Genomic DNA, 135,825 nt, shown 5'->3' on the forward strand with positions numbered 1-135,825 from the left:
GTGTGTGAATCATACGTATCAAAGTATACAATTTTTCATTAAATCATAACATCGTAATCAAAAGGTAATAAATAACAAACAGACTATCACCATTTGAATTTGATCATTAGCATTTGGATGGTAGTAAACTTCTTACAACCATTTCTTCATTATATTAATAAAACTCAAGCAATAGGTTGTAGATGTGCCTTATCATTGGTCTCGGTTGGATTTATTAGAGTAGATTTTCTATTACCATGTCTAAAACTTTCACCTTATTCTTTCCAGGGAAAATTTAGTATGACGTACACGCGTATTCGTTTTCTACGACAAGAGAGAACTGAACAAACTTGTCTTTGAGGAGTGACTTTGCCATTTCTGTATCACATACTATCCCAGCATTACAAATTATTTGCTGTACTGTGAATTATGTGATGAAATAGTATTTACAATTTCAGCGTTCAGCTTTTGGATTTTGACAAAGGTTATATGGGTAACAAGATTTGATTATATATAAAATCGACAAATCATCAAAGGGCCTTTTATGAGAGTTCATATTTTACACAAATACAGCTATATAAAAGAGCTAGCTATATTACTATTACACATGGACAAATCTGTGCTAGTTATAAACAACCTGAGAACACAACTCCGACCTGCGCCAGTAATGAGAGTTGACAAATTCCCTAAGCAAGTCGAAATTTGCGCTAGTAGGATAACAGTATGATATCTTAATTGCCAAAGTTGTGTTTAAATGAGCTGGTTACAAAATACAGTCATGAAAAGATTAAATGATTATGTCTCCAGAGTCGAAAAGACTCGCTTACCAACCGATTAGGATGTTTATATAAACCATGTATCATTTATCAAAATTGGACGTCACTTATCAACCAAATTTGAGAAATGTTACAATATTATATCCTGAAGAAGGGACAATGATGAATTTGGTCAAACATGCTTTTTATTGGTTGCCTTTTGATGCATGGAGACCAATGCAAACATTCATTATTGCTGTGATTAAAACAACAAAACCAAATCAATCATTTGCACAATAATGCACGAGTTGTAAGCTAGTGTGGACCTATAGCTAACTTTTTATACAACTTTTTTAAACTTTTACTGATCATATTCTTCCTAGGATAGAGAAATTTGCAGGAATCTTCCGTTGTATGTATGAACACACACAAATATACGACAACCGCGCTTTACATGTCTTCCACACCTCGTCTTCTGATCTATAAAGAGAATAATATCCTTGTAAAGATGTATGCTGGGTAACCCAGTGCTGGTGTGCCACATTACACACAACCGATGTAGATCTTGCAAAAAAAAAAAATATATTAGTAGAAGAGGAGAGTTGAACGACAAAGTTGTATGAATCACCTCACGATCATTCGGCAGTTTGGACATCAATGAGGACATAGTTCGATTTCATTTTTGCAAACTGTACATTCTGGTTTCACCAAGGACTGCACATACAGTATGATTACATACACCTTATTCCCAGTATCTCTTCCACTAATGCTTAAACATGTCATTTTTCTATCTTCAAATGGCGCTTTTATTCCGAACATATTAAAGAAGGCTAGTTTTCTTAAAAACTAAGTTGTCACACAAAGATATATTGACGTAAACCCTCAGGTATTGGCGGAAGAAGACGTAGGAATTGTCCCAGTCGAAGAAATTGGAAAACTTTCTTCCAGGGAACATAAGGTTCATAATTCAAAGATACGTTGGACCTGTTTTCACTGGACCTGTTTAGCCATTCTGCTGTTTTTTTGATGTCGAGTTTCCAATGCACCATTGCATGAAACTTAAATACTTTGCCCTAAGAACAAAATGGTTTTGTCCTACAGAATGCACCGCCATTTTGACATTCTTAACATAGGATTTCAATAAACTGATAAAACAGACGATGCATTATTGTTTAGAGAAAAATAGTTTTCTGTCTTGGATATTGAATCTGAGAAAACTCCACCTGTTTAGCCATTCAGTTGCTTCCTTGATGTCGAGTTTCCAATGCACCATTGCATGAAACTTAAATTCTATGCCCTATGAACCAAATGGTTTTATCCTACAGAATGCACTGCCATTTTGACATTCTTAGCATAAGATTTCAATAAATTGATAAAACAGACGATGCATCATTGTTTAAAAAAAAAATAGTTTTCTGCTTGGATACTGAGCCTGAGAAGTAGTTTAGGTGTGACGGTGTCTAGCTGGTTATAACTACGCTTCACCTCAAGTACGCAGGCGGAGAGTAAGAAGTGTAAACGCTTGTTGGAAAGACTTTGTAAAGTGCAAGATGAAATAACTGTATGGAATTATAATGGCTATGTCTAAGTTACTGCAATATGCCAAACTGCCATTTGAGATGGTGACGGTGGTGGTAATGGAGTGGGTTACGACCACACTCAACACCTTCCTCTCCTGGTATCGGGAGAGGTCACACAGGCAGTTCCTCGAACTGGTGGAAATCAAAGAGGGTCATCCGCGGCTGGAGTTCATCAAGGGTGGCGTCAGAGACTATCGCTACATCTGGGAGAGGCTGAAATTTATCCTTACGTGGTATGTAAACGATTGAAAGGTAAATATACCTATATCTATCTATCTATCTATCTATCTATCTATCTATCTATATATATATATATATATATATATATATATATATATATATATATATATATATATATATATATTCACACATATATCCTTTGAGGGAAAACCCGATTCAAGTAGTCTCTATGTGCTTCACTTGTACAAATTACTCCCTGCTACTAATTCACCCTACACAATCTTCTGGGTCTTTAGGCTTGATGTTTTCCGATTTTTCTTCAGCATTTGCGGACATTTGTTCAGTATGACTTTTTATTCAGCTATTTTTTTTTTTCTAATGCTCTTAACTCTCGTCAGCTCTGCCCTTAGGGCGACTTCACACGCGAATTCATGATGTGATTGTATCTGAGCCTGATATATTACTACAGCGATATTATCCTTCAGTCTGAACGTAACTTTGGAGGATATTTTCTTTCCCTCTGTTACTCCTAGCATTTCCATAATCCTTGTCTTTCAATTTTGTCTGTTCTTTCCTGATTCAGTGAGCTTCCGGATCAAATATTATGAATGATATTTCCCTTCAAGGATGCCACCGGACTCCGCCTGCTTTTCGTTCGAGAATATAATCTTCCTGTCTCTGGTTGTAGTATAACCTTGAAGATGCAGTTGTAAAAGGGGTGCTAAGGGTAATGTTATCAATCTAAGATTACTTTTTGAAGGATGGTAAGGGAAATGTGACCCATTCATCAAGACGGTATGATCCTTTGATATGATGATCTGGCCCTTCAGGGTAGTCTAAACTCTGGACCATTGTATCCAAGGGCTCTAATAGATCACTGTATCCAAGGGTTATAAGAATCCATTGCATCCTAGAGTCCTAAAGCTCAGAACTTACTATTGAAAGGACCAGTCTTATTACGAGTACATTACGGGGCTTTTAAGGATACATACCACTCAGACGATAAGATTATTTTTCTAATATTGGTCGAAAAGGCACGAGCAACTGAGGCCCTATTCAATGCCATCTCATAAAGGCTATAAACATAAGTACCCAGTCTATCGACCAACCCCTTGGGGTGGATGAACACCTGGGACGACTGTGGACTAACTGCCGTTACGAGGATTCGAACCATTGCGCTCGAACCTGGATGGGCGCGCGTGAATGGTCAAGGTCTCAGACATGAGTGTTTACCTGCTTCATTTATGTCCGACCTCATCGAGAACTAGTTTGTGACTGCAGCTTTCAGTAAGAAAATATTATTAAATACATTATGGCCTCCTAACTTTTTTTTTTTCTGCTTCTTGAATTCGCCCCCTACCAGCTACTGCGTGTTGCTGCCGGGTTGGTTGGTTGGTTGGGATTTGGGCCTATAGATTACCGGGATCTCGAAAGCTGTTAGCGTAAAGTTGTATAACCACCAGTCGAATAATCTCGAAACTATTCTCCAGGTGATTAACCTTCTTAAGACCATACACACACTAAACTCCAAGCCCATTAGTCACCTCTACCTCCTCGTACGGTGTGCCAGTTGCACTATCGAGCCAGCTATCAGAGATAGTGAGGTTTTTGTGGCTACCCTATGATCTGAATACGAGACATTCACCGTGATGTGAACTTGTGGTTACGGAGCAAATACTGGACTTTGGGTTAGAGGAGGTTCTCATGTCAGTGTTTTAGAAAAGTTAAGTATTATCATTAACCGATTATTGCACTCGAAACCTTAACATATTGTATCTTACTAGATGAAGAAAAAAAATATGTAGCGACAACTTTTATTATTATTATTATTATTATTATTATTATTATTATTATTATTATTATTATTATTTGATCCTTATAAAGAAATCAGTGAGACATGAATTGTATAGAACACGAACGACACATTGTATGTTAAAGAACTTTAAACTGAATGTGAGCCACTTGAATGTTGAATTCCATCGTTAATATTACTCATATTCTCATAAAGCTGAGTCCATCTGTTCCACAGATAAGAAACTTAAATGTAATGAAAATAGATTTATCATATTTAGCAACATAAACCGGCAGATAGCAATAATTAAGCAAGTTTTGTTTGATGGAACAAATTAATATGCTTTTGCAAGTGAAGAAAATTTTTAACGTCATAGTTTTGTGAAAATTGTGAAACTGACGAGGCTAAACCATTTATTCAGTGAAATCACAGAAATTTTTAGATGAAAATGTATGTTCATTTTTCCTATCGAGGTTCAAGTGACTAGAAATTTTGAAATATTTTGTAAGACCAAATTACTGATTAAGTTCACCCAATATTGTTAACTCATAGTGACTGCTTCCCCTTAGATATGCCCTTGTTCCAGAGGAAAGTTGGGTACACAGAGCAGCTCGTCGTCCTTGAGTGCACTCGTGCAGGTGCCAACGAGGATAATTCACAGTATTTACATTTTTTTCCAGTAATACAACTTTATTTGCATAAATACTAATGACTGGTATGAGAATAATCTACAGAGATTTCATATGTGTTAGTATTTGCCTTGTATAGTATTTAAAAGCTTAACCAACTCGATTTCTAATTAATAGACAGAAGTATGCTGGACGTTGGTTTCAATATCCAAGAATAGCATGCACTTCATTGGTCATCATCAAGTGCGACAAACCTTCAATATAGGCTTCGTACTTTGATTGGTAAGACGCATTTCAGAGACAAAGCCTATTACTCTGTGGGTTTGTGTGGAGGGCGGCGTACATGCCCAAAATTTCACAGAGGGAAATGTCTGTTTCAAAGGCATGGCGGTACATCAGCTTCCCGTTTAAACTGCTATGGCTGGTAACTGTGAACTGTGTAATAACACTTCTGCATTCCTTCGTTCCATGGTTTCCGGAAATGGCCGTCAAGCAGTCAAAGAGGATGATGGAATTACATGAAAATAACCGGTTTTTCATGTTCCCTGAAGACAGCCTTTTTCATTACAAAACCTTCTGGAGAAGAATGGAATTATACATTAATACGTAAGTAGGTAAATCTTTCTTGTCTTGGGGGGTAAAGAAAGAAGTGGCGTGAGCGCTTTTATGTTCCCCGTAGTAAACTGTGATATGTCGTCTTGAGCCGTCACGAATGTGTTAGTATCCTAGGACTTGTGTCGTGTGTCACGAATATGCTGATATCCTAGGACATGTTGCCTGAGCTGTCACGAATGTGCTGGTATCCTAGATCTTGCCACCCATGCTTGTCAAATCTGCAACTCGGACGGCGGGCCGTGTTTGCGTGACCTTGTAGGTTCCAGTCATGTGGAGTCCTGGTGTGTCGCTTTATTTTACACTTTACATTTCAGGGACTGCTCTGTCAATGCCTCCCAGACGCATCTTACTCAAGATGAGGATATATTGACTTAAAAGCCCGAAGATATGGTTACGATTATTAAGAAAAATGACTATGTTTGACTTGACTATTAGTCGTTGTTGGTAAGTCGTATTTTCGTGCTCTCTCAGGTCGCATAATCAATCACTCTCTAGAGATATACTCGTGCAATCGTGTTTTAGGTCAGTATCGTCACGTTAGGGGGTTGACCAACTCTGCTGTTGAGACATGTCGATTGTCTGCAATGTACACGTAATTACGGACTGTATTGTAACTGAAGGCCTTCATAAGTGTAGCTTGTGTACTGTGGCAAGGGATGACAGTGTTGATTGTACCCGAATGGGCAAAGGTCAGTGTTGAACATGATTGTTGCTATGGTGGTAGGAAGCCTCGTGAGCGGCATGTGGTGTTTGGCGTGAGGGAGGAGTGTTGCAAGTGGTGCTTATTTTCAATAAGAAATGAAATCTTGTTCTCACAGAGCTGAGACTTAGTTTTTTCAGGTCGATAAATTTTCATTGTCATCACCTGATCCTTATCATATAGTATCATGTATCTAAAAATAAGATTACACAGCACTTGGCCTTGAGCACCGTTGTTGCCACTTCGAGATTGGCAGTTCATGTTATTCATTAAAAACATTTATACTTGTAACATACAATAGAGTGGTATGGAAATCATTTCCCGCAAGTATTATTAGCATTAACAGTTTATATTTTCAGTACAAAGTAGCTTAATCATTGTACTTTTAATCAAGAACATTAGGCACGAGGACTTTTTAAAAGTATCTGAGGTACTGGAAAGAATATGTAAGTGCTAGTGGACGTGTTAGTGGACATATATACACGTTCAGATTACAGTCTACTCTCGGAAGGTTTGCGGTGAGGGCGTACATGCCCTCCTTTTTCCAGTGAGCTCAATGTCAGTGTCAAAGGTGTTGCAGTACATCATCCTCCCGTTTAAGGTGCTGGGGATGGTGATGTTAAACTGCATAATGACTGTGGTGTGTACAACTGTCTCCAGGCTTCCGAAAATGGTCTTTAACTGGATGATGAAGACGCTGAATGTGCAGGAGGATGGTCTTTTCATGGGCTTGCTCAAAGACGATGCGTTTGAGTACAACACTTTCTGGAGAAGGATGAAATGGTTATTTGGCATGTAAGTGGGAAGTTTTCTTTCGTCTCTGGAGGAACGAATAACAAGGGAGTAATAGTCACAGCTCCCCTGACTTAGCTGCGAACGTAACGGTTACAAACATAATCTGTGCTTAAATGTATCCACTCGTATTACGTCTTTGGTGTTCTCTCTATCTGCAGTTTCGGTGTCTTGGATTTATTTCTCACCAAACTATTTTCAACCTTCCTTTTCATGTCCTAACAATTTTTTAACGAACTTTAGGTCATCGAGCATAGATTTCGTCGTCGTCTTTCCCTCTATTACATCTTTCAGTAAACATCTCCCTCGCAACATATCCTATTTAATAATTCTGTCTACGCCATTGCTTTTGAGTAAACCTTTTGCAATGTACGATAAACTTCTTTGTTACTTCAATATTGTTCTTAACCTTTATTACGACAGGTCCTTATTTCAAAGCTCTCAGTTTCTTATTCTTTGCTTTTAAGACTGGTTTCTTCGCCTTTTTAATGAAATTCTTACTAACCGTTTCTTAAGCTTCAGGTCAAGGTTACCTTTAATCAGTCTGTCTTGTTTCTATTGCTCATAATGATCCTGGCCTAAACTTCCTTGTCATAGTCTGCATTACAAGATTTAACATTTCCCTAAATACTTTAAAAGTTTAACCTTGTGTTTGATTTTAAGGGCGCATAGTATCTGCTCCTTTTCTTGCAGTTCTCATTACTAATCATTTCTAATCATGGTTTTAAATTCCTCTGGTAATCTATCCTCTTTTATACCGTTTTTTTTTTTTTTTTTTTTGCAGACTGCATCCCTTCTTTAACACCTTTGTATCCCAAACGGCAAATTTATTTTGTTTTATTATGGACCTTTATATGGTCGTTGGACAGGATTGCTTGATCTTTGATCCCATCCTCAGTGAGGTGGATTTTCTTACTTCTTAAGAACACGGTTCCATTTTCACGTATCTATGCCGGGGGCAACCTCATAACTTATCACTGACACAATTATAAAAACAATAGTTGACCTTCCTCCTGAGATATGTCGTCAAAAATAGGTTTGAAAACACCATCACTGTAATCAAATAACCAAAGACGTTTCGTTACAGTACACTGGCTGAAGTCGTCGTGACAGCGGAGGAGGGAGGGAAGGCACCCAACCCAAACCTAGCACGACTGAGCGATCGCAAAGTATGTCACTTGCTGGACGTAGCTAGGGCGGGCCGACCCCTCGTCATCAACTTCGGCTCCTGCACCTGACCCCCGTTCATGGTCAACCTCGAAAGGTTCCGCAAGGTAATTACATACGTAGGTCTCTATGGGAGATCAACCTATATGGTCTGGACGATTTTCAGAGCGATTCGGTTACATAAAGGTTTTTGATATTAACTAACACTTATTTTACAAATGCTAACCACTATACGTTTAATTTGAAGCTTCGTTGAAGAATTAGTGCTGAGTGAAGATACTGTGTGACGTTTAACGTAAGTTTGCATTTCATTTTCTAGGATCTCCTCGCTTTACATGATCCACTAATATCTGATAATGAAACAAGAGTTTTCAATATTTGAGACGCTTTAATTTGTAAAGTATATTATTGCTTGCATTAATGGGTACATCGGACACAGCTAATTTGCGTATCAATGTTCTGTAGCTTTCACGTGTCTGACTTGCACAAAGGAAGCATTTCAAATATTACAGGATATCGTGTCTTTGTAAAAGTTTTTCTACTATAAAAACGAGTCATTTCATCTAGTATGTTCATACATTGGCAGAAATTTTACTTCTTATAGGAATAACTTGGCGAGTCATATATTTTCTCCCGTGCAGGTGAATGAGGACTTTTCGAGGGTGGCAGACTTTGTGACGGTGTACATCGCCGAGGCTCACCCGACTGACGGCTGGGCCATCGAGGGCAATGTGGAGATCGCCAACCACAAGTGAGGCAGTCGCCATTACTGTGTTCAGAGAAAGGATGGTTTTGGTGTACATGTGTGTCGTTACATTTCACCCACAGAGGGCATATTAACCTTATTAGCCATCTATAATTTGGAGATACAAAATTAGATTTACTGACCTCTCAGAATGCTACAGTTAGGGATGTGAAACCTCATCAACAGGAATCTGGAGGAGCGATTTGCAGCGGCGCAGCGTATGATAGAAATGGAGCCAGTAGACTGTCCGGTGCTGGTGGATCTACTGACGGACGAAGCTAACAAGGCGTACGGAGGTATGCCGGAGCGGCTATACATCGTCCAGGACGGCGTCATCGTTTACAAGGGCAACCAGGGACCCTTTGGTTATAAGGTAAATACAGTGTCGAGTTAGATACCAAATAGATTTCAGTTGTATGTAGATATGAAGGGGTAATAGCTCTTCAGTAATTCAGATGCTTTATTATACTGAAACTTTACAATACACTACATGTTTCACGGAAGAATTCCGCCTTAAGTAATAAACCGTCCGCAAAGTTTCGACTCTGGCAAGTACACAGAACTGCTCGCTCTCCTAACGTCATGACCGAATTGAATGTATTTCTAAGGCCACTAAAAGTTAAGTTGGGGTGCCTTGTGGTTATGGGGGGTTATACGAGATGCGTGTTCTCTGTTCAGTACCTTTGCTTCTGTCTTATCTCGATCGTTTTGTTCATGATTTGGTTGATAATAGGAAGTGCTTTGAAGTTACCTGATGATAGGTCAGTTATAGATATTGCCAATTAAAACATTTAATGACATTACCGAGAGCACAATACGACGAGGATAACAATGTGACTGGGTTGTTAAGGTCTACTGGGTAACCATTTTCTTTGCCAATGCTTAGCGATAGCATTACTGTGGTCACCTGGCACGCCGTAGAACTGTCCCAGTAGCATATCGCTGATTTACCTATCTGGCCAGTGTATACATCTTTATATTTCTTTCATTTAACGGCGTAAACTTGCTCCATTTTCTGATAAGTTGGCCTACTTTTAATTAATGTCGCACTAATATTGTATTGGACGTTAACATTAAAAGCACTTTTTTTGTAACTTTTACATGAGCAAAGTTAGGAGACTAGGGCAACACCCAAACATTTACATACGTCATCCTTTTCTGCATTGTAGATGGGTAAAATGTCTTCCAAGATTTCTAGTAATCCTTGTTCACAAATCACTTGGGATAACAAATTCCTAAAAGTACATAATGTATGGTTGCATTCATTTCTAGACTTGCGGTATCACATATATGCAGTGCTCCTGAAAACATAAGACTTAACAACAGACATTTTCACAATGATTATGTACTGAAAATAATGAATACAGTTCTCAGCGTTGGGTGGTAGGCTCCCTGTAGATCTTGAAGGATAAATGATCAGATTCCTTGGTTATCATCACACCAAGAAACTGCAATTTGCCTTCCTGTTCCAATTCAATCTTAAGTTTGATAGTGAGGTGAATTTTACTTAACTCATTAAAGAAAACATCTCAGTCTTGGGAAAATGGCCATATGGCCCACACACTATCGACGGATGTAAGTCAAACTGGGATTGTTACTGATGAGAATTAGAATCTGATTCTCAAAGTATTTTATGAATAAGTAGGTGATTGTGACAAAGGTGATTTCCCATAAGTAAACCAAATTTCTGTGTATAAAGATTACTCTCAGCATCTTGGAAAATAGTACTGGAAACAAAGTTTATGTAAGTCGGTGAAAATTTTCTCGATAGGTGTAAGTTCGGTCTGAGATCGAGTAATTTCCTCCTTAAGCAGGCGATGGTGTCTTCGTTGGGGACTTTATTGAACAGTATTTAACATCATAGCTAATAAGTTTATGCTCAGACATGTTAATGTTAGCCTTGTTTACAAAATTTAACCCATCTGTCATATCCGATGGAAAGTGTTTTCCTTGAACACGGCTAAGATGTTTGGCTAACCATTTGGATAATTTATTACCAGAATAATTAATTTGAGATGATTTGTTTAAGGGGACATCCGTCTTTGTAAGTTTGGGGGGGACCATTTATGTATTCAAAGAAGACATATTTGAACGTCCTTACTGGCTTCAGAATATCTTTGTGAATTTAAAAGATCTTGAAACTGGAGGGGAGGATTTCCGACACCCCGTTCCCTCCCCTTTTAGTCGCCTTCTACGACACGTAGGGGATACGTTGGAAGTATTCTTTCTACCCAATGCCCAGGGATGATATATATAATTGTATCAGTGATATAATGTGTTTATCATTCTTTACGGTGAAATCTTTGACGGGTTTACTTTTTTCTTTTCAGCTTCGGGAAGTTGAAGAGTGGTTGAAGAAATACAAAGGAGAGTAAAGAAACCACCTGACGCGCTGTGTGGAACTGGAGATAAACCTTATGTTGTAGTGTAAAGCAGAGGACACCATCAAAGTGATAATGTACCAGAGATAACACATCCACACATACTATATCCAAACCTCTGAGATACAGAGAGTCATTCAAAATAAGAAGCATAGGCATTTTTAGATATCTGTAGACCTTGGTTTCAGATGAAGCTTTCAGAGTGATTATTGTATACTAACTAGAGGTACTGAGTTTTACTTGATAATTCATAGGTTAACCTGAGAGTGTCTTGTTGGGGTGGGGGGGTGGGTGTCAATGAAGAAATTAGAACTATATACGTAAGGAGTGGTCCTTTGGGTTCAGCATTGGTGCTACACAGTCTAAGTAATGAGGATTGCATTTAGGTGTCTGTAGAGAATTACATTGATTGCACGAGTCATTTGCTGCTTAATTGAAGATCGGGCCTCATTACTTTCTTTTTCCTTATTTTCACTACTGCGTGGGTCAGGATCAAATGACGCCTGGGTCAAAAAGTATTTAGCATATCAGACCAAAGGCCGAAGAATTTCATGGCCTATTCCGTAGTGTAAACAAAGTTAAGAGTAATATGTAAGGTTGCTTTAAATAATGAACATTTTCTCGTACAAAGTGAAAAATTTAGATGATATTGGACCTATCTTCTGTATCCTTCAATAATTAATAAATTCAAATGTGTATAATAACATTGGTGTACTAGAATGAGACGAACAGAACTACGCACTAGAAACTAGTTAATTACACTGATGATTTGGTTCTTAAACGCCATACACATACATAAAGATAATTCAAGGTTATCCGAGTGCGGTTTATCGCTTGGAGTTGACTGCCTTAACCCCCCCCCGCCCCCATTAACAGCTGATAGGCCTAAATCCCAAATAACTAATAAACTTTTCCCCTCAAAGCGTCATGCTCACCATTCACATAATCATTTTCACCAGAGTTAGGAGGGATGTATAAGACCTAGCTTTATCTATTGCTGTCTTGCTGGATGATTGTTCTTTAATTCAGACTAGATTTGAGAAATCCTATCCTGCTTCGTAAATTGCTTTTCCTCTGCCAGATAGCGCTTAACCCTCGAAACAATGGATATGGGTATTATAGCGTGACGTTTGAAGCGACCCTTAAAAGTTTTTTTTTTTTTTCAAAAGTAATGGAATCGCAACGAGGGGATGGTAGCTCTGTCGTGCTTAAGATGTTAAATTTGTTTTCTTAGTTCTAGCTTGGACTTTTATTACTCTGTTGAATGACCTGTGGCCAATTCTATGACCGAGTACACTGTAAAGGACTTCGACCGTTGTTGTACTTTGAGAAAAATCTTGGCCATAGTTATTCATGAGAGTATTGAAGGTCGTAAGATAAATACTCTTCGTCAGAATTGCTGCAAGAATTTGTCAGTCAAAATAAACTTAAATGCACGATTAACTTAGTCTTATTAAGCATCTTTGCTATAAAAATAATCTATATATAACTGGTTAGCATCTTTTCAAGCCCTTTGGAATTTATATTACAAAAGTCTTTTCTAGTGCACATTTTACTGTAGTGTGAATTTTTTGTTTTGCATGCAATAAACAATAAAGATATGTATAAACATTTCAATGTGCATTTTATGTTCTTGGGAAGTGTTTTTTTCTAAGTAGCAGTAAGCTTGCAAACTTTGGTGCCATAAGATAAACTCTTCTGGTTGACCTGACGTCTATATATATATATATATATATATATATATATATATATATATATATATATATATAAATATATATATATATATATATATATATATATATATATATATATATATATATATGTGTGTGTGTGTGTGTGTGTGTGTGTTTCCTTGCGCTACCTCGCAAACGCGGGAGACAGCGACAAAGCAAAATAATAATAAAATATATATATATATATACACGCCACTTCCCGTGTCAGCGGGTATCGTCAAGATTAGATGACTGAGCCTTAGAAGGGAATAATCCTCACTTGGCTACCTTTTCTGTTCCTTCTTTAGCAAAAGTAAAAACTGGAGGAGAGGATTTCCAGCAATCCCGCACCTACCCCTTTTAGTCGCCTTCTACAACACGCAGAGAATACGTAGGAAGTATTCTTTCTCCTCTATGCCGAGAAATATATATATATATATATATATATATATATATATATATATATATATATATATATATATATGTAAACTGAAACGTGTTGCCAGTAAGTCATCCACTTTTCAAAAGCTTTACCGGTTAACTTTGAGTTGGTCTCGATTTTTTTTTTCAAAGAAACATTAGTTCCACTGTCATTTGTCCGGCCTGTTTGCTTGTTTCATCTCTTTTCATTCAGTAAAACAAGCCGTTTAGGAAATCCTGTCACAGGTTACAAGTATGTAATTCATCCTACTGTATCCTCTAACCTCATTCACTTATATTTTCCTAAACTCTTCTGTTCTCTGATTTTTTTTTTTTTTTTTTAGATCGTCAACACATTCCCTTGAAAGCTTGTAGCACTGCAAGGATTCTTGATCTGAGTTGTATATAAAAAGCTTTTTTTATTATTATTAATGTCATTGTGTGTGCCCAGTGTACCCCGATATTTCCTATAGTTCAGTGTATGCAATACTCGCACCACGATTTTGTCCTTACAAATATCCCTTACAGTTACTAAGGATGTCGGAACTAACCCCCCCCCCCCCCCCGCTGTAGTTTTTCTATGGGTCAGGTCAAAGACCGAAACAAACTACCTGCACTGTACCTCGTGCTTTTGAATCGCACCCTTGTTCTTAGAGTCCTAGAAGTTACAACACATTTAAAGTGATGATAAGTTTTCCTTTCCTATGATAAGCTGTCCTGTGTTCCCTTATACAAACAATACCAAATTCTATATCCTTAACTGACGACATTCACTACGTGGATATCGCTGCTCTCTATTGTACATTGAATGAATGAAAAATAGTCACGTGGTAATGCTACTGTCTTTTCCATTTTCTCTTCAGTAACGATTATACATATATAAAGGTCAATCAAAGCTTGATGAAACAGAAACACTTGCATATTGTGATGAGCTACATTGTCTATGAACGCTCGGTGAACGCTCGTGATCTGTCCGCCAAGCGCTGACCGAGACCACAACAGCGCCCCGCCATGGCAGGATACCCGTGAGCAGAATGCACAAGAGCCCGCGGTTCCACCTGACGAATTCGGACACTGCCTACCCTGTGAGGGTTTGCGGCAACGTCGTCATAAAAGAAGGGCACTGCTGTAAGTGGAAGGGACTTGGCTCGGACGTAGGGCTTTAGAAAGAAGCCAAAGTAAAGACGTAGCGACCATCGCTGACAGTAGGTACCTCCTACTGGTTCAGAAGGAAGTTGATGTCATCCTTCAGGGCATTTGCAGTAATCACTGAAGTATGGTAACGCGCGTAAGGTTTGCCCTTCTTATCAATCAGGAACTTCTCAAAGTTCCAAGGTATGTCACCCACCCTAATTGGCTCGTAAAAGAGATCCGATTGGAAGGTGGTGTACGTGTAGGCGCAAGCGCTCTGTAAGGAAGAGTAGAGAGAAAGATTTGGACCGCAATCCAAAAAAAGGCATTTCTTAACACCGCAGATTATTGGTTGCGTTCAAGATTACGTTATATCTGACCTGATTAAGAGATTTAGTGATATCAAGGAAGACTTACAAACGTTTCAGATTACACTGGCTCAAAATATGTCTACACCGATACAAGTAACCCCAGACGTACCTTCAAGAACGTGAAGATAGGGTTTTCATCAGCCCCGTTCACATTTGTCTTCTTGAAGAGCGTCATTTTGGGTTCAAACCCTCCGCCGGGACGGACATAGCGGATCCCGTTCATGATCTCCTTGGCTGTTACTCCCGGCTCTTGCTACGACGCACGGGAAGGGAAAGGCAACAAAGTTAAAGAAAAAAAAGGAAAAAAGGGGAAAAGTAACAATATATATATATATATATATATATATATATATATATATATATATATATATATATATATATATTCATTTATTTATTTATTATATTCATTATACTTTGTCGCTGTCTCCCGCGTTAGCGAGGTTGCGCAAGGAAACAGACGAAAGAATATCCCAACCCACCCATATACACATGTATATACATGTGTATATGGGTTTCCTTGCGCTACCTCGCAAACGCGGGAGACAGCGACAAAGCAAAAAAAAAAAAAAAAATACATAAACGCCAACATACGCACATATACATACCTATACATTTCACCGTATACATACATATTAAAACACAGATATATACATATATACACATGCACATATTCACACTGTTTTCACCCATTCCTGCCGCCACCCCACCACACACACACACACAGACACACGTACACACACACACACACACACACACACACACACACACACACACACTACACACACACACACACACACACATACACACACACACGTACACATACACACACACACACACACACACATATATATATATGTGTGTGTGTGTGTGTGTGTGTGTGTGTGTGTGTGTGTGTATGTGTACGTGTGTGTGTGTATATATATATATACTTAAGATAATCTTTAACTCACCTTTCCGAACTGGTTGCAGGGGAATCCAAGGATGACGAAGTCCTGTTCAGCGTAGAACTCCGCAAGTGCATTCATTTGGTGGTAAGAGGGAATAGTCATCCCTCAGTAGGTGGCTACATTAATCACCAGCACCACCTGTGGCAGAGAGGCACAGGTTATGAGCAAACCGTGTCAGAAAATTGCTGGAAAATAGGTGAGTACAGAAATCTGTCTCGCTGAGAAAGTGGCTGAGTAGATAAATTTGCTCCGCTGAGATAACAATGGGTACGTAAACATGTGTCGCTGAGAAAATATGTGGTTACCTAAATCCGCTTCATTCTGAAGATAGATGGGTACATAATTCTATTCCGTTGTGAAAATAGAAGGGCACATAGATCTTTTCCTATGAAAATAAATGGGTTTATAAATGTTTCGCTGAGAAAGTTCATGAGCACGTAAGTCTCTTTCGCTGAGACAATAAAGAGGTACATCAATCTGCTCTCGTAAATACGATAATTATCTACGTGAGAACTGCACGGCTGGTGGGGCAGAGGCGAAACCCAAAAGCCAGTTGTTTTTTCTGGAGAAGCCGATAGTAGCAGCTGGCAGCTGGGCCAGCCATACACGGCGTTCAGTGGACGAGGATGTACAAAACCATCTGGTGATAGGAGCGCCAATAATTGTACTGTACGTAAGAGACGTCCAGATGGTACGTAGATGCTCCTGTCATGAATTAAGGATAATACTGATACATTCTTAAGGTAAGGACTGTTGGAATATGTATTTCACACATATTTCTCTGTTAAGTAACGTCGAAAAACTCATGATTCAAAATATATCATTGTGCTGACCTAAGATGTAAGGCTTTTGGGGAGGCAGGTGTAAAATATGTGACTTAAATTGGTGCTGGGAGACTTGTGTGGTGGACGATCATCCTTTGGCAACAAATGTAGATACAAGGACCACTGTGTGGCAAACAGATACCACACCGCTGTCTTTCCAGGGACAGACGACAGTAAGACCAACTTTTAGAAGGAAATTGTAATTACTGCTAACATGGTTGTTTGTCCTGGGTAGTTAATAGCACGACGAGGAAATAAAGTGCATAAGTTACTTGAAAAAATTATATATAAGCAATCATTAATTACCCGTTCATGTAAGTTGGTAAGTTGTTTATATATAAGTATCATATGTATATACTCTTAGGATGAGTTAATATCAACTCCAGAAGTAACATTGAAAAAAAATGACATTTGTCACCAGCAGTCGAAAGTCAAGCTACCAAATATTTTTAGTATTAATATTACTGTTCTTACACTTGATCATATATTGTAGAGGTAAAGAAATTTTTATCTTTAAGACAAAGGTTGAACACAATACGAGGCTTTACATACCAATGTCTTTCTAGGTGAAGAATATCGACTGTCATAATCAAATAGGAATGTACCTGTATAATGTCCTCGACTGTTTTTGTTATACACCCGTAAAATACAGTAACCCAAATCATGTATTACTATAGTTATGGTTAAATAAAAAGATAGTGTTGATTTGATGCCATAACTACAAACATAAAAACAAATGAGGTAACAGAATCCAAATCGGAAATACTAACAAAATATTCTCATGAATTATTATCATTATTATTGTGTGTATTATTATTATCATTATCATTCCATGTATGACAAGAGTAACCGCTCACGAACCTTGCCTCTATACTCTTCGAACCAGATGGTGTGGGAGCCGTTAAGAGTCTTCGCTGAGAACTGGTAGAAGTCGCCCTCAACCTCACCACACTCCCGTCGGGGTATAACCTCGCCCAAGCCACCAGGGTTCAGCAGGGACGTGCTTAGTAGCACCATCGGCAGCAGACGGGCCATGTCGGTAGTGAGTACCTGCATACATAGGATCGCGCCGAGGGTGCTTATATACCCAGCCTGACCGTACTACTAGTGGCCGAAGTCCCATGGGAACGAAATCAAGTGGCAGGCCCTTGTAGGCCATTCGTGTATGGCTGGTTCCCAGCCGAGTGTTGATAACGTAACAAATTTTCATAAGCATCACTGTTTACACACACACACTCACATACAGTACGCCGACCCCGGTATACTATATCGTTTCGGTTCATTCTATTCCTTGCACGCCTCTCACACTCCTGCATGTTCAGGCCCCGATCGCTCAAAATCTTTTTCACCTCATCCTTCCACCTCCAAATTAGTCTCACGCTTCTTGTTCCCTCCACCTCTGACACATATATCCTCTTTGCCTATCTTTCCTCTCTCATTCTCTCCGTGTGTTCAAACATTTCAACTCACCCTCTTCTGCTCTCTCAACCATTCTTTTTTATTTCCACGCATCTCTCTTACCGTTTCATTGCTTACTCGATCAAACAACCTCACACAACATGTTGTTGTTAAACATTTCATTTCCAACACATGCACCCCCCTCCGTGCAACCCTATAAATTAGCTGATACCTCGCAACAATGTAATATTGTTGAAACTACTATTCCTTCAAACATACCCATTTTTGCTCTCCGGGATAACCTTTTCTCCTTCCCCATCCTGTGACTCACTTCCGCTTCAATGGTTACATTTGCTGCTAAGTCCTTTCCCAGATATCTAAAACATTTCACTTCCAGTTTTTCTCCATTCAAACTTACATCCCAATTTACTTGTCCCTCAAACATTGTGAACCTAATACCCTTGCTCTTATTCACATTTACTCTCAACTTTCTTCTTTCACACACTTTTCCAAACTCAGTCACCAACTCCTGCAGTTTCTCACACGAATCAGCCACCAGGTCTGTATCCCCGGCGAACAACAATCGACTCACTCCCTAGGCCCTCCCGTCCCCAATAGACTGCATATTTGCCCCTCTCTCCAAAAGTCTTGCATTTACCTCCCTAACCACCCCATCCATAAACAAATTAAACAAGCATGGGAACATCACACACCCCTGCCAAAGACCAACCTTCACTGGGAGCAAATCACTCTCCTCTCCTCGTACTCGTACACATGCCTTACATTCTTGGTAAAAACTTTTCACTGCTTCTAGCAGCTTACCTCCCGCACCATATACTCTTCAGACCTTCCACAAAGCATCTCTATCAACCCCTATCATATGCCTTCTCCTGATCCATAAATGCTACATACAAACCATCTGTATTTCTAGATACTTCTCACATGCATTCTTCAAAGCAAACACCTGATCCACACATACTCTACCACATCTGAAATCACACTGATCTTCCCTTATCTGATGCTCTGTACATCCCTTCACCCTCTCAATCAATACCCTCCCATACAATCTCCCAGGAATACTCAACAAACTTATGCCTTTGTAGTTTGAACACTCACCTTTATCCCCTTTGCCTTTGTACAGTGGCACTATGCATGCATTCCTCCACTCCCCAGGCACTTCGCCATGATTCATACATTGAATATCCTTACCAACCAATCAATAAGTAACCCCTCTTCTTGATAAATTCTACTGCAATACCATCTAAACCCGCCGCCTTGCCGGATTGCATCTTCCGAAAAGCTTTAACTGCCTCTTCTCTCTTAACCAAACCATTCTCCCTGACCCCTCTCACTTCGCACAACACCCTGACCAAAACACCCTACATATGCCACTCTCATCAAACACATTCAACAAACCTTCAAAATACTCACTCCATCTCCTCACTTCATCACTTCCTGTTATTACTCCCCCCCCCCCCTTGCCCCATTCCCCGATGTTGCCATTTGTTCTATTGTCTTACACACGTTATTTACCTCCTTCCAAAACATCTTTTTATTCTTCCTAAAGTTTAATGACACTCTCTAACCCCAAATCTCATTTGCCCTCTTTTTCAACCCCTGCACCTTCCTCTTGACCTCCTGCCACTTTCTTTTATACATCTCTGTCATTTGCACTCCTTCCTTGTGTGTGTCATGAGAAAAATAATACACAGTGTTATCATAATATGATAACGTCCGGTTCTATATCACTAAAGATTTTCGGTATAGTTGAAGCGTTTCTGATCACTTCATCACATTGCCTTCTTCAAGAGTCACCAACTTGCCTTTCAAGGGCCACATATGGTTCTCTGAGAGATACTATGTTGGCCTTGGTCCTTTCAACGAAACTGGGTTACTGAATGTTTAGCTATAGAATTGACTTTTCTAATACAGGAACCTTTACAAAGTTATTAGTCGTAGGACGTGAGGAATTATTGGTGTCGTGTAGCAATCCCCCCCCCCCCCCCCCCATATCGCCCCACGAATGTCACCTTAATGACGACACCTTGATTGGGTGGCAGGTGACAGCGTGTGCCTCATCTGATCTAATAATCCTCGTTAAAATGTGTCTGGTGGCACAACCTATAGCTGAACCTGCAGCATAATTACTGACACCTACGTTTGATGTTCGGCGGTGGCAGATCAAAAGCTCCCACCATAATTATAAATGACCAGGACCTGATTATTTCCATGAGGCACTGCTCTTACAGACCTAACCTCGAGTCCAACAGCTTGGAGAGGTCAGAAGCTTGCGACATTCACATTCGCCGTCTCCAATTGCCTTTGGGAACATTTACCCTTCACAGACCTGACTTAGCCGCCTTTTAAATACCCGGGCATCACCGCAGCGCCATACTGACTTGCTGCGGTGATACCCGGGTATGTAAGAGGCGGTGAGGTCAGGTCTGGGAGGGATAGCTATCCCCAAAGGGAATTAGAGACATCAAAGTCGAATGTCATAAGCTTCTGAACTCTCTCCCAGTTGTTGGACTTGAGGACAAGTCCATATGAACAGCACCTCTCATGGAAAGAATCAGGTCATATACAATTACAGCCGCAGCTTTCGATTCGCTATTCCCGAACATCGAGCGTGAGTGTCAGGGATTAATACTGCAGGTCTAGCTCTAGGTTGGGCGACCAAACGCATTTTTTCCGGGGATTATAAGTTCATGTGAGGTCGCGAAGTGTCACCTGCCATCCAGTCAAGGCGTCGCCATTAAGGTGACACTTGTGGGGCGACAGTATGGTTGCTATATATGCATTACAGAAGAGAGAGCCAGAAAACCCCATGGAAGGGAGTAGCATCAGCAAAGACTTGTGCCACACCCTGTCACATGCTTTGGAAATGCAGAGGATTAAGATAAAAGATTCAGCAAAATCCCCAAGGACCAAAGGTGGGCTACACAAAACATCTGTAAACCTTATACTTCAACAGCCATTTTGCTGATCTGAAAGAAAGGAATGAGACTATAAGCCTTTAAGAAAGACAGAGTTAAAGAGAATTTCAAAAACTTGGAAACAGTAAAAGTGAGAACAATGGGAAGATAGTTACAAGAGAGTTAAAGAGAATTTCAAAAACTTTGGAAACAGTAAAAGTGAGAAAAATGGGAAGATAGTTACAAGAACTAGAAAGGAAAGGTTGAACTAAGTCATACTCCAACAAGAAGGGGAAGCTTCAGTTTTCAGACAAATGAAGTACATAAGCAAAATTGGAAGCTATCCCAAAGGAACACACCTTTAGGAATTAGGGAGGTATGCCAAATGGTCAATATGCCTTGTTTGCCTGCAGCTGGGAGAGAACTTATGGACCTTACACAAGGAAAGTATGGTAGAGGGAGATTCAGCGGAAAGGAGTGGATAGGACTAGATTGGAGATCATCCAGGCATCCAGTGCAGGAGAAAAAATGCCAAAGAGCAGCTTTATCAGTAAGAGTTAACTTTTTTTTATCATGTTGGAAAAATGGAGGAAAATCTGAATTACACAAATTGAAGGAGATGGTTTTAGTTAAAAACCAGCGAGATTTATCAAATGAAAAAGAAGTCATCATTGCACTTTCTTTTTATGCAAATGCACTTGCTTCAGTGAACAACGTATCTGCAATGATTCCAACAAGATATAAAAGTAAAAGGAAATTCAGATGGAGAAGTTTCCCGGCTGTTCCAGATGAAATAAATTAGAACAAGAGCGATCAAACCATGATTAAGGGGAAATAGTTTTGATAGAAAGTGGGAATTATGACTCCAATCCAGCCAAGATGAACTCTAACAAGCAGTCAGCACAATGTTGTGCATTTCTTATATTTCTAGACTGGCAGACATTTCAACTCCACATCTTCACTTTTTATGCGTAAAGTTTAACATTCTTAAAACCTTAACAACAATAATGAGTAAATATGGCTGATGTAAGGACATATCAAAATAAATATTGGAACAATTATACAATATCTATTTCACTTGTCAAGGGATAATCTAACTACATACAGTGAGACTAGGATTTGTTGCCTTGGAATTGGTATATCTACAATAAATATTCTTGTCTTAATATCTTAAAACATCTGCATGTAACATACTAACACGTATGACAGAATTGAAAATGTTGCTTTTAATGGCAGTGCTATACAAATAGTACATCATATGAACAAATCTTTTTGTAAATACATCTCTTTAAAGGAAAAATACTTTCTAAAACTAAAAAATTAAACACAAAAGAGTATACATTAAAAAAATACTGCTAAAGAGCATTTAAATATATGTGAACCTACAAAAATATAAATGAGCCTATCAGCATAAATTTCATATAAGCAACAATGTGAATGTGTTCAATGTGAAGCAATTAACTATAGCATTTTATGGAAATGGCAATTCCAGTGCTACCAAACCAGATACACCTTCATTTGTGATTAGTCATTTATATAATATCAAAATTGTCAGATCCACTATAGCCTATCCTTGAAACAGCAAACCTACTGGTCCACATACATAAGGCAGTTTTAATGCTGACTATTCATTCCAAAATAAATTCAAAATTCATAAGAATTGAGATCATATAGAAGGAAAATGTGCAAAAGAAAATATTCAAACCAATCATGTACCAAGTCAGCAAATCAATTGGTCCACACATGTAAGTAGTTCATGAAAAATATCACTGACTCTTCATGGAGGTGAGTTTGCGACTTCTTGTTCTGTTTTCTGTACGAGCATGGGTGTACTCAAACCATAAGATGTTAGGAATCAGTGATGTATCACGAATCATCAGATGCTCACAAACACTCCTAAAATTTCAAAACAATGAAAGCATTCATAATATCATCTAAGTTACAAAAAATGGTCAATCAACAACTGGAGTCAGATAAAAGAATATCATCAAACCAGCACAGTATTTAAAGACTAACCATTTTTCCAAAATAGTTTTCACATCACTATATCTGTTCCATACATGTAAGCCCTATTACATATTTTGGAAAATAACCCACATGTTTATCAACTCCCTCTTTCCCTTCATTAAACTTACCTTCTTTATCCACTAAGATCTACTTTTCATGGTGCATTTATCTAAATGCAAGTAATAAGTTTTGTCTATTCTCAAATCAAAAGGACATACAAACCATGCTGTTTCTATCTGTCTGTGTCTAGAGACACTTTCATTACCAATGTAAATGCTAGCCATACAGGTTGGAAACTTAGTCCAGAATCATTCTATGGATGAGTAGGAAAGTAATGCCTATCCACCTGTCCATGGCTCAAATGGATTATGTATTCATAATTCTCCTTCAGGATGTTAACGAAAGAGAAGGTCGCATCACCCTCCATTTTAAAAAACCATTGTTGATAATGGATACCTACAACAAGGCATGCCTCAGGAAAATGTATTAACCATTAGCTCATGAATGGTAAGAACACAGCTATATGAGAAAGGCAACCAATATACCAAGATGTCTGACTTCTATTTGAATGGAGTCTATGATGCCTATCCCAGACAGTAAAAAGCCATGTGTCAATACACTTCACTACCAAATTCCAATAACTGTGTAGACACGAATACAGTGAAGGTTACTTACCATGACGCAATAACAGGAAAGAGAGGTGTCAGGACAAGATGAATGAGCATGAACCAGCCACAGCCCAGTAAGATGCCTACAAGTGCCCCACAGAGCACTTGGCTCCATGAATGATACAGCAGGTACACTCTAAAATGAAATTGAAAGGAAGCATTACAGTCTTCATATTCATAACCTTTACAATAATCCCCAATGGCACATTAACTTGAAGGAAAAGGGCACCGAGTGTAAATGCATGTAAGATAGAAAGTCTCACTATGCAGCTGGTCTAAAACAGGGAAGGAATGTTAGCTGTGAAAGATTAGATATCTAAAAGTGACATTCAATAAGGTGGCAATGGAAAAGCTCAAAATTAAGGAGTATGATAGTTAAATCTTACACAAATCAAATATAATTTTCTTCATTAATACACTTCCCTGAAAATTAATCATGATAATTAAAAGTTCACAGCTTTAGTATAAATGATTCAGATGTTTATAAAAGTTTTTTCATAAATCCTCGCCATTTCCTGCATTAGTGAGGTAGCGTTAAGAACAGAGGGCTAAGCTGTGAAGGGAATATCCTCCCTTGGACCCCTTCTCTGTTCCTTCTTTTGAAAAGTTAAGAAAACCTTTTAGTTGCCTTTTACAACACGCAGGGAATACATAGGAAGTATTCTTTCTCCCCTATCCCTAGGGATAGTGTTCAAAAGTATCATAATGAATATAAAGTATTCAAAAGAAAGTTAAAATTCCTTTAGCATTTTCTAACTCTGCTTATCAATTTTGCCTCTAGATAAAGCGAAACTATTTTATGATCAATGAAAAATACCTGGAATACATAACAATGCCAGCAGTTGTAACAAGACCCACGGCTACCACAACCTTCCATAGTAGCTCCATAACAGAGTTACTGATGTGACGTAATCTGGCAAAAAAAAAAAAAAACAGACTTTAAGATCATAAATAGGCCATCAAAAGAATAAGTTTCTTATTCTGACAAAATATATGAAAAACCAATTAAATATTTCCTGTGAAAAAAGTAAAATCATTTAACACTCTTACACTCTTTATCTATTAAAATTCACATTATCACTACACGTCAACACAAAAGTTTATCTAACCATGGATGACTTTCCTTTAAGATTCATATGGTAAAAGTGATCATGTATGGCAGTCTTTGATGTTCCTATCTTATATAAGTGGTTCACTAGTGCAACATTTGATACCTGAAAACAGCAGCTTTTTCTTTATAAAAAGAAAAGGCTCCTTATAATTGATTTTCTATGACAACATTAAAACATGAGTGACCCAAGAAAAGCTCCTCTAAAGCACAACTGTAAATCACATTTACAATCACCCATAACTCTCTTTCTCAAATAAATAATCTTACTCCACTTCAATTGTGCTTTTCTCTTTAAGCGCACTACAGCTTCAAGTTATGACATTTCGACATGACAATTTGGACTCGCAACTCTTTAGAATTAGGTTACAATGTATCTACTTATAAAGCTAAGCTTTGACTTGCAACAGATTGTATAAAAGTAATCCACTTTCATTTTCATCCTTTTCCTTGCACTTTCACACATTCCAAAACCTACTTCAGCAAATGTTCTACTCATTCTTTTGTCCTCCTCACACTAACCAGACTTTACTCCTTAAACATTCCCAAACCATTTTCGTCCCTTCCACTTGAGGTTTGTTTCATTCAAAGTCACAACATCCAGGTTCCTCTTCCCAAATTTACTACCTATCTCTCATTTTTGTGTTTAGCCTAATTACGTCTATGAACATTCAGACACCCCAGCCTAAGCCTTCAAAGATGAGGAGCACTCCTCCCTTGGCTCTTTCTCTTGTTCCATCCTATAGAAACAGAAGTATAAGGAGGGGAGGGTCTCTGGCCCCCTACTCCCACCTCTTTTAGTTAACTTTTGTGTCATGAAGGAAATATGAGAGTAGTAGTATTTTCCCCTATCTCCTGAGAGACCAATAATATCAATGTTAATAAATAAACAAGTAAATCCAGCAGCCTTTGATTCATTAACTTTTTGAAACCCTTCATACAGCTTTTTTGTCTGATATCATTTCCCTATTAACTGAGTTATTACCTTATCTATTTCTGGTTACTTCCCTATACCTCTTTAATCTTGTGACTAGGAATTATGGATATAAACATTCATTCAGCACTACAATTATAAGGTCTCTTCTTGGCTAGAAATTCATCTTACCTGAAAATCAAGAAGAGTATTGAGTAGACAGCAAAAAACCACATCATTTGTGAATGAGACGAAGGCATCCCGTATTCTGTGTACAGCCCGCCTCTCAAAACAGGACGAGGTTCAGCTATAATGTATTTCAGCAGCAAGTTGAGTATTTCATTTATCATAGCTCCAGCGAAAAACATAATCTGTAAAATTTTGTTGTGACTATAAGTACTTGGATAAAGATCAAAATCAGCTTTCACCGAACAACGCCTTATTCAGTAATCTAAAGCATTATCATAAATCATATAATTTTCCTTTTATACCAACAGCAGTCAGTCAATGAGTAAGGGAAACAGAGGACCTGGTATCCTTTAGAATAATGGGTCAAAAACTCAATAAAAACCCTTAAGTAATCACATCTGTGTCCTAGAATAAGATCATCCTGTATGAATCACTGCTTGGCCCTGACTCCTCACAATGAACAGGGTTTTACATGAGCTTAAACACAAATGTAACAAGCTCAACTAATTCATTTACCCCTGGCTCTAGGCTCACCCTAACAATGGTCTCTGACTTGTGTCTTTGTTTTGTTTCCTTTCAAAAACATTTATGACTGCACTTTTTTCACTTACCATAGTATCCATTCATCAGTGCCACTTTTGGCCTTGGGGATAAATGGTTGGGTCATTCTCTTCAATCAAGCTATTACATATGTAGAAGGCCAACACAGGCCATATTTACTTATAAGAGGTTGGCCTCTTTTTCCCTAATTTGTATGTCTTTGTACATCTATCAATGTAATACTGTTCTTTACTGTTTTTCTCTCAATGAATCATATTCAAAGCAAAATGTATAGTGTCATCTTATATTTTGGGGGTCCCACAGGAAACAGCATTGCGGCCCCCTGTTTCAGTGGGGTAGTGCCAGGAAAACCGAGAAAAAAAGGCCACATTCGTTCACACTCAGTCTCTAACTGTCATGTGCAATGCACCAAAACTACAGCTCCCTATCCACATTCAGGCCCCACAGACCTTTCCATAGTTTACATCAGACATTTCACATGCCCTGGTTCAGTCCACTGACAGCACGTCAACCCTGGTATACCATATCGTTCCAATTCACTCTATTTCTTGCATGCCTCTCACCCTCCTGTTATGTTCAGGCCCCGATCACTCAAAATCTTTTTCACACCATCCTTCCAACCTCCTATTTGTTCTTCTGTTTCTCCTTGTTTCCTCCACCTCTGACACATATATCTTCTTTGGCAGCCTTTCCTCACTCATTCTCTCCATATGCCCCAACCATTTCAACACACTCTTCTGTTCTCTCAAGCACACTTTTTTCATTACAACACATCTCTCTTAACCTTTCATTTCTTACTTGATCAAACCACCTCACACCAAACATTGTCCTCAAACATTTCATTTCCAACACATCCACCCTCCTCTGCACTTTCCTATCTATAACCCATGCCTTGCAACCATTTAATATTGTTGGAACTACAAAACATACCCATTTTTGCTCTCTGAGATATCGTTTTCTCTTTCTACATATATTTCATCACTTCCATTATCACACTTACAGTATACAGGAAAAACAGACTGATCAATTTCATGGATTACACAATGAACTGTAAAATTATGAGAAAAGGGAATAAGCTACTTACTGTATGTAAGTCTCGTCTGAAGAGTATTAGTGTAATAAATCCAACAATAATGGCTATTGGTGCTAAGCTGCTAACTGCCAAAAATTTTCCTATTGTATCTCCTGTAAAAACAAAAGAAATAATAAGATTCTAAAAAGGACTGAAAAACACTCCATCACAAGACACCAATAAGAAAGCATTATATATCATATCATTGTCATTAAGTCAATTTCTATATTCCAAGTTCTGTGAAATTTAAATTCAATCTATTAATCCCAGAAAACTTATCATAAAACATCCTTCATGTCCAAACTGCAAAACCACATTCTGGATGAATGTGAAAAGTAATGTTCCATAGGCATCTGTCCATGGCCCCAGTCTTTTCATGATATACATTAATATTGTGCAGTTGGGTCTCAAGTCTAAGATCTCAAAACAAAGCATTAATGCTAAACAGGTCAGATGCCTTTTGTACTGATTCTACCACCTTCTGATGTGGGAGGGTTGGTGTGCCTAACTGTGGTTGGTTCATCAAGAGTGAATCACACAGTGAACATTGTAAGACCTGTGATTAGACATGGATCAACAGGACCTCTATTGTCTGTCTTTCCCCAAGCACCTAAGCAATTCTAGAAAGGTATGAGTATATCGTTTCTAAGGCAATTAAATGAAGAACTAGTCAGTGAAGTCATAAAATATTTTTTGGCTTGACTGGGTTGCTCAAAGAAAATACTGTGGTGTGGAACACTCCATCCACCTGCTTCGATTATCTTATTTCATAAAAATATAGGAAAATGTCTGTGCAATGTATGTGTAAAACTGTGTTGTATTCACAATACAGCCTCTTGAGATGGTGCATCGGTGTTTTGCTGAAAGGTAAGACAGTTCATGAAGTTACTTGATAGGTCCAAGCTATTCATTTAAGGGAGAATAACAGCCATTACAAAGAGAATAACTTATCCTGTGATACAAGTAATTTCTCTCATGTAAGCTGACCAGTACAAATCTAGTATTACCTTCATACAACAGCAAAACAGGAAAGTATTGAAGCACAGCTCCAATTCAACTAACTAAATTTAAGATGCACAAGGAATCTAAACACGATTCTTATTGATTCTGTTGTTTTCTAAAAATGTTTCATCTACTTCTACATTAAGCAACCCAATATCTTAACTGATCTTCATAGCCTCCCCACTAATAACTCCTTCAATCATAATACTATGGGCTGAAATATATCCCAATCACACTCCCTCAGTCTTCTTTTACTTTCCAAAGTAAATCCTGCCAATCTAAAAGAATTTCCTTGATGGAAGCACTAAACTAGAACATTGCCTGCAGAATTTATAAGAACAAATTAAGATCAAGGAAGCTTGACTAATATTATTACTTTTCTGTATCCTAAAATAACAGATAAATGATGGGGAGGGATACGAAGATCTAGGAAAATGTTGGAAAACTTGTATGAGAGTAAGACACATACACCTATAATTATAAAGAGTCACTGAAACCCTCACTGTACTTTGTCTAAGAAGTGAAATTTATATTCACTTTCAATGTTACAGCATAAATATACCTATATTACTGCTGTCTGTTGCTCCCTTGTACACGTAATGTACGTGCATCGATACACATTTCATCTATCTATCCATATCTTTTATGCCTGTTTCCTTCACCAACTCCCATCAAGGGGGTGGCCATGGCAAAAGAGTCTTCATATGCCTTCCTCATATACACCTTTCCATGCATTCTTTCACCACTTCTCTCATCCCTCCAGTGCTCTTCCTCTTTTTTTCCCCATGTCACAAGTGGTCTTTACTCACACCTTTTTCTTTAATTGAACTATCATACACTCAACTTGCAAACTCCCCTCTTGCATTCTTTTGACATGCCCAAACCACCTCAAAGTATTGCATTTCAACTACTCTATCACTCCACATTTCATTTCCTTTGCATTACCTGGCATACCAAGTCTCTCATAAACCCCTTTTTTTCTTTTTTCATTCAATGTAGTCACAAGACACACTCCTCTAAAATGGCTCCTTTCCACAGCCTGGATTTTTGACCTCTGTGACTCATTCCATGTCCACGTTGCAGCAGCACAGGTCAGGCTCAAGAGGACCATGTTGTCCCCTAATACTTTATTCATTTCAGTGAGTAATGTGCATCTGAATACACACCAACATGCAGAACTCCTAACAAGTAGATAGGAAAATAAGACTTTTAGAACCATACATTATCCAAATATAGACAAAAAGAAAAATCTCAACTGCTTGGGGAAATAAGATGAAGTTTTCATTGGTTCAGCTAATCTAAAATCATTTCACATACTTTTCCATTACTTTGAACAATAAATTACCCAATCTTCACAGTCCTCAACACTATTCACTCCTTTATCGTTGTATGACGATGATAAAACTCCAGCTCAGCATTTCCACTTGATTTCTTTATGAAGTGGACAAAACTGATATCAAAACACTTCTTACACTTAGAGAGTTGCTTTGGAGAGGTGGAATACAACTTGAAGCATATGTTCTCATTTTATGATAAGGACAATCGTAGGAAGATGAAGATCAAGGAAAATTTGGGCTAAAAGTTGGTGAAACATGTCATGGAATTACCATATCTTACAAAAACTTCATCTATCTTCCTGTATCAATCAAAATATACTAGTAAGGTATTCATTTGCTTTGTGAGGCCATGGTGCATATGCAGATATAGCATTCACCAATGGAGCCCATCCACAAACAAATACAAGGCTATGAAAATAGAAAAAAATGAAGGGGCACTTAATGTAAAGCAGCTGAAACAATACCAGAAATCAATAGAACTGATGAAAATCTCACCTAACATTCCCTAGTAGCGAGATCAACCTTGAACTGCAGTGTTAAGGTCTAGTCAAATCATAGTATTGTAATGCTTATTTTCTCCATGAGGCCATATGGTGGGCTAGTTCAATGTATACAAAGCCATTATTTTCGTCATGTACACAATTCACAGTAAATGTACTATGATCGTGGATCATGACATGCAAATATTTTCAAAAAGACCTATATATTAAGATAAATATCAATTGATACGTTACGTTAGGTGAGATCTTTGTAAATCTGTTCATTTCCAAGACTGTCTCACCTACTTATATATTAAAACCCTAACGTTTTCACTGAACTTCATAGCCCTCCTTACTATTGCCTTATCTATTATTACAGAATGAAAATACGCCCCAAAATCATCTTTGCCTTTCTTAATCATGTCTCCTAATTGTAAGTAAAGCACTCCAATGATTTTCATTTTCTATAAGCTAATGAGGTGGTCATGATGAAATGAAATTTTTTGCCCCCTAAAAATTCAAATAGCCTTAACTATTCATTCTCCACAATAAAGCCTACTGTTCCATATAAAATTCCATGAGGCTCTACATCTGAAAGATAGCAGGAATAACGATAAATAGAAAAGATACTGTTAAGTAAACACTATCAATACATTTAAGTTACAGATATATAAATATTGTACACAGTGGATATTTTACTAACTAATCATCACTAGTGACTCAAGAAGTATTTTGCCATTTTTCCTTTGTTTTCACTTAAGTTCAGCTTAAAGGGTACCATAGAAAATGATCAAGGATTGGGAAGCAGCACATACTTGTGAAATCTTAAAGTGATTAAAACCAGGGAAGCATAATTTGGAGCATTATTTTTCATCCTGCAATAAATGAGATAGAGGGGAGGGTTATGATGATCAAGGAAAATTTGGTGGTAAAATTATATGAGAAACACCTCTGGAAATCATCAGACTAAGAGAAAACCTCACCTTACATCCCCTAGCCATTGAGAGTTACCTTACATTTTATTCTGTTAGGAAAATACGTGAATATTACAAGGCCAATTTCATTCAGATGCTAAATTTGTTTGCCAACTGTTTTTTGTGTTCATTGAGTCTGTTTATTTCCTCCCAGTGCATGCAAGCAATGTGGCAGACATAAGATGACTTCAATGATGTGAGTATACTTCAATCATAAATTTTAAATTAAGATAAATCTCATCCCTTGAGGTTTTCATAGGCTCTACTGATACCTAATCATTTCATTTAATTCCTGCCACACATCTCATTGATCATCATAGCCATCAACACTCATTTATAATTTACAAGATGAAATTAATGTTCAAAATCCTACTTCCCCAGTCAATATCACTTTTTCTTATTATAATAAGTCAATTATCATTTGCTTCCAAATCCATGTTCTTTTATGGTGCCCCTAAATTGGAACTTTACTCCACTTATTACTGAATCTTTCGACTTTTCCAATAGAGAAATGTTGTTTGGAATGTAAAGATTCATGTAACTATCATTTCTGATCACTGAAAAGATCAACTGTAATCGTAGTAAGTCCACCAGAGTCAGTGGAGAGTTCATACCCCATCACCATACTGAAGTCAATGCTAACCCCTAACAAGGAATCAGAGCCCTCTAACCTTACCCTACCTCGGTATAACGTAAGGATAAACACTTGAAGGGAAACTAGTCGGCAAAATAACGTCAGACGCACCATAGCCAAGAGGTCTGCAAAATAACTGCCAAAATAGTGTAATAATCTAAGACTTTTAGTCCCCAAACATTTTGCTATAAAAGGGCAACATAATATGAACCGACTAAAATTTCATTGTTCATTACAGAATGACAGCTAACTTACCTCATCTCTATAGTATCCATTGGCTACAATCAGATTGAAATATGCTTTCCATTCATCCTCTACTATAAACTTTCCGTATCATTATATTCTATCTACACTACATAATGTTTATTCATAGCTATTTTTTCTGCTGGATGATGTCTTGTAAAGAGCGGTGGGTTGGGAGGGGCACCTCTGCTTTATTATCCTGCCTCCAACTATCTAAATTAAAAATTTCCGTTATTATTACTGTCCTCAGTCACATAAGCTCTTCAGACACCATCAGTTCTTTTGTTACCTGTCTCTCCAATGTGGTTTCATTTAATTAGTTCATCGCATCACCTAATCCCTACCCACCTGTTGACCTCATTAATTTCTGTCATTTAAAAAGCTATATAACAAAGACAATGCAAATAAGTATGAGTAATTGTAAAAACTCCTGCAAATCTGCCTTTTATCATTCTAAGCTTGAATATAATCAAGTAACACTATCAACACAATACTAACTCTGAAACACAAGGATTTTAGGGTCGACTCAGTCGGGGTAGACCATTTACCTTTTGGGTATTCTACGTATGTTAAAGAAAAGGGTTTCCACTCTAAATCGGCCATTGTGGCTGTGGTACTGACGGTGCTGGTGATGTATGACTAGTCTTAGAGGACTGACTGACGATGAAGGATGCCTTGTGGTCGAAGAAGACAGACGTCTCTATCTGTCTTTGCTTGTAACCGAACGATCCCTTCCAACCCTCCACACAAATGTAAACAAACATTGATTCTTTACACCTTGCCTCTCTTACAATATGTATATATAATATACATGAACTGAATATATATATATATATATATATACATATATACATATATATATATATATATATATATATATATATATATATATATATATATATATATATATATATGGTAACTATTTTCCTAAGGGGAACATGACCAAATTTTTCTTGTTTCTCATGACAATTCTGTTGTTTGTAGGTCACTAAAGAAGTATTTTGTCAAGAACAACAGACAAAAAAATGGGGTAAGACTTCTAAACACATAGAGGAAAGCGAGGTTAAACGAATAGCAAGCCATTCCCAAGGTAAGCAAACTCATCCTTCATCTCATCCAAAATGCTGAGAAATCCCCCCGTTGACCTTCCTACCCATATTTTAAACATACCACAATAAGCGTCCATTAACATGAGACATGAATTACTAGAGTATCCAACTTTACAAGATTAAGACTGAGAAATCGTTACAGAGCACAAGTATATTTATTAAATCATGTACGACTACTTGGAGAGTTGCTATTGCCGGTTCGGGAGCAGAAAAAAAAAAGAAACGAAAGTCTTGTCGCCCTGAGCCTCTGCATGATGATAAATGGAGGCATCTCCCCAAGAAAATAGAACACAGAATATGTATATATGCAAGCCTGTAGTAAATCTTAACCAAAACTCCATAATGTTAAATCCTTCAAATTCTACTGTGTGAGCCTCCCCATGCCAATAATATAGATCAGGAATTATAACATTAAAGTAATACCGGGAAATACACTAAAACGGTTCTGAATGAAAACATGAATGTCCAGCAACGAAGACAGAACATTATTCAATGGTATGCCTAGGGAACTAGGAAAAGCACATGCATAGAAGGACTTCAAAAACATTCAAAAGAAAGCTACACACGTGATCTTAAGGCATCTCTGAGATCAAGGAAGGTGGTGTTTTTTTTTTTTTATTAGGTATGGAATTTAAGCATGTGATCCAATGAACATTTTTTTGAACATGTATGCTCGGAGATGAAGGGTTTTCGATTCTTATGTTGAAAATTATTGAATTCATCCTTTCAAAGCTTTTGCGTTGACAGTTTGTTAAAGATATAGGCCTGAACTCATTTGGTTGACTGGGGTATGTGTATAAAAATGCTACTGATAGTCGTCAGAGAGCCGAGTATGACTCCCGCCGCCCATAGCTCAATTTGTACATACGTTAAGAATTGTTCGGTAAGGAATATGGGCGTTAGTTATTTGGTTAGGCAGCGTTAGGTCTCAGTTCACTGACGAGGATACTGTTATGTTAATGTACTTTGTTCATTGAAAAGTAAGCCTGTCTGTTGGTAGGTAAGGCGGTCTTTTTTCATATTTAGAGTTCATCTTAGTATGCAATACAGGAAGAAGACAGAAAGAAACAGAATATGTAACTTAAGTGTTTGTTAGATTGTAGACTCAAAAGTACCGATTGTATAAATGGAAATCAACTATTCTACCACTATCTTTTCCTAGGATCTCTCCACTAACTGAGAGGAGTGTACGAGTTTGGTCCATTAACAAATGTTTCCTAGCCTGCCTAACTGTCAAGTTCGGTGAAAGAAGTGCCGACGTCTATGGTGAGTCACTTTCTGAAACTGGACTCATTCTTCCAGCGAAAGATTTATATGTTTAAAGTATTCATAGTCTCATAGTGGATGAACGGAAATGCATAAGTGAGAAGACTGTGAATGCCAATAGTATACAGAAGTTTAAGTTATTTAAGAGTAAAGATGATTCAGAAGATTAGGAGGGCCCCACGAGTAAAGAATCATTAAGCATCAAACTATACCGTGTTATTAGAACCCTTGAGCCGGTGGTAAGAATCGTTGGATGGTCCGAACTAAGTCACAGTTAATTTCCTCAGCTGTGTTATGCTGGTAAAAGTCGTGCCAGCTTGCCGTGGGAAATAAAGGTGTCATATTGATCAGTAGGAACGGAAACGTTTTCGTGTAACCGCTCCCTATGAGAGTGGAACTAACAATGTTAGTTTTAGTTGGGCTTGGGTTAGGTTGATCGCTTAACATGTTTTGAATGATGAAAGAACGATTTGTATAATTGTGATTAGCTGGTTGGTTGGGCTTTAGGTCTATCAACTAAGGCCGTTAACGTCAAGCTACATCCACAAGCTGAAAAACCGTTACCACCTTCGTCAGGAGTTAAAGCCCAAATATACTCTCATAATGCATGTATCCTACGGAGCATAAGACATGATAAAGACTACACGTTGCATAGAGGAACAGAGTAATGGACAACGGTGAGATGAATTTCCAGTACAACATTAGATATTAGGAGCTGAGTGAACGTCGTGTGAACTACACAACAACGGCATTTCATAAACATTCTTCTTATCAAAAAATTTAATTTTCATTCTGTTTCTTGTTAACAAAAAAACACAAACTCCAGATGTCAGAACATTGTACGACAAAAAAAAAAAGCGTTGCTATCAAAATGTATGACCATCACACATGTCAGTGTTTTACCAGTTTCTCTAATAGCATAACATTGTACTCCAGCCTTACGCTGTTGTGTAGAAATTTTCAAAGGAAAAAGGAAAGGGTGCTCGTTAGATCTAGCGTGAGATGGACAAGATTAGAAGTGTGTAAAAACCCAGAATGTCTTAAGTTACTGGACGTTAGAGGCTTGAGTTAGTTGTGGCTGAAGACCCACTGTGTCTACGGAACTGGAGAAGGATAGGGATGGTGAAGGTTGATGACTTGGGACGTCGAAAGGCACTGATAAAAGATAAAGGTCAAGGATGGAAGCCTTTCAGGACCTAGGATTTAGAGGAGCTGGTTGGTGTAGGGTAAAGGCGAGGGTTAACGGTGATCCAAAAAGTTTAGACAAGCTGGTGTTGGATGAAGATCAGGGCTATTGGTGCTTGCATATCTAAGATGTTTAGAGAGGCTGATTTAGAGTGAAGCTCAGGGGTATTGGTGTTTGCAGATCGAGGATGTCTAGAGGAACTGGTTTAGTATGAAGGCTGAAGCTAGCGTTGCTTTGCGGATCCACGATGTCTTAGAGGAATTGGCGCAGGATGTATGACAGAACAAAGAGAGGCAGGCAGACGGCGAGGAGGTTGGAGCTGTTGCAGAGGTCTGTGTTACAGAAACACACAGTGTTCGTCACGGACAGAATTGTGTTACTGTTACATCCATCCTTATAATGGCCATCTGCGCATTTTCGTATGACTGCATCAACATGATCTGAAAGGAATGACACTGAATCACCGGCATGAAGAATTTGACATACTTTTGGACAAAGGGGACCTGCTGGTTTGGAGTGTCCCATCTTTTTTACATAAAAGACAACTTTGGTACATCTGAGCAGAAGTAATCTACACTGGAGAGCCTTCAGAATATATTACTATGTTTCAACACAACTCCCAACGTAACACACGCCACTTACCAACATGATTTTTTTCGCAGGACGCATTGCCACATGGGAAGGGCGGAAGAGTGACTGCAGAACCAGCTGCCGAAGCTCCTACGAAACAGTGCAACGCCTCACCTGCCAACAAGAAGTGTAAACAGAACAGGACAAGATGAAAGAAGCGGGAAGATCATAACGACTATAAGACAAGGCTAGGTAAAGTAATGATCGGATTTAAAGTTGCATTAGTCGTCAACATTTCCTTTATTTATTGTAACAGACATGGTAATAGGAAAATATAACATTTATGGCCATCTCGGGTGAAACATTGAGTCCATTGTGTAAATGAAGAGATTAACCAGACCTCCTTAGGTGCTTGCAGGCCTTTAGCGGATGTTCTTAAGAGTTTTAACTTTTTTGTGTGATGAGAGAGAGAGAGAGAGAGAGAGAGAGAGAGAGAGAGAGAGAGAGAGAGAGAGAGAGAGAGAGAGAGAGAGAGGAGAGTTAAGGAAACGCCGGTAACAGCACAGTTGGTTAACTACATAAGTATTGCTCAGGGAAAGATCATACAACCGCTGCAGGATTAAGTGAGAAGTAAAATTAGTCGAGGTAAGGTGATGAAGGTAAGGTTTCCGTGTCCCTGAAGGAGGTACCTGAGATGAGTTAGGCTTCACGTGAGAAAAGACCGTCGTTTCTTGGGTCTCGTGGTGCAGGTGCAGGAGAGGGGGTGTTTCGAGGTCCCGAGGTTGTGCAGCAAAAGGGAGGAGCAACTGAGTCCTCTCGCTTTGCTGCCGGTACAACAGGGAGGAGGCGGCTTGCTGAAGTTCTGTAGCTCGGGAAGTAAGTAAAGGATGCCGGGTCTCTCTTGATAATCTAAGGGAGAGAGGGATAGCGGAGGTACCGTAGAAACTGCTGTAGAAAGCAGGGATTGTCGATGACACAATGGGCTCAAGTCAACGAAAGGAGTTAGTCACCCACAGATGCTGCTGAAGGAAGTGAGACCTCCACGGGTTTCCTTTTGGGGAATAGGTGATAAGCCAGGAGTCACTTGGCCAAGACGCGCCCAGGCATCAGGGGTAGAGCTGTCTCTCGTTTTGAGGCAAGTGTACCGGTTGAGTTATTGACCGAATCACTGATTCAGGCGACTGGTGCGAGTCTATTTGAGAGCCAACTGAGGTAACCCACGTCAGCGGACATAAACGGTGAAGGCGTGGCAGGCAGGTCAATAAGGTGAGCCTTTGGTGGACCTCTCATGTGAAAGTTGTGGACATCTACCAGTTTTCGGGTGGCTATGACGTAAGTGGTTTGTCAAGATCACATGAAGCTAGTTCCAGGTGGCTTGTGAGACTGATTCCACGACAATGTCAAGTTCGCCGTCGGGTAGAATGTGCAAGACTTCATGGAATCGCATCAGTAAATGACATCTGGAGCAAGAGACTTGCACAGCTTCGCTATGCGGAGAAAGAAGGCATAATAAGAGTTGATCCTCACAAGGATGGTCTATGCACATTAAGTACGTATTGGAAGCGACAGCCAGTCGCGTGCCACGGGTCCAAGCCTTAGTGAATGCGACACTTACAGACTCCTCACAAAAGCAATGGTTGAAATAATACCTGTAAAGCAGAGCAAGCAGCAACATCAAGGCAACGCAGAAGGGGACGGTTGTTGAAGAGAGCAGTGGTTGAACATTTCATTCTCGCAAAGGATGGGTAAAGGAGATGCCACCCAATTCGTTTGTGCAGCCCTCCATACTTGGATGAATAATACTAACGTAAATATGGAAGAGTTACTCACAGGAAAAATAGTGATATAACGCCAAGAAGAGCAATGGCCCTGGGACAGAGGTCTGCGGCACACCAGTAGACTTCAGCCCATTTCGAAAAGGCAACCCTGACATTGGTTTTTGTTCCTCTCTGCTAATATAGTCCTCTGTTCACCGAAGTCTCCCCCCCCCCCCATTCCTATCCTAAGACTAAATTTTCTTTGCTGCCTTTTGCCAAATACTTACTGACAGTCCAGACACAAGCAATCCATCCGGCCTTCTTTTTCTAAAACGGAGCTCTTTATCCCGTAGAAATCTAAATGTGTGTGTGTGTGTGTGTGTGTGTGTGTGAAGGGAAGCTCCATCACAACAACCATAACCAAGATACGTAAGCAGAGCTGGTAACGTAAGCGGTCATTTTGTCCAACTAATTTACTGTATTCAGGTTAAATGACCTTAGTTCTGGCTAGGCATTAAGTCAACTACATACATTCAAACGTTGCCAAAAAAAGATCCATAACTTACCATCGCGGATGAGGGCTATAAACAACAAGGCACAGACTAACACTTTCATTGTCAGGGTTTTCGTATGGGAAGTGGTAGTAGACTTGTGAGACATCATCTTATATAGCGCCCATCCGTCACAGATAGGCTACGGGGACTTGCTTGGCCCCGCCCAACGACACAGTCATTGGCTTGAAAACGATGCTCGAATCTTCACTATATATATATATATATATATATATATATATATATATATATATATATATATATATATATATATATATATAATGGGTGTGTTATGTATATGGTCAGAGGTCTCGGGTTCGATCCTGGCTGTTGGAGGTTTGTATGTTCTGTGAAGGTGCGCGTTCATAGGCACTTTGTTCGTATGTATATACATGCGTATGTGGGTGGGTTGGGCCATTCTTTCGTCTGTTTTCTTGCGCTACCTCGCTAACACGGGAGACCGTTCATGAGCCTGCAGAGCCTGAGACATATAATATAGCTCCAGGTCGTCCATAAAATATTACGCCTAGCTTCGTCATTGCCAGTATAACTTTAGCTGTTTTGTGCTCCGGAAGGTGGTAACCAAAATCTTAAAGAGACTGGAAGGTTAACAAATGATTCCATTGCAGTTGTAAGTGTGCTGGGCTAAAAAAAAAAAAAAAATAAAAATAAAAGAAAAAAAAATACAGTATTCATTGAAGAAATTATATATGAAAGGTATAAAGACCTACTTTTGGCAGTCTGATAATCATCCTGGAATCCATACATCATGAAGATAGATTTGAACACCTGCAGAAAGTTCAAGATTCTTCAATTAATGGCCATAACTTGACACTGGCGACATTAATTTAAGACGCTGCCTATAGTTTACATGAGAAAGACAGACAACAGGAGGCATGAGTGGCTCACGACCGGGTTGTCTGGAAAAAAATTTAACAAAAAATTAATTCCGCTCAGTACTTTTTTAAGCTACCAACGACTTCCCGCTGCTGCACATTAGCCATCTAGTGTCCCTGTTAACGCTGTCGTTTATACGTTTATTACTGGCGTTTTTCTCAAAGTATTCCTGAATTTACAAAATATTTGTCTGAACGACTTTTGAAGGTATTTATAATCTTAGCATTCATACGTGTGACGGTAACACTCTTATAGGAAAAAAAAGCTTTTTCCCACGTCCAATTGCTCAGATAACTAGAAGCCTGGTAAAGGGCGGCCTAACAACCCAGGAGCCTATATACTAGGAAATTGATGTGTTTAATGATATGTAAAGTACAGAATGACCCACATAATGCCAAATATATACAACTACATAATCTCTTACCTGTATGAGATCTTTCAATCTATAGGGGCAGACGCGCGACGCATTAAGGCTATAGAGTATCTGATCACTGATATGAAATGATAAGTGTCCGTCTGTGGAACAGGAAATGCCAGTTCGAGTACTGAGAGGTTTTCGCTGGCCAGCATTATGTAACCTTAAATAGTACACATGGTGGATGTTAAGTGTCGTTTCAAGTATATAAGTTATATAAGTATATAAGCAATGACCAAACCCGTGAAGCGTACGAATATTTCCCCCTCCGTATATCAAAAATAATTTTTCATATTTGCTTGCAAATGCTTTGCTCCCACTGCCATCCTTCTAAGATGGGGTTCTAGCGAATGGTTAGGTACAGTGTCAATTTCCAAGTCTCCCTCACACATAGATTCCTGGATCTTATTTCCTTCTAGATCATATTGATAACTTGGTCTGCTTTGCTTTTGACTTATATTCATTAGTTTGCATTTACTCAGGATGAATTCCGTCAACAATGTACGAAATAATTTGTGGTGTTTGTCTAGGTCCCTTTGCACGATCGTGCAGTCTTCACGCTTTACCTCTCTCACAACCTTGGCATCATCAGTAAACATATTCAAGTGTGATTCCAGTCCTTCTGGCTGGTCATTTACATAGATCAAGAAGAGAAATGGTTCCAGGACTGACCTCTGCGGGACACTACTGACAGGGATTCTTCGTTCCCTTCGGCTAGGTTATTATCTATCCTTCCAAGGAGCTTCAGCCTTTATTCTTGCCTGAAGACCTAGCTTATTACCAGCGTCCTGTGTGGTGCAGTGTCAGATGCTATTCCAATAGATGTACACAATCCACCCATCCTTCTCTTTTATCTAAAGCAGAACTCACTCATTTTAGGGACATCCATTAAGGTTGTCATGCACAGCCTCTTAACTCCGACTCTGTGTTGTCTTGCGATTAAGGAGTTTCTCCAACGCCAGCATTCTTTCATTTACTCCCTCACTTTGTCTCCCAGGGGGAGCTGAGGCTTCAGCAACCCATGCTTTTCTCGTCATTATGCCCAGCGCCACGAATGTGGAGTTTGAGTACATTCCTCATATCACACGTAGTGTCCATCACTGTAGTTTCTGACGAGGAAAAAAGCAGTTGTTATTTTATTTTTCGTCTCTCTAAGTTAGCTTATCAAGAAAATGTGATCATTTTGGTCGCTTTTACAGTTATTATTTCCATAGTTTGTCCAAGACCTCTCACCGTATAGCAACGTTAATGGTTGGCAGCTGAAGAAAAGCCCTGAGGTCATGCGCCTTATTTCCCGCTAAATGGAATGCCATATTGTGATGTGAGAAGAAGTATGGCATCATCTTACCACAGTCATACATCCGCCCAAGTCTTACGCTGATGTACGGGAGAGAGTGTCTGGAAGGAAAATGGGAGGTCAACAAGACTGCACAGCAAAGAAATCCCAAGTGAATGACAAAATTATTTCTCTAGAAGTATTTGTCAATCTACTGGCTCAAGTACTTATTCAACGTTGAAGGTTCTTAAGATAAGAACTCTCACAGTCGTGCTGGTGGCCAGTAGGTATACAGCACTGAGGACACATTATAATGGAGAACAACAGTCAGGACGCTTAGTAGTCTGCAGACATCAGATCAAAGATGGGAATTTGTTATTAACTAATCATCGTATACTGTGGGTAGTTGTAAACCATTTCCCTGCAGAAGGTAGATAACAGGAAGCTACGTTTGAGAGGGAATGAAAAGTTAACACAATATCCGACCGGACACCAAAACACTTAATTAGGAGAGATATAGAAGAATCAGATTAACTATTATTTATTAAGTCCACATAATAAGGATACATCCTTACCAAAGAATCACCGTCAGGAAGTATACACTATAACAGAAGTAAGAGAGCATCGTGAGAAGACAGACATACGCTTATCCATGTAGGCAATGAGATGGAAAAGGGGAATGGCTACAACCTCCCATTTCCAAAACAGTCTTGATTATATCGATGATGAGGTGTTAATTGAAAGAGAGAGCGATTAATTTGTTAGACGAAAGCCTGAGGTGAGACGAAATATCTGTTGTACTTTGGTGGCTAGAAAACAAATGGGAAGAAATGAATAAATCATAGATATAGAAGGCAATAAAAACTCCAAGGGATACTATGATGAAAGAGATGGTAGGAGATGAGGCACACTGGAGTGAAACTGGCTGTATGCACAAACGGGTAAACCACACATGCAACAACCACACCAGCTGATTGATTTTCTTCCTCATTTGATACTACGGGCATAGACCAGGTGTAGCAGCCGTAATGAGAACATGTAGTGTTCCTAGATCCCTTATCTGAACAACTGAAGAAGATAGTCAGGTGTTTTTCCCATGGTGGCTATATAACTACATTGACGGCACGACCTTGGGAACGGATAGGCTTAAATTCAAACCCAAGTATCAACCTTTCAAAGAATTAGTAAAATTCGTTTATTCCACATGTAATGTATAATATGGATAAGAACATGAGATGTTCAAATACTTTGATAATTTTTTTTATGAACAGCTAGTTATTAGTGTGACCAGTCCTCTAGATATATTACCGCAAAGAGAATTTACATCTCAACTTCTCATGAGGAATTTTTTCGTTTCCGTACTTATAGTTGTCAAATTCATTCTTCCACTTGTAACATACTATGGAAACAAGAGTCTTAGACTTTTAAAGGTTATGACTTTAACAATTTTTCTTTTAGTAGTTAATCACCCTCAGTTGACTGTTTACCTTAAACTTATCAACGCGGTTCGAATTCACATCGCAAACTTATTATAGTTTTTTTTCGGTTTTCGTAGCAATATATATTGTTGCTGGTCATCCATGAACTGAGGAAAGACCTGTCCACCTTGCTGTAAGAAAACATGCGGCGCGAGTTAAGCTTATTCTGTCACTTGAAGTATTATCTCATACGATTAGATTACCCTAACCTCCTCTGTGTAAGATAAGATCGCTTTGGCAGAGAGGTTCCTGTGTGTGGTTTAGAATACTTTGGAATGTTATATCATGCATATTATCATGGGAGGATACCCTGTTGCTTTGCTCTAGAATGAAACGATAGGGTAAACCCTGTGGTGGTCCGTTAAGTTTTGAAATGCAATATATCATAGTTGTTGTACCAACTTGAAATCAGTGGGATATCATTAGAATATTCTACTGTAAAATTCTGCCATCTTCTAAGCTATTCCTTGGAATGTCCCACCTAATCTTTTTAACAATTCTTTTGCGTTACCTCTGGGTGCCACATATTATCATGTTTGTAAATTTCTTTGTATGGCCCTACCAACAGCTTATTAATAGGATACCCCTGAAATAGATTTACATTATATGTATCATACATTCGGTGTGGTAGTATTCATCTCATGATCTGTTATATTTGATTGTATAACCATGCCAGTTGAAACATCAAGACAGTTGGGGCTGCTTGATGTCGAGCAAAATATCTGACCTGTGAAACAAATGACACTAGTGCTAAGTGAGTACGATCACGAACACCGCATGAAGGTTGTACACTTCCCAGAACGTCATGTTTTTCGATTGGTAATCAGCGGCTCAGTAGATCTAGGAGCAATATCAAATATAAAGTAGTTTTAACACTTATCTGATTCTATTTCTGAGGGATCTTTCTGTTGGTGGCTATTGAATGACTTTGACCCAGGGAAAGGTTCCCGATCGTTGGATGGCTGCAAGTGACGCGAGCCATACCATATTTATTAATGTGTTTTATTTATCATAATCTTATCTTCCCACTCGCTTCTTTGCTTACATTTTCTCCAATCCTGCAGTTTTAAATAATATCAAATGAGAATGTATTTCACGTCATTTGATTGGCTAGTAAAGTGTCTTCTAAAAGCATGTTATTGCTGTGGCAAGTCCTTGCAACTACACATGGGAAATGTCTTAAATAAGACACAGATTTCACAAATATCATGAATGAATACACACTGTAAATGACGTAGGTATATTTGACATTAATATTACAATTAATTCATGATATTCTAATATTCCAGTTAAAGTCTTCAAGAAGTATGCAAGAAAAAGATATTTTTGTCCTCGTCCTTCTTATTCTAATTCTTTGTTGTACAGACAGTGTCTGGACAACACAATGTTCTATAAACAAGAAGTAAAGGAAAATTTCTCAATAAGCATTGTTAAGACGACACTTTTTTTGAAGATGTGTACACGCCATATTTGCTTGTTTTAAGGTTGCTAGCTATAGCCCTTTATACCCGAATTAGTTGAATTCTCGTCAAGACTTCACAGAATTCACATTTAACAAAAGCATTATCTTCCCCACCAAAAATCGCTTAAACCGATAAAATAGACAAAACAATGTTTTCCTTTTATTTTCATGGGTGTGTATGTATATAGGTAAGAAAATAGGCAAATTGATATGTTCGTCGGTGAAATCACCAACCACTCTTTGTGATGAAATTCATTTTCTTATTCTGTTTACTAGGAAAAGTACTAACTCCGTAAACGATGGTGTACCTTGTTGCGAGGGTTCCTATCCTTACTTTAACGTTTGCGTAGTTGTGAAAGCAAAAAGGACATCTCATCTTAATATCAGGTTTAAGGACAAAACGGACATCTCTTCTTTATATCAAGTTTAAGGACGTTTTTCCTGGATAGCTGCAGTCGTTTATTGTGTACCAGGAGTAAGACAATGGCTGAATTACTCATCATCATTGTAGCTTTAAAATGTATGTGAAAGGAATAGAATAATTAAATAAACATTTACGTCCTCAAAAAATAGTTATTTGTAGCAAATCTAAAAGTCGATAACTGTCAAAAAAAAACAGTTTATGTCACCTATCCTTACCTCCCTCCGTTCTGCAACGAATTTTTGGTCTTCGCATATTACAAGTTCACCTTTATACAATCTCAAATTAAACCTTTCTCGACAATACATAATCACTGGGCAAGGCGTAATCTCTAGGTTAGGCAGTAACGCCTCAGTAAGTGAAATGATGGTAATAGTAGAGTCTCTCCTGTCTCACAGGAATAAACCCAGCATAGGCAACAATGAGGTATCTACGGAGTTATTGTGTTCTAAAATAAGTTTGCCGGATTTAGATTAGGATTGTCCAGTTGTTCTGAAAGTATGTTTTAGTGTTGGGATATTTACATGTGAATGGTTGGATATTGATCTTATCACTGAAATGTAGCCTCTGATAACTTATACATCGCCTCGTTTGAAGTAATATGAAAGATTCTTTTTTCCATATGTCAAACGCGGGAGACAGCGACAAAGCAAAAAAAAAAAAAAAGTCAGAGAGCTTTAATTTTCCTTTTTATCACTCGGAGCATTTTGAAATTCCATTTTGTTTTTGAAATATTAATTTTAGATTTACTGGTCTGTTCTCTTTTCAGACACTTCATATAGATAATGCTTACATATTATCCTTTAGGCTCTAGCTATGGATAAAGCAATACCGAAGCGTAAGCCAACAAAACTGAAGATGTTTTTGCAAGCTCTGGGGTAATAGTAAACAATAAATTGTGTAACAGGAGTCCGCCTGCAATTGGTAACGCTGAACCCAAGGATGCACTTTTGACGGTTTTCTTGTAGCCTACGAGAATATAACGTTGACCAAGAGTTTCACCTCAAAGGAGCCCAGCTCAGGGCCTCTGAGAGGGATTTTATCTAGCGGTACAAATTATTCTTTCGGGTCCCCTTCCTTTCTCCATTAGTCATCCTGTTTTTATCAACTACGATTTTATGCCATGAGCTGTAAGGCCAAGAAGCGTATGGAAGATGAGAGGGTTGGAATGGAGCGCTCAGTTGATTTTCTGCCTATGAGGCCGTATGTTCCTATTCTCCCTCCATGATAGATATAGGTATCTATCAATTCCCGGGCCCCCTTTTGGACGCCCGGGCCCGAAAACGATGTACCCCTGCACTCCCCTTTCATAGGCCGTGGCCCAGTTTACCCTCCTGCGTAGAACGCTGCCAAGAATCTGCAGGAGTCCCATAAAAGGGGTTCTAGGATTATATATACCACGCAGAAGCAAAGGAGTAATACTTCTTTGAAGCAGGAAGATCATCAATAAAACTGTATTCCTTTCTACCCATTGACAATGATACAGAGCCTGGCCAAGGGGGTCTTCTCGCATGCAGTGTTACCACTTCCATGCGGAGTATATATGTGTATTTATGCACTTGTTTATTATATATATATATATATATATATATATATATATATATATATATATATATATATATATATTTTTTTTTTTTTTTGCTTTGTCGCTGTCTTCCGCGTTAGCGAGGTAGCTCAAGGAAACAGACGAAAGAATGGCCCAACCCTCCCACATACACATGTATATACATACACGTCCACACACGCAAATATACATACCTATACATCTCAACGTATACATATATATACACACAGACATATACATATATACACATGTACATAATTCATACTGTCTGCCTTTATTCATTCCCATCGCCACCCCGCCACACATTAAATAACCCCCCCCTCCCCCGCATGTGCGCGGGGTAGCGCTAGGAAAGGACAACAAAGGCCACATTCGTTCACACTCAGTCTCTAACTGTCATGTATAATGCACCGAAATCACAGCTCCCTTTCCACATCCAGGCCTCACAGAACTTTCCATGGTTTACCCCAGGCGCTTCACATGCCCTGGTTCAATCCATTGACAGCACGTCGACCCTGGTATACCACATCGTTCCAATTCACTCTATTCCTTGCACGGCTTTCACCCTCCTGCATGTTCAGGCCCCGATCACTCAAAATCTTTTTCACTCCATCTTTCCACCTCCAATTTGGTCTTCCACTTCTCCTCGTTCCCTCCACTTCTGACACATATATCCTCTTGGTCAACCTTTCCTCACTCATTCTCTCCCATGTGACCAAACCATTTCAAAACACCCTCTTCTGCTCTCTCAACCACACTCTTTTTATTACCACACATCTCTCTTACCCTATTATTACTTACTCGATCAAACCACCTCATACCACATATTGTCCTCAAACATCTCATTTCTAGCACATCCACCCTCCTTTGCACAACTCTATCTATAGCCCACGCCTTGCAACCATATAACATTGTTGGAACCGCTATTCCTTCAAACATACCCATTTTTGCTTTCTGAGATAATGTTCTCGACTTCCACACATTCTTCAACGCTCCCAGAACTTTCGCCCCCTCCCCCACCCTATGATTCACTTCGGCTTCCATGGTTCCATCCGCTGCCAAATCCATTCCCAGATATCTAAAACACTTCACTTCCTCCAATTTTTCTCCATTCAAACTTACCTCCCAATTCACTTGTCCCTCAACCCTACTGTACACAATAACCTTGCTCTTATTCACATTTACTCTCGGCTTTCTTCTTTCACAAACTTTACCAAACTCAGTCACCAGCTTCTGCAGTTTCTCACCCGAATCAGCCACCAGCGCTGCATCATCAGCGAACAACAACTGACTCAGTTATCATGCTCTTTTATTGCAAAAGACTTCTGAAATGATAATCCCCAGTGTGAAAAAACAAACTTTTTCCCTTACAAAATACAGGATCTTTGTATCATATAGCAATGAAGCGAATACTTTCATCTATGTAGTAAGAATGGAGGTAGGATGTGGATTGTAGTATGAGTCCTTATTTATGAAAATATATTCTTATTTTTTATTTAGGTGTGATTTCATTCAACAAACACCTAAATGCATTTCAAAATAAATATTTTACCATGTGTGATTTTATGCATCCTTACATACTATAGGCATTTTCTCTGTTTAGTGAGCATTACAGTTATCTACATATTTACTCATCATTTACACAAAACACTGTTTACACGTAAGAATGAGAAAATTTTCTCATTTTCTTCAAAAATATAAACAATAATACAAGAGAAATTGCTTCTTTTATGGTAAAATTGACCAGTAGTTTATGCATAAATCTGGCTTTCTCCTATGGTGATGCATGTGCACTTTCTTTGATGATTTATAGGTGACTGCAATGAATGATAATATTTCTAGCTGTGTTATTACGCTGCTACAGTAGTGACATCAATCAATAAGATGCGAGTCATAAATCAGTTGAGATTCAAGTGAATGTGTGAAGGTTCTGAGACATAAATGTAGCTCAGTACACTGCACTGCTTATGGCAACAAATGTGGCTTAGTACAGTGAAAGGGCAATTACACTTTGATGAATTGTGGGGGACTGTAATATGTGATATTTTTTCCATCTGTACAATTGGTTGTTAAAGATATCTACAGATAAGATGTGAAAGCATGAATCAGCCGGGAACTTAAATGTTGGCATAAAGTTTTATAAAAATAAAAGTGCATGGCACGTTGTATTATGGCTGGCCACAAATGTGGTCTGGCACAGTGAAAGGGTTAAAGAACTTACAAACTTCACCAAACAAGAATTAACCTCTTGTAAGAATTAAAATGCTTGCAGGCTGTAAAACTTTGTAAATTAAAGATTTACATATGTGAAATTAACAGGCTCTTACCCTTACATACATTTATTATAATTTACAGAATATCTACCACATGCATCAAAGTAACAGTCTCCATTTCTCATTTTTAATTTTCATGACACAGGTATACTTGCCCTGCCTTGAAAATATGAGTGAAACTGAGGAGTTGGCTGTTATGCTATAGTTGGGTGAGTGTCTTATCAAATGGGCTTTGTTATTACTGCAGTTATTAACTCGTAACTGGCTTAGATTATGTCAATCATGGGTGGGACATTCACAATTACTTGGTACATGAATCCTAGTTTTCAGTTGTAGGTGGGTGAGCAGTTGTTTACAACAGGGCTGTTGAATTCCTATTTTATCTTTCACAGTAAGTTTTCATGAGGCACAAAGCTCCCAAGTTCTTAATGGTTATGCATTGAAAAATTCCTTAAACTAAAAGCAATAAATCATTAGCAGAGCTATATCTAATAAATGAAGCATTCTATCCTATACTTAGTTTGAGAAAAAAAATAAAAGAACTAAACTTAAGATACTTGATACCTCAATCAATGAATATGGAAGCAAAATACAAGACCCTGGATATCAATAAATCCCCATAAATGTACATAGGTTTATCTGGTCCACTGGTGACTTGATCTGCACTTCATTTGGAGAAAGTCAGCCAGTTGCTTGGGTTGGAGATGAGGATCCTATCAACAGCTTCTTGGTTTAATCCACGGTTTAGCATTTTGGGAACAACAGTCTTAAATATGTGACTATATCCATGGCCACCGAATGTCTGCTGTTGAAAAAAAATTAAAACTTGACAATTTGTGAACTAAACAACTGTTTCATGATTAAAACTAAGTTGAAGACAGTAAAGTAAAGAGCAAAATGACTTAACAATAATCATCGTTGGATAGGCAAAACAGATTGGGTGATTATATCACCAAAGGCCTTTTTTGTGTGTTAAGTATCAAGATTCTTGAAAAATCTGATTAACTGAAGAAGCCACACAGCTCTTCTCTAATCTTATGCTCTGTAATGCCCTCTTCCTCTCAAACAATACCCCTCCCACATAATTTCCCAGGAATACTCAACAAACTTATGCCTCTGTAGTTTGAGCCCTCACGTCTATCCCCTTTACCTTTGTACAGTGGCATTATGCATGCATTCCACCAATCCTCAGGCACTTCACCATGATCCAAACATACAATGAATATCCTTACCAAACAATCAACGACACAGTCACCCCCTTTTTCATTAAATTCCACTGTAATACCATCCAAACCTGCTACCTTGCCGGATTTCATTTTCCGCAAAGTTTTCACTACCTCTTTGTCTCTTAACCTAACCATTCTCCCTGACCCTCTCACTTTACACACCAACCCAACTAAGACATCCTATATCTGCCACCCTATCATCAAACACATTCAACAAACTTTCAAAATACTAACTTCATCTCCTCACTTCATCACTACCTGTTATTACCTCTCCACTTGCCCCCTTCAGTGATATTCCCATTTGTTTTTTTGTCTTATGCACATTATTCAACTCTACTAACAATTATCATTGGATATGCGAAAGAATAAGCTTTAGGAAGTTAGTACTGTCTCTTATTTTTGGATGAGGTTTTTGGGTATATTTCACATTATAACCTGAGGGCTGGGGTGAAAGATTACCCTCAAATCTCCTATTCGTCACACACAGATGACTTTTTTTTTTTTTCTATTGCCAGTTAGTAGTGTGAAGTGAGGGAAGGTCTATCCACAGGTGTTGTTGTTGTGCTGGGATGTTTGTTTGTCTGTCGACAAGCCGACCTATCTACATGTTGATAGTGAAAGAAGTTGTTAATTGGAAAAAGTGTATGGACACTATAAGAGGAAGATTGAAGATCAGATTGCTGATAGCATAGTTAGAAATAAGTTAGGAGATGGCAGTTAGATGATGTTCCGGAAGAGCAGGATCAAGGTGCTGCAGATCCTTCCCATCTGTATTATTAGGAGGAACCGATGGATCAAAAGCAATCCTTGACAGCTCAGTTCTTGATGCTCCTTCCTTAAGGCAGGAAAGCTGAAGCTCACCCTGGTTTTAAGGTTTCAGTGAACAAAAGAACTCTCACTTAAACAGGCATCGTCTAAACCATACTGGGAAGCCATTTATAAGTCCTTTTCCTTCCATCTCTTATACCAATATTATAACTATGCTGAAGCTCACCCTGGTTTTAAGGTTTCAGTGAACAAAAGAACTCTCACTTAAACAGGCATCATCTAAACCATACTGGGAAGCCATTTATAAGTCCTTTTCCTTCCATCTCTTATACCAATATCATTTTTTTTTTTTTTTTTTTTTTTTTATAATTTGTCGCTGTCTCCCGCGTTTGCGAGGTAGCGCAAGGAAACAGACGAAAGAAATGGCCCAACCCCCCCCATACACATGTATATACATACGTCCACACACGCAAATATACATACCTACACAGCTTTCCATGGTTTACCCAAGACGCTTCACATGCCCTGCTTCAATCCACTGACAGCACGTCAACCCCGGTATACCACATCGCTCCAATTCACTCTATTCCTTGCCCTCCTTTCACCCTCCTGCATGTTCAGGCCCCGATCACACAAAATCTTTTTCACTCCATCTTTCCACCTCCAATTTGGTCTCCCTCTTCTCCTTGTTCCCTCCACCTCCGACACATATATCCTCTTGGTCAATCTTTCCTCACTCATCCTCTCCATGTGCCCAAACCACTTCAAAACACCCTCTTCTGCTCTCTCAACCATGCTCTTTTTATTTCCACACATCTCTCTTACCCTTACGTTACTCACTCGATCAAACCACCTCACACCACACATTGTCCTCAAACATCTCATTTCCAGCACATCCATCCTCCTGCGCACCACTCTATCCATAGCCCACGCCTCGCAACCATACAACATTGTTGGAACCACTATTCCTTCAAACATACCCATTTTTGCTTTCCGAGATAATGTTCTCGACTTCCACACATTCTTCAAGGCTCCCAGGATTTTTGCCCCCTCCCCCACCCTATGATCCACTTCCGCTTCCATGGTTCCATCCGCTGCCAGATCCACTCCCAGATATCTAAAACACTTCACTTCCTCCAGTTTTTCTCCATTCAAACTCACCTCCCAATTGACTTGACCCTCAACCCTACTGTCGCTAATAACCTTGCTCTTATTCACATTTACTCTTAACTTTCTTCTTCCACACACTTTTCCAAACTCAGTCACCAGCTTCTGCAGTTTCTCACATGAATCAGCCACCAGCGCTGTATCATCAGCGAACAACAACTGACTCACTTCCCAAGCTCTCTCATCCCCAACAGACTTCATACTTGCCCCTCTTTCCAAAACTCTTGCATTCACCTCCCTAACAACCCCATCCATAAACAAATTAAACAACCATGGAGACATCACACACCCCTGCCGCAAACCTACATTCACTGAGAACCAATCACTTTCCTCTCTTCCTACACGTACACATGCCTTACATCCTCGATAAAAACTTTTCACTGCTTCTAACAACTTTCCTCCCACACCATATATTCTTAATACCTTCCACAGAGCATCTCTATCAACTCTATCGTATGCCTTCTCCAGATCCATAAATGCTACATACAAATCCATTTGCTTTTCTAAGTATCATAACTATCATAAAAAGTGAACACAATTCGGAGAAAATCTCTATGATAAAAGTATAAAAATTCTGATACAAAAGAGTATTTTTTCAAAAAATGAGCTACTCTTCTATCAATATCAAACTCATGAACTACAAACATTTGCTGATCTTTTATTACCATCATTAGCTTCATAAATCAAAACTAGATAATAAGTGATATCTACAAAGATCTCAGTGCCATATCCACTTGAAGCAAGATTTACCAACTGAAAGGAAACCTCATAATATATTCACCAACAGTAGACCATCCTGAAGATTTTACTTATTATGACAGCTACAGTCCTGGGACTTCTTTTGGTTTTTCTTAAATCAGGAGACAATAATTAAAAACAAATTGTGGTTCATTCTTTTGACTCTAATATAACTTTCTTTAAACTTGATGATTAAGGTGTTTTTCTAAGGTCACTAATGGCAATATATTTACTGAGTTAATCTTTAGTCCAGCAATGCCAGTCTATGTCGTAAGATTACAACCTGCACATTGTGAGCCAGACTTATATGACTCTAGGTTGGTTAGCACAAATTGCACCCTAGTATCTTTATATGTCTTTGATCAACAGAAAATTTTCTTTGTGAAAGAGAACAAAGGACGTATGTCAAAGGAGCCTTCTTAAAGTGAGATAGAGCTGCAAGGCTTAGTCTTAGCACTGTCACTCTTCATGGTATATGTATATGACCCACCAGAGGGATTGGTCTTATTGCTGAATATGTTTGCATATTATGCAAAAGTCAAGAGAATAGTAAAGAATGATGAGGATAGCATCAGCTCACAGAAGGAAATGGAAAGAGACAAACTCCAAAGTTGGGGAGGTGAGTGGTTGACAAAATACAACCTGAGTAACTGAAAAGTAATGATACTGGGCAAATGAAAAAGGCCTTTATGTGAATTCAATGTCATGGGAAACATATACTCACCCTGCAGTGTGCTATCTCCGATCCAAGAGATCATCAGTCCACAGATACTCCAGTGATGGACAGAAGGTTATCTCTGTGAGTGCATGTTAGAGAAGCCTTTTCCAGAAGGGTTTAGATGATCAGCAGAGTGCCATAGGACCATAAAACTAATTGATCTATATTAATGAATTGCCTGAAGGTATGGAATCCTATCTGAATATGTTTGCAGATGATGCAAAGCTCATAACAGAAGTGAAAAGTGAGGAAAACTGCATCAGCTTACATGGGGACCTAAACAGACTCCAAAGTTAGTCGGAAAAGTAGTTGGTGAAATTCAACCCAAATAAATGTAAAGCATTGGAGATAGGAAAAAATGAAGGACAAATTCAATATGATTTTAACCTATTGTAGACTCCCTTATTATGATAACAGTTAAGGAGATGACCCATTTGCCGGCAAATATCAGAAAAGCTTTCAAATATAAAGGTATGGAAATATTTAGCAAGCTATTCATATCCTACAAAAGGCCAAAACTTTTATGTACGTCTCATGTTTGGTCACTGCACCTAAAGCAGCAGCTCACAGAGAAGGTTCAGAGGAGGGCAACAATGATAGTGCTAGAATGAAGAAAGCTAACCTACAGGATAAGGCTTGAGGCTCAAAATCTACCCATCTTGGAGGAGAGAAGACTGAGGGGTGACTTGATCACAACAAGTTTTCAAAAGAGATTGACAATGTGGACAGTGGACAATTCTTAAAGAGATGTAGGAATAGAGCAACCACAGAACATTACATGAAATTAAGTAAGGAACTTTTAAATAAGCATGTAAAGAAATACTTTTAAAGTATAAGAGTGGTGGATGCATAGAATAGATTGAATGAGGACATGGTTAAAGCAGACAGCATACATAAATTCAAGAGATTGTATGATAGTAGAGAATGTTCAAGAGATGTGCCCCTCCAAGTGTAAAATCCCTCCCCATACAGTGCAAATAAGTAATTACTGCTACACTTCTCTAACAACTTTTTTACTGGAAGGAACTTTTGTGTCACCCTTTACTTCTGTGCCCTAATTAAGAAAGCTCCCTTTTTCATCACATGCCACCTAAGTCTGATGGATCATCTAGGCCTCTTGAATCATTCAAGCTACAAAATATATTTCAATACAGCTAAAAGATTTAAGTCAGTAAGGTTTAATTTAATATAGTTAAGCGAGTTAATACAAATTCACAAATGACATTATCAGTGTACAAAACATGCAAAAGAAACATGACAAAAATGCTGAAATTACTTACCAGACAACTCAAGGTATGAATGTCGTGAGCTACAAGGATCTTGTCTCCAAAACCATTGTCAACCAAATGTTTGATACGTGCAATACGTTCAGCATCAGATGGCATATCAATATCTAGGTGAAGCTGATAATGAGATACTTCATTGCCGAATAAGTCATACTCACAGAAGGTCCCAAGTGAAGCGAATTCCACCAAAGCATCTAACGTGTGGATGGTTCCTAGAATATTAAGCCTCAATAATCTCATGAAATTGGAGCTGTGGGAATATGGTAAGTAATCCAAATCACTGAATTCATTAAATGTTTTTAAAAGTCAATTGTTCTTACTGAGGAGGGTACACATACAAAATTTAATGTATCTGGTTTTGAAGTGACATGAATTGTAAAGATAACATTTTTTTGCATTGCATATCCTTACACAAGACAGCTAGAGAATGAGTGTGAATGAATGAGGCTTTTTTTGTCTTTTCCTGGCACTACCTTGCTGGAGGGCAGATTTTAATTTCATGTGTGGCAGGGTGATGACAGGAATGGATGAAGGCAGCAAGTATGAATATGTACATGTATATATGTATATGTCTGTGTATGTATATGTATGTATACTTTGAAATGTATATGTGCGTGTATGGGCATTTATGTATATATATGTAGGTGGTTGGGCCATTCTTCGTCTGTTTCCTTGCACTACCTTGCTGACATGGGAAACAGCGGTTAAGCATAATAATAATAATAATAGATAATCATAATAATAATAATAATAATAATAATATTTATTTATTTATTTTACTTTGTCGCTGTCTCCCGCGTTAGCGAGGTAGCACAAAGAAACAGATGAAAGAATGGCCCAACCCACCCACACACACATGTATATACATACACGTCCACACACGCAAATATACATACATACCTATACATCCTAACGTATACATATATATACACACACACGTATACATATATACACATGTACATAATTCATACTGTCTGCCTTTATTCATTTCCATTGCCACCCCGCTACACGTGAAATAACAACCCCCTCCCCCGAATGTCCAAGAGGTAGCGCTAGGAAAAGACAACAAAGGCCACATTCGTTCATGCTCAGTCTCTAGCTGTCATGGATAATGCACTGAAACCACAGCTCCCTTTCCACATCCAGGCCCCACAGAACTTTCCATAGTTTACCCCAGATGCTTCACACGCTCTGGTTCAATCCAATGACAGCACGTCGACCCCGGTATACCACATCATTCCAATTCACTCTATTCCTTGCACACCTTTCACCCTCCTGCATGTTCAGGCCCCGATCGTTCAAAATCTTTTTCACTCCATCTTTCCACCTCCAATTTGGTCTCCCACTTCTCCTCGTTCCCCCACCTCTGACACATATACCTCTTGGTCAATCTTTCCTCACTCATTCTCTTCATGTGACCAAACCATTTCAAAACACCCTCTTCTGCTCTCTCAACCACACTCTTTTTATTACCACACATATCTCTCTTACCCTATAATTACTTATTCGATCAAACCACCTCACACCACATATTGTCCTCAAACATCTCATTTCCAGCACATCCACCCTCCTCTGCACAGCTCTATCTATAGCCCACGCCTTGCAACCATATAACACTGTTGGAACCACTATTCCTTTTCTAAGTCATATATCATAAAAAGTGAACACAATTCGGAGAAAATCTCTATGATAAAAGTATAAAAATTCTGATACAAAAGAGTATTTTTTCAAAAAATGAGCTACTCTTCTATCAATATCAAACTCATGAACTACAAACATTTGCTGATCTTTTATTACCATCATTAGCTTCATAAATCAAAACTAGATAATAAGTGATATCTACAAAGATCTCAGTGCCATATCCACTTGAAGCAAGATTTACCAACTGAAAGGAAACCTCATAATATATTCACCAACAGTAGACCATCCTGAAGATTTTACTTATTATGACAGCTACAGTCCTGGGACTTCTTTTGGTTTTTCTTAAATCAGGAGACAATAATTAAAAATTCATTCTTTTGACTCTAATATAACTTTCTTTAAACTTGATGATTAAGGTGTTTTTCTAAGGTCACTAATGGCAATATATTTACTGAGTTAATCTTTAGTCCAGCAATGCCAGTCTATGTCGTAAGATTACAACCTGCACATTGTGAGCCAGACTTATATGACTCTAGGTTGGTTAGCACAAATTGCACCCTAGTATCTTTATATGTCTTTGATCAACAGAAAATTTTCTTTGTGAAAGAGAACAAAGGACGTATGTCAAAGGAGCCTTCTTAAAGTGAGATAGAGCTGCAAGGCTTAGTCTTAGCACTGTCACTCTTCATGGTATATGTATATGACCCACCAGAGGGATTGGTCTTATTGCTGAATATGTTTGCATATTATGCAAAAGTCAAGAGAATAGTAAAGAATGATGAGGATAGCATCAGCTCACAGAAGGAAATGGAAAGAGACAAACTCCAAAGTTGGGGAGGTGAGTGGTTGACAAAATACAACCTGAGTAACTGAAAAGTAATGATACTGGGCAAATGAAAAAGGCCTTTATGTGAATTCAATGTCATGGGAAACATATCCAGTACTGCTCTTATACTCACCCTGCAGTGTGCTATCTCCGATCCAAGAGATCATCAGTCCACAGATACTCCAGTGATGGACAGAAGGTTATCTCTGTGAGTGCATGTTAGAGAAGCCTTTTCCAGAAGGGTTTAGATGATCAGCAGAGTGCCATAGGACCATAAAACTAATTGATCTATATTAATGAATTGCCTGAAGGTATGGAATCCTATCTGAATATGTTTGCAGATGATGCAAAGCTCATAACAGAAGTGAAAAGTGAGGAAAACTGCATCAGCTTACATGGGGACCTAAACAGACTCCAAAGTTAGTCGGAAAAGTAGTTGGTGAAATTCAACCCAAATAAATGTAAAGCATTGAAGATAGGAAAAAATAAAGGACAAATTCAATATGATCTTAACCTATTGTAGACTCCCTTATTATGATAACAGTTAAGGAGATGACCCATTTGCCGGCAAATATCAGAAAAGCTTTCAAATATAAAGATATGGAAATATTTAGCAAGCTATTCATATCCTACAAAAGGCCAAAACTTTTATGTACGTCTCATGTTTGGTCACTGCACCTAAAGCAGCAGCTCACAGAGAAGGTTCAGAGGAGGGCAACAATGATAGTGCTAGAATGAAGAAAGCTAACCTACAGGATAAGGCTTGAGGCTCAAAATCTACCCATCTTGGAGGAGAGAAGACTGATGGGTGACTTGATCACAACAAGTTTTCAAAAGAGATTGACAATGTGGACAGTGGACAATTCTTAAAGAGATGTAGGAATAGAGCAACCACAGAACATTACATGAAATTAAGTAAGGAACTTTTAAATAAGCATGTAAAGAAATACTTTTAAAGTATGAGTGGTGGATGCATAGAATAGATTGAATGAGGACATGGTTAAAGCAGACAGCATACATAAATTCAAGAGATTGTATGATAGTAGAGAATGTTCAAGAGATGTGCCCCTCCAAGTGTAAAATCCCTCCCCATACAGTGCAAATAAGTAATTACTGCTACACTTCTCTAACAACTTTTTTACTGGAAGGAACTTTTGTGTCACCCTTTACTTCTGTGCCCTAATTAAGAAAGCTCCCTTTTTCATCACATGCCACCTAAGTCTGATGGATCATCTAGGCCTCTTGAATCATTCAAGCTACAAAATATATTTCAATACAGCTAAAAGATTTAAGTCAGTAAGGTTTAATTTAATATAGTTAAGCAAGTTAATACAAATTCACAAATGACATTATCAGTGTACAAAACATGCAAAAGAAACATGACAAAAATGCTGAAATTACTTACCAGACAACTCAAGGTATGAATGTCATGAGCTACAAGGATCTTGTCTCCAAAACCATTGTCAACCAAATGTTTGATACGTGCAATACGTTGAGCATCAGATGGCATATCAATATCTAGGTGAAGCTGATAATGAGATACTTCATTGCCGAATAAGTCATACTCACAGAAGGTCCCAAGTGAAGCGAATTCCACCAAAGCATCTAACGTGTGGATGGTTCCTAGAATATTAAGCCTCAATAATCTCATGAAATTGGAGCTGTGGGAATATGGTAAGTAATCCAAATCACTGAATTCATTAAATGTTTTTAAAAGTCAATTGTTCTTACTGAGGAGGGTACACATACAAAATTTAATGTATCTGGTTTTGAAGTGACATGAATTGTAAAGATAACATTTTTTTGCATTGCATATCCTTACACAAGACAGCTAGAGAATGAGTGTGAATGAATGAGGCTTTTTTGTCTTTTCCTGGCACTACCTTGCTGGAGGGCAGATTTTAATTTCATGTGTGGCAGGGTGATGACAGGAATGGATGAAGGCAGCAAGTATGAATATGTACGTGTATATATGTATATGTCTGTGTATGTATATGTATGTATACTTTGAAATGTATATGTGCGTGTATGGGCATTTATGTATATATATGTAGGTGGTTGGGCCATTCTTCGTCTGTTTCCTTGCACTACCTTGCTGACATGGAAACAGCGGTTAAGCATAATAATAATAATAATAGATAATCATAATAATAATAATAATAATAATAATAATATTTATTTATTTATTTTACTTTGTCGCTGTCTCCCGCGTTAGCGAGGTAGCGCAAAGAAACAGATGAAAGAATGGCCCAACCCACCCACACACACATGTATATACATACACGTCCACACACGCAAATATACATACATACCTATACATCCTAACGTATACATATAGATACACACACACGTATACATATATACACATGTACATAATTCATACTGTCTGCCTTTATTCATTTCCATTGCCACCCCGCTACACGTGAAATAACAACCCCCTCCCCCGAATGTCCAAGAGGTAGCGCTAGGAAAAGACAACAAAGGCCACATTCGTTCATGCTCAGTCTCTAGCTGTCATGGATAATGCACTGAAACCACAGCTCCCTTTCCACATCCAGGCCCCACAGAACTTTCCATAGTTTACCCCAGATGCTTCACACGCTCTGGTTCAATCCAATGACAGCACGTCGACCCCGGTATACCACATCATTCCAATTCACTCTATTCCTTGCACACCTTTCACCCTCCTGCATGTTCAGGCCCCGATCGTTCAAAATCTTTTTCACTCCATCTTTCCACCTCCAATTTGGTCTCCCACTTCTCCTCGTTCCCCCCACCTCTGACACATATACCCTCTTGGTCAATCTTTCCTCACTCATTCTCTTCATGTGACCAAACCATTTCAAAACACCCTCTTCTGCTCTCTCAACCACACTCTTTTTATTACCACACATATCTCTCTTACCCTATAATTACTTATTCGATCAAACCACCTCACACCACATATTGTCCTCAAACATCTCATTTCCAGCACATCCACCCTCCTCTGCACAGCTCTATCTATAGCCCACGCCTTGCAACCATATAACACTGTTGGAACCACTATTCCTTCAAACATACCCACTTTTGCTTTCCAAGATAATGTTCTCGACTTCCACACATTCTTCAGCGCTCCCAGAACTTTTGCCCCCTCCCCTACCCTTTGATTCACTTCAGCTTCCATGGTTCCATCCGCTGGGTGGGTTGGGCCATTCTTTTGTCTGTTTCCTTGCGCTACCTCGCTGACGCACGAGACAGCGACAAAGTATAATATAATAAAAATAACAATAATAATAATAATAATAATAATAATAATAATAATAATAATAATAATTAGTCGCCTTCTATGATAGGGGATAGGGGAGAAAGAATACTTCCCACGTATTCCCTGTGTGTCGTAGAAGGCGACTAAAGGGGAAGGGAGCGGGGGGCTGGAAATCCTCCCCTCTCGTTTTTTTTATTTTTTTTTTTAATTTTCCAAAAGAAGGAACAGAGAAGAGGGCCAGGTGAGGATATTCACTCAAAGGCCCAGTCCTCTGTTCTTAACGCTACCTCGCTATCGCGGGAAATAGCGAATAGTATGAAAAAAAAAAAAAATAATAATTATGGTATGGGAGGCAAGTTGTTAGAAGCAGTGAAAAGTTTTTATCGAGGATGTAAGGCATGTGTACGTGTAGGAAGAGAGGAGAGTGATTGGTTCTCAGTGAATGTAGGTTTGCGGCAGGGGTGTGTGATGTCTCCATGGTTGTTTAATTTGTTTATGGATGGGGTTGTTAGGGAGGTGAATGCAAGAGTTTTGGAAAGAGGGGCAAGTATGAAGTCTGTTGTGGATGAGAGAGCTTGGGAGAGTGAGTCAGTTGTTGTTCGCTGATGATACAGCGCTGGTGGCTGATTCATGTGAGAAACTGCAGAAGCTGGTGACTGAGTTTGGTAAAGTGTGTGAAAGAAGAAAGTTAAGAGTAAATGTGAATAAGAGCAAGGTTATTAGGTACAGTAGGGTTGAGGGTCAAGTCAATTGGGAGGTAAGTTTGAATGGAGAAAAACTGGAGGAAGTAAAGTGTTTTAGATATCTGGGAGTGGATCTGGCAGCGGATGGAACCATGGAAGCGGAAGTGGATCATAGGGTGGGGGAAGGGGCGAAAATCCTGGGAGCCTTGAAGAATGTGTGGAAGTCAAGAACATTATCTCGGAAAGCAAAAATGGGTATGTTTGAAGGAATAGTGGTTCCAACAATGTTGTATGGTTGCGAGGCATGGGCTATGGATAGAGTTGTGCGCAGGAGGATGGATGTGCTGGAAATGAGATGTTTGAGGACAATGTGTGGTGTGAGGTGGTTTGATTGAGTAAGTAACGTAAGGGTAAAAGAGATGTGTGGATATAAAAAGAGCGTGGTTGAGAGAGCAGAAGAGGGTGTCTTGAAATGGTTTGGGCACATGGAGAGAATGAGTGAGGAAAAATTGACCAAGAGGATATATGTGTCGGAGGTGGAGGGAACGAGGAGAAGTGGGAGACCAAATTGGAGGTGAAAAGATGGAGTGAAAAAGATTTTGTGTGATCGGGGCCTGAACATGCAGGAGAGTGAAAGGAGGGCAAGGAATAGAGTGAATTGGATCGATGTGGTATACCAGGGTTGACGTGCTGTCAGTGGATTGAATCAGGGCATGTGAAGCGTCTGGGGTAAACCATGGAAAGCTGTGTAGGTATGTATATTTGCGTGTGTGGACGTATGTATATACATGTGTATGGGGGTGGGTTGGGCCATTTCTTTCGTCTGTTTCCTTGCGCTACCTCGCAAACGCGGGAGACAGCGACAAAGCAAAAAAAAGAAAAAAAAAAAAATCTTGTTTGTGTTTCTTTTTTTCCTTAAATAACTCAATTTTAGAATTGCTTTAGTGCCTTCTCCAAAGGAATAAATGCTTAAAATCAGATTCCTCTGGCCATTAATGAAAGTTAATATGTAATAGAAAACCATCATGATATTTTCTTACTCCTCAAAATTTTTTATTTCCCTGGAAGATTATGGTTACTTATGGAGTAATGTGGGTAAAAGGGGCCTATTGATGCTGCATAGGATGGAATGCCAAGCATACCGAATTGGGATTGTGATGAAAGGATCTCTTTTCATTATGAAGATGAGTGTTTGTGATTGCTAAGCACCCAATGATTGTTCTGATTGCTCTGTTTTGTTTGGTTTGCAGCTTTGCTTTATTTACTTTTGAGAAGGTGGAAGACCAGGCAAGTGGTGCATAGTTTTGAGTGGAATAATAAGATTGTTTGTATATATGTAAATTATAAAGAATACTATTTTTCAGAAATATCGCTGCAGCTTTTGTCAACACAGTAAAAAAGACTTGATGTAGTACTAGATCTGGTAATCAAACACACTTAAACTGTCCAGTGCTAGATGTATCTGTATAATGTACCCTATTCTCATTCTATATTCATAACTAAACTGAATATATTATTCTTTACACACAATTACATTCCCACCTTAGTAAAGAGGGTAAAGAGCTGAAGAACAATGATCTAGTTTGCACACACTAACTCTCAAGCCTTCAAGTACAATGTAATAAAAACAAACTCAACAACCAAAATACATTGTTTCTTGTATACTATATTGATCCAATTCATTCTGTTCCATTCATGCCTGTCACTCACCTGTACGTTCAGACTCCAGTACAAAAAAAATAGAAACAAATTCAAACAGCAAAAGACCACTGGATCCTTTTGAAGCTGCTTGTGATAGTAGAAAATACCATAAGCTCACAGATTAGTGGTAAAAGTTAGAAGACATACAGATAATTCAAAGAGAAAGCCTGGAAATTGTCATAGTGACTAAAGAGATGCAAATGATGTAAGCTGTGGACTTAAAGTGAAGTATTTATCAAGTCTACTCTTAAACATAGTACTGTTTTCAACCAATTTTGATTGGCAAATCATTCCATATGTTAACAATCCATTACTATGAGTAAAATCAGATGAATCAAGTCTTACATAACTTGTTAGATCAAAATTTTCAGACCCTTTGATGATTTTTGAATACTTGTATTAGATCACCTCTTAACCTCCTCTTTTCTAAGCTAAATAGATTCAGATCATTTAATCCACTTCTAATGGATTTGCTTCTCAGTCTGGGAATCATCTTTGAAGTTTGACAATGTACTCACTTTATTCCATTAAATTCTATGTTTCTTATGAATTATTTTCAGACACAACAAGCACTTTTTTATTTCACTGTTCCACCACCTAGGATTCATTCTAGAAACAGATTATCTACTACCAAATAACTTAAAGCCTCTTTCTTACCATCCTCCCATTCTTAGATGGTCTACCTCTCCCCGATCCTCCCTCCACTTCCAGTAAGTGCATCATATTAGTCAGTCTTTCTGAGCTCATTCTGTCCATATACTTGGACCATGTTGGCAAATTCTAGTCATCTCACTGTCATATTCGCTTACAACCACACCTGTCTCACCCAATGTACTGTCCTAAAGCATTTAATATCCAGCACACCCACAGTCTTCCATTCTTTAACATCCAAAAACACTAAGTATTCCTGGCTGTAACATCATTATCAAAACAGTATGAATAATATTACTATCAAGATGAGCCATCACCATCTTCTTGATGTCTCCACCTGCTTCCGTATAGACACGGAAAATTTCTTCAGGAGCATCATGGTGCCGTCCTGGGTGAAACATTACAGGACAACCTAAACTTGCTTGTGTCTCTCCTGCAGCTTGAATAGCTCGACGTTCAAAGTCTGTAAAAAGAAAAAAGTAAAATAATACATACTCTGGACTTTAGCCTTTTTATCACAAATGACCAACTGCAGCTCAATAACATCAGTCACACCCCTACAAAATCACACTTAACAGCCAGTTGCCCTGCGTTCAAATACTAACAGCCCTTCAGTATTTCCTCCCCAACAGATCCCTGTGAGCAACCATTATGTGCTGCTGGCTTTTTGAAATCCATGAGTTTTACAAACAAGTATAACTGGGGCTAGAGCAACAGTTACAGTTACAGCACAACAACTGCAGACTATGTGTTGAAAGAAAGTTCATGACAGTAAAGGTTTCCTATATATTAATATTCATATACTGAGAAAGCAGCTCTCAATGCAGTGAATGAGTTCAATACTGAAGTTTCAGTATAACAGAAGATGCTGCTTGATATACTTAATGGGGATGCTTAATTTATTGCCAGGTAACAATGTTTCACGAATATTCATAAATGCATTGGGAAAAGAGAGATAATTGCTGCTACAGAGAAAATGGACTTTGAGATAGTGAATATGATACAAATAAAGGCATGGAAGGTCTGTTTTTTAGGGAATGGGCTGATAATGTTGAATCAGTTTCATAAAAAAAGTGGAGAGGTGACACGAATTTAAATACTTTAACAACATATTTAAAACATGATGGGAGAAAAATTAAGACACGATGAAAGGATGGAGAACTGTTGTAAAGCTATGAAGATTCATGCAAGGATGAAATACCAGTCAGCATGTATAGGTTGGTTGGTTTGAATGAATGGTGAAATGTATATTTCATATCAGCAGAACAGCTTAGACACTATAAGGTAATGTAATTGACTTCCTCTGGAGTAGATATCAGGTAGTAGGTAGCAGTTGGTTGGCAGCCAATGACTTGGGAGGTATATTACCAGTACTATCCGCAGGGGTATCTAAAGGTTAGTGCAGCTGCGTAGGGAACCAGCACTTCAGTGGTTGTCAAGTATCACTCCTCTGACCCAGGCAGCTGTCTTATCTTTCTGCCTCACCCACACATGGACGACTGGCATTCTCTCCACAAATATAAAGTCTCTCCTTGTCATATATAACACATAACTCACACAGCTCATTCTTCATAACTAAATTTCCCTGTGGTAAGCACTATGTGCTAGCCCTGCCTTTTGACAAAATGGTAAGAGCAACAGATAGAAGTTAGTGGATACAGATACAAAGGAAAACCAAGTTATGTGAAAGGGGAAATAAAAAGAATACATGCATATTAAATAAGTTGCATGGAATAATCTGTACACTTGAGAAGTAAAAAGGAATTTTTGCATATGCAACTTTCTTATGGTGTGTAAGACAGACTGACTGAATGACTGACAAGACAGATGAAAAGCTATCATTTTCATTGGGAGAAAAATACTGAAGTATAGTAGAGGTTTGTATTTTCAGGATATCTCAGTCATAATAACAAGGAAAAACAGTAGACACAGTCAATAAAAAGTGGTCTCTTACAATTACACATTATGAAAAAAGACAACCATCAATAACTACATCTACTGCCATCCGCAACTGTATTTCATACATATTCTTTACCTACCATACAATGGCCATGAACAACCAATTTCACCAATGATTCCACACTTGATGTCTGGAGTGTCTTCACATCCAACTGTCAATTCATTTGTCATGAGATTTACCATCTTTTCCACTGGTGTCCCAAGTACCTCTTTCTTCTGGGACTGCATCACATAATATCCTAAAACAACAAGTATAATCTTATTACATAAAACTGTTCATGATAAGATGTACTACATATTTCGAGTCCATTATACAGTTCAGTATTTTGAGAAAGTTATTTTTATGCAAGTTTCCACCTTTTGAATCCAGCATTAATATTTAAGTTTCCATGCATGCAAACATGGAACTATATTTTCCCAAGAGTTTCCATCTGTGCTCTTGAGGGCACAGTCTCAGTGCTCTTGATCCAGCTTAATAGTTAAAGTTTTTAGAAGTGTCTATGTGGATTGTGAAAGAAGTCTCAATCTCTGCAACTTCAACTGCCTTGTTAGGTAACATCAGCACACAACAGTGTTCTAGTTATCAAAGTTTAATTGACTTGAGAAGAACCATTGTCAATTTTACCTCTTGTGATGAAGGTTCATAAAATCTAGCATGCAATCTTTATTTGGAAAAACAAGAGTAACTTTAATATATCTGCAAAAGGTAATTGTGCCATTATCACTCCCACATCTTTTATGCTGTTCTGATATATAATGGTGTCCATTTCTCTGGTATTCTGCATTGTAATATCTTTACACTGAGCAAGGATTACCTGTAAATTTTCAAGCACAGACCACTTGAGTTAGATAAGCATTATTTGTGCATCCTCCACAAATTTCATCACCTGTATTTTTCAGACTTTGTTCCTCCTTATGAACAGATAAATTCGTTCTGATCAGCAAAGTCCAGGAATCAAATATTGTTCTAAATAGAGACAGCATTAGAGACAAACTTTACTAAATCATCAGTGACATCAGGTGATCCAGAAGGATCATCAAAGATATCAGCATCAATTTTCTTCAATGAAAAAGAATAGATATAATGTACATATTGAGTGTTATCTTCCCCAGTATCAATATCCAGAGCAATCAAAACTAGGACAAAATCTAAAACTGTAATGGCAGTTATCATTCTCTTATGGTCAGCTTCTGAAACAATCATAACACAGTCAGCATTCACAGCATAAAGAAGTTTTCATTTTCTCAGGGTCTGCATCCACAACAGTCATATGATGCACTTATAAAACTGACACTTAAGTCATCATCTTTACAGCATTAGCAATAACCACTACAAGACCACCTTTCACTGGACTCTCTGCATCCCCTTTCACAGTGTAATTACTTACAGGCAAAAATGTAAATTTTTTGTTCACTGTCATGGTAGTCCCTCAATCTGACACATCATTCTTCTTTATAGGAGCAGTAGTTGACTTCTCAGTCCATTCTTGCCACTAAATAAATCTACAGATGCAATGAATTATTTTACTACAGTTCTTTCCCTCATCTTTGCAAAGGCATCAAACACTGCAACAGTCAGCACATGCAATAATTTCAGGATGTGCATCTTTTTCAGGTGGGTATCATTACCCATAGCTGGAAGGTCTTAGGTCTCTGTAAGTGCACCCTTTGGCTGTGACCTTTTTATTTTGTCCACTCAGCTTATATGTTTAAGTTTGCATACCTGATGGACATGTAGGTTTTCACATATTAAAGGTAAACATATATCACTGAATGTTTGACTTCCATCTCAACAATTATTTATTATTTTTTTTTTATTATACTTTGTCGCTGTCTCCCGCGTTTGCGAGGTAGCGCAAGGAAACAGACAAAAGAAATGGCCCAACCCCCCCCCCCCATACACATGTATATACATACGTCCACACACGCAAATATACATACCTACACAGCTTTCCATGGTTTACCCCAGACGCTTCACATGCCTTGATTCAATCCACTGACAGCACGTCAACCCCGGTATACCACATCGATCCAATTCACTCTATTCCTTGCCCTCCTTTCACCCTCCTGCATGTTCAGGCCCCGATCACACAAAATCTTTTTCACTCCATCTTTCCACCTCCAATTTGGTCTCCCGATTCTCGTTCCCTCCACCTCCGACACATATATCCTCTTGGTCAATCTTCCCTCACTCATTCTCTCCATGTGCCCAAACCATTTCAAAACACCCTCTTCTGCTCTCTCAACCACGCTCTTTTTATTTCCACACATCTCTTTTACCCTTACGTTACTTACTCGATCAAACCACCTCACACCACACATTGTCCTCAAACATCTCATTTCCAGCACATCCATCCTCCTGCGCACAACTCTATCCATAGCCCACACCTTGCAACCATACAACATTGTTGGAACCACTATTCCTTCAAACATACCCATTTTTGCTTTCCGAGATAATGTTCTCGACTTCCACACATTCTTCAAGGCTCCCAGAATTTTCGCCCCTTCCCCCACCCTATGATCCACTTCCGCTTCCATGGTTCCATCCGCTGCCAGATCCACTCCCAGATATCTAAAACACTTTACTTCCTCCAGTTTTTCTCCATTCAAACTTACCTCCCAATTGACTTGACCCTCAACCCTACTGTACCTAATAACCTTGCTCTTATTCACATTTACTCTTAACTTTCTTCTCTCACACACTTTACCAAACTCAGTCACCAGCTTCTGCAGTTTCTCACATGAATCAGCCACCAGCGCTGTATCATCAGCGAACAACAACTGACTCACTTCCCAAGCTCTCTCATCCCCAACAGACTTCATACTTGCCCCTCTTTCCAAAACTCTTGCATTCACCTCCCTAACAACCCCATCCATAAACAAATTAAACAACCATGGAGACATCACACACCCCTGCCGCAAACCTACATTCACTGAGAACCAATCACTCTTCTCTCTTCCTACACGTACACATGCCTTACATCCTTGATAAAAACTTTTCGCTGCTTCTAACAACTTGCCTCCCACACCATATATTCTTAATACCTTCCACAGAGCATCTCTATCAACTCTATCATATGCCTTCTCCAGATCCATAAATGCTACATACAAATCCATTTGCTTTTCTAAGTATTTCTCACATACATTCTTCAAAGCAAACACCTGATCCACACATCCTCTACGACTTCTGAAACCACACTGCTCTTCCCCAATCTGATGCTCTGTACATGCCTTCACCCTCTCAATCAATACCCTCCCATATAATTTACCAGGAATATATATATATATATATTTTGAACTCATTAAATCAATGGCTTTAAACACTTGCTAGGCAAAAGACATACTTTTATGATTCATACTTCACAAGTGATATCTGCTTAACAGTAATGTTATCCATACATCATTACAATTTTGTGAAAAATTATAGTCTGTCATATAAGGTAAACATTCCTCCTATGTAACATGCTCCTGTGGTGTACACATATAAGTCTTGGAGAACTTAATGGTTTGTGCACAAGTTCAGTCCTTTAAACACAACAGTTTCCTTATCCACTATCTGTCACTGGCTCGCCTTTCCTAGTGGGCTGAGCATCTCTAAAGCTGCTCATTGTTCAGATTATAGTCTTAAACATATGTTAGAATCTTCTGGTGCTGCATTTCTCAGACATTATCCCTTTCAGAGGATAATGTAGAAATAAGTACCGATTCACATAATATCTTTATAAAATCTACATTGAGAATGTTTGTCACTGACAATTCCCAATACAGTCTAGAACACTCTCTAAATCAGACAGGTTTCAGATTTATCTGTAAACCTTTCTAAGGAAGAGCATGACTGTCAAGCCAGAGATTTCAATAATTTGATTCCAAAGTTTTAGCTGACTTACTTTATGAATGCTGTGAAACTTCCCCTTTTCAATAACATCAATCAGGACATGAAAATGGAAGCCCATAATGATCCCAGGAGAATGCGAATTTTCTTCCTTCACTTAAAAATAAAATACTTTTATGTACAATTCCTCTTCATGGTTGCAATGCTCAGTCTGAGAGATGGCAGGTCTCACAGAGGAGCATGCTGGTTTGCTTTTTTGGCAATTTGTGAAATATTTGAAGCATGGAGCAAAACTGAATGTTGGCTAAGGAAGAATGTATATGTCTGGATTGTTGGATCATTGAAGCACTTGATTAGAAAGTACCTAGTGAAAAATCAGTTGAAGGTATGACCACTCCACTCCATTAGGCAGTCTAGCCTCCCACTAAAGGCATTCTTTGGTGACTACTTCAGAGGCAAGTTATAAGCATCTATTCAGACAATCTGCTGTAAAGTACTGAATATGCATTTGTAGCATTAAAAGGTATATAGAACAGAGTGTATATAGTTTAGAATATTAACTGTTGAATATCTTGTGCAAATTTCATTTTCTAATATCTAATATTTTGTTTGCACATACTTGCAGAACTGCACCTGCATATGCAGGGGCCTCTATACTCTAAAACAAGTAAAAATAAAATTTGAATCTTAATATACAGAAGGAAGTACTAGAATCATGAGAAATATTGTATATGAAAACAATTATTCCCTTACCTGTTCCTGCAACAATGTTGATTCCATGCTTGACACTGATATCATGCAAGAAGGACACATTTCTGTTCAGCCCAATAACAGTGTTCTCAACAATGGTGCCACCTCCATGTTTCTTGTACTCTCCCATCTCCTTCATTACTGCTGCCATAACTTCAGGTTGATTCATTTTTAAGTTCTGCCTGTGGCTGTACCTATGGAAACGACATGAAATCTATCAAGCTGGGCAGCTGAAGTTTTTCTGTGAATCATAAATACTGTATGTATCAACAAATCGGGATATGCAAACCATTATTTAGGAGGAAGAGAGCAGCCATGTGTGATGGCTGTAGAAGTCAACAAACACAGTTCTGAGGAAGTATCACCCATGAACCATCCATGCCTTGCTTGGCCTTTACTGGCCCAGCAATTTCAGAGGAAAAGATTGAAATTTGCAAAGTTAATGGTTGGATGAGGGAGAACAGATGACTGATGCCAAGTGATGGCAAAATCTTGGACAAACTTTAGCTAGGTGAACTATATCTCTAAATGAGTGGGTGCTTATACACTCCAATCACTGCACTAAAAAATTACAAAGAAATAAGAGCAGAGGAAAGTAAAGATCATGAAATGCAGTAGAAATATTACATACATAACTTACTTTCGATCAAGAGCAGTTTGGAAAAAAGGATATGAAACAGAACACAGGAGAAAGATACTCGTTCATAAACATGTTTTTATATACCGGTTCTGTTTGATCCATCCAAAATTTTCCAAAGTGTAACTGCAGTTCTCCATGTGTTTTTCTTCTGGCTTTGCAGGACACATTGCAACATCAAACTCCATGAAGAGATGTTCATGTGTAAGGGTCCTCCCCAGAGAGCTTGGCTCCACCAAACCACAGACTGTGATGTAGGCATATCATCAGTATATGTGGAAAGATGACTTCAAATAAAGCTAAGATAGTGGACATAAATCTGAGAATATTAGACAAAAAGACCATACTTGTATGAGTGAGTTTTCAAACATGATCACATGTACTATGACTTCTTAAAATAACTGCACTTCGATCTGATACGAAAGCATTTCATTGGTGGTGCTTCCTTTACTTTAAGTTCCTAATTCAACCAAAGATGGCTACTAAGACTACAGTACAGTACTTTAACCCAACCAGAGATGAATGTTATCATAAGAGTTGCAAGAGCAAGTTCATATGTCATGACTGTACTTGTACAGAGAGGTTAATCATTTGAAGGAAGCTGCAAGGGCAGGTTCTTATGTCATAAATGTACTCTACTTTAAAAGTTCCTAAATTTCTAAGTTTTACTAATCAAACACTTTTTTTAACTATCATCAACTGAAAGCTAAAAAGCACAGCTCCCTGATATAACATGTTCATGGAAGCTGGTTAGAAATGAAGAATAAAGGCTCACTATAGATTATATGACACTGCAGTTTGCAAGGAACACTGTGGTACATATATTTAAAAACCCATTTCTTTTTAGGTGTCGGAGGAAATCCTTTTGAGTATGCTTTAGTGATCATGTGACTTTTAGAAAAAAAAAAAGTTCTCTTAATGAAAATAAGTAGTGTTTGATAAAGATATGATATCATATAAAACACTGGATGAAACTGTTGTATTTGACAAATTTCCCAAAGAAAAATAAAAGATTTTGCTTTTATCATAATTTCTCATTGCTTAAGTAATCATACAAAATTGGGTAATGAAAGTGCACAAAACAAGACTTTATCACCATCATTTCCAATATGCAAGATGTTTGAGCAGTGCCTGACATCTAAATGACTCTGGCCCAACTAACCAACCTACATACTCTAAAAGCACAAACTTGACAATATCAGGCACATCATTCACATAACATAGAAAAAGAGCCCTAGGGACTTGTTGTGTAGAGGGAGGTGTGGTTCTGGTGAATTATTGTATGACAGAGAATGGATGTGAGTGGATGTGGTCTTTCTTCATCTGTTCCTGATGCTACCTCACTTATGTTGGAAATGGTGATCAAGTATGAAATATATATCTATTCATTTATATTCATTATACTTTGTCACTGTCTTCTGCGTTAGCGAGGTAGCACAAGGAAACAGACGTAAGAATGGCCCAACCCACCCACATACACATGTATATACATAAACGTCCACACACGCACATATACATACCTATACATTTCAATGTATACATATATATACAGTTGTTGTTCGCTGATGATACAGCACTGGTGGCTGATTCAAGTGAGAAACTGCAGGAGCTGGTGACTGAGTTTGGTAAAGCGTGTGAGAGAAGAAAGCTGAAAGTAAATGTGAATAAGAGCAAGGTTATTAGTTTCAGTAGGGTTGAGGGACAAGTAAAGTGGGAGGTACGTTTGAATGGAGAAAAACTGGCGGAAGTGAAAAGTTCTAGATATCTGGGAGTGGATTTAACAGCGGATGGAACCATGGAAGTGGAAGAGAGTCACAGGGTGAGGGAGGGGGCGTAGGTTTTGGGAGCATTGAAGAATGTGTGGAAGGCAAGAACATTATCTCAGAGAGGAAAAATGGGTACGTTTGAAGGAATAGAGGTTCCAACAACGCTATATGGTTGCAAGGCATGGGCTATAGATCAGGGTTGTGCGCAGGAGGGTGGATGCGTTGGAAATGAAATGTTTGAGGACAACATGTGGTGTGAGGTGGTTTGATCAAGTAAGTAATGAAAGGGTAAGAAAGATGTGTGGTAATGAAAGAGTGTGGTTGAGAGAGCAGAAGAGGGTGTATTGAAATGGTTTGGTCACATGGAGAGAATGAGTGAGGAAAGATAAACAAAGAGGATATATGTGTCAGAGATGGAGGGAACGAGAAGTGGGAGACCAAACTGGAGGTGGAAGGTTGGAGTGAAAAAGATTTTGAGCAATCGGGACCTGAACATACAGGAGGGTGAAAGGCTTGCAAGGAATAGAGTGAACTGGAACGATGTGGTATACCGGGATCGATGTGCTGTCAATGGACTGATCTAGGGGCAAAGGTTCTGGAAGTAATGAAGAATGTGCGGAAAGAGAGAACGTTATCTCAGAGAGTGAAAATGCGTCTGTTTGAAGGAAAAGTTGTTCCAACAATATCGTACGGTTGTGAGGGTTGTACGGAGGAGGGTGGATGTGTTGGAAATGAAGTGTTTGAGGAAAACATGTGGAGTAAAGTGGTTTGATTAAGTAATGAAAGGGTAAGAGAGATGTGTGCAAATAAAAAGTGTGGTTGAGAGAGCAGAATAGGATGTGTTGAAATTTTTTTGACATATAGAGAGGATGAGTGAGGAAAGGTTGACAATGCGGATATATGTGTCAGAGGTAGAGGGAACAAAGAGAAGTGGAGGACCAAATTGGAGGTGGAAGGATGAAGTGAAAAAGATTTTGAGTGATCAGGGCCTGAAAATACAGGAGGGTGAGAGGCGTGCAAGGAATAGAGTAAACTGGAACGATGTGGTACACTGGGGTCAACGTTCTGTCAGTGGACTGAACCAGGGAATGTGAAACGTCGGAGGTGAATCATGGAAAGGTCTGTGGGGCCTGGATGTGGAAAGGGAGCTGTGGTTTTGTTGCATCACACATGAAACTAGATACTGAGTGTGAACAAATGTTGCCTTCTCTGTCTTTTCCTGGCAGGGGTAGCAAAGGTGTTTCCTGTGGGATGACGGGGAAAGAATCCTTCCCATGTACTCACTGCAGTAATGTAGAAGGTGACTAAAAGGGGAGGGAGTGGGGGCTGGAAATCCTCCCTTTCCGTTTTTAATTTTCCAAAAGAAGGAACAAAGAAGGAAGCAAAGTGGGGATATTCCTTCTAAGGCTCAGTCCTCTGATATATATATATATATATATATATATATATATATATATATATATTTTTTTGCTTTGTCGCTGTCTCCCGCGTTTGCGAGGTAGCGCAAGGAAACAGACGAAAGAAATGGCCCAACCCACCCCCATACACATGTATATACATACGTCCACACACGCAAATATACATACCTACACAGCTTTCCATGGTTTACCCCAGACGCTTCACATGCCTTGATTCAATCCACTGACAGCACGTCAACCCCGGTATACCACATCGCTCCAATTCACTCTATTCCTTGCCCTCCTTTCACCCTCCTGCATGTTCAGGCCCCGATCACACAAAATCTTTTTCACCCCATCTTTCCACCTCCAATTTGGTCTCCCTCTTCTCCTCGTTCCCTCCACCTCCGACACATATATCCTCTTGGTCAATCTTTCCTCACTCATTCTCTCCATGTGACCAAACCATTTCAAAACACCCTCTTCTGCTCTCTCAACCACGCTCTTTTTATTTCCACACATCTCTCTTACCCTTACGTTACTTACTCGATCAAACCACCTCACACCACACATTGTCCTCAAACATCTCATTTCCAGCACATCCATCCTCCTGCGCACATCTCTATCTATAGCCCACGCCTCGCAACCATACAACATTGTTGGAACCACTATTCCTTCAAACATACCCATTTTTGCTTTCCGAGATAATGTTCTCGACTTCCACACATTCTTCAAGGCTCCCAGGATTTTCGCCCCCTCCCCCACCCTATGATCCACTTCCGCTTCCATGGTTCCATCTGCTGCCAGATCCACTCCCAGATATCTAAAACACTTTACTTCCTCCAGTTTTTCTCCATTCAAACTTACCTCCCAATATATATAAATATATATATATATATAATATATATATATATATATATATATATATATATATATATATATATATATATATATATATATATCCCTGGGGATAGAGGAGAAAGAATACTTCCCATGTATTCCCTGCATGTCGTAGAAGGTGACTAAAAGGGAAGGGAGCAGGGGGCTGGAAATACACCCCTCTCATTTTTTTTTAGTTTTCCAAGGGAAGGAGCAGAGGGGGGGGCCAGGTGGGGATGTTCCCTCAAGGGCCCAGGCCTCTGTTCTTGGCGCTACCTCGCTATCGCGGGAAATGGCGAGTAGTATGAAAATATATATAATATATATATATATATATATATATATATATATATATATATATATATATATATTTTTTTTTTTTTTTTTTTCAAACCTTACTTTACTTTATGTTCCTGCCATTCTATTCTTAGAAGGCTCCTACAGTACTCAGAAAGCTTGCTACATCCACTGATTGGGACCACAGGTCTTAAAGTATGATGTCATGTGTGCATTTATGTAAAGAGAGTACATGGCAATTGAATAGTGAGTGTTCACTGTTCTCTTTATAGCAACTGCATCATGGGAAGAATTGTTTTAGGATATGTTGAAACAGTGTTTGCAGTGATTAGTGATAACAGGAAAGTAAGCAGACACTGTGGCTCCATTTAGTCTTGAGAGTGTTGTTTCTGAAGGGTGTATGTATGGTGGGTTGGAGATTAAGACTAAGTTGTAAGTTTGATTGTTTAGTGCTTGTCTAGTTACTTCAGTCTGTATGTGTTATGTCAGTGTTAAATTTGTTGGAAGTTTGAATTGTGAGGCAGGGGTAAGCTTTTTATTTCAACTTGGGGACTGGTGGTTAGATACAGAGTGGTTTAGATGGGAGGAGTCTATTGCTGTTACATAGAACTGAGTGCAAAGCATGTTGAGGTGGGATTGTATTGGGACAATTGTTTTGATGGGAATGTATTGAATGTTTGTGGTAGCAGGGCAGCCAGTGATTGTTTCGAGTGTGCTTTTTTATGTAGTTTGTAGCTTTGTTAAATTTGCTTTTGAGAGGGTAGGAGACCAGGCAGGTGAGGCATAGCTTAATGTGAAGCATATGAATTGTTTGAAGAGTATGATGAGGGATCTGAAAATCACATAAATGTTAATTGTTTCAATCTGAAATTGTTTTGTCTAATCAAAACTAACTTGGGTCATAATAATGAGGGCTACCATGAAGTTCATTTTAGGAATAAAGCTCAATGAAAAAAAATCAACAGGTATTAATTAACCCATACTATTCCATCTTCTTGCATGAGCCTACTGCATGAGAGAACCATCACACCACAAGGGCTGCATCTTAAAATGCAAGAGCTCTTCATCGCTGTCCCTCTTATTTGTGGAGTTCTCATCTTCTACCTGAGAAATCTATAACTATGACTGGATACTTAAAAAAACATTACAGTCCATACTAAATGGATGATAAAAGAGTTTTGGTCAAGAGCTTGAGGACACATGCCACCCAACAATATTCTGCTAGTTTTTGCTAGTGAAAAAAGACATGGTGTGTTCAGTGCTAAAGTGCTCCAGAAATGCATTAGTGTATCGATATATAGATTAAGTACAAACGAGATAAAAGTCTTATGCTCATAAGATGTTATAAACAGAGGAAATGGTTGCAGTACTGATGGGCAGAAATATAGAATACAGGCTCAAAATGAATTGTATAATGTTAAAGTTTGTAAGACAAGCAGTATTGTATAAGGATATCTTTCAAAACCAATTCCTATTCAGGTGTTGGAGGAAACACCTTTTTTTTAACGAGTTTTACTGAAAGTTTGTTTGATTTTGGCAATGTTTCTATACAAAGCTACAAAGAAAACGTTATGATTTTGATTTAATACTAATTGATTGCTATTCTTTTTAAAGCTGGGTAATAAGTTTAAAATACAGGATTTTACCACCATTATTTGTAGTGCATGGGAGGTTTTTGAGCAGTATTCAATGACTTGTTTGGGGATGTGGCATTATCAGAATCGGCATCAACAAAAAAAAAAAAAAATAAGTATCCATGATCAATGTTTTACTACAGACTGTAAACTTTATCCCATGTGTAATCTTAAAAAATGTGTAATCTTAAAAATAATCTTGAATTAAGTTTCTTGGGTTTTTTTTCTATCCTGGTAGTTTACCAGTTAAGCTACGCACTGAAATTAGCTTTGGATTTTAAATAATATTGCTTTGCAATAGAAGTATAATGTACATAGAATATAGTTCATTTGTGAAGCATTATATCTCATTATTCGATATCAAGTAAGTTGAGGGGAAAAATACTGGTACTGATTTCAACAGACGCATGGCAAAATTAAAATAATAAACAGGTCCTAAGACCTTACCTTAACCTCCCTCGCTACTAAGATTAATACATTATCAATTTAGTTCACCAAAAGAGACAAGGGCAACAGAATACTAAAAACATAAAGGAAAATGTGAGGTTGATTGTCGTAAATGTTGGTGAAACGAATAAATTGTAAACATGAAAATTCGACATCTTCCACCGTAGCAGTAGAGGTTTATCATAACTTTCAATAGTCTATTAAGCAAAATAAATCAAATACATAACTCGCCAGCTGTCGAGTAATGCTATCAAAAGAGACCACACACAAATTTACAACGGTCTAATTTCCCATTTCGAGCCATCCTTAGTGATTTCCAAATTACCTGGTATAGCTCATATAAACTGGCTATTCCTAGAAGTTAGACTTTTAATCTCTTTTTATCACTCCACAAGTTTAATATCATCCTTCCTACTATTACGTAACTGAATATTGCAGAATAAAATACAGTTGCAAATGACACCTAAAACATTTATTCTGTTCTAAAATTCACACACCCACGGCAGAACAAAATTATTTGAGTAAAGCGTTGCTATACTATTAATTTACCTTTCTACTCATAGTGACCTGTTGTTTTACAAACACAAGCCATCACATATAGCGTCAAGAAACTTAAGATTTCTTTAATAAAATCTCTGGTTCACTAAACTTAGTTAAGAAGTATCTGAATTAATTATTCAGGCAATTGAATAAGCACGGATATACCAATCCTTCATGGCTTATCTAATTTGTGCTTGTATTATATATATATATATATATATATATATATATATATATATATATATATATATATATATATATATATATATATAGTTTGGGATGACTGATTGGCCTGACTTGTGCTTGAGTTGGTAAACTACCGTTTCAATACATCCATGTGCCTGGAAGTTAAAATCATATTCTTCCTTTTGTTTTTGATATGTTTAGCACGATTCTGGCATTTATTTCCGCTTCAATTTCCAATCTTTCTTGATATACTCTCTTCATCGATAATGGCGGAACCCCAGTCGGAAACGAAGCTTTAGGTCTTAATAGACATCAAAAATCAAGAAATGATTTTCAACCAAACTAAATCTAACAATCCTAACCTAGTTATGTGTAATTGTGATAGAACCCTGTCCGTCACATGGATCTGTCATTACTACTTCTGTGAAATAACCATGTATTACCCGTGTTCTGGTATGGCCTATGCAATTTCGGCAAATAAATTAATACATAAATGTATTTATATGTTCAAATACAAATTTCTGGATGATTTCAGCTTTACCTGTTTGAACTTTGCCCTTCATCTTCTTGTATATTAGAATATACCGCTATTTGGGACGGGTAATGGAGCACAGTGTAGTACCTTGGGTTGTCAATTCGGATCTGAGGTGCAGAGGTGCAGCATCATCATTATCTCGGTATGTGATTATCATTCACTGATAGTAGTCATTTACAAACACCACATACACCACTTGTAAATATGGAAGAAGCGGACTCATTAATAACTTTGGAGTGATTTAAGCCGGGGGAATGTGATTTAGATTATTTTTTTTTTATTATACTTTGTCGCTGTCTCCCGCGTTTGCTAGGTAGCGCAAGGAAACAGACGAAAGAAATGGCCCAACCCCCCCCCCCCCCCCCCCATACACATGTATATACATACGTCCACACACACAAATATACATACCTACACAGCTTTCCATGGCTTACCCCAGACGCTTCACATGCCCCGATTCAATCCACTGACAGCACGTCAACCCCGGTATACCACATCGCTCCAATTCACTCTGTTCCTTGCCCTCCTTTCACCCTCCTGCATGTTCAGGCCCCGATCACACAAAATCTTTTTCACTCCATCTTTCCACCTCCAATTTGGTCTCCCTCTTCTCCTCGTTCCCTCCACCTCCGACACATATATCCTCTTGGTCAGTCTTTCCTCACTCATTCTCTCCATGTGCCCAAACCATTTCAAAACACCCTCTTCTGCTCTCTCAACCACGCTCTTTTTATTTCCACACATCTCTCTTACCCTTACGTTACTTACTCGATCAAACCACCTCACACCACACATTGTCCTCAAACATCTCATTTCCAGCACATCCATCCTCCTGCGCACAACTCTATCCATAGCCCACGCCTCGCAACCATACAACATTGTTGGAACCACTATTCCTTCAAACATACCCATTATTGCTTTCTGAGATAATGTTCTCGACTTCCACACATTCTTCAAGGCTCCCAGAATTTTCGCCCCCTCCCCCACCCTATGATCCACTTCCGCTTCCATGGTTCCATCCGCTGCCAGATCCACTCCCAGATATCTAAAACACTTCACTTCCTCCAGTTTTTCTCCATTCAAACTCACCTCCCAATTGACTTGACCCTCAACCCTACTGTACCTAATAACCTTGCTCTTATTCACATTTACTTTTAACTTTCTTCTTTCACACACTTTACCAAACTCAGTCACCAGCTTCTGCAGTTTCTCAGCATGAATCAGCCACCAGCGCTGTATCATCAGCGAACAACAACTGACTCTATCCACCCTATCATATGCCTTCTCCTGATACATAAAGGCTACATACAAATCCATCTGTTTTTCTAAGTATTCTCACATAAATTCTTCAATGCAAACACCTGATCCATACATCCTCTACCACTTCTGAAAGCACGCTGCTCTTCCCCAATCTGATGCTCTGTACATGCCTTTACCCTCTCAATCAATACCCTCCCATATAATTTCCCAAGAATACTCAACAAACTTATATCTCTGCAATTTGGATACTCACCTTTCTCCCCTATCCCCTGGGGATAGGGGAGAAAGAATACTTCCCACGTATTCCCTGCGTGTCGTAGAAGGCGACTAAAAGGGGAGGGAGCGGGGGCTGGAAATCTTCCCCTCTTGTTTTTTTTTTTTTTATTTTCCAAAAGAAGGAACAGAGAAGGGGGCCAGGTGAGGATATTCCCTCAGAGGCCCAGTCCTCTGTTCTTAACGCTACCTTGCTAACGCGGGAAATGGCGAAGTTTGAAAAAGAAAATATATATATATATATATATATATATATATATATATATATATATATATATATATATATATATATATATATATATATATATATATATATATTTGTAGTGGGTTACAGTGGTGCGCGTGATTTAGTGTATATTTAGTGCAGTGGCGACGGCATGTGGGAGGTGTTGGGAAGAGGCGCTCAGCCCCCATTTTGTTTAGACGTAAAAAGCTGCATTGTGCTGCTGCATCGTCGCCTTCAGATGACTGGCTATTGCTCTAGTGAGCCCCCTATCTGTAAGAAGCTGCCGCCGTCTCTGAATACATATATATATATATATATATATATATATATATATATATATATATATATATATATATATATATATTTTTTTTTTTTTGCTTTGTCGCTGTCTCCCGCGTTTGCGAGGTAGCGCAAGGAAACAGACGAAAGAAATGGCCCAACCCACCCCCATACACATGTATATACATACGTCCACACACGCAAATATACATACCTACACAGCTTTCCATGGTTTACCCCAGACGCTTCACATGCCTTGATTCAATCCACTGACAGCACGTCAACCCCGGTATACCACATCGCTCCAATTCACTCTATTCCTTGCCCTCCTTTCACCCTCCTGCATGTTCAGGCCCCGATCACACAAAATCTTTTTCACTACATCTTTCCACCTCCAATTTGGTCTCCCTCTTCTCCTCGTTCTCTCCACCTCCGACACATATATTCTCTTGGTCAATCTTTCCTCACTCATTCTCTCCATGTGCCCGAACCATTTCAAAACACCCTCTTCTGCTCTCTCAACCACGCTCTTTTTATTTCCACACATCTCTCTTACCCTTACGTTACTTACTCGATCAAACCACCTCACACCACATATTGTCCTCAAACATCTCATTTCCAGCACATCCATCCTCCTGCGCACAACTCTATCCATAGCCCACGTCTCGCAACCATACAACATTGTTGGAACCACTATTCCTTCAAACATACCCATTTTTGCTTTCCGAGATAATGTTCTCGACTTCCACACATTCTTCAAGGCTCCCAGAATTTTCGCCCCCTCCCCCACCCTATGATAGGATCCACTTCCGCTTCCATGGTTCCATCTGCTGCCAGATCCACTCCCAGATATCTAAAACACTTCACTTCCTCCAGTTTTTCTCCATTCAAACTCACCTCCCAATTGACTTGACCCTCAACCCTACTGTACCTAATAACCTTGCTCTTATTCACATTTACTCTTAACTTTCTTCTTTCACACACTTTACCAAACTCAGTCACCAGCTTCTGCAGTTTCTCACATGAATCAGCCACCAGCGCTGTATCATCAGCGAACAACAACTGACTCACTTCCCAAGCTCTCTCATCCCCAACAGACTTCATACTTGCCCCTCTTTCCAAAACTCTTGCATTCACCTCCCTAACAACCCCATCCATAAACAAATTAAACAACCATGGAGACATCACACACCCCTGCCGCAAACCTACATTCACTGAGAACCAATCACTTTCCTCTCTTCCTACACGTACACATGCCTTACATCCTCGATAAAAACTTTTCACTGCTTCTAACAACTTGCCTCCCACACCATATATTCTTAATACCTTCCACAGAGCATCTCTATCAACTCTATCATATGCCTTCTCCAGATCCATAAATGCTACATACAAATCAATTTGCTTTTCTAAGTATTTCTCACATACATTCTTCAAAGCAAACACCTGATCCACACATCCTCTACCACTTCTGAAACCACACATATATATATATATATATATATATGTGTGTGTGTGTGTGTGTGTGTGTGTGTGTGTGTGTGTGACTAGAGAATCGTGGACAGAAGAATATATATAGTTTATCGACTAAACGACAGAAAGCATATTATGATGTTAGGCGACTTTTTCTTTCTGTATAAAATGACGTATCTCGTCGACTTAAAAGTGATCACGATATTGAAATGAGGCACTGCCGTCACCAAGGCCCGAGTTTAGATGGCATTTTAGTGGTAAAGAACTTTCAAGGGAGTTCATCACGGGTAGGATCACGGACTATATACACCGTAAGAACAATTACGATCTTAAGATGATCTTGAATACCTTATTACAGACTTTCGATCCGTAGTTACAATTTGACACTGTCGGCCATAACTAACTTGGCAATCGATAGGCATGAAAGACCAATCAACCTACACAATGCGCCCTTAGAGCGACGAACTTTCATGTAACCACGTCACGGTGTCTGTCTTTTTCATGCAAACTCATGTAAACAGGAGGCATGATTGGCCCACGACTGGTTTGTTTGATAGAAATAAGTAACGACAAGAAAATGTAATTCTGCCCAGTAGTTTTTTAAGAAATCGACTATTCGCTGCTGCACATTAACCTTCTAATGTCCCCGTTACCGCTGTCGTTTATAAGTTTATTTCTGGCGTTTTTCTTAGAGTATACCTGAATTTATAAAATGGTTGTCTAAACGATTTTTGAAGGTATCTATAGTCTTAGCATTTGATAGGTCTGACTTATTCCAGGGCTCAACACACCTATTGGAAAAGAGGCTTGTTCCCACGTCCGTTTTACATCTTTTAGCTTTGACTTTTGTTCCATTTGTCCTGGTAACCGTATTTTCTCGTATCTCGAAAGGATGTCCATGATATACTTTATCGAACCTGTTTAGAATTTTGAACATCTGTTTTACATCTCTGCGATGTCTACATTTTTAAGAGAGAAGAGATCCAATCGTTTTAGCCTCTTTTCGTATGCCAGATTTTAAGGGATAGGATCAATTTTGTCGCGCGTCTTTGTACTTACTCCAATTTTTCCTCCTCTTCTTTTTGTACTTGCTCTAATTTTTCTTCGTCTTTCTTATAGTTTTGGGACCAAACTGGACTGCATATTCGAGGTGAGGTCTACCTAGAGAATTATAAAGTGTGAGCATTGTTTCTGGTGTCTCGTAATCTATGTTCCTGGCTATTAAACCTAACATTTGGCTGCCTTTTTTAATTGCTGCTTAACACGGTTTAGTGTATTTCAGATTGTTGTTGATGACAACTCCAAGGTTCTTTTCTTCACTTTCTTTAGTTAGAGACCTTCCGAAAAGTTTGTAGTCGTAACGTAAATTCTTGTCTGCAAAGTGCATAACTTTACACTTGTCTACATTAAACTTCATTTGCCATCTGTCTGACCACTCTGCTAGTAAGTTTAGATCTCAGAATGATTTCGCAGTCCCACCTGTTTACAGCTCTATCTCTTAGTTTAGTATCGTTAGCAAATTTGAAGATCTCAGATATGAGACTCCATACAAAGGTGGATCAATCCTTTTTATGAACGGACCAACTGTTCAGGAGAAAAGAAATTTCGACATTTGAACAGGACTCCCAGTTTCTTAGAGGCAGACTTAGATATTTCCGTAATGCAGGGTTCCCAAGAAAGAGTGGATGTTATAGTAATACCAAGTATGGTCATTAAGTCAAGAAGCTGAATTAGAGAACCGTCAAAGTAGAGACGAAGGCTGTGAGGAATTTTCGATAGAGAGATGGGTAGAAAGTGGGTCCTGGAGGGATTAAACTTGACTAGATTTAGGTTACACCACTGAGATATCCTGTCCAAGTCTAAATTTATTGAAGAACCTGTCTTACGAGATGCAGATTGAGTGAGAGAAGATGGAGCAGAATTAAAGGATATGGAAGAATGCAGTGTTGAGTCGTCAGTGTATGAGCACATTTGGTTATTTGTGGAAGAGAGGAGATCGTTTGAAAAAAAGGAAAAAAATATAAAAGGTGTAAGGGACAAGACAGAACCTTGAGGGACACCGCTGTTGATGGAGAAAGGGTGGAAGGGGAGGGGGAGGGGATAGTCTGATCCATCAATAACCACAGAGATAGATCGGCCAGATAGGAAGCTAGATATGAAGGAGCAAAGTGAGGGAAGGAAGCGAGATGGGGGAAGCTTAGAGATGCTACCCCTATGCCACATCCTGTCAAAAGATTTGGATATGTAAGGGCAACGAGAAATGACCACCAAATCTTTCTGAGATGATGACTAGACATTACTTAGATATGAAAGAATATTACCATTGGATCTCGCCTTACGGAAGCCTAATTGGTAGCCAGAGAAAAGACTGTAAGATTCAAGGTGTCTAAGGATATGGGGGTTGAAGAGGGATTCAAAGACTTCGGAAATGGTAGATGTCAATGCAACAGGACGATAGTTAAAGAGGGTCAGGACGGTCACTCTTAGGGATAGGATGTATCAACGCATGCTTCCAAGAAGAGGCAAAAGTTTTGTTTTTTAAACTTAAACAGAACAGACAAGCAAGGACAGGTGCAAGTTCCGAGGCACACACTTTCACTACATGGGGGTGGATGTCATCAGGACCTTGGTTGTGTCCTGAGAGTGAAGTGCTTTTCGAACAGTCCGAAAAGAGATTGCCGGGAGGAGCATAGGATTAGTAAGAGGAGCATCAGGGGGTGAAGGAAAGTTAGTCATCCAAGGTGAAGTTAGAGGAGAATCGGAAACCATAGAGAGTTGCTTTGTCTACGGGAGAGACAGCTATAGTATCGTCAGAACGGAAAAGTTAAGGAAAGGTAGAGCGAAAGAAGTTGTTAGAGGTGCCCTTAGCTAAAGACCAGAAAGACCTATCAGTGGATGATGAGAAGCGGTTATTGCACTCCCTCTGAATAAAGGAACGATTTACCTCACTGATAAAGAGATGTGTCAACAGTAGACATCCCATCAGACATACCCAGACAAATGACGTAAGGGAACATTAACTGACCTTCATCCTGTGCTGTATATCAGAGAGGATTTATAATGGATATCATGAGAGAGTTACGGCTTAAGAGTTTACTAGGGTGTGTCTGATTACCACTACTTGCGTGTTACGGGGAGGGATTTTTCTTTTGTCTTTACTCCTATGTGTATAAATACCCAGATGAAAATGGACAACCCGTTATCTCTACACTGTTTATATATATATATATATATATATATATATATATATATATATATATATATATATATATATATATTGCAACGTACGGATTCCTTTTACTTTTGTCATCTCTCTGTACATGAACATACATATATTGTGCTACTTACATTAAATTTTCTTTGAATTTCAAGCAGTGCATAGCAACTGTGTATAGTGGCTACTTGTATCGTTTGTTGCTCCCTGTATAATACGCTCGGGGCTACTTGTACAACTCTAATAGCTATACCTTTATAACTTAAAGCTACTTGTGCGGTCTGTGGCTTCTTGTGATCTCTAAGCTCTGATCTTTTCTCATACAAACACGACCTACACCACGATGCGTATATTCTGAAGTCCAATACACAGCTTGTATTGCTGGCTAATGCACGAAGCGATCAAGAGGGGATTTATATATATATATATATATATATATATATATATATATATATATATATATATATATATATATATTTATATATATATATATATACATATATATATATATATATATATATATATATATATATATATATATATCCAGGGAGTGTTAGACTTCTTAGAATTCAACTTTAACATCTCAAAAGGTAGTTAGGAATTTTCGGTTGGTGGCCTTAACGACCCGTGTGGTTGATAAGCTTAAACTCTACCTTAACCAACCAACCATAGAAGGGATTGCACGTTCCTCCACTCGGTGCGTATATACGGTAACATACATGAGCTAAATTGCCACCAGCCGGGTGAAAACTTGACAATGACGGTGTTGTGTGTCGTCTACCACATCTATTCCTTATGTTATCCCTCCTCCCTCACTGCATTTGGCTAAGGAGTAATGGTCTTCAACCCAGAGTTCTCCGATACCCAAGAAGGTTCCGTGAACACTCTTCAAAGGCTCCGCGGAATTCTGTAATGCTAGTAATGACCATAAAACGTACAGAAGCTCAGGAGTTCATGATTTATAAATGGAGAGCTTTTTAAACTTGAGTATGGCTAATGTTTGCCACAGAATTGCTTAAGAAGCTATAAAACTATGCTAAAAAAAAAAAAAAAAAAGGGGAAAGAATGGTTGGCGAGGATTGGGGCTCCAGAAAACATTACATGTTTACATTGTTTCTCTGCAATGAAAACCTTAAACGACTAGGCTAAGTTATAGGGGGGGAGGGGGATATGGGACGGTATATAGCTAACTACACACATATTACTACCTTATTTGGCGCTATGTTTACATTAAATGTGATATGAACAAGGCCATTCTCTGTCAGATTGTTAACAACCACCGTAATAATTCCTATGTCAATTTCTCGCATTTCCCCCGTGCATCTGGTAACCAGAAGTAGTTTTTGTGTATATGTATTATTACTATTTCATACTGTATGTGTTATGACTATTATATAGACCCTAGAGTTTGATAATGGTTTACCATTTCAGCAAAAGTTTGACTTTATCATTATTATCATTTCTTTTTTTAAACGAACACGTTCAAATGTGGTGTGGGTCTATGCCTACAGCAAGGTGTACTTCCGTTGTGATGATGTCACGTACAAGCGGAGGAAAATTGGCATGTCATTAGGTAGTGTTTCCTGTAGAAAATCTACCCATAAACACATGGACAAAGATGTACTTTAACACTCCAGACACCGATGACTAAACTATCCGCTTCGATCATATTCATAGAGATTCACTCTTCGAAAACTCTCCTTTCTGTGGCTTCCCCTGACTACTTCATATATATGCATACATATATGTCAGTGTACAAAATAGAGCACAAAGGGTCCATCATTTCGCCGTTGCTGATTGTAGAGCAGCTCTGAAGCTGCAGTAGCTTCGTAAATGGGATCTTGGCTTATATATATATATATATATATATATATATATATATATATATATATATATATATATATATATATATATACATACTTGGGGATAGGGGAGAAAGAAGACTGCCTACGTATTTCCTGCGTGTTGCATAAGGCGACTAAAAGGGGTGGGAGCGGCTGGAAATCCTGTCTTGATTTACTTTTCCAAAACCAAAAGAAGGAGCAGAGAAGGGGGCCAAGTGAGGATTTTCCCTCTAAGGCTCAGTCATTTGTTCTTGACGCTGTTTCACTAACGCGGGAAATGGCGAATATGTATGAAAGGAAAAAATATATATATATGCATAGTGATATATATCACCCGTGCATATATGAAATAAAACTACGTAACTAGCCATCATTAACGAGAGAAAAGATGTAAAAGTGTGTATTACGGGACCTAATTTTTTGTTGTGCATTTCATTGTTCAATATATCTGCTTATTATGAACTAGAATGAATGTCTGTTTCTAGATATTTTATTTATGGGAAGTAACGATTAAAGCCCCACATTAAACTCCATACAAATCTGTCTTCTGCAAGCGCTTAAAAGCCTGGCTAATATTATTGAGGTAGTAAACACTGTGCCGTTTTGAGGGCAGCTATATACCACTTTGTAGGGGAACTGTTATTCCATGTAGGGTATAGCATCCATGGCACATGCATACCAAATACTGAGAACATCATAATCATTAAGATTGATAATGCGTGGGGATCGCAAGCGCTTACCTATTACTTTGAACGATCAAAACCCAAACGCCATGCCGTAGGGCGGCCAGTCGCTGTGGAGCGGTCGGAGCGGTAGGAGTACGGCCGCCGCTCTTGTTCTGTTCGTCAGTGAATCCTTGTGTTAGTGCAGCGTACACCTTGACCAACAACCGACTTGTGTAGCGTTCGCCTCAACATTCAGTCGACTTGACGGGATAATTGAACATTACTCTGTGTTTGAGGTGCGTTTGGAATTGAATAGTAATTCTTGTGAATGTGCGTAGTGTCCAGGTGTGTTAACCCTCCCCCCCCTTTTTTTTCCGCTCGGGAAAATGAATCGTGTATCATGTGCGTTTCGTTATTAGCAAATATAGAGTACTCATATATTTCATTATCTTTAACGTAGATATGTGACTGGAGTTAACTCGATGAAACTAGGGGTATTACATATTGCAGTGTAGAAGTGAGCAATGTAACAGGTTATTTTTTTCGAGGTTTAGAAATAAGACTTCAGAAAGTTTCCCCACCTGAATGTCCACCTTTGACCGTGAAGAACTTCACCTGATGGGAGAGTTACCTGGCTCATCTGAAGTGGAGTTCTCTACGTTTGTGAACATGCCATCCTCCTGTGTGTGCAGCTGAGCACCTCCACATGGAGGGGAAAGAGGAGAAGGACTCCCCAAAAGAAGGGCGGGTGGAGGCGCAACCCGACCCCACCACACCCCCTCAGGAGGAGCCCAGGAGAATCCGTGCTTTTCGACGCCGAACTTCTGAGTCATCCCGGGATGTCCCTGTCGATGGGATATCCCGCCTGGCACGCCTTGGCAATGGTATCCGTCGGAGACTATCGGGATCCACGCGAGACGTGTCCACCGCTGGCACCTTGGGTGATGAGGTTAGGAGTGGGGGTAACGGTCTTCGACGCCATTTGTCCGCCTCCATGAAGGACCTCCTCCTACATGGAGGCGTCCAGCGGGAGGATGGAGAGAGTGAGGGGATCGGGCGTCGACTATCCCGCCGTCTGTCCCTCCTAGCAGGCACGGTAGCCACCAGAGCCGACCAAACCCGAGGTTCCCTGAGGGCGCGACTTCCTAATCTACGGCGCGCCAGGTCCTTCTCCGTCAGTGTCGTCCTGCCTGACTCCTCCCTCAGGACGGTAAGTGTGAGGTGTTCTAACGTCACTAACCTTTAAAGGATTTCAGGGGCTTTAGGGCCGAATTACTCTTGCCTGTTTTCCTTGGATGGAGAGGCATATTCAAGGTCACCCCAAAATATCTGGCCCAGGAATGATTTTTACGAAAGTAAGGTCCTTTCATTTGTTAGGACTCCGAGACTATCAAGACCTGGGATGATTTTAAGGATAATCGGATTTCCTCATTTTCAGGGGCTTCCCTAAAACTACCGGGCCCTGGGGCCTACCCCGGCTCTCTTGGCCTTCATTCTAATACGCCAGTGTCTGATGTTGCTCTCGGCTGATTCTGTGTGACTATGTGTAACGCTGGCAACATTTGAGGTAGATCTAGAAGCGCTGCCACCATGCATGAAAGGTGATGTGCGATAAGCACGGTTACGGCACTACATTTGTCCAGGACTACATCGCAGTTCACGTAGCATTTCTAGACAAAACGGATGAAGACCTGAAATCACTCCAAACGATGTAGGAAGACGAGACGGGATACAAGGGGAAGGGAAAGACGTCTACATATGTGTATGTGTGTGTGTGTGTGTGTGTGTGTGTGTGTGTGTGTGTGTGTGATTATCTCTTTGATTATGTAGGAGGTAAATGTCACGTTTGCGTGACTTCCTTTTCGTGTGTCACTTACTGGTGTTAGTGATGTCTCCCTGTGCGAGGAAGCCCTTCCTCCTCCTTGCCCATACGTCCGCAACGCTTTGGCTTCCGTCTGGACACCATATGTCGGTCCCGGGAAAACTAATATTCTAAAAGCGCTCCGAGACTGTGGTTCATTGCCTTCACGTCAAGTTCCGACTTTATCAACTACAGAAAACTCTCAAATCGTGTACGTCTTCACTTTGATTTGGAATATAACCTACAAATCTTTATTCATTACTTCAAATGAACCATTGATACTTCTATCTTGAACTGCTCATGTGAGTTTATTTACCGTGAATCAGAGCCATGGGGTGCTTGTGTTGTGAACCCCATCATCAACCCTCGTGTCTCTTGAGCCGCCACCATACATGGGCTATCATACGATTCACTGTCATGAGTTCATGTCTCATGGACCATCATTGTTCATAGTTATGTCTGACGAAACTCGACAGCGAACCACTTGTGAGCCAAAGTACTAGTATGATATAAGACAGAAGAATACAGAGAATTGAGTCATTACAGAGTGCTTAATAGCTTATATGGTAGGAGGTTATATTCCCAGCATACCATTATCACTCATGGCTCTATCGAACCTAAGTTTAAAGCTTTCCATCATGTTTGTGTTGATATAATCTACTGGAGAACCTATTCCATCTTTCTACTGCTCTACCTTCATATCAGTGTTTGTGATTCTCTCCGCCGAACCTAAATGTCATCGATGTGAATTTGTTTTCACTTGTTCTCCTAGACTGACGTTTCTAGTACTTTATGCCGCCCATATTGATCCCATTTTCTTTTGCGCACCTTTAACAAATCGCTCTGACCTGCGTCTCTGTAAGAGAATGCAGACCTATCAATTTTCCAACCGCACCACAGGACGGGTCGTGTACACCAGAAAAAGGTGATTATGATATTTCGATAAGTAGTTTGATGCTAACGTTGACGGCCTCAAATGACTCAGGCAGTTCATAGCCTTAAAGGGCAGACAGCCAACTAACCAGTTATAAGTTTTAAGCGAACAAGATGCTATTTTATAGCATGTGTTCTGTCCGCTTTTTTTGAAGGTTGTTAATACAACAGTTGTCCTCCACAACTCCAGTACAGCACCCGACATTAGTGATTTAGTAAAGACTACTGAGAGGCTTTCTAAGCTCTGTAATTTTTAAGACAGGAGAGCCAGTATTTCATCAACTCCAGGCAACGTGAAAAGCTTTAATAAGCTTACCAACATTGTCGCTATCAACGTAAATTCTACGTCACTTATTTTCCATCTCATGATAATATTAAAGTAACTTGCTAGACGTAATAAGTCTCCCCTGTAAAAAAAATGGCGTAAAAATATTCCAATTGTAATACTGCTCGCTCTATCACTTGCCGTCAACCTGCTCTAAAACTGAGGAACGAATGAACAGTTTCGTCAGAAGACTAAGTATTATGCGTCTGGAGGAAGCCTGTGGGATTAACTTTCCCCGCAGGTGTAACTCTGTCTCATAATCTTTCGTAGTCTTCAAGTTTCTTACGATATCAGATGCGAGGCTTTTTATTTTTCTTCATATTGTGTCCGTTTTAACTGGACCGGAGATGATCCGTTTACCCAATCCTTGATCTATGGTCAATGTAGATTAATCTTTATGGCTTTGTGGTGTGTGTTGCTAAGCCTGGTACTGATCATATCCTGTGAGCAAATATCACAAAGTCTTTCCATGATAAGATCATTCAGGATTTGGGTAGTCAATTTTAAGGCGTGCTTGAGGATGAGCCAAATGCATGGGGGACAACAACAACAACAACAAAAAAAAGAAATGAATGCTCGATTTACCAAGTTATGGGAGAGTTAGTTACGAGAGTGATGGCAAACACAGAACATCATGTGCTTGGGGAGGAGTAGTATGGATTCAAGAGAGGAAGAAGATGTGTGAACCAAGCGTTTGCCTCGAAAAATGTGTGTCAAATGCCCAGAAATTGTATGTTTGAATTGTATGTTGCATCTATGGATCTGGAGAAAATGTATGGTGGGTTTGAAAGGGAGGCCTTGTGGAAGGTGCTCCGAGTATATGGATGAAAGGTACTCAGCGCAGTGAGTTTTTGCAAGGAGAATAAGGCATGTGTGCGAGTAGGAGGGGAGTAGGATGAGTGGTACCCGGTGAAGGCTCGTGTGATGTCACTGTGGTTGTTTAATCTGTTTATGGACGGGATGAGGCGGGAAGCAAATATGTCTTAGAGCGAGAGGCTGGTCTATGTGATGTTGTGTGTGTGTGTGTGTGTGTGTGTGTGTGTGTGTGTGTGTGTATGCGGACATCGGAATGAATCAGTTAGTGTTTGTAGATGACAGGGCTCTAGTGGTAGGCTTCAGGTATAAAATCTCCAGGAGTTTGAGACAGAGCATGGGCCAGTGTGTGACAGGAGAGAGTTGAGAGTAAATGTGTATAGAAGTAAAGAAGTAAGGTGCAGCCGAAGACTGAGACAGGAGGGCTTGAACGCAAGTCTGAATGGGTAGGATCTGGAGGAGATGGAGTGTCTTAAGTGGTACATAGGAGAGGATGTGGTATGATGATGGAACGAACCATGGGGGCTGAAGTGAGTCATCATTGGAATGAGGGGAGAAGGCTAAGTTCCTGGATGCATTAAGGAGTGTGTGGAAGGATGTGTCTGTGTCTATTAAGGCCGCGATGGGTATGTTTGAAGGTGTAGCAATGCCAATGGTATTGTGAGGGCGTGAGTCTTGGGCCTCAGAATTAGAAAAATGGAAGAGGATAGACGTCTTGGAAATTAAATACCCGAGGATAAAAAGCGGTGTAAGGCGGGACTGATTGTGCATAACTGACGGTGTGAGAGAGAGAGGTGTTAGGAAAAAAGCCCAGTCTGATTGAGAGAGTTGACCACAGTGCTGAGATGGTTTAGATATATCGCTAAAACAGAGACTGGCTCACTGCAATCCATAGATAGTCAACATATACTTCACATCAATGGTTCCTTGTAGACCCCTGTGACGTGACGTGACGTGACGTTATGTGACGTGACGTGACGTTACGTGACGTGACGTGATGCAGGTAAATGCCCTCTAAGGGTAACGCCTGGGAATCCTTGTCTCCTTCCTGGTAATTACGTATCATGAAGGAGGACTGTCCGTGACCACAACCAGGCTCATAATTAGGGAAACTCATGATTATCTCTGGTGGCGTCACTCGCTGCTGTTCCTGCTTCTCCAACATCAGAAGTGTACATTGTAGATGAAGGGCTGGCTACTTTCGTTTCCTGCAACCTGTGGTATTTCGTAAAGAGAGACGTCACTTTGAATACGGATTGAACATGGAGTGACAGAGTTAGTGAGTGGTGGGTGGATGTGTGTGTGTGTTGGCTTCACAGTAGGCAAGCTGCAGGCAGACGTATTTCGTTGTGTTCCTCACACAAGAGATCCAGAGGGTGTTCACCCATTATATATCTCAGCATTTCCCATTGCCTACAGAGGAGTAGCAACCTTTATGAAAGTATTATTCTTGTGTGTGTGTGTGTGTGTGTGTGTGTGTGTGTGTGTGTGTGTGTGTGTTTATGGGTTGGGGAGGAGCTACCGTCTGACTGGCTTGAAAGTTTAACCTTGATATTCGATCATTACACGTCCATGACTCAGGGCACAGTCTGGCACGTGCGTGACTCAAGGGCACAGTCAGGCACGTGCATGACTCAGGGCACAGTCCGGCACGTGCATGACTCAGGACAGTCCGGCACGTGCATGACTCAAGGGCACAGTCCGGCACGTGCATGACTCAGAGCACAGTCCGGCACGTGCATGACTCAGGGCACAGTCCGGCACGTGCATGACTCAGAGCACAGTCCGGCACGTCCATGACTCAGGACACAGTCCGTCATCATACCAGCGAGCATTCTATTCCTCCTGTACGTTCATGTTGTGAGGGAGTTCTTCGTCTGGGTAAAGACTTCAGTAAAATGGATGATGAAGATAAGAACTAGGGCAACAGAAGGGAATGATAGTGAGAATGAGAAGGAAAGAAAGAGATATACAGATGGTAGGCAGGCCACCCTGTTGATTGTCGATCAAGCTCGCTAAACTAAATCATATAAGAATGGGTTTATATCATGGGAACTTGGTCAAGTCCTTGTGATCCTGTCAGGATCTTCTTACTTACACACACACACACACACACACACACACACACACACACACACACACACACACACACATGTATATGCTACAGTACCCAGCATGGCGCTGGTAATGGCCATCTCAGATGAAAGGTAAGATAATATGTATGATAAAGAACAGTTTTTGTAGACTTTGGAGGAGGAAAGGTTATGGGAGGAGGGGAAGAGAAAGGATGGAGGAGGATTTTGGAGCTTTGGTATAAGCAGGGGGGAGGGGGAGTGTCATAACGGTCAGTCCTCGTGTGGCTGGACTTCACAAAGGCTATATAGGAAGCAGCAGCTGGATACATGCTGCAGGTCCAGGTCAGAGGGACTCGGACACACGCAGACGGCTCAGGCCAAACTTGTAACTGCAGAAGAGAGAGAGAGAGAGAGAGAGAGAGAGAGAGAGAGAGAGAGAGAGAGAGAGAGAGAGAGAGAGAGAGAGAGAGAGAGAGAGTATAGGGGATAGATCACAGAAAACCTTCCTCCAGGCTACCTTACTCTTCTCCCTTTGACTTGGGGTTGGTTGATGTTTCTCTCAGCTGATACGGATTCGGCGTCATGGTTGTGTTTGCGTGCGGGGATTCGAACCCACAAAGCCTCGCACTCGTATAAGTCCTTTATTTATGAGCTGTACAGTGTATATGTGCTCTTCATAAACTTTATAGGTAGAGGAGTATTAGCCTCATTTGTTGTATAAACAAGTTTATATATAAATATATATAGACATGTGGCTATAAATGCTCTTCATGCGGCAGAAATAACGTGAAGAGGAGAGAAGGTGCCGAGTACATGAGGAATAACACGTTGTGTTCCTAATCTCATTCCCGCCTTGGTATATATATCATCAAGTGAGACACACAATGGAGTAGTTCATCTGATAAGAAATGTCTTTGAGACACATACCTTAGACCTTGGTAAGAAGTGAAGGGACTTGAAAAAGAATTGTCTGTCTTTCATTAAGTAATCAGACATTACATTCTTTTGCTGGACAGGGCCACGGAGCGAGAGGAACATTCCCTTGCTGTAGCTTGGCTTAACATAGCATATAGTAAACGAGCACTTGGCTATGCTAGTAATGTGCTATAGTGTTGTGCCTTAAGTAAGACTGGTATGGAGAAGCTTGTGCGGGGATTACAAGATGCGGTGGTTACTTTCTTCAGTCTATTAGGCAGTCTGTAGGAGCCAGTATTCAGTTCACAGGGACCCGATCAGTTTGGCTTTAGATAAAGTACATCTCTCGAATGATAAAGATACTCCTACGTAATGATGGATTGAGTTGAGAGTGAGATGGGGGGTGACGGATGCAAAACGCACTTTCAGATATCAGATTCCTGTTTGAGAGGCTCGACAGCCATAAAAAAGAAGGTTCCCCAGGGATGTGGACGCTGGTGCAGTTGTGAGCCAGATAAGGAGGCTACAGTGTGTGTGTGTGTGTGGAGGTCAGCCGGGTTCTGGGACTCGTTCAACTAAGGTGCGGGCGACGCTGGTCGACTTTAACAGACTTTTCTTATTCCTCGGGCATAAAAGCCGAGTTAATATTCATTTCGTGTTCTTTTTGTAAAATGTTATACGTTGCACGGAGAGAGTCGGACTAGAGGGTGACATAAAGTATTTAACTGTTTATACTCGATGTGGAGATTTCATTCGTTTAGTAAGTCCCCATCATGCCCCATAACCTTTAGGATAGGAGTTTGACTTTATGAAAATAGAAGGTGGTGAATTATTCTAAATGATCTCAACAGGAACAGGTTCGGTGTAGGCAGTAGCTCTCAAGACAAGACATAAAACTCTATGGCTTTGCTTATTCTAGTCACCAGTGAGGAGCCTCTTTCCTCCCTCCCACTGCTGGGGAAAGAAGGGGAGGAGGGGAACTGACGTCATCGCCACTACGTCAAGAACGCTGGGCCAATATTCTTCTGGCGCGGCCCCCTTCCTTCCAGACGCAGAGGGAACAACAGGCATTACAGTACCTAATGATGGTGTGATTTTTTTTCCCCTCAGACGTAGGCTGTTAACCGCTATTGTAACTTAGAGGCTTACTATTTACGCGTTCAAGATAGGATTTTGAAGGGGTGGAACTAGGGAGGGAGGGAGGCAGAGGAAACTCCTGAATATTTCTTACGTTTTCGGACCATTGGTCGTTCTATTAGGCTTTTATATATACGTTTAATTGATAGCTATTCATGTTTAGATTGCTTACATTTTGACTTAAAAGTTATGTTGCTGACTAATCACCGGTAGGACAAATATTATTTTGCCGGGTTGGCGATGAGTCAAGCGTTGTTTTGCCGACTAGGCACCGTTGGGTCAAACTTTTCTGTTGCCCACTAAGGATATGGAGAAAGCATATGATAGGGTTCATGGAAGGTGGGTTTAGGTGGGTGAAGGTGGGTTTAAGTCTAGGGTATGGGATGTCCCCGTAGCTCTTTAATGTGTATAAAGACGGGGTGGTGAGGTAGGTAAATAAGAGGTTCTTGGAGAGAGGCGCGGCGGGTCTATATTATACTAGGGGTCGGGTGGAGGGAGGGATTGGAGTTTAGTAGCCGGCTGTTTGAAGATGATCCGGCTCTGGTGGCAGATTTGCAAATGACTGTGGTGATTTACCGTAGCTTTCGGCAGTGTGGTGATATTGGTGGTGGTAGTGGTGAAGACACACGTCCAGCTGACGAGTGTGGAGGTACGGCATGTTCCTGGGAGGCGATGTCTTCGTATGGCTTGGAGGCAGTGGCATTCTTCGAGGTGACGTTCTTCGAAGTGGTGTGACATGAAGTGGCAGTAAGACTAAGTACGGGGTAGCGGTATTTGTGCCATATGGCAACACAGTGCGTGGAACTTTCTCAGACGTTAGTGGTGGCACTTAGCGAAGGCGTGGGGCCCTTTCTTTCAAACGTGTTGTGCAAAGAAAAAAAAAAAAGAAAGGTTGGCTTGCCATCTCTGTGGAGCGAGTGTTAATTACTCATTAAGTAGTTTCCTGTCATCATCAGACAATGTCACATTACCTCAGAAGGAGGCTGGCAATTATCGTAACCGGTGCCGGATGTAAAAGAATGAAGGATTGAAGTGGGTCCTTTGGGAGTGTCACCAAGGAAGAGGATGTGCCAGGTCAAGCGTTCAGGGAGAGGTGTTCACATGCATCCCTGTAACCCAGCTCTCTACATTCCGGTACCGTGTTTTGTGGCCTTCTTCTGGACCTTCTCTATCTTTCTTTTTTTTTTGCGGTGCTTCTTTAAGGGCTGTGGCCAAACTTATGATGCATACTTCATTTCTGGCCTAGTGTGGGACGTGAAAAGCTTCTCTAATATTTCCTTATCCATTCACTTGATTGCTGTGCTAACATTTACCAACAGACAGTTTATCTGATCTACTGTTAGGACTCTACTGACAAGTTAGGGATGAAGTCAACTTCCAATTCCCTTTGATAAACAAATTTTTGCGACTTATTTCCTGTTGATTATATTTGTATTGAGACCTTATTTCACTGCGTCCCATCCTCGTTGGTTTACTACCTTTACCCAGAATGAGTTCCATCAACCACGTATCAGACCAACTTTGGAGTTTGCCTAGGACTCCTTGTTAGATTATGCAATGCTCTTCTCTCTTCACTTCCTCATGACACCACTATCTGCAAACACATGCAGGAAGGAGACTATACCTTATGCCAAGTCGTTCACAAATGTAAAGAACGATGGTCCCAGGACAGGACCTCGGGGTACGCCACTAGTGACCTCAACCCCTTTTGAAAAGACCTCCCTGGCATGTGGTCATTGCTCCCTTTCACTAAAGAAGCCTCCCCTTCAGTCCTGCCTATATGTATATATATATATATATATATATATATATATATATATATATATATATATATATATATATATATATATATATATATATGCATTCAATGATTTTTGATGGGAAAACTTACTGAATGAACGTCCACAGAGAATGCTTCGAGGGTGACTTGTAGAACTTGTCTTAGTGTCAGATGTCTGGAAGGAAGAATGACACTCAGAACTGAGACACTGGTTCTCTAAGTTCTTTACTCCTGAGTTTTCGTGAAGGTTTTGGATAATGATGTTGAATATATCATTTTTACAGTCATGCACAGCTGTTGTGGGTATGATGATGTGAGTGATAACAGGTATGAGAATCTTGTAATTTTGCATGAAAAAAACAAACAAACCCGGTAATGTGAAAGAGAATTAGAACAGTCGCGTCACGGATGAAGACGAGGTTGTACCGGTAGCCCAGTACATCTGCAGGGCTCCAGGACGGTTATGATTGGAGGGTCTTTCATTCTATGTCATTTGGGTGACTCTAATTTCACGATTGTCACAAGAACTCGACGGTTGGGTGTGACACAGTCCAGGGTCAGATGACACGTGATTAATGTTATCACGTGTCGTCAGCATTGTTGTTAATGTGATATATCCATCATCAAAACATGAGAGAGAGAGAGAGAGAGAGAGAGAGAGAGAGAGAGAGAGAGAGAGAGAGAGAGAGAGAGAGAGAATCCGGAGTAGCGAGTCCCAAAGTGTGATTCATCTGGCGTCTGTTGTAGCCTGGGGTTAGACGATCACAAGAGTCTGCGTCTGAAGAGCAAATCGTAAGCAGAATAAACACTGTAAATACCCCAGGCTCGAGTCAGTGTTTACATCTTGAGCAGGGGGATCGAAGCCTCGTCCTTGAGAAGGTGGTTGAAGGAAAAGGATCATGTGATTTTAAGGGAATGAAAGGATCATGTGTTGCTAAGGGAAAATGAAAGGATTGTGTGATTTTAAATGAATGAAAGGATCATGTGGTTTTAAGTGAAAGAAAAGATCATGAGATTCTTAAGTGATTCTGTTTGCCTATCTATGTATTTGTGTTTGTGTTCGTATTTGCGTGTTTCCTCGAGTTAGTGTTTATGTTCATTGTACTTTTCTATGTGCTTGGTTTGTTGGTATCTTGTTGATATATTTATGTATACTTGCGAGTGTACGTGTGTGTTTGGGAGTGTATGTGAGTACGATGATGTATGTGTATTTGCGAATGTATGTATGTCTGTGAAAGTACACGTGTGTGTGTGTGTGTGTGTGTGTGTGTGTGTGTGTGTGTGTGTGTGTGTGTGTGTGTGTGTGTGTTTGTGAGTTCATGTGCGTGTATATGTGTTTGTGCTTAAGATTTCATTAGACTGAGTTCTTTTGCTTGTGTCTTTGCACACTTTTTTGTCGGTATTTTGCGTGTTCTATGTAGTTGTTTGTGTTTGTTTTGTGGTTGTTTTTCTAAAGTTACTTTTGCATAAGTATGTGATTAATCATTTGCTCTGAATTCTTTGAGAAGTGTAGTCTTTTGAAGTGTAGTCATTAGAAGTGTAGCCGTTCGAAATGTAGCCATTCGAAGTGTAGTCAGGAGAAGTGTAGCCAGTCGAAATGTAGCCACTAGAAGGAAACAAGGCAAACCCAAAATTCTGCATGACTCTATACATGAATGAATGGGTATTCAGTTCGACCCAACACTATGGAAGTGAAGCATTTCTAATGCAAGGGTAAGCGAGAATAGGGAGATCAATAACCTGCGTACAATATGATAGGATTTGAAAGAACTAGCTTCCGAACCTCCTCTTGGAAGTGTTACCTTAAAGGAATGAAAGCATTTTGTGAATACAGGAAAGAGTGAGGGAAGGTAGGTGAGGCGCTCGCCGTGGGCACCGGCCAATTGAACGTCGATGATCCAGTCATCTTGATATTGCACTCAGCAAATGCATGAACGTAGACTGACCTTACTGGAGTAGAAACACACACACACACACAGCCTTGGAATGGGGCCCTCCCCTCGGGCCTGCTTTGTCATACTGCATTACTTTCTTCTTTACTTTTATACTGTGTTACTTCATGCTATGAATTACTACTGGATGGACGAGGGGTCAAAGGCCTCATACTATGATTTTATACTTAGTAAGCGTGGGTTATATTGAGACGGGTTAGGGAGGTGGATGGGTAGACTGGTCTTTGCTTCCTACGACAGAGAGAGACGTGAGTCCGGCCGTATCACGAAGGGGTTTTGTCAAAGAAGCGACCTTATTAGACAAGCCCCAGAGTTTACCACCAGAGACCCGAGGCTGTATGTAAGAAGGCAAGGAGAATGAACCTCATAATTCTTGCTGAATGTCATTATAAGTGAAAAAAAATAAGAAAATAGGATAATTCGTTTTGGAAAGCAACCTTTTCTCGAGCCAACACCACTCATGTATGTAACTACTGCCTTGAACTGTTAGAATCTGATCATGTTAGGAAAGGGTTAATGAATGACTTTGTATCTGATTATTTCAATTTCATTTTTCGTGGATCATCGCATAAAGGGAACAGCGCATCACGCTGGTGTGTTCAACGATATCTTTGGTCGGTGATGAGGTCATCTTGCTGGTCTGAGAAGAGGTCATCCTGCTGGCCTGGGAGGAGGTCATCCTGCTGGTCTGGAAGGAGGTCATCCTGCTGGTCTAGGAGGAGGTCATCCTGCTGGTCTGGGAGGAGGTCATCCTGCAGCCTTGCAGCCCTGGGCCCACACTGGGTCACATACGGAGGAGTCATAACAAGAGGGAAGAGGTCGCCTTGCGATGCTCATCTCCGGAAGAGATCTGAATCCTCTTGTTCGAACCTTGAGGATGGAGTGGGTGTGGATTCTGCTTGAGGACGCCTGACGATGAATGACTCGCGCACTCACATTTTGGGATTTGTTACAAGAAGTTAATGGTGTCGACTCTCCTTGTGGGCTAGTGTGTCTTCTCCAAACTGTATGGTGTTATTTTTCCATTCTTTAAAAGTTGGAAGAGACAAGCTTTAAGTCCGTCATAATTGCTAAACTGGTTAGTTATATATATATATATATATATATATATATATATATATATATATATATATATATATATATATATATATATATATATATATATATATATATATATATATATATATTGGTAACCTGTGTCCCATCACGAGGAACGTGTTTACGAGTGGCAAAAGCCATCGTTGCGTCAGTAAAAGTTGTTACAAACAACTGGAATTTCAAAAAAAAACGTTTATACTTCACAATTTCTTATTTATCACTTTACCGAACGCCCGCGGCAACTGATGAAAGCTTAAGGCGCTCCAGTTCTTCCAGTGTAGTAATACCAGCTTATCACCCACCAGTTTCGCACCTTGAGCCAGGCATTTCTCTCTATTACAAACCTTAGTTTATTTGGAGTGTTGGGCAAGTCATGGTGCCCTGGGGTGCGCCACGAGCGATGGACAACAAGTGGAAAATTGGTGCCACACGTCCACCAGTTTGTTTCCCGCTAGATACAGCGGATCCGGAAAAGTTACATATCCGGTTTCGGACCAGACCAGGTCCACTTAAGATTGGATATTGATTCGATCGAGAATGTGAGGGGAAGTTTATGGTGACATGGAGCAGGTAAGAGGATGGGGAAGGTTGATCTTAACTCGTTAAAGGAGTTTTTTTTTTTTTCTTGATTATTTCTTTTTGCTGAGGAAACGTAAGGGGTTCGTGTTGTTAAGGGGACCAGAATTTAATTAGATGATCCAGTAGTCAAGGGCAAGAGTCCACATCAAGGCTGGGCCTTAACTGAAATATGAGGAGAGCTTACGAAAGAAAAATATGAGGGAAGGGAAGAAATGATTTAAGAATTTTGTTGGAAAATGAGAAACTTCCATTTTTAAGAAGGATCGAGTCATAGGTGTTAGGAAAGACATGATGGGAAGGATCAGTACAGTTTTGTGGAATGGAAGGGAAAGAGAAAGAGTGTGGGTGTGGGTGTCAGTTATAATAATCTACGAATATTATTGGTTACCGCCGATGGCAGTAGAGTGGCACATATCCATTGCCCCCGGGTGGATTTGGCCACAGCTTGGAGTCGAGTAACTTCATGACACACACACACACACACACACACACACACACACACGCATTTCCCAAAGTGAACCATTGGTAGAGATGCTCTCACACTCCAACCATTGGTCACTGACCCACACAAAGTAGCCTCCTACCCACACAAGCAACAGCCTAACCCGGTCTGGGTCAAGCCCTGGTCTTGTTCACACATCACTGAAGTGTTAGTCACAGTCATCGTGGGGCAGAAAACATGGCAAGAGCTGAAGATATGTTCTTCTCAAGTAGATTCAACAAGGTCTGCTTCAGGAGCCTGAGGAAGAACTTGTCGAAACTATCTGAGATGAATACGTTCCTCACTCTTGCTTTCACTTTTCCTTGCTGCCGTCTTACCTATATCCTGAAACTCCATTTCCCCATGTGTGTGTGTGTGTGTGTGTGTGTGTGTGTGTTGCATCATGCAAATGAGAGCAATAGCGAGCGCGTAGTACCATCATAGTGAGGATGTTGTGGTCTTAGAATTATCCTTATCACCTGAAGAAGGTGTTAAAGATTTTTTCTGTTGGTAGTTGTGACTTGACGATAATGGTCTTAATGACTCTAGTAGGTCATAGGACCTTGAGCTTAACCAACCAACCAACCAGCCAACCAACCAAACGACCATGGCGGTTAGAAAAATAATTCTGCTCTGTTGAACACTTGGGAAAATGTTTTATCCTGCAAAAAGTGCCCGTGCGAGAAATGAAGGCGTCGGGTTGTGTCATTACCACCGCCTGTGACTCAGGTATTTGGTTACCACTCGCCTTTTTCATAGACTGTCTCGTGGATCAGGTGACAAGGGTGGTAATCAACTGACGTCCAGGAATAGTGACAGTTAGATCCAGTGGCAACATTCTCGAAGAGACGATGATTATTCTTAGGTTAAAACAGTGACTCAAAGAAATTAGTCATCTACATACATTCACTGTTTTGTACAGTAAGAATGTGACAAAATTATCACAGAAAACGATTACAGTCATATTGAGTCTCTGGTAAAGATATTGAAGAGACAAGTTAAGACTGAGGTTTAATCAAAGCCTTTCCAAGGTGCTAGAACGCTGCCTTGGAAAACTTCTGTGTATGTAGTAAAGGATATTTTGATGAACTTGCAGTGGTAGTGGTGACTGATGCAGCAGTAGGTTGGCCAGGGACTTTGCTTAATAGTCTCTCTCTCTCTCTCTCTCTCTCTCTCTCTCTCTCTCTCTCTCTCTCTCTCTCTCTCTCTCTCTCTCTCTCTCTCTCTCTCTCTCTCTCTCTCTCCCACTTTGTAACACCTCCACCCCCCCCCCCCCCCCCCAAGTGCTTAACCCCTGTCACTTGCGGAAGCAGGTTTTGGTGTAAAGAGAAATTTAAGAATGAAACGGAACCTCTGAAACAGCCAAGATTTGCTGTTTCTCTGTTGCCGTTATTCCTGTTAGTGAGATATGCTGGGAGAGTGAACAGGTACTGTTTCTACAACAGGAAATTAGTGAGGATATTGGGAAACTTAAATAATAAGAATGTGTTTCCAACAAGAACATAGTTCTGTGTTTGTGCAGATGATTCAGAATAATGTTGCTTCATTGAGAGGTTGTTTGGGACTGAATCAGAAGTTCGGAGCTTCAGAGACGGATTATCTTGGACAGACTCAGAAGTTCGTAGCTTCCTTTGGGGTAAACTTGAACTGATCTCTCAAAGTTTCAGCACATTAAATCCAGGGCCACTGTAGTTACACACAACACGTAGATAATCGTCTAGATGATGTATTATCTCAAGGAATCGTGTATCTGCAACAGTGACGTTCATATGATAGACTGGGTAAGTGCAGGCGTCCTCTCTCATGCCAACAGACGCCCCACACGGAAGACAAAGACAAGCTCAGCAATTCACAGACACTCCAGACTTGCCTGTGGGATCCTCTGTCATTCACAGACACTGAGCACATGAGTCAGGTTGGCGTCAGGAATGTGGTAGGTGCTCACGGACCTCGACCCGCCACGACCCAAGCTCCAGATTAAGTGTCCCCAAGCAAGCACGGACGAGGCAGCTGGGTGAGGGTAACTCAGCGAGCACGTAATACAACCTCGGGCTAACCCGTCCTGGTCTTGCACCGCCGCCCTCTCCTTCCGCACATTCATGATGGACAGCCTTGCGTGCGGTTGGTGAGACCTCTTTGTGTTTCCACATGACGCATTACGTTGCTGGAGGGAGGGCCACTTCCTGGGGCGTATCTGGTGATCAGAATGAAAGATCTGGGGGAGTAGTGGGAACCACGGATATACAGGTGCGCCCGAGTGTAAGGAGAAATCTATACAGTCCATCTTGACAGGTTATGAGGCTGTATGGGTACCCTTGGATCTGAAGGATGTATTGTTTCACTGTGGTCGTCGATGATAAGGCACGGGTAAGCGGGCGCAACTCCGGGGTGTAGGGAGGAGAGTGTGGGGCGTAGGGAGGAAGTTGTGGTAGGCGGAAGAGCAGCTACTTCATTCACACAGGATGAGGAAAGGTAGTGTGTTGGCATGATCGTTTAGGATGATTAGAATTAGTTATTATATTTATCGTACTGTCAGATGATGAACTCAGACGTGTCTAAACATTTTAGAAAATTCATCATAATGCATACACCCTGTGTATGATATATATATATATATATATATATATATATATATATATATATATATATATATATATATATATATATATATATGTGTGTGTGTGTGTGTGTGTGTGTGTGTGTGGAGTTCCCCTGGGATCAGTTCTTTACCCAACCCTCTTCAGACTTTCTACATGACATTCTATCGCCTCTCGCAAACTAAAGCGCGAAAATCCTCTTGTATGCGAATAACCTCACCTGCACGTCACAGAACCCTGACACTACGCACTTAACAACAACCTGTATGACACTTTACCACACCAATAGAACACTGGCCAATCCCACAGCAGACCAACCACGTTATCGTAGAAGTCCACAGCCACCCATATCAACCTTCCCCAACAAACATGTGACATTATATAAAGACAAACTGAAATCACCTGGCAAACCCCAAACAACCACATTCCGAATCCAGTCATAAGCGCACCACCCCACGGACGCCCATCAGAAACCACACTCCCTTGACGTACGAGTTGCCCTTTCTCGTCCTTGCTATGGACACTACCCTTCTCTCCTACGTTACGCTCACCGACTCAACATATCACAAGTCTCCTCATGTCCAGGATGCGACCTCCAGCCTGAAGACATTGGTCACTTACACCTCAAATGTCTTGCGATTATCCCACCGGAACACAACATTGCCACACTTTTTGACGTGTAGTTCTGCCCGACGGACGTGGCCAGCTTCCTGGGCGCTGCTGAGGGAGTCTAATAGTAAAGGCATTCTGTGGCAAGAAGGTAATATATAACGTAAAGGGGATCAAGCACCGTACTCTGTGAACTTTGAACGCTTGACCCTTATTTAATGCCAGTGGTCAGCAGTATTAAAGGTCTGAGGCAGAGTCATAGCTTGCCTCACCTGAGCATAAATCATCAACATTACTGACTTAAAATTTGTCTTATTTGAATATTACCCAAGCTGACGGTGCGGGGTCTTCCCCCCCTAGAATAATTTCACCACTGAGTTTAACGTTTCAGTGTATAAGCATTAATGCATGAATTATGATGAGATAGCAAAGTCCCCAAACATTAACATTGAGTTATGTGTTAATCCTATGATCCCCATACGATGCTATTCATCAACGTACATGTAAGTATTTCACGTATTATTTTGATGACGTAACTTTCGGATTTGTGCCGCCATGACTTTAGGTTTACGTGACACATAAAAAATGAATTGCCAACGCTGAGGGTACATCCTTGTCGCCTCACACAGCTGATCATAAGAAGCCGTAAATCAGTCTGGTGACTAATCATAACAACTTTTAAGGTTTCGAAAGGCAACCGGTTCCTATTTCCCGTAATAAATATTAATTCTCCCCAAAACAGTTTCTCTCCGCCGCGCACAAGTGTCACTGTGTATGCAAATATCCCTTCTCAGAGTCGAGCAGAAGTCCCAGCAATAAGGGAGGAGAGGGAGGTAAAAACGAGGACAGGGAAAAAACATCAGGTACAGGATGACTAGCGCAATGTGTATGTGTCAGACTCTGGGATGGATGTCACCCAGAAAAGCAATACCTTTCAGTAAGATTCTAACCTAACGTCAGGTCCGGATGAGATGGAACGTCACAAAACCTTACCAAACCGCTGGGAGATTAGGTTAAGCGAACGTTGTAGGACGTGAACTAATATTCCGTTTGCTCTGTGATGAGACACAAGTGTCGTACACTTCGTTGGTCATTTGGGGTTTAAAGGTCCTGACGACTATCAGGGTCGTTAAGTCCGTCAGCGTCAAGGTATAAACTTTAATAGGCCACTGAAATGTTCGGCAAGTTAATTCTAAGACCATAGACGCTCTCATAATATCTATGGCTCTTGAAGATTAATCATAGTCAGCTTGACCTTTTGTGCTTGTCTGTGTTTAATGGTAAGCTTCGTTGACACTTAAGCCCCAAGATAAGGGCGGAGTTCCCCAGCTTAAGCTACAGAAATAGTGGCAAGGGTCGTTGATGGTTAAGCTCCAAGCTTGCTACGGGCTTAGTTCCCCACCCGGGGCTATGGAATAGTGACATGGGTCACTGACGCCTAAAAAGCTTCAAGCTGAGAGCCTAGTTGCCCAGGTTTAGTCGTCACTTCTAAGTAAGAAAGTAGTCGAGTGTCCCATGTGGTGTCTGAGGGTTGGCGGCGGATAGAGAGTTTGCCTGGGGTCAAGAGACATGAGAAAGAGTGAGGATGACGAAGACGACGACGATGATGATTTTACTCCCGTCAGACGCACTTGGACGTGGCTTTAGGCCGACTCTTAAATCGGTCCTTTTTATTGCAAGTGCTGCTTCCCTGCGGAAGGAGGGGGTTCACACACACACACACACACACACACACACACACACACACACACAGGTATCTATGTCCAGGCCTTCATGAATACACGAATACACGCGACTTTGTTTCGCATACTGTTTCTTCCTACTTAGTTTCCTTTGAGTGAATCAGTGTTGTAGAGTTTTGGGATTGCCATCAGCGTGATCTTTGTCCTATGCTGCCAGTACGTGGGAAAGAAAAATGGAAGGTTCGAGGTAGGGGTTTGGTAAAGGGGTTGTCTGAACCGTAGCTGTACGCCCCCTTAAGGATCGCTCTCGTTATTGTGGTAATGGCGACGCTCCTTGTCTTGCTCGGCCACCTGTTACTGTTATGGTGTTGTGCTGCCACTGTGTAAGATAACTGCTGTCCGCATTGAATCCTCGGTAATGCCATTTCGTCTTTCACATCGTCCTCGATCTCTCCGTTTATCTGTTATTTTTACGTTATGTGATAACGAAATGATGTAAGATCTTAGAAACGAACAAAGTAACTATCATATACAGGGCGAACCTTTCAAATGCGTCAAAGCGATGTCAGTTTAAGGCAATAAGCAATGTCCCTCAGAACGTACTTGCCTACGTACGATGTTCCACTAACGTCTTTGCATGTAACTTTAGGTCTGGCTATATGTTACAACGTCAGTCATCTCGCCCTGTGTGGATTAGACGTCTCTCGAGATTCTCAGTAATCATATCAGCGGTTCTTCCTAACTGTCTTTGCCAAGTAATCAGAGGTACGTGTTAGAGCTGTGAGCACAGCTGTCGTCCGCTTTGTTAAAAGGCTCCTCCTTCAAGACCGGGCACCATATAGTAGATGACTTGAGCCAGTTTTTGTTCGTCGCTTTATTTTCCGCTGCAGTGTGAGCTGGCAGAGGAGATTGCCAGAACAGTTTATACAGATGTTACTTACCGCCACAAGGTGTGTCGTGACTCACCTCCTATGGAGGGGGGGGGGTCTTATCTTAAAGGTCAAGGTCATAGTTCGGGTCATGATATTTTCGTTTCCGCTCCATGACTTTAGAATTAATGGAGGGATTCGAGTGATAATCTGTGCAGGAATTACCCACTACAAGACGATGTGTCATGACTCATTCCCACGGGCGTATCATTAAGGTCAAGGTCACAGCGCGGGGGTCATGGTAATCTCCGTGTCCGGTCTATGATTTTTGCTCCAGTGGAAGGACTACAGCGACACTTTGTGCCGCCACCACTGGACAGTATCTTGTGAAGCCGCTTAAAGTCTCGCGACCCAACCCTTGCGGCTGTAACTCCAACTCTGTTCTCTAGAAATGTTTACCAATCTCCAGCTGTGTTCTGCTGTTACTTTCATCCGTCAGTCACAGCTGGGATCTCACCTTTACCCAGAGTCTAGTTGCCAACAACGTTGTACCGCAGTGTGTGTGTGTGTGTGTGTGTGTCAAACGCGTCCATTTCCGATTAATCACTGGATGTCTGCATTTCTTATCTCATCAAATAAGGTCCTGATGATCTGCGTGTGTGTGTGTGTGTGTGTGTGTGTGTGTGTCAGCGGAATATCGTATTCGTCATGTTTACAACGACATTCATTCTTAAGTTCGTAGATTCCTTCATTCAGCTCTGTAATTGAAACCTTTTAAGCTTATAGAAGGAAAACACTACAGATATGACTACCATGTTTGTGATGTGTTGTCGACTCTGGAGCGAGGCAATTTTCAGCTATTAGGACGAGTGTGCTTTGAGAGGGTCTCATCTGACCAACAGATGGCATCACTGTGGTGACTGTGTCTTACACTGTTACATACGACTTTATTAATCCTCACGCTGCACACTCGTACTTTTATCCTCAAGTTTCCTGCATTAGTCCATTCTCATCCTTTTGTGTTTACTGGGGTTAGATTTCATCAGTCATGCATCGGTCTAAAATTGGAGTTTTGTGTAGGTCCCCTTGTAAATTGATGCAATCCTCATCACTCTTTACTTCTCTCAAGACCTTGGCATCATCTGCAAACATATTCACTCATGAGTCCAATCATTCTGGCAAGTTATTTCCATAGAATAAGAAGAGCGATGGTCCCACTGCCAAGCTCTGGGCATGCAACTGATGCCCGACCAACTCATTTCCAGAAGACAGCTCCGACATGCGTCCTTTGTTCTCTTCCACTATGGTAATTTCCAAACCATCCAAATTTCCACACTAGCAATTATTCCCGGCTGAAGGTCCAGTTTCTCTACCAGTCTCCTATGTGGTCAATTTTTGTTTTCCGGCATTCTACTGATATACAATCCATCCATCTGTCTCCCTTTTTCTAGAACGGAGCTCACTTTCTCTTGGAATTATGAGAGATTTGATATGTATGAACTTTTTCCTTAACCCATGATATGCCTCAGATAGTTTCTCCTTTGCAATTAGTTATCGCTTATATTTTTGATTATCTTTTCCAATATTTTACAGACCAACGCTTATTAAATAGACCGGTCTGTAGGCCAGGGCAACTTCTCCGTCTCCTCTTTTAAACATAGGTACGACATTCGCTCCCTATTACTCCTTCCAACGACGTACTAAACAACTTTTCAACCGGTCTAGCCTGTCAAGCGTATGTTTGCACATCTCCATAATATATGGAAAAACTTCATCATGATTATGTTATTTGTATGTGTGTATGAAGACTCATCCTCCGTATGTGGATGCTGAATGTGCAAATGTGGCTTCAAAGTCCTTTCTGAATGGATTCAGTCTCGTGTCACGTTTGAGAACATAATCCCAGGCTTTTATATAGCGAGCAGAAATCTCTAATAACTCAGGTGAATGATGGAAATGCTGCACACTAAAGTGTCGTTCGGTAGCATGGCTTGGATAGAGCGGAGTGCTAAAACCTATCATTTTAGCTGAATGGCGGAACTAACGCATCATTCAACTTCATGCTTGCGCAAGCGTAGCACTGCATTCACATGCATTGTTGGGCTAGAGTGGCACTGCTTTCACATAGCGACATAACCTCTCTATTATCTCTGTATGGCTTAGCGTGACGCTGTGATGTATCACACAAGTGTATGGCTGAGCTGGTGTGAGTAGAATGCTTGTCATTCACCAGCTTGGGTGAGGAAATTCAGTATTATGATTCGCAGTTTCCTGACAGTATGCTACTCTGCCTGGGGGAACATCCTGAAGTTATTTCGACGCGCGAGTTGGTTATACAAGTTTTGTTATCAAAATCTTGAGACGTATGGACAGTCTCCGATCACCAGTTCCAGAATGATGATTCGTGATGGGTCCATGTGAATCATGGCGCCTCTTGAGTCGGACGTTTATCACGCCTTTGTGATAATGTGGAAACCTCTGAGAGGTTTGTGGGGGTACGTTGGTGTGGTGAGGAAAGGACGGTGAACGCTTGACAAGTGGCCGCTACCTGTGTGTAAGATATTTACTTTTCTAATGGTGTGGATTGCCGGACGAGTCGGTTCGAGTAACCGCTGCTTGGATGGGTGGGATGCGAAAGGACTCGTGTAATTGCAAAGTCTCGAGGAGCCACCTGGCGACGTGCTGAGCGCTTGTGGTAGCAAATTGAGGAACATGACGGAGGCGATGTGGCCAACAATATGGCTAAAGGCAAGGCGGCCATGTTCTGTTGTCTACCTGTAAGGCGCTTGGGGGTCACTCGTCGTCTGGCAAAGGAATATAAAGAAATTCAATCAGCAAAACTAGGGGTCATTTCGAGGCTGTTTGTGATAGGGGAAGATGCCAGAAGCTCAGAATAGTGGGGTAAAAGTTAGAAGGTTTGCAGATAATTCCGCTGACACATTGTACTCGCTTACTGAGGAAATCATTGTGGTTTCTAAACCCGTGCATTTTACCAGTGACGGCGATGAAGTAATAATACATGCATTTTACGAGTGGTGATGATGCAACATCAAGTGCATTTTACCAGAGGGGATGGTACAGTAATAGGTATATTTTCCTAGTCATCGTGCGGTAACTGGTGCGGTTTGTCACAGGCGACGTTGCAGTGACAGGTACATTTTACCAGTGGTGATGATGGTGCAGTGGGGACGAGCAGATAACCTTGACACTGGGCTGCCCCGCAGAGCAAAGGGTATCAATCAGACTTTCCCGCTGGTCGGGGGTGTGGGGCAGTATATTCAGGGGTACGTTGACTGGCAAGATGATCACGGATGTAATGATAATTGAAAGCCAAACAGTGGAGCTTAGAGAGAGAGAGAGAGAGAGAGAGAGAGAGAGAGAGAGAGAGAGAGAGAGAGAGAGAGAGAGAGAGAGAGAGAGAGAGGTGTAACTCGAATATCGGAGAGGAACTTGGATTTGAAGTGTGTTGTCGGGCGTGCGGCGTAGCGGGTCGGGACTGGTTGGTCCCTCTCCCGCGTCGAGCGAGGCTTGTGAGGCGCGCGCGCGTAGCCGTGGCTTTAAGATGTCGTCAAGCGTACGCTGAGATAATGTCCTTTATCTAATTTTTCTCCCTGAATGTCTCTGACACTGAGGGCCAACTGTGAAGTGTAAATTCATGCAGCGTTTGAAGTGTTTCCTGATGATGTGTCGGTGTTACAACCATCTCCATCACATGTACGAAGTTTAAAAAAAGAAAATAGTAATTAAGATCGTTGGAGTTGAGTGGAGCTAGTGCGAGAGGAAGGGCAGGCAGCGTGACGGCTGGCTACAGCTGGAGCAATTTGTACAGGATATTGACCGGAGACCAACCAGCTGGCGGGGTTCCGACACCTTGCCTCTACCTTCCACCGTGGGGGACGGGGTTCCGACACCTTACCTTCACGTTCCACTAGGAGGGACGGGGTTCCGACACCTTGCGACGCCCCTTTTCAATGTTTTCCAACCATAACATACAATGACCTTGTCTTACTTGACGAGTTGAGCTTGATTTGGTATACAGATATGCTCATCCATCGTTTCCATTTTGTGCTCAGCGAACAAATTTTTGGATCATTTTACTGTTATGTGGATTTATGAGTTTCCTGCATGCGTATTTGTACATGAAATTTGGAATAACTAATAAACTGAGAATTTTCGAACCAAACCAACCAGAGTCTGGGGACATTGCTTATATTTCCTATGTTGGCAAGGTAACACTACTGTGGCTGTGGCGTTAGTTCTTGTTGATCTGCCAGTTGTGAGGTTGTGAGGTGGGGGAGAGTGCTGGGTTGTGTTGTAGTTCTTACCATACGCTTATGTGTCTGGTTGGCGATGATATGCAGCAGCAGTCATTGGCTGTGATCATGATAATGATGATGATAATGAGAGCAGTAGTTGTAAACATACTGGTAGTAGTAGTAGTAGTAGTAGTAGTAGTAGTAGTAGTAGTAACACAGCATTTGAGAGTATTCATCATATATGAGTAAGTTGCAGAACAACAAAGCATTTGATAGTATGCTACATGCATGTATCACTACGTCGAGCGGTAACATAGCGTTTGAGAATATCATATTAACATCCGTTTCTACGGCAGTAGCATATTGCCTCTTGAGTGTTATCATGTCAATAGGTCGTTGGATTTTGACCAAACCTGTTTCAGGTGACTTGAGAACCTGTCTGCTGTGTAGTCGCTGGAAATAGGAGAGAGAGAGAGAGAGAGAGAGAGAGAGAGAGAGAGAGAGAGAGAGAGAGAGAGAGAGAGAGAGAGAGAGAGAGAGAGAGAGAGAGCCTTCCCGTCATCGTCTAATCGTGCTGAGGGAGGAGCGACTCTCGGCCTCATCAACAGATGGCTACGGTGGTTGAGAGGTAGGAAGTGAGACGCCCCGACCACACATATAATGCGCCTCATCCGTTCATGCCGTTTGTAATTTTCTGCCGCTGAGGGAGTGGTGGTTGCTTTAGCCTTCACAATTGCCCCTCTTAGTGGCCAGTTTGGGTCCTCGTATATCCTTATTTTTATGAGAATTTCCTTACGTCAGTATATTTCCCACGAAGGATATTTTTTTTCTTAGTTATTGGTTGATTTTAAGATTTCCTTTTTATTGTCTGTTGCTTCGCATTCTGTGTGTGGGTCTTACTGGAGGTCTTCGCCTCTTGTGGACGACGCTAGGTCTTTGTGTCTTATTATTCCGAGTAATTTCGTGTCCCGGAGTTTCATGGTCAGGAAGGGCCGCAAGTCCCCCACCAAAACCAGTCTAGTTCCCGGTAATTTTTGCGACGTCGTCTTTCGCTGATGAGAGCCGCTTGTGGCGCATGTTACTGCCCCACGTGCGTACACGTGGATCAAAATTGCCGCATCCTGGGTATTATGAATGAAAGTTCCGCATGCGGACCTTGCCTGCTGATGGTTGCCGCGTGCGCTCTATCATTTGCAGCAACTTACGAGTTCACTGGACAGTCAATTTGCTTCTTTCTTCTGACAAAGGTGTGCGGCGCGTCGTAGTTACTTCCGTTGCGATGGCAGGGTCGCGTGTAGCTTACGTCACTGTTTCTGGATGATGCTGGCAACAGTGCTTGGTGTTAGGGAGGTCTCTGCTTCAATGACAAGTGGGTAATGGAGGTGTTATGGCTTTTTTTTTTTGGTTTCTACTATGTTGGCGTTTGTATACGTGGCGTGCAATGTGGCATCCTTCACCACGCTGGCCACATACAGTATGTTGCATGTGATGAATTCCCGTATTATGTACGTTTGTAAAGTTGCGTTACCGTCTTCGATGTTTTGGCTGAAGTCTTTGGTGTGCTACAGATCTCCTTCTCCTCCTCTGACAGCAGTGGCCAGCCTCCGCTAACAACAGTGACCTACAACAGTGACGAGGATCCTTCATCGACGGGAGGGCGATTAGTCTTCTGTTTTTAAGTTTTGTGTTGTTGCTATTTCTTTTCATGTATTGTCATCAGCTGGGTATATTGCAGGGAGAAAAAGAGATATTGAGGTTGTATGCTTCTTAGACCGTGTATGCAAATGTATGTATTATTGTAATACAACCCCAGAATCACTTTCATGGGATGACTACTCTTCGAGGCTGCACTACACGCAGGAGCAGGGGAATGATGGACTCTTTTAGGGGCGAGGAGCTCTTTGATGAGACAGTACTCCTCTCCTCGCCCTCTAGTAGTGTTCCATGTTTAGATAATTCTGGACAGAAAATTACTGTATTTACTACAACAGTATCAAGCTGTGGATAAAGTAATTACCATTTGAACTAGTACACCTTTACTCTACAAGGTACAGGAGCTGTGGAGGTCAGACCTAGCTGCCTTGGGTGAAAAACCATGTCCAAGCAGCTACAGTAAACCAGTATATACCACAGTAAACTACAGTAAACCACAGTAAACCTTATAGTCCTCCCTCTCCGCCGCCATGCAGAAAACCATGCACCAGTTCTCTATCATAGCGTCTTAGGTTACACAGCAAGAAGCTAATTACGGTGTCATCGCACAAGAGCTGGCATAAAGTCAGTTTCCTCCCTGTAATATACTGTACCAGAGTGATATTAGATAAGCGGGTGGCTTGTCATGTTCTTACACCGCTGCAGTAGGAGGGAGCAATTGTTTATTTTGCTCGAGTTCCCGCCACCTGTTGGAGGTGGAAGGTGGGTGGTTGGAGGGAGTGGTTGTGGTCGGCAGGTGTAGCGAGGGACACCCACCCTTCACTTGACCGGACCCCCTCGGTGTAACACAAGGTCGTGCACCCCCTCGTCTCTCACAGCGTAAATGAATTTGCGTGTGTAGCGTAGTGCAGAGGATGGTCCTCCCTCCCTCCAACCCACTCGTTCATGCATGGAGTGATGCTCTCTCAGTGACCAGCCTTCACTGGAGGCTCCACTGGCCCACAGTAGCAATAGGACGTTACTTCTTGTCTTCAATGATTAATCATTTGAAGCTCAGCGAACTGGATTTCAGAGTCTTCTTATTGTGATAAATGAAATTCAGCGAACCATGAGAGAAAACGCTGGTATTCAATTGACAATAATGATCATGGAATGATCGGTAATATTTCTGAATATTCTGTTTGATCACCCGTGAAGTTGTATTGCCGAATATTGACATCAGGAGAACTCGGAGTCTTTGAGTTACAGAACTGCTGTCTTCACTATAGCTTGTACATAGAGCGAGGTGGGGATCTGTGACCACTGTGAACGGGAGAGAGGATGGGGGTCTGTTTCCCTGAACTTGATGTTAGGAAATGAACAAATATTGACCAACGGAACTTAAGCAGGTGCCGTTAAGTATTCGCTCTACGGATGGCTTTGTCGAGCGCATAGGTTCGAATCATTGTTGCGGCAATCGGCCGACAGTCAACCCAGCTGTTCATCCACCCCAAGCAGTTTGCTGACAAAATGGATTCCAGGTTCAGGCTTGGGTATATATATATATATATATATATATATATATATATATATATATATATATATATATATATATATATATATATATATATATCGTTAATGGATGGCCTAGATTACGGCCTCAGTTGCCCGTGCCGTCTTAGCCAACTTAGAAAAAAGTAACACGAAGTCTTGTTGACGTGGAAGGATCAGATATGGCGCTGCCTGCATGGACTGTAGCTTCAAGTATAAAACAATAAAATCTGCATTCTTCTTTTCCTTTCTCCGTCACAACTTTCCGAAAGGCTTTGTCCAGAGCTACATCGTACAGGAGCGTGTGAGAGTGACAGTAGCTGTTGTTGCTGGCGATGGTGATATATTAACATATAAGGTACGACTGTTGTGCCAAAATGCAACGTTAACCTTCAGTGTATTAGGTAGAAACCTCGGTCGCTTGGAGGTGACATTATTCAGATTATTCTTGAATATTCACAAGATAAACCCGACTTGTTCTTTTAACGAAGTGACAGATACCTCTTGCTTTATTCTCTTACGTCAAGTCTCTTTGCAGGTCAGTAATCATGTATGTCGTTTTAATTTGATTTTTGCTACTAATAGTTTTGTTATATATATATATATATATATATATATATATATATATATATATATATATATATATATATATATATATATATATATATATATATACCCCTCAACGTATCCAGTACATTACCCTATCTTCCAGCCTGTCAACCTCTTCAGTCCCCCATGTTTCCATCTACTTCCATGTCCACTTCAAGGTACCTAAAAGCACTTCACTTCCTTCAGATCTTCCCAAGATAAGCCTACAATCATACCTTCTTGCTTCATCCTGTCCTACACTTAAAAACATATGTTCATCTTTACTCATCGTTTTCTTTTCTTCCAGACTTTCCCAGACTCCCTCACCGGCCACGGAGTCAGCCAACAGATGTTTGTCCTCCGAAAACATTAACCTATTTACCTCTCATGTCTTCACCCACTTCCAGCATACCGTAGACCCGCCCTTGCTCCAAAAACCCTCGCATTTACTCCCTTCACCAGCCTGCCCATAAACAGATTAAACTGACACGGGGACATCGCAAATCCTTGATTCAGATTCACCTTCACCGGTGAACCACTCGCTCTCCTCCCTTTCTTCTCTTACACATGCCATACTTTCCCCTGTGAAAACTCCTCACTCGTTTAGTAACTCTGTTTATCAGACGTAGGTTTGCACCAGATCCATAGATCTGGTATTTCACAGATATTTTTCATAGGAAATAGCTGGTTTTCATCATCTTCCACCTCTCCTGAAACCACATTGCTCCTCCCCAGTCAGCAACTTTGTGCACAACGCTACTCTCTCCGTCACAACCCTCCATCACACCGTAAAAGATACAGTCTAGAGACCTTTGTACCTTAATAATCCGTACAGTCATTTTTCTGCACCTCGAACTTTTATACAGGAGCAATGTACGTGCAGTCCTTCAGTCCACTGGCGTCTCATCTTGGGGCCATACAAGCATCGGACAGCCTGACTAAACCAGTTAACAACTCCGTCACTCCTTGTCTTGAGGATGTCAACCGCAGTCCCATCAAATCCAGACTCTTTACCATATATCGTCCTGTGCAAGGCTTCCTCCGCCTGCTTCCTTTTTAACATCCCATTCTTCACAATTGTCTCACTCCACATCCAGCCTTGTCCCTGCCACCCACATCCGCCTTCCTGTCATATGACACATTCAGTAGTCCTTCAAGATCCTCACTACACCTTTTTACATCTTTGTCTTGTTACATCTTTTCCATCCGTTTTCCTCATTGTCATCCCCTTTCGTCTTCTTCTCCTCCTGACTCTACTAACTTCCTCTCAAAATCGTCTCTTATTTTGGCTGAAGTTCATTCTTTTCCCCACCACTGAACCAGTACTTGCATAGATACCTTCCAGTCTTCTTCCACTTCGCTCATTCCATTTATTCTCACCATAAGCCACTCTATACTCATCCTCTCCCTGGTATCTCTACACAAAGACACGCTCACTTTCACCACTTCTTTCTCATACATGTTACTTCTTCTTACACCAAACCCACCATTAACTTTTACTCTCGCCTTCGCTAAGAAATGACCTGACATTCCCCATTGTCACCTCCTTCGACTCGTTCACACCCAACAAGCTCTTCTTCGCACATCCTTCAGTTGACGAAGTCCAGTAATGTCGGTAGACCTACAACGACCACCACCACCCGCGTACTGTCATGCATATCCCTTTTCCATAGTCACTATCCCTCTTGCAGCTCACAACTCTAAAGTTATTTTCCCATTTTCTCATACACCAGTGACTCGATAACCCCCATTCATATACCCTCTGTTACCACGTCACTCACCCTCGAGTTCATGATACTATGATTCGATCCTTTGCATCACAACTGCTATAGTCCTCACTCAGCTCCTCCTAAAATTCAACTGTATTCTTTTCTTCACTTCTCCCATTTTCTGATTCATAAGTACTAACATTCACCCACTTCTCATGCTCTACTTACATTCGAACTCACGTCAACCTTGAACTTTGTTCCTTGCACTCCCTCACACAATCCCAAGAACTCATGCCTCTCCAGGGGTGCTGTCCCTTCCTTTGCCATTGTCCTCTACGCCCGGGCTTCCCGAAGCGCTCTACCCTCTTCCCTTCAACTTCGTTTTGCTCGGAGGCAGAACTTCCAAGTTTCTCTCACTAGATATACAGCACCTGTCTCTCCTTTTCATCCTGGTCACAATCAACGTACGTTTCAGGACGCCCCAGCCTGAGGCTTCGAGGAATGATACTTGCTTGGCTTCTTCCTCTGTTCATGATATGAGAAAGTAATGACAGATGAGAGGAAAGATTTCCAGCCCTGTTTACTTCCCAGTTAGTCGCTGTTTACGACACTCAGGAGTTAAGTCTGTTTTTTTATTTCTACTTAGAAGAGGCTGTACACTTAGGTGACCTAGTATAACGCAAGAACAAACCCTCGTAGATCGACACCATTATAATGTCGGTAACCAACTTACTACAGTGTCCTCAGATAACAGATAAGGATCAGGTTTCGAAAGGCTTTGCTCACACGTTCACCTTCGTTCTGATCGTTCCCACCTCGATCATCGAACTGCTGGCGTAAGGGAACGTTTCTCTCCATAGGCGGGCAGGGTCACGTAGTACGGAGGGAGTACACGAACCCCAGGTATACCCCTGCAGAGGGAGGGAACTTGCCTCTCCAACTCCTGGTTTCAAGGTGGGCTGGTCCAGGACCCTCGAGATCTCTTTGTTTCCTCACAGATTGTGGCCATGGTCGTGTGTTTGCGGCTTGAGATGTCCTGTAGTCACTTTTCTGTACGCAAAGTGATTCTTGTAGCATATATATATATATATATATATATATATATATATATATATATATATATATATATATATGAGTTGTATACGTCTGGGGACGTTGTATGATGCACTGTTGTTACGCTTATGACCATCTCATTTCCCGCCATTAAACTGGTAATGGAGACAAACCCATCATGAGTTTTTCTCCTAAATTTACATTTTCATTTAACAAAAATTATGATCTGAAATTACGCTGATTTCCTTCCATAAATAACAATTATGATCGCGAGAATAATCGTGGACTGAGCGGGACATTTACAGTTTGTGAATGATGATGTAACTACTTTCACAGTTTGTGAATAAAGTATTTACGTTTAATGTTTGTATATAATATATGTTTTATTTACAGTTTGTAAATGGTAATGTATTTATATCTAAATGTTTGGGAGATTTGTCAGGTAGTTTGTTGATGTGCAAGGTATCAAGAGTTTCATTAGAAAGATCGAAAGTATAAATAATTTTCCTCAATATTTACCGTTTATCACGTCAGGTTGCGGGAGGCATCAATGCGTCAGAGATTATGTGCGTCAAGATGACGTAGGGGAATGGTTAGCTTAAACGCTGCCCCTACGTCGCTTGTGAATGTCCTCAGAGACAGAGGACTGGAGACGTCAGCTGAGATCGTTAGACACTGAACTGGCATTTATCTCAGCGAAACCCAACACCTAGACGAGACCCTTAGAATCAAAATGGTTGAATTATTGGATGAAGTGCTTATTGTCGACAACTGATTCTTCCACTTGAAGTATGTAAAAATGACGTGTAGAAGAGTTGGGGGTAAAGTATATTGATAAAGTATATTCTAACATGTTGAAAGTATAGAATGAATTACTTAAAACCGTACGGGCGAGAAACAAGCTTTGTGGGATCTAGAAAAAAAGGAGATCGTTGTAAAAACTGTGTAGCAGAGTGTAACCTGCACTTAAGTATATAGAAAAACTTCGTAAGACCAATAGAGAAAGTTTTGTATTTTCTATAAATTTCTATAATGGTGGATAGATAAATAAGGAGAAGTTTTTGTGGTGATAATAGCGTATGTCTTATGGCAACGATGATATGCCTGATTGATTGGTTGGTTGTCACTGTGGGAGTGGCTGTTGGGGAGAGGGTGAGGTTGGGGTGTTGTTGGCGGCAGACGGGAGGTGAGGCCATGTTGGAGCAACGGCGAAGGTGCCGCAGCTGATGTGATGAATGGTACGTTGTTGTTCTGTTGGCCAGCGAGGCCCTCAGAGAGGGAGTTTGTTTGCACACCGTTTTGCGGGGTTGGAAGACAGCCCCTCCCACAAACCAGCGGAAGGTATTCGTAACAATAGTGCGCGTAGAAAGAAGATAAGGAAACAATGATACGAGTTAAGATAAAAAGTATTTGCTTCTGGAAGTAAATGTCAGCAGTTAGAGCGAGTTACTGTATCAGAAAAATCAGAAGTTGCCGAGGTAGCTGGGCATCACGAGCAGTTACAGGCAGTGAGGACTGGGAAGTTAGCAGTGAGGACTGGGAAGCTAGATGAAGTCACGCAAGGACTCGAGAGGTCCATTTCGGGGTACCACAAGCCCTTAGTAATCAACGAAGAATCTTTCTTTGTGTAGGTACGTCCTTCTGATGCCTTACGTTTGTCTTAGGTATGGCTGTAGAAACTTATATATCACTGGTAGAGATGGAAATAAAGTGATATTTATTGCTACAGATAACCCGTCCCTCAGCAGAACAGAGTAAAGGACGAAGATGTAAGAAAATTTCGTCATGAAGTCAGTCAGTATGAAGATGGTCAGATTGAGAAATACTTTGATCTGTGGTCAAGTAGGGCGTATGGAACACGAACGTTTGGTAATGAATCTTGTCTGTGTGCTTGAAGGTATGAGAGAGAAGAGCGAGACACAGATGCAGTGAATGACATGTTGAAGGTAAGGTGTATGTCGGAGGAAGATGACGGGGAAACCATTAATGATATTCATAACAGGAGGTTTGTTTACATGTGTGAATGTGTAAATGGAGATCGTTTTCAACTGGCGGCTGAGTTCAGTGTGAGGTGTGAATAGCATAGGATCTCTGGTAGTGGCGTGGGAGAATTTTTTGTTCACTTCCTGACGCTGAACGAAAATTAAGGACGCGTGAGTTAGCTGGGAAGCTGTATGTGTGCGTCGCTCATGCCATGGAAATGGAAACGGAGACAGGGAGAGCGAGAAGATGGAAGGATGGAGTGAGCGAGGCTTTGAGGTATCGGGGTCTGCACATTCAGGAGGGTGAAAGGCGTGCATGGGACAGAACGAATTGGATGGCGTGGGGAAGTGTGGGGTTCTACGTGCTCTGGTTTCACTGCATTATATGCATGGCAATTAGAGAGTAACTGTGTGGAAATAAGACCTTTGTTTATATATGTGTGTGTGTGTGTGTGTGTGTGTGTGTGTGTGTGTGTGTGTAGGAAATTAAAAATCAACTCTACTAAGTCCATTTCATCTCATAAGTCTACGGCAATGAGTGAATTAAAAAAATAAAGCAATATTTGGGATCCCAACTTAATTAGAGACAATGTCAACTTTTCGTTCCTCTAAAGTTCCTGAATGGAATAGTAGCGAGCTGGGTAAGAGGGTCTTCCTGTTGGCTGCCAGGCATGTTCTACACTCTCTTCCTGTCATTGATTGGGAGCCACTGGTTGGCCGTAAGGACTGAGAAGTAATGCATGACTTCATCATCCTAAAAGTAGGTGAAATTTCTCGTATCAAGCAAATTTTCACCCGATTTTGAATAGGCAAATTAATTTAGGAGTCATTTTCAGCCTGCACAGCTAACCTGCAGCTCCCAGTCAAGAATAGTCAGAGCGGGCGGTTCATAATTAGCAGCAAGTGGGAAGGGTGGGAAGGTTCCCTTGCCGGCTCTACCTTTTCGTCCGCCTCTCACAGAAAAAGATTCGCTCTTCGCTTCATTAAACCTCAGTCATGAAGGAACTTCGAGACATCGGAGACGATCATAAACAGACATCTTTTTGCTTGAAAATGAGATAAGGCTCCAGAAATATTGCATTGCAGTCCTGCTTATCTACTGTCGTGAATCTAGGAGAGCTGATTTTCATTCTCCCATGAGAGAATAAAGCAACTATACGAATTACTGAACAGAGAGCTAGGAAGCTCATTGATCGATGTTAGATAGACACTGGTCTTTCGTATATGCATATATGCTGTGATGCCTTGGTTGCTGAAGACGTGTAGTGTAATGAGAGGAGGGACTGAGGCATGTCGGTCTTCGATGAGTGCCAAGCGTTTTATTAAGGACTTTCCCACGCTTTCTACCCGGAGACCATGAATCTTAGGCATTTCCACTTGTTCTGGAAGTCTTGTGTGCATAACAAGGGTAGTGACTGTTAAGTTTATTTTCTTCATCTTATTTCAGTTTTGGAATGATGGTTTCGTTATAGGTGACGACACAGTAAACGTTGTGGATTTGTTGTGGATTTTAACCTTCTCTGGGTTCAGTGGGAGACGTGAGCTTTGGCTGTTGTGAATATTTTTCTTCTTCGCGTAGCTGGTCTGCTGTATTCTGAGGGATGTTGTGATCTGATCCAACTTCGATGAACCAAGGAATTTACATCAGTTATTTTTCGTATCTTGAATCTTGTCACGATTTTCGTAAGTTCTGATGTTCTCTAATATGGAAAGCAGGATGCTTCAGACGTATTGGCCAACTATATCCTTGGCATAGAAGACTTGAGGTGTAGTTCTGCTGTAGAACACGAATTTCATATGTAAGACAGAGGACGCTGGGGGATTATGACAGAGAAACTTCAAGACACACCCGTGACGGAGGTTACTTGAAGTATATGCTTTACACCAAAGGCCATACGAGTTTATACTTCGTAAGAGAAGGGGGATCATGAGGAGGTCCTATTCCGACGAAGAGGTTACTTGAGGTATACCGGAGGACGCTTAAGGTATGTCCCTGTCATAGGGCACTTATGAAATACCTCAGACGAAGGACGTATAAGCCATATCCGCAGAAGACGATTGAAGGACACCCCGAAGAATACAGAGCTGGAGGATACTCCATTTATATACTTGACACAAGACAATTGATGTATATCCTTGACAAAGGACACTTGAAGCATGTTCTCTGGTGAGGACACTTGAAGTACATCCTTGCATGAGGACACCTGAAGCATAGTCTTGAGTGAGGACAATACAGACTTACGCAGAAGGCACTCCTGTGTCTTACCACTGTCTATAATGTCTTGAGATTGGTGTAAATCATGTCACGTTCATGCTTCAATCAAACACCTGTAAAAATCGTTAACTGCTGCTGTAAATCATATTCACAACCCATGTAAATTACTCTCTGTAGGTCAGTGTGTTATCTGGACGAACGTGAGAATAAGCTGGGGTGTCTGGAGCTGTTGGGGAGCCCGCCTTGTCGTGAGAAACATGACGGTCTCTCGTCCGAAATAGCACGTCGGCAAGATCCACTTAACAAAGAACAATACAAATGAAAGTGCCGCAGTTGCCGCCGCTACCGCTGCTGCTGCGGCGGCGATGGGAGGCGAATCGTGACAAGATATATATTTAAACATTCCTCCCCGCAGACCCTGCTTGTCACGGTCTTATAGGTGGTCACGAGACGGCATGACACACGCTTGTTTCACAACGTTCAGCACATCTCTACTCACACAGTACCATTATACCCTTGGTGGGGGAAAGTGGGCTTTCTTACCGGGTCTTATGTTTCCCGTAAGTTGTAGTTTCAATTTCACGGCAGTTTCGCGTGATTTAAGCTTCCCCTGGTTGAAGAAACGGACGGGAGGGGCATATTGTTGGGGAGGAGGCGGAGGTGGAGGTGGCGGAAGCCATTTAAGACTTTCACGATAACAAGGTCGGCCTGAATGGGAGGAAGTGGCCGTGTCTGTGGGACGTGTGTCACGCTGCCACCACCCGTATGGTTCGCCCGTGTCGCATCCCACACTCATGTCACGCCTGTGTCACGGGCTTATGTCATATATTGATTCAGCAGGATGCTGTGTTACACCCCTATGTCATGTATCTTTGTCACGCGCTTGTGTTACCGGCTTATGTCGCGTACTAAAGCAACAGCATATTGTGACACAGTCTCTTCTCGTGTGTGTGTGTGTGTGTGTGTGTGTGTGTGTGTGTGTGTGTGTGTGTGTGTGAGACACTTGTGTCACATATCGATTTATATGACACGTCGATGCATGTTCGTGTCATATGGCTGTGTCACACTTTCTAGAGCCGTGATTCACACTCGGTATGCGGTCGTAACACCTTTCGTCCTGAGGTGACGTCATAAATTTTGTCACCCATTCCTGTCACGTTTTGTTGCCAGAAGATCGTATCTGCGGTCATAATATGACCTTGTAGGGTCGTAGGATCATGTCACATGTCTTTTCCACTATTGGGCTGTTCCCTCCTTCCTACTCAGAGGTAACAGTGACGTATTATACAGTGGTAGTCTTTCACTGGTGAGTATGGTTTAGCGTGTGTATGGAGGACCACTTGGCACTGAGAGCCACCTGGAACTGAGAGCTATCTGAGGCTGGGAACCACCTGGCACTGAGGGCCATGTCTGATATTAGAGCCACCCACACAACATCCAGCATGGTTCACACTGGAGACCACAATAGTAGTGCTATCCATCACAGCTCCGAACACGTCTCACACTACAGCTGCCCTCACTGCACGTCTCACACTACAGCTGCCCACACAGCACGTCTCACACTACAGCTGCCCACACAGCACGTCTCACACTACAGCTGCCCACACAGCACGTCTCACACTACAGCTGCCCACACAGCACGTCTCACACTACAGCTGCCCACACAGCACGTCTCACACTACAGCTGCCCACACAGCACGTCTCACACTACAGCTGCCCACACAGTACGTCTCACACTACAGCTGCCCACACAGCACGTCTCACAGTCGATGCTGGACCCACGACACGGCATGAAACGTGTGGGTGAGTCATTACAGAAGTTATTGTTAACATTTCCATCTACCTGCCCACACATGGCTTGCCCATGACGTGGAAGGCACTTGACAAACTTCAGAATGTAGATTTATGTTAACACGGATGGGCATGAGTGAGTTACAAGGGTGGGGTGTGGTGTGAGGGCTCCCTGACTCATGATATACAAGAGTGATACGTAAATCAAGTTACAGAGGTGAAGCGAGGGCCCCATGTATCCAGTGGGACTTGGACACAATTACGTACATTACAGGACATAGTGCATAAGGCAGGTTGCATTGTACTATAAGGATAATTGACCACATCAGTTACATCAGTGCGCAACAGGAGTACATCTCCAAGTGCGTTGGTGTCAGTGAAGTACTTACAAAAGTCACGCATCAGACTTGGAAGCTTGTAAATGGTAGTGAAGGGACGGTGTAGTGCGTGATGCAGCGTGTGTTTATATGGCTCATTCCATGGCTGACATCGCCGGTGCCACACATACAGCACACAGCGTGACTGGTGTTGGACTGAGTACACAGCACCTAGCGTGTGTGTGAGGGATGGCACAACAGGTGCCACACAGCACCTGGTATGGTCTGTAGGGTGGCACAACAGGTGCCACAAAGCACCTAGTATGGTCTGTATGGTGGCACAAGAGGTGCCTCACGGCAATTCTCGTGTGTGTGTGTGTGTGTGTGTGTGTGTGTGTGTGTGTGTGTGTAAGGTGGCACAGCTGGTAACACACAGCACCTAATATTCGTGTCTAGGGAGCAGCACAACTGGTGCCACAGTAGAAGTGACTGGTCAGCGTGGACTGTTCCACTTTCCCTGGGCGGGGTTCCCTGCCAGCCAGCCAGCCAAGTTGGGCACGGAGCAGCACACAGCCTCATGTCTCTGCCCTGCGCTGCACTCCCTCCCACTCCCCGCCACTCATGATACACACACGAGGCAGGGTCATCCATGAGGAGTGGATGACTGGCTCCACTATGAGTCAGCAGGTGGATGAATCAAGTGGTAACATTACCATAGCTTACTTAATGAGCGTGTTTGTGATTAGATGGATAAATCAGTGGGTCAAACAGATGGTCAGATGAATGTGTGGAACAGTGGATGAGTTGTATGGATATGAGAGAGAGAGAGAGAGAGAGAGAGAGAGAGAGAGAGAGAGAGAGAGAGAGAGAGAGAGAGAGAGAGAGAGAGAAGTAAGAGGACACATAGTCAACTATACAGGTAGACTCACTCTTATTATGAACTCACACATCTTCCAGCCACCGACAGTTAGAGAGACGTGTGTGAGGTGCCTCACAACTCTGGTAACACAGAATCACTTTCATCCGATGCTGATGTCATGAACGATATCTTTTTTTTCTTTTTTGCTCTTTTCTTTTTCTGCGAACCAGACCCCACGTTTGTGTGTGTGTGTGTGTGTGTGTGTGTGTGTGTGTGTGTGTGTAGGCACGACTCTCGCATGAAAACCAGCACAAATAATTTCTCTGGCTTAGGACAAGTTGACAGAAAAAAATACTTTCTGCTTTCTGAACCATTTGTGAAAAGTGGTTTTGAATAACTGGAGTCTAACAAATGCTCTTTGTTAATTAACGTAGCTGATTTGCATACACTTCAGTCCGGGGCTCGAGACATAAGTAGGGATCTTCATGATGAAGACCACAAACATCAAACGTCAGGACTCGAGGCGATATTGAACCGTGTCTTCAACCGGGAGAAGCAAAGTCGCCATCGTCACCTACATAGACAACCCCGGTTCTCAAACCTGACTACGTGGGGCCGTCACTAGATGATTATGTGATCGCGACAAGAAAGACGAATATATTTTTTCGTCTCAGAATCAGGTTTGGAGAAGGGATGGTTGGATACCTTGTGTGCGGGATACGAAGGACGAATCTGTGGGATAGAATGAGATTTAGAGAAGGGATGATCAGAGATTGCTTATGTCGACATAATGACGTCTTTCTATTTCAGAAATATGTTGAAGGTAGGGTTTAGAGAAGGAACGGCAGGGCCCACCGTCCTCAGGGTATGTTCTAGAGGCCTGCAGTACACGAGGGAGGTTTGACCTCAGATGTAGGTACCCTCAGAGGTTCTTCTTAGGCTGCCAGAAGCCTACACTCCTCTGCTGAACCTTCTGATGAAAGTTAGAAAACAGAGGTCATGCCTCCGATTTCCCGTCATAGTCTTTGTTAATCTATGAACCATTCTTTTTTTTATCTTTAGTAATTTTAAGTGAAAGTGATTTTTAAAGGTATTCGTTTTTACCCGTCAACAGGTATATCTGCCCACGCGGCCGTCCACACATTACGAGCACCGGTTCGAACCCCACAGGGATAGGAGATAATGTGGACAGATCAAAGTTTTTCCAAACAGATCTTTCGGAAATCACCCCAACAACTGATTCTATTTGAAAATTTAGATTTTGACATAGATGTGTTCTGGAGATTTTGTAGTCTTCAATGTTTCTCTGATGAAACAACCCATCAAGATCACGTAACAGACCACCAGAATCACGTAACAGCCATCAAGGTCAAGTGCCAGCCCACTAGGGTCACGTAACAGCCCTACACGGTTAAGTAACAACCTTACAGGGTCACGCAACATCCCATCAGGGTCACGTAACAGCCCACCAGGGTCACGTACCGGTCCCTTGTCCTTCTGTCTTGAAGACATGATTGTGTATATAATGAGTGGCCGGAAGTGCTGGTGTCCCTTCAGGGACTAACAAACAGGAACAGCAGCAGGAACAGCAACAGCTCATCAGCTGCAGCAAAACAGCAGGATCAGGAACAGCAGCAGCTCAGCAGCTGTTGTAACAGCAGCAGCTCAGCAGCTGTTGTAACAGCAGCAGCTCAGCAGCAGCAGGAACATTTTCATCCAATGAATATATACATTAATATGTCTGTCCTCTCACACGCTTCTCGTTGCCACCTTATTCTCCCGTTGTTATCCTTCATATGATCTACCCTTGTCTTCATATAGTTTCATCCTTTCCTTCATGTAGCCTCACCCTTGTCGTCATATAGCTCCATCCTTTCCTTCATGTAGCCTCACCCTTGTCTTCATATAGTTTCATCCTTTCCTTCATGTAGCCTCACCCTTGTCGTCATATAGCTCCATCCTTTCCTTCATGTAGCCTCACCCTTGTCTTCATATAGTTCCACCCTTGTCTTCTTTTGTCAAACGATATTTCAACTTGAATTTCTCATTTCAATCTTTTCGCAACTCTTATATCTCAGATTAGATTTCTCATCTCTTTCATGTCTCGTTTATCTCTTCTTTTCATTGTTTCACATCTTACCTCTCTTTCTTTCAATATCACATCTTATCTACCTTGTTTATCTCTTATCATTAGAATCTCCAGTCATTTCAAACGTCCAGTCATCTCAGTTTCTCATTTCCTCTGGCGTCTCATAGTTCTCATTCCTCATCGTTCGTATCCCCTGCCTCATTACACTCATAACTCCTCTTTCTCCAATGCATGTAAAGCTACGAGCCATAGCCAAGCTGCACTTGGATTCTACAGGTTACTACAGACATCTCGCCAGCTTTTAGACCATAGTTTGAGGTCTTCTAACCCCCACAACCCAGGCTAAGTTCAGGCTGTTGGGTTGGGCCCTTGATCGACCAGGTTGTTGGAAGCCGTAGCCCGCGGGCCCACATACCTTCCACATCTTGGCTGGTCTGGTATTTTGATGGTACTTGTGTAAGGCAGTCTTAAACGTCTCTGCTGTACATCCCAGGGTATTTCTCAAGTCAGCAGGCAAGGTGTTGCAGAGTCTTGGACTCCGGATGTTTGAGGTGTTCCTCTTCTCTTGTGTGTGCATATGGTACATTTTGGATTTCGGAGGTGGTATATTACAAAGTTGTCCTTGCCTCTCGTGGTGTGAGAAGATTAAGGACGAGAATTTACGTGAAAATTCTCGTCAAAACTAAAGATTATGAACCTCAGTCAGATGTTTTCAGTCGGTAAGATTTGTTTTTACAGACTCGTTAGGAGATTAAGTTCATGGATAGCGATTATAGAGCGATGAGTGCTAAGCTCTGGCAGGGAGGATGATGTATTATTATCCTGTGAGATGAGGAGGTACAGGAGCCAGTTGGGACGCTGTGGTGTCGTGTGTGTGTGTGTGTGTGTGTGTGTGTGTGTGTGTGTAAGTTTGTCACCCACTGTAATGTAGATTTGATGTTTGTCACAAGCTATGGTGTGACATGTGTCCTTGTGTCACGTATTATGAGGTGGTGCAATAGGGGCAGGAGGATGCCATAAAATGCCTAGTATCATATCATCAGACGACGCGACACGTCCACCTGTGGTAAGAGGCCGGGATTTCCCACCTTTATGTATTGATGGAGACAGAAGGAGTGTTTATAGTGGCTTCCTCTGTGCCCTTCAGTGTCGTCGCCGACCGTGAAGTTGTCGTTTGAATTATATCATCCTTGTGGTGTGGTGATGCGGTCGTCTTGGACGTGACCCACGTCCCAGGCACCTGCTGTGACGCCTGCGGCCGCTCCTCCGTCACCTGTCGTCACGCCACGTTCCGAAGAACAAACCATTATCCGGATAAGTTATTGTATCCGTATATTATCCAGTCGGAAATACCTCGTCAGCCATGAAGAGCGGGTATTATACTTTTTCTGGCCGGTTGTTTTGAAACCCAAGTTCATTTATAATGAGACTCTAACGTGATAATACAATTGCTCGTTTGGGCAGACAGAGAGGAAAGACAGGGAACTCTGATTGCGACATTGAACTCTCCACGATTTTTCCTGAACACGTTCGGTACCACAAGCCTCCTACACTTTCCCACTGACCTCAGCGTCTCCGTGTCGTAAGCGATCGACCATCACCTCCGTCACGACGTCGAAGGTTACGTCGTCGTAACAGACTTTCCCCAGGGAGGAGGAGGAGGAGGAGGAGGGGGGGCTTAGCTCTGCCCGCTAACAGGTCTCTTTCACGCTCCGCATATCATGACAATACAAGACGTATCGTCAAAAATGGCTCGCGTAACATGGGGTTGTAATCCTCCGTAGGTTATGGCGTCTCTCGCTCCTGCCGTCGGAGCCTGGGTGTAGTTTATGCTCCAGTATATTCCGCTGCTGCTGCACCAGAGGCGTTGCGGCAATTAGTTTAAGTGGTCTAACGGGGGGATGGGGGGGAGGGGGGAGGGGTAATGAAACTGTAGCGTGACAAACAAGAGTGATAACGGCTTTTGGTTTTCCTGTCAGAGGGCCCCGTGAGGACCACAGTACCGGGTGGGCCAGAAACCCTCACTCGCCTGGTCTCTGCATCTTTAAAAAACATTTGGTAAACTTTTTTTTCCCCTAATTTTACGTACCGAAGTTAGGTCGTCACCCAGTGTGGTGTGTGTTGAGAAGAGTTATTCAAGGTAAGCACGTATCTATTTTGTGTTTACCTGCGTAGTTAGTCTGATATGTTTGTGCAATTTAATGCGTGCGCACACACATACACACACACACACACACACACACACACACACACACACCTCGCACACATGAGGGGGGAGGGGTTTGTTATTTCATGTGTGGCGAGGTGGCGATGGGAATAAATAAAGGCAGACAGTATGAATTATTTACATGTGTATATATGTATATGTCTGTGTGTGTATATTTATGTATATGTTGAGATGTATAGGTGTGTATATTTGCGTGTGTGGACGTGTATGTATATACTTGTGTAGATAGATATAGATATATTGATAGATTAGATTAATAGGTAGGAACATAATTTTGTGTATCTATTCATTGATATTCATTCATTCTATTTAAGTACCCATTGTATAAGTCCATACATACAGTGGTGTCTATGAGACGTACTAAACATTTCACCTTGAAGCAACTGGGAAACATGCAGCTGTTGGATAAGAGACCATGGCATAGATTTTAAAGGGATATTAAATCCACTCTTCCTGGAGACTATTATCTTAAAAGAAATGTTCTGATCTTTAGAAAATCGCCTGAGCCAGGAAGCAGGAAATCATCGTTATGGAACTGCCTTCTCATAACTCTGTATATCTGTGTACAGCTCTAGTGAGCCATTGTTGATTTGCAAAGGTGAAATGAATCATTGTAAAGGTAAATAGGATATTATGTTACCAAAGATTTCAACGGAATCGCACAATTTGGTGATGTTCTGAAACTCAGCGATGCCCTGTGACATTTGCTCTTATTTACGTATAGTACAAGTCGGAGGCATCATAGAATTTGATTATAATGTTTTAAAAGACATTTTCTATATTCCTGCGGTATATATATATATATATATATATATATATATATATATATATATATATATATATATATATATATATATATATATATATATATATATAGGGGATAGGGGATTAAGAATACTTCCCACGTATTCCCTGCGTGTCGTAGAAGGCGACTAAAAGGGGAGGGAGCGAGAGGCTGGAAATCCTCCCCTCTCGTTTTTTTTTTTAATTCTCCAAAAGAAGGAACAGAGGGGGGCCAGGTGAGGATATTCCACAAAGGCCCAGTCCTCTGTTCTTAACGCTACCTCGCTAACGCGGAAAATGGCGAATAGTTTAAAAGAAAAAAAGATATATATATATATATATATATATATATATATATATATATATATATATATATATATATATATATATATATATATATGTGTGTGTGTGTGTGTGTGTGTGTGTGTGTGCATATGTGTGTGTGTGTGTGTGTGTGTGTGTGTGTGTGTGTGTGTTTGAGTGTGTGGTAGACTCTGGTTTCGATGCATTATACAGGTCAGCCAGAGCGTGGACGCGTGCAAATGAGGCCATTGTTGGACTGTGCCTGACGCCACCTAGCCAAGGTGGGAGGAGGAGCAACTGTGTACAGATGAAAAAAAAGATAATACAGTTGCACGCGAATTTCATTGCATGGTAAATACCGTATATACAGATACCGTACGTTGTGTGGTAACGGATGCCGACCAGGCATTTTAGAATTAAGTACAAACGAATTGTTGTGGAGGGTAAAGATACACGACGGCTTCCTAGCAACGGTTTGAATACGGGAAAGACTTGAGTGTATATACGGCACGGCTTCTTCCACATCCCGATGCCGAATCGTTTAACGGAACTGATCCCGACTTTGTGGCTTGCTTTAAGATAGATTAGAATGATTGAGATCTTGGCTGGTATCTTCGGCAAGTGTTGATAGATAAGCTTCACGTTTGTCGTCCGGTAGACAAACTCTTTCGTTTTACACATCTCTATGATCCTGTACGTTTAGCTGAAGTATAAACAAAGTAACGTAAAGTATTTACATATTCTTTAAATAACTGACATTATGTATCACGTGAGGATTCTTTCCCTCAAACGGGTTCTCTTATTTAGGAAAAAATTACGTATGACGCCAAGTAACGTTTGTATACTTCGAGTCTGCAAACAGCTGTTGGCATACAGGACGGCTGTAACCACAGGCAGCAGTCGTTCAGGTCGTAATGCATCTCGCAACAGTTTAATCAAACGTTAATGTAAAGAACGGGTGATGTATTTTGCACTTTAAGCAGCGGTGCGCTTGTGGGGCCTTCCTTATCTAATGTACCGTAATACCTGGCGAGTGTACCGCCTTTACGAGGTATAATAATTCAGAAATGAGCCGCATATAGCAGGTTTGGACTTAATCCGAGCGAACACCGCCTGGAAGAAGATAGATGTGTGAGAATATTTGCAGCGAGTGTAAACCGCAGGAGCAACCACCACTAGTCAGGCTGGAGGAGCTGTAAGAGGCGCTAAAGAAAGAGTGAGGCGCTGGTTGGAAGGAGCGCTAGGGGAAGGGAGGCGCTGGTAGTAAGAAGGCACCAGAGGGAGCGTCTGGAAGGAGAGAGGAAAAATGAAGGAGTGAATGAAAGAGCACCTACGACGAGGTTTAGCAAGCCAGGCAGGGCTATCGCGTAGCGCTCACCGCAAGAAAATCTAAAGAATACAGCTTTAAGTTTCGTGCTCTCGTGTTATGTGTGAGATGGAGAAGGTTCGCGTTTGTGGACTGAATGCCAGGAAAAGAAGGAAAGAAGGGGACGAAGAGGTAGGGCAAGAATGAGTACAGTCTCCTACAGTCGCTGTTAAGGTGTTATGTATCCTGTGTTAAACTGTCTTGAGCCTTGGCTCTGAATCATAATCACTGAGGTGTACTTTGATATCAGTCAACGTAATAAAGAGCTTTCCTCTGTATCTACGTTCCATATTCGTAGAATACTTCAGTAGTCTTTAAGTCACTGCTACAGTAGCAGTGACAAGGCACAACCAGGGACATGGCTTCGCTGTCGGGCTTCTCTGTATCTCAGGAGCTTCGAGTGTGTCACATTCCTCTCATCCTCGATTTCGAAGCTCTGGCTTCAAGACTTCTCTAAGAGCCCCCTTGGCCGCCACGCCCTGTCGTCTGGGATAATTGTTTCTCCTCCTTCGGGCAGAGATCCCGGATGTTACCCGTGGCATTGCTTTACAGTAAGATCCAGAACGTGCATTATTTGCGCGCTTTGTGTGCATGGCAGTGCATGGGAAGGACAGATAACAGGAGGCCTGATGGTGTATGACCTGCTGACCTAATCATAATGAATACAGGATAATATAGCAGTAAGCACATCATGGTAGGTGTAGAATGACACGGGCTATGGTAAGTGACGCTTCATGGGTCGTCTATGGGTACCACACCCTCCAACATGCTGTTGTGAGGGTTAGTTTTTTGCCAGGAGGCGGGACTACAGTCCTTAGTGATCCCGTCGTAACGTCAGACTGGCATCTGTAACACACCAGCCTAGCCAGCCAGCCCCCTTGGGCTGACGTTGTGTAACACTCGACACAGAGCCAGTCTTCCTCCCTCTTGCTCAAACCCACATGTCACCCTCATTTCGCAAACCTCCTCATCCTATTCTGCAGACGCGTGCGGTGCGTCGGGTTCAGCGAATGGTTCTCGTGACCTCACATATGTGTATGTAACGTTCCTTCCTGCTGTACACAGTACACTAGGGTGTGGAGTAGGTAAATGACTCATGGTTATATTGATAAACAGTCAGAGTGCTCACGCGCCACGACCCGCACCGATTCAGGACAAAAAACTAGCAAGCTGTTAGGGGGGAAATAACACTTGCATGACCCGTTTACCCGCATGTGACGTCAGCTTCCCAAGGGTAACTCCTTTACTTGAGCATTTCCAGCTTGATCTCCTTCTCCGCCGCTTTCCCCTACATCACACGTGCCCAGGCCACACTAACAAATAGTCAAGATTTTCCTCGTATTGAAAATTTTATGGAAATTAGGTTGACTTGACTTTCGCTTTCTTTTCCTCCAACTCTACACCTTGGTGTTCTCTGATGGGAGGTTGATGCCCTGGTCACGTTCCCCACCTCCTTGTAATGCATATTTCTAACTAGTTTTTTCTCTTAATCATTACTAGATTCCGGCAGTAGCTATAGCTGTAAGAGAGCCACTGTTATTTATGGTATTATTCCCAGCAACATCCGGTGAAATGTGGGGCGCGTCTCAGACAACTTGGGAGGTGAGGCAGACAATACTGGCGCGGCGACTCCCGCGGAATAAGGCCGTATTACACGCATTAATGTAGGCGTGGACTGGTGAGGGATTTACATGGAGTGAGGCATTATTGCGGGCATTATCGTGGGCGTGTGCTCGTGGTAGACGGAATAGCGGAGCCGACAGCAGGGGGGAACCCAGGCCAGACAACAAGAGTCCTGTGCTTGGCTGGCCAACGATAAAGCCTCCAGGGAAAGACTCGCCTGAAGATGTTTGTAATCTAACCGTTAGTTCTGATTGTTTTTTTCTTTGCCTCTTGCCTTTTATACCCTCTCTCCCTCCTGCTGGTGCTGAAGACTTGCCCAACGGTCCACTCTTGATGCCTGAACCCGGACGCGGGTGTTCGTTGTGGCTGTCCTCAACTCTATGTTATTGATAGTGAAATCACCCATTCGTCGAATTATCGAACTCCGTTGATAGGACGTCATATATCAGAGGATAGAGTACTGTACTGAAGGTTCTAACTTGTGTATGGACGCCATGTTAGTCAGTTACCCATTCGTCGAATGATCGAACTCTGTTTATAAGCTGTCGTTTATCAGGGGACAAGGTGTCGTTCTGAAGGGCCTGACTTGTAATTATATATATTGTTATCAATATTACCCATGAGTTTTATTACGATCTCTGTCGGTAGGCCGTCGTATATCAGAGAATAATGGGTCGTACTGAAGGGACTAACGTGTATATATATATATATATATATATATATATATATATATATATATATATATATATATATATATATATATATATATATAGACACGTCGTATTCATGGGTTCCGATCGTTTGAATCAAGTGCATCAAGTTAGTTTACTCATCAGGTGTTATTATCAGTAGTCGTCATCGTACTTAGCCACTTAAGTCACTGTACTCACGAAGTTCATTCGTTTTACTGCAATGGACTGAGTCGTGCTTAGGAGGCTTAGTCGTCGACGTGCTCAAGGGGTCTAGTCGTCGACGTGCTCAGGGGGTCTAGTCGTCGACATGCTCAGGGGGTACAGTCGTCGACGTGCTCAAGGGGTACAGTTGTCGACGTGCTCAGGGGGTCTAGTTGTCGACGTGCTCAGGGGGTCCAGTCGTCGACGTGCTCAAGGGGTCCAGTCGTCGACGTGCTCAGGGGGTCTAGTTGTCGACGTGCTCAGGGGGTTCAGTCGTCGACGTGCTCAAGGGGTCCAGTCGTCGACGTGCTCAAGGGGTCCAGTCGTCGACGTGCTCAGGTGACACAGTGGAATGATTCGTCTTCGTACTCAAGTGTGACTCATGGCATTAGGTAAGGCAAGTCGCCGTTGTCCTCAGGTTCTGTGGGCGTCGGACACAGGAGAGTATGTCGTCAATGCGATGAAAAAAAAAGAAAAAATTGGTCGTCGTCTTCGTAAGTTAATCGTCGTGTTTATATGGTTCTCTCGTCGTCCTACAGAAAAACACCTTTTGTGTAAAGATATTTTGATGTTTCTCATAGACGAGAGAATGTAGGTAAAGTGTGTGTGTGTGTGTGTGTGTGTGTGTGTGTGTGTGTGTGTGTGTGTGTGTGTGTTTTATTATCTGTAATTACCATTTGTGTGTTACGGGGAGAGAGTTTTACACTCGTGTTGCCCCGTCTCTTAACCTTGTGTATATGTGCCATGTCTTTACTCATAAGTTGGTACACACACACACACACACACACACACCAAGTCACCAAGTGTGTGTGTGTGTGTGTGTGTGTGTGTGTGTGTGTGTGTATCGCCACTAGTGTGGCTGAGACAATGGGTCTCTGGGCTGTTGTTGGCCTCGTATGTAGTACATTGCACGTCCTGCAGCGGCGGTTGAAATATCATCAACCAGACTTTCTTCTCCTCCTCATGCTTTGTGGCTGGCTGTCAGGCTGGCTGTCTGGCTGGCTGTCAGGCTGGCTGTCTGGCTGGCAGGCTAGCTAGCTGGCAGGGGACCACAGTGACTGCAGAGTGTGTGTGTGTGTGTGTGTGTGTGTGTGTGTGTGTGTGTGTGTGTGTGTGTGTGTGTGTGTGTGTGTATCCAGCCTCCACGCCCATAGCTATGCGAATGAAGGAATGGGTTCAAGTGGATGTTGAAGAGGTGAGGTAAACTTGAATGTTTAACAGTACTGTTACTGAGGTTCGGTAGACCATGGTTGTGAGGCTGGAGATCATAAGTTCTGGGGTAGTTCGTTCCGCTGATGATGATGATGATGAACAGTGAAGACTATGTCGGGCAGATTATGGAGACCAACGCTTGCTTGCTGCTGGTTACGTGAGATGGATGAGGTGGAGGATATGGGATACGTGAGGCTTTGTGAGCTTTCCGTTCTGTAGCGGTTAGCGATGCTGATTTGGAATGTAGCAGTGGATCGCCAGGGTTTGAAATTTGGACAAGGCAGGCGGCTCACAGTCAACCAGGCTGTTCATCCTCCCCTCGGGGACTTGGACGGTGTTACATGCTGGTATGCTTAGGAAGACGCTATGTTGATAAACTGAGTTTGAAAATGTTGATTTAAACCGCATTGATACACTGAGGACATTGAGGTAGTAAACCACGATGATAAGCTGAAAGGGGACATGGATTGATATTGAAGAAACATA

General features: G+C 40.9%; 5 protein-coding genes across 9 annotated transcripts in view; 2 read left to right on the forward strand and 3 right to left on the reverse strand.

Moving 5' to 3' along the window:
• The first annotated feature begins 5,168 nt into the window (after positions 1 to 5,168).
• LOC139763855 (type I iodothyronine deiodinase-like) lies at positions 5,169 to 12,932 on the forward strand. Its single transcript, XM_071690205.1, has 5 exons — positions 5,169 to 5,521; positions 8,110 to 8,296; positions 8,831 to 8,940; positions 9,121 to 9,307; positions 11,265 to 12,932. Exons 2-5 carry the CDS (start codon positions 8,270 to 8,272, stop codon positions 11,307 to 11,309), a joined length of 369 nt encoding a protein of 122 aa, XP_071546306.1. The 5' UTR covers positions 5,169 to 5,521; positions 8,110 to 8,269; the 3' UTR covers positions 11,310 to 12,932.
• A 1,416-nt stretch (positions 12,933 to 14,348) lies between these two features.
• LOC139763849 (glutathione peroxidase-like) lies at positions 14,349 to 17,786 on the reverse strand. The gene is made up of 4 exons (XM_071690197.1): positions 17,582 to 17,786; positions 15,900 to 16,034; positions 15,059 to 15,202; positions 14,349 to 14,855 (listed from the first exon to the last, which is right to left on the reverse strand). Exons 1-4 carry the CDS (start codon positions 17,774 to 17,776, stop codon positions 14,664 to 14,666), a joined length of 666 nt encoding a protein of 221 aa, XP_071546298.1. The 5' UTR covers positions 17,777 to 17,786; the 3' UTR covers positions 14,349 to 14,663.
• A 4,296-nt stretch (positions 17,787 to 22,082) lies between these two features.
• On the reverse strand, positions 22,083 to 32,980 carry LOC139763842 (dolichyldiphosphatase 1-like). Its single transcript, XM_071690184.1, has 6 exons — positions 32,769 to 32,980; positions 27,564 to 27,664; positions 25,922 to 26,100; positions 24,526 to 24,621; positions 23,716 to 23,844; positions 22,083 to 22,929 (listed from the first exon to the last, which is right to left on the reverse strand). The coding sequence occupies exons 1-6, from the start codon at positions 32,821 to 32,823 to the stop codon at positions 22,800 to 22,802; spliced, it is 690 nt and encodes a 229-aa protein (XP_071546285.1). The 5' UTR covers positions 32,824 to 32,980; the 3' UTR covers positions 22,083 to 22,799.
• A 15,515-nt stretch (positions 32,981 to 48,495) lies between these two features.
• LOC139763861 (N-acetyltaurine hydrolase) lies at positions 48,496 to 78,113 on the reverse strand. 5 transcript variants are annotated; one of them, XM_071690212.1, is made up of 8 exons: positions 77,018 to 77,046; positions 71,793 to 71,920; positions 70,360 to 70,519; positions 69,639 to 69,829; positions 65,134 to 65,292; positions 63,393 to 63,557; positions 58,221 to 58,438; positions 48,496 to 49,250 (listed from the first exon to the last, which is right to left on the reverse strand). In XM_071690212.1, exons 1-8 carry the CDS (start codon positions 77,029 to 77,031, stop codon positions 49,113 to 49,115), a joined length of 1,173 nt encoding a protein of 390 aa, XP_071546313.1. In that variant the 5' UTR covers positions 77,032 to 77,046; the 3' UTR covers positions 48,496 to 49,112. The 5 variants fall into 5 exon arrangements, with proteins under 5 accessions (XP_071546313.1, XP_071546331.1, XP_071546321.1 ...); XM_071690230.1 differs by lacking the exon at positions 77,018 to 77,046 and adding an exon at positions 76,693 to 76,803; XM_071690220.1 differs by lacking the exons at positions 71,793 to 71,920; positions 77,018 to 77,046 and adding an exon at positions 77,960 to 78,113.
• Positions 78,114 to 87,323: 9,210 nt separating this feature from the next.
• LOC139763875 (uncharacterized) overlaps positions 87,324 to 135,825 on the forward strand; it is a 614,186-nt gene continuing 565,684 nt past the window's right edge. Inside the window, 1 exon segment of the mRNA XM_071690265.1 lies at positions 87,324 to 88,394. Within this exon segment, the coding sequence (XP_071546366.1) occupies positions 87,891 to 88,394 (504 nt within the window). The 5' untranslated portion in view covers positions 87,324 to 87,890.

The sequence above is a fragment of the Panulirus ornatus genome, chromosome 3 (assembly GCF_036320965.1).
Source record: "Panulirus ornatus isolate Po-2019 chromosome 3, ASM3632096v1, whole genome shotgun sequence".
Taxonomy (NCBI): Eukaryota; Metazoa; Arthropoda; class Malacostraca; order Decapoda; family Palinuridae; genus Panulirus; species Panulirus ornatus.

Coding starts and splice junctions, on each gene's coding strand:
- LOC139763855 (XM_071690205.1), top strand. CDS start 8,270: ATGGTCAACCTCGAAAGGTTCCGCAAG. Junction 8,297..8,830: donor ACCTCGAAAGGTTCCGCAAG/GTAATTACATAC, acceptor TCTCCCGTGCAG/GTGAATGAGGACTTTTCGAG. Junction 8,941..9,120: donor GTGGAGATCGCCAACCACAA/GTGAGGCAGTCG, acceptor CCTCATCAACAG/GAATCTGGAGGAGCGATTTG.
- LOC139763861 (XM_071690212.1), bottom strand. Junction 70,520..71,792: donor GTATACATTGAAATGTATAG/GTATGTATATGT, acceptor CCTACATCACAG/TCTGTGGTTTGGTGGAGCCA. Junction 49,251..58,220: donor TTCATACCTTGAGTTGTCTG/GTAAGTAATTTC, acceptor TTTTTTCAACAG/CAGACATTCGGTGGCCATGG.
- LOC139763842 (XM_071690184.1), bottom strand. CDS start 32,823: ATGGCCGATTTAGAGTGGAAACCCTTTTCTTTAACATACGTAGAATAC. Junction 27,665..32,768: donor ATACGTAGAATACCCAAAAG/GTAAATGGTCTA, acceptor TTGTTTTTACAG/GAGATACAATAGGAAAATTT. Junction 26,101..27,563: donor TCAGACGAGACTTACATACA/GTAAGTAGCTTA, acceptor AAAATTTTACAG/ATTATGTTTTTCGCTGGAGC.